At 36.2% G+C, this 144,179-nt stretch overlaps 1 protein-coding gene across 1 annotated transcript; it reads left to right on the top strand.

Moving 5' to 3' along the window:
• Positions 1–76,242: 76,242 nt before the first annotated feature.
• Positions 76,243–135,266, top strand: LOC129245285 (uncharacterized). The gene is made up of 5 exons (XM_054883367.1): positions 76,243–77,092; positions 121,793–123,121; positions 125,208–126,668; positions 126,906–127,629; positions 134,565–135,266. The coding sequence occupies exons 2-4, from the start codon at positions 122,502–122,504 to the stop codon at positions 127,399–127,401; spliced, it is 2,577 nt and encodes an 858-aa protein (XP_054739342.1). The 5' UTR covers positions 76,243–77,092; positions 121,793–122,501; the 3' UTR covers positions 127,402–127,629; positions 134,565–135,266.
• The last annotated feature ends 8,913 nt before the right edge of the window (positions 135,267–144,179 follow it).

Below are 144,179 nucleotides of genomic sequence, written 5' to 3'. Positions count from 1 at the left end.
TTGGCGCCCTGTGGCAGCCATTTTGTTTTGGTGACATCTGTCAAATCTTGCGTTTATTATTCAGTTGTTTATGCCAAATTATCATGGCAAGTTACACGATTGAACAGCACGTTCAAATGATAAAAACTTTATTATCAAAATGAGTGTTCATTAACGCAAACGTTGCGCGCATTGCGCCCATTTTTCGGTAGACGTGGTGGCCCTTCAAAGTCGACTCTTCAACGTTTGGTCGCCAAATTTGAGACGACCGGGTCAGTAAACAATCAGCCAACACCCGTACGTTCAAGGAACGCAAGATCAGCCGAGGACATTGCCGCGGTCCGTGAAAGTGTACAGCAGAACCCGAGGTAGTCTATTCCTCGCCGTGCACAAGAACTTGGCCTTTCGCAGACTTCAACTTAGCGAATTTTGGGTCGGTACTTGGGCCTACACCCGTACAAGATCCAACTGTTCCAGGAGCTCAAAGTTGATGACCATAGACAACGCCGTTTGTCCGCTGACTGGGCTTCGAATCGTTTGGAAGAGAACCCCAGTTTTGGGCGAAAAATTATCTTTAGTGACGAGGCGCATTTTTGGATGAATGGCTGTGTTAACAAACAAAATTGCCGTATATGGGACGACACCAATTCACACGAGGTTCACCAGGTGATAATGCATCCTCAAAAAGTTACCGTTTGGTGTGGATTTTGGGCCGGCGGCGTCATTGGTCCGTACTTTTTTGAAAACGACGTTGGTGAGGCGGTCACCGTCAACAGCGAGCGCTACACAACGATGATAACCAATTTCTTATGGCCCATATTGAACCATATGGACCTAGACGACATGTGGTTCCAGCAGGACGGCGCTACGTGCCACACAGCAAACGCCACGACATTCCATTTCAACATCTACCCGCCATTATTGAAAAACCCTTTAGGTGAGGTCGGATTCATTGGACTCTGCGATGAATTGGCCTGATGCACGTCGGCTTGGGCGGCAATTATTCTTCCCTCAGTATTTTCAACAGGAACTTGCGTCTGCTCAGCTTGGCCACTCGTTTGTGATAAATATTGGTGCAAAATGTTATCATGGTCTCTGCTGGTACTGGTTTGTGGGTTGTCTGGATTGACTATGGGTAATTCACTTGGCCCAAAGAAATTCGTCGATGATGATTCGTCTCCGATAGTGGCGACTGCATTTATTAAAGCCTTCTGTGTAGCCCTATATTTTCGATTGCGTTGTGCTGCTGTTTGCGCTAGCGGGTTTTCTTGTTTCGACAATTTTTTCCGAGCTCTGTATCCTCGTGCACGTTCAGCACGTTCTATAACAAATAGTAATACTAAATTGGAAATCAACAATATTTTTCATGGTCAACCAATACAATATATATATATTAGGCCGGGTCGATTTGTGGGGAGGCAAAAAAATCGCCCATTGCTCTGTGAAAATCATATTCTAGGGATCAAAATAAGAAACTTTGCCGAAGAAACCATGCCTCTAAAACGAATTCTTATGTCCCCCAATTTGGGTCGAACTTTTTAGTTTCTTTTCTCATGTAAAGGCCAAAAATGGTGATATTTTGAAATGATTGTATGGGGAGCCCCCAGGGGAGTTCCAGGGGGTGTGCCACTGGCATGGGTGGATCGGAGCACTCTAAATGGGTCAAAGTGTGATTTTTCGTTCGACCCAAATTGGGGGACATCAGAATTCGTTTTAGAGGTATGGTTCCTTCGGCAAAGTTTCTTATTTTGATCCCTAGAATACGATTTTCACAGAACAATGAGCGATTTTTAGATCGAGCCGCCCTAATATATATATATATGTAATTAAAGTACTCCCCTTTTTGGGTGTTTGGCCGAACTCCTCCTCCTATTTGTGGTGTTCGTCTTGATGTTGTTCCACAAATAGAGGGACCTACAGCTTCAAACCGACTTCGAACGGCAGATATTTTTATGAGGAGCTTTTTCATGGCACAAATATACTCGGAGGTTTGCCATTGCCTGCCGAGGGGCGACTGCTATTAGAAAAATGTTTTTCTTAATACTAGTCACGCAACAACCGATTTGGCTGCCGCGTTCGCCGTTGGAATTCTGATTCACAAAATGTTTATCCTGGATTGGTTGATTTCGAGATAAAAATTCGTGAAAAATATGTCTCGAAAGTTTGATTAGCAATAATTTTTGTAATTTTTTTTTCTATTTATATTATATTTCTAGTTTTTTTTTTTAATTTTTAATTTTTTTTTTTTTTATTCTTTTAAATTGGCTGTTATTTTTTATTTTTTTTTTTATGTAAATTTTATTTTAATTGATTTTCGATTTATTTAGAATTTTTTTTTTTAATTTTTGTTTTTATTATTATTTTTTCTTATTTTTGTTTTTGTACTATTTTTTTTTTTTTGCAATTTTATTTTGTTTTTAAATTTTAAATTTTTTTTGTTTTATTCTTTTAAATTGGATTTATTTTTTATTCTCTTTCTTTAATTTTAAATGTTTTTTAATTTGTTTTTCGTTTTATTTAAATTTTTTTTTGTAATATTTTTCTTCTTAATTTTGGTTTTCTTATTTTTTTAATTTTTTTTATCTTCCCTTTTTGTTTCGTCGCACACCGAATTACACCCGAAATACAAAATGCACTCTGCTCCGAGCGCCTAGGAGCCTTAATATGTGCAGAGATCGGTTTTTTTATAGCAGCTCATTCGCTCTTCTTAAAAAGCTCAAAAAACAACAACAAAATTTCAAAGCACACCTGTGTTCACAATAAGAGCAGTGCGACATATTGCAAGGCTTTTACAATTTTTTATTTAACTTTTAATTTTTTATAAAAATATAGTTCATATTGCAACAAAAAATAACAACAAAAAATAGCTAAAAGTTTTAAACTTTTTACAAAATTTTAAAAATGTAACCAATTTTCATCAAATTGTGAAATTTTTGATTAGAATTTTGAGATAAATTCTGTGACAGTTTGTAGCCACTTGAATTCTGTTAAATTACATTCAAGTTTCAGGTCGGTCGAAGTTCGCGTTGATATTTGATAATTTTTCTTGTTGACGTTGCTATGCATTAGCTTCCATATAACGAATTCCCCAAATACTTTCTATATATGGAAAATTCACGAGACCGCCAGCAAACAAAAAATTGTCAAAATCAATGATATTTTCCAGATACTTCAAACTTGCACTTTGTTTACTAGAATTCAATGGGCTATAAAACTGCATACTCACAATTTTGTAGTCAAGCGTGAAATTTTGTTGAAGATTTGATGAATTTTTTTAAGAAGAAAGTTTTGTCTATTGGGAGAATTTCAAATTCTACTTTGAAAGCATGCGACTGAATATTGTTTAAACTTTCTTGCAGCTATCAGGGCATTGGCTTTGTAAGCCAGAAATTTAGCTCTCCGGCCCTTCTCACTTAAGAGGCAGGTATAATATCAAGGACGATAGAATACATGGTTGCGCCTTCCGAATTCGCTGTGTCGTAAGAGCCCATGAATAGACGAGCAAAAGGAAGGGGATTTACCTGTTGGAAAGAAAACGAGTAGGTGAGAGCAATGGAAACAACCAAATACAAGAGGTTATACGCACACATATATATTTTCTTGCTACAGCGTCTTCTGCATAAAAACGCAAGCAAATTAAATTTTGAGGCTTTATATTAAATTAGGGTTAGATCTTACTTAGATTCGCAAAAGACGCACGGTTATTGCAAGAAGCCTACTCTACAATGAAACGTAAGGGTCATGCTTTATCTGGTGCCACTAAGGGCCAATAGGTCTATGTGATTGCTTTCAGCTAGCCAGGTCAACCTAACCTAACCTTAGCCTTTAACACACGGCACTTAAATTTTTTTAGTGTGCTTAGTTTAAATCTCAAATGCCAAGCCATTTACTGAATTTTCACAATCATGTAATTTCGCCTCCTTTTGTTTGTTTTGTATTGGAAAGAGATCTGACGTCATATTTTTCAAAATCGCAAAAAAAAAATAAGCTGATTTGGGAAGGCGACACCATCAGTACTCAATCGCCTTCGTATAATATTACAAAAAAAACGGAAACAAATAGATATATAAGCTGAACAGCCTAAATTAAGTTTTTAGTTGTATAGTTTTTGAGCTAAGAAGCTTTAAATTATTTCAAGTGAAATAAAAAAACTTTTAGACGAATATCTAAGAAAACCAGAGGAAAAAAATAAATATATAATTGGGGTGTTTGGCGGACCGCCATTAGAGAGCATGTTTTCTATAAACGTGTCTTCCATGCACGCGGACTCGCACCTATACACTTCCGAATGGTAATCACGCCACGTCACAACCCATTCGGCTGCAGCGGCAATAGAAAATAGGTGCACTTAAAAAAAAGCCAGTTAAAGTAATCCCTATAGGAATATGATTTTGCATAAACAAGTCGATAATAATGCCTTACGATGCGTTAATAGGAGAGAAAAATTAATTAAATTAATATTACCTTGGATTTAGCAGATCAACTGGTAGTCTGTTGGGCATACCCAATATGAATTCGGCTACTTGATGGTGCTCATAATTAAAAATTTACATACAGTTATTGATTTAGCATTAAACTTATTTTCGTGCCAATAAGTAGCAATCGTTACTTCCAGCTGAGTTATTGTTTTATTTCTGCGAATCCGAAAAGGCCACGAGAAGTTGTAGAGAGTGGCTATAAATTTAGTTGGTTTTCAGTTTTAATATGCAACATACAAATAAATACACACATCAGCACTTATTTGCAGTAGCTGTTTTGCTTTTAATTCGAATTGGTCACCCTGACATAAATCTTTGATTGTTTGCAATTGGGAAAATTATTGAAATTAATTGAGAGAGAATTCATGCACTGCTGATTACAGTCGATTAATTTAATACACAAAAAACAAAGAAAATTATAAGCGTGTACGTATGTACTTATGTGTGAAATACACGTTGAGCTCTATTTAACACCTGTTTTCCGAAATCTATGAAACAGGCATTCGGTTCACTAATTAAGATCATTAGCTGAAAAGGGCCGATAAGAATAAGTTAGGAAAACATAAAATCTTCAGCATTAAATTTAAATTAGTAATTATTAGATATAACTAGAAAATATTTTTAAATATAATCAATATTTGAAATTAAAAAGTTTTTCAATATTATTTGTGACCTGGTCTATGAAAAGGTACCTTACGTGTCAAAAAATCATTTTTCACTTTCTTGTTGATTCGAATAGTGTGTGGAAGGCTCTTTAAAATGGTGAAAACCAGAAAGTCATAATTTGTTTAAAAGTTTGTTAAAAGTAAAAAAAAAAGAAAAGTACAAATACGAAAAAAACTGAAAAGTTTAAACTTTAACTGCTATTTTCTCGAAAACTTGTTTTCTCACGTAAGGTACCTTTTCGTAGACCAGGTCACATTTATTATAAATGAAATAGTGTTTAAGACTGTTACTGCCTTGGGGTTGCTGATACATAAACGTAAGACTAAATATTAATTGACTAATTGTACACTTTGACACACAAAATTTGTGTTTACATGCAGTCTAATCATCTTAACTGAAACTTAAAATTGACGGCTATGATGGAGGTTAAGATACTCGTAAGAAGGTAACATTGGACGTTTTTTTTTTTTTCAAATTTTGATCGATGGGCTAAATAGCTTCTCGAAATTGAATAATCATTTTAAAGTATAGGGTGACACCATAACTTTTTTGTGTGAAAGTAGTTTTTATTGATTTCAAAGACAAAATTGTTCAAAAATGATTACAATTTCAACATAAAGGGTTTTTCAATTGGCGCGGGTTGATTTTGTCGCCCTGTGGCAGCCATTTTATTTTGGTGATATCTGTCAAATCTTCTGTTTATTATTCAGTTGTTTATGCCAAATCATTATGGCAAGTTACACGATTGAACAGCACGTTCAAATGATAAAACTTTATTATCAAAATGAGTGTTCATTAACGCAAACGTTGCGCGCATTGCGCCCATTTTTCGGTAGACGTGGTGGCCCTTCCAATTTCTTATGGCCCATATTGAACCATATGGACCTAGACGACATGTGGTTCCAGCAGAATGGCGCTACGTGCCACACAGCAAACGCCATTTTATTCCATTTCAACATCTACCCGCCCTTATTGAATTATATTCACTTTGGCTCGATATGACCACCTTTCGCCTTCACTATAGCCTTCAAACGGTCAAAAAATGAGTTGCATGCTCCACGAATGTGATCTTGAGGTATTTTGGTCCATAATCGCTTTTTTCAGCGCATCCATACTGGCATATTTTTTAGTCCTTACCTTGCTCTCCAAAATGGATCAGATGGAATAGTCCATCGGATTTGTGTCTGGCGAATTCGAAAGCCATTGTGTGGACCAAATGAAGTGATTTTTTAACCATTCTTGGTTCACACGAGCTTTATGAGACGGTGCCGAGTCATGCTCGAACGTCCATGGTCTACGACCGAAATGGTTGCGTTGCGTGTCTACGGCTCTAAAGCAGCTTCTAAAACATTTTCCGATAATAAGTCGCATTCACTTTGACACCAGGCTCGATAAAAACGATTGAAGAGCGTCCATCAGCGGTCACTGCGGCCCAAACCATTACTTGCGATGGGAAATTGCTTCGAGTGGCCACACGTAGGCTCAAATTCTCGATGAGCGTTCGGTCAAGTAAACACGATCGTTTTGAGTGTTTATGATCTACTCAATTGGGAAATTTTTTTCATCAGAAAACTCAATGTTAGGAAATTCGCCATGTTCGTGCAAGCGCAACAACTCCTTTGCTCTTTCGCACCGAACTTTTTTTTGCTAGGGTGAAAGATCGTGTGCTTTTTGGAACTTGTAAGCCTTGACCTAGAGCTCATTTTTTAATATGCGTCGAATGCTGTCTTGTGATATTTTCAATTCTTTGGCCATTTTTCTTCCATTTCGACGTGGATTTCGTTCAAGTCGAGCCTTCACTTTCCGAGCCATTTCTGGAGTTGTTGCGGGTTTTTTCGGTCCACCTCCATAGCGTTTTGCAATGCTACCAGTATCATTGTAACGTTTTATAGTGCGTTTACACAAACATTTTATTCAGTTTGAGATGACTGAGCTCACGAACAATGGCTGGTTGGGATTTTCCAGCCAAATATAACGCAATCACACTATTACGTTTGAATTCCATCACAGAAAAAAAAAATTCAACAAAACTGAGAATCAAATGCTTTTGATGGCTTATAAACAATATATTGAACTGTTATTAGAACAATTTTGACGTTGATGTCATGAGCTGTTTTACAGATGCAAGCAGTGTGAAGTTTTCTTCTAACTATAAAAAAGGCATTTTATCAAGTTGGCACGCGCAATTTCGCTTTTCGTAAATGGAAGGGCGTCGGTCACTCTTGTGATTTCTTTTAAGAAGTTATATTCAGATAAATTGTTAAATTTGAAATCAAACGGAAATTGTGATGATTGTTTTTATAGTAATGTGTGAAAACCATATAATCAAATAATTTGCTTTAAATTCACCCCTCAATTCAGCAGACCACAGCAAAAATAGATGAACTATTAATTGTTTCTCGCGTTGAGTTCGATTCTTTATTGTTTCTTCCATTATTTCAATTATTAATTTTTTTTTCAGCTTCATTATTTTGTGATTTTCTTGATCTTCAGATATTCGTGTTTTCAACGCAACTTCGTTTCCTGCCTGCCCAATAATTAAGCGTTTTTTGAGGGTCAAGTGCAGATTTGTTATTAGGTGAACAAATACATATTAAAACAGCTGTATTATTAAATTATGTGCGTTGAACAGCAGGTGGATATCTCTGAAAAACAAGCATGCATATGTACCTGTGTGTATACGTAACTGTGTGTGTGTGCGTGTAGTTGCAGGTTGTTAAGCAAATAGCTGATGCATAATATTGCATGATGAAATAACAAATGTTTACTTATGTTTCTACGCAAAGCTCATAAGATTATAAGGCAGCACTGAATAAATAGATAAAAAGTAGATGTATGCTAAAATACCAATTAATTAATGACTTTGAGTAATCTTTATTATTTTAGACACATTTCATTCCATTTTAAATGATCGTAAATATGTCTATATGTCTTTGTGTATGTACATATGTATGCGTATAATTTGTAAATAATTATTGTAGATAAAGCAAAGCTCAGTGGTGCGTGTTGTTTTTCTACACGAAAATATATTATTTTTAAAAACAAAAAAATTGTTTTTCGTACTTTCCTTGAAAACTTGGCAGTGCTACCTGCAATAGTTAAAAACCAATAGGAAGTTAGTAAATTATGCGAAACTAATTGTAATAACGCAGACAAGCATAACAATTTAGAGATTTTTCTTGTTTACATCGTAATATTTATAGCTCCATTTCAATGTATTTAATGGCTTCTGCACATAAAAAATTATTACCAGTTAGTAACGCATGGCATTTCCTACATCAGTTCTCAGTTCAGGAGGCTGAGATCATATCCTCTTATTTTTAGTTGCAAGCTTCTACGCTAATGCTCATAAAGTGCACAAAGAAATGTGAAATTAAATGATAGAAATATATTTTGTTAAGCCCTGGAATAAATTTTTTGTTTTTTAATGCCAATTTTTGACTTGCTTTTAAGAAATTATTGAATCACAAAACTGAAAGCAGGTAACAGCGATTTCCCTACCATAATAATTGTTGCACCCATGACACGCCTTTTCCTTTTCTTGCTCCTCTTTTATTAAACCAAAGAAATGCTTTGGGAAAAATCAATCGCACTTCAACGCACTTAAAAGAACTGGATATCGTTCAAACCGTATTGGGATACATTTTGCTTAAGCATCTCACCCAAGCAAGTCCTCGATTGTATTGATGAATCATTCACACGCATATTTTGTATGCAAAAGTTATGTGAAGTACTTCTGAAGACTGTCACAGTCATTGTGAATATCTGAAAGTTTATTGGAAGTTCTGTGGTGCTTAGTGAAAGCAGCAGTAGTGCTGACTGACCTGGCTCACTTCACAGGCAATTTTGTTCAATTTCTCACTGTAAAGTTATACAAGAAATACGAAAAAAAAAATTGTGAACTCGAAATGGATTTATCAGCACAACTTCTTGAGAAATCCTATATTGAATAAATTACTATGAAATTAAATGAAATTAGACTAGTCTGACCACATGCAAAACAGCAAAAGTTATGTGTAGAACTAACGACAAAAAACTGACTCAGTTCGTACTTACGCTCTCGCGAAAGGACTGCAGAAGTATCATAGGTATGCTGACAGGTCATAATCTATTGACTGCACATGCGTACAAGATAGGCATTGCTAAGACGGGCAAACGCAGGAAATGCAGAGAGGATGTTAAGGAAACTTTAGAACACCTTCTGTGCGCCTGCCCGGCATTATTAAAAACGGGGTTAAAATGCCTATGAGCTTCATTGTTTGAGCGTCTCAAAAACGGATCTCCCAGCTTAGATTCGCCAAAAGCGCTGAGATCCTACATGATGCCTACTTTAGGTATTCATAGAGGTTGGTCTTCATCTGGTATCGCTATGCGTGGCTTATTGCCAACCAGGTTAACCTAACCTAACCTAAAAGAAATAAGAATTATAACAAACTGAACGTTCATACACTGAGCAAAATAACTACAACTGGCAATAGAAAAAATTGGCAAAACTAAGAACTACAACTAGCACTAGGACTTATTGGCAAATTTTAGACTATTTATTTCTGATATAATTTGATCTATTTTTCTATAAAAACATAGTTCATTATCCTGTAAAAACTTTATAAATCCAAGCAAATTAGCAAATCATAAAAACAAATAATAAAATATAATAAACTGTAAAAAACTAAGGAATTTTTTTTTTAATTTTGAAATTTATTTGAAATTGCAAATTTTGGTGTAGTATTTTTAAAGATTAAATAAAATAGATTAACGAAACCAACGCCAGACCGAGTCTTGTCGAGGCCCTATGCTCCCAAGAAGAGTGAACAAGGAAAAAAAAGATTTTTTTAAATAAAATTTTTTTAACATCTCTAAGATGTAAAAAAAGTAAAATTAAATAAAATATACTAAAAAAATTTTTTTCGAAACTAAAAAAAAAAATTTTCGAATTTTCGATTGAATAAAAAAAATTACGAAAATTATGAATAAGCAAAAAACTTTTTTCGAAAAAAAAAATTGGAAAATTCGAAAGTTCGTTTCAAAAACAAAAATTTCGAATTTTCAAATTTTTTTCTTCGATTTCTATGAGTTTTTTTTTACTTTTTAGATAAAATATGCTAAAACAAATTTTTTCGAAACAAAAAAAAAATTCGAATTTTCGATTGAATAAAAAAAATTACGAAAATTATGAATAAAAAAAATTTTTTTCGAAAAAAAAATTGGAAAATTCGAAAATTTGTTTGGAAAAAAAATTTTCGAATTTTCAAATATTTTTTTTTTTAAAAAAAATTTTTTTTTATTCATAATTTTTGGAGAAAATTGTCTAATTTTCTAATTTTCAAACTGTTTGTCGAAAAAAAAAATTTTCTATTCATAATTTTTGGGGAAAATTGTTTTAATTTTCAAAACATTAGAGAAAATAATAATTGGAAAATTCGAAAATTTGTTTGAAAAAAAAATTTTCGAATTTTCAAATATAATATTTTTTTTTTTTCGAAAAAATTTTTTTTTATTCATAATTTTTGGGGAAAATTGTTTAAATTTTCAAAACATCAGAGAAAATACTGCTTCAGCGAGCGCAATCAAATATATTATATAAGTATGGGTAAAAATAAATCCATTATTTTCTCGGTAGATGGATGTAGTGATCTACATCTCGTGAAGTATCGATTAACCTATTTAAAGTTTATGTCCGTTGCAATCGATCGAAGCGTAGCTAGTACGTATTTGAGTGTAACTCGATAAGTTATACGAATTTCACTATCAAATTTTTAGGTTTTACTAAGCCAATTTTCAGAATTTGATAAAATATTTTATTACATTTTCACCTGAGTCGTTTTGTTTTTCAAAAATTAAAAAAATTATTTTTTCGACAAAAATTTTCAACAAAGAAATAGAAAAATTTCGTAAATATTTTACAAGCAAAAAATATCTTAGAAAGATTTTGAACCAAAAAAGTTAAACATTTTCCACAATATTCTGAACAGATGCATAATTAAAAAAACAAAATTAATGTAGATTTTTTCTAAAAAATTAAAGAAAAATTTATACAAATTATAAAAAAAATGTTCACCAAGAAAATAAAAAAATGTCGTAAAAATTTTTACAAAAAACAAATTATATAACAGCAAAGATTTTAGCAAAAAAATTTAAACATTTTCCAAAATATTCTGTACAGAAGCATAATTCAAAACAAATGTAATGTTTTTTTTTTGTCTAAAAAAAAACAATTTATAAATTATTAAAAATGAATGATTTAAATTTTTTTGCTCAAAATCTTTGTTGGAAAATTTTTTTTGTAAATATTTTTACGAAATTTTTTTATTTTTTTAGTGAAAATTTTTAATGAAAAAAATTTTTCTTTCATTTTTTGAAAAACCTACCGACTCATTTTTAATTAAACTAAATTAATAAAAATATTAAAAAGACCGAAAACATTTCACTTAAAAAAAAATTGAGCTAGCTTTTCAGCATTGAAAAAATCTCAGAAGGAAATTCTTTTTTTAATTTTTTAATTATATTTTTTTACTTATATTAATGTACCTACTTATAAAAATGCTAAAAAGAACCGAAAATATTTCAATTTAAAAATCTCTATACCAAAATTTTCAATATCTAATTAATCTCAGTATTATTATTATTATTTTAGTGTATTGAGTTTATTTCTTATTTTACTGAAACCACAACGTCCAAAATACTTGGATCACTTATTAAAGAGACTGAACCTTGAAATAATAAGTAAGAACGGAAATAATTCTTCAGTTCGTAATTTGTTTTTGATGATTTGAAAAATGTGGCTCAAAATGCTTTGAATCTCAAACAGGATCATCAAGATTAATTTCCGCCTCAGAAAAGGGCTTCAAAGTGGAGTTTTAAATCTTCGCCGTGAATAGTTTAACTATAGGTATTATATCTAGCAATTTTTAAAGCAAAATAATAGAATTAATATAAATAAAAAGCGGACACATTTGGATTGCAATATTCATAGAGCTTGCCTTGCTCAGGCGCATCAGTTTCAAAGTTAAGTACCACTATTTGCCCAAGGGTTTTCCTTCGTTGAATTTTCAATTTCTGAAATTCACAAGAGTTATTTGGAAACCTTTTTTGGAAAATCTAACTGCAATTTCAGCGGCTTAGCTTGCATTTTCGCCTTCATCAGAGAAAAAACTGTAAAATGTACCAAATTTTCTCTTTGTTGACTTCCATATTTAACACCCTGTAACTCACAACTTAATGGAGGAAAAAAAAAAAAATCAAACAAATATCGGCGTTCCTCATATACTACGGAACATTAGCTATTGCCCAAAGGATTTTAGATCCTTGGCTACTTTGTATTATCTGCAGTTTGAATTCGGATTCAGTTCCCAAAAACTTCTAGACTTTTTTATTGACATTATCAAAGCTTGTTTTTTAGTGATAATTTCAATTGCCTTCCGAGAAGCCAGTAAAGTTGCGTCAAGCAATTTTTAAACTCATTTCATATAAATTAATTTGTACATCAAAAGTTATAGCCTTTTTTATTCACACCTGCACATTGAAGCACATTGCAACTAAAAATAGTTGTCATACCTAGGAGTTCGAGTTGTGCCCCAACTTTCGCTCTCGTCATGAAATTAACTACAGAATGTAACGTTATAGTATTTTGTTCCCACGATAGTCGGAATAACATAACCGGGACGAACCGAATTCATATACGGCCAAGGGCGGTCACTTCATATGGTCATGCTGCTAAAACAACAACAACAACCTTAGAGTCTGTCTGGTCGGTAACAAAACACATTGTGTGCAGTGAATCTAGTCACCAAGATCATTGCCATTAGAAGCAGAATCTTATAAAGTAGGAATAATTTTATTGACCACCAAGGGCTTTATTGAAAATATGTCAGCAGATCTTCCAGCAGGATACAACTTATTTAAAATTCAGCAAAGTGATGTATTTGTTTTCATTTATGCCTGAGTGAACAGAGCTGAAAATCAAACTCTTTGAAATAATTAAATGCAACAAGGACAGCACAAATCTTTGTCGTGGACCTGATAGGATCTTCATTTGAGGGGCTATTGCAACACTATGTACACATACATACATATACAAAAGGGCAATATAGCAGAATGGGAATACTTAAAGACAAAATAATTGTATTGTACGAATGCTAATGAATTTTTTTCGACTGAAGAATGGAAAGCAGCAGAAGTGCATGTAAATGCCATGACACGTACGAAACGCTTCATTACAGCTCGTGGATTTGTTGAGTTGCCGGCGAAGGGAGGCGAGGCGAAGCGCAGCAACTGAGGCATAGAAATCAATCAATTAAAAGGGTTCAGCGCGCAACAAACGGCTGCTATGCCGTTGCCACAATACAGCAATGGTTAGTTAGAGTCGTCCTCTTGCAACAAAGCAATTGCATGGCCATTATTTTCATAGTGAATTACAGAAAAACGTGCGCGAAGAATAAAAGACGGACAGACAGACACTGCAAATGAGTTGAAGTGAAGGAGGTTGACGAATGACTGCAAGGGGCGGGCGAAGAATAGACGAAGGAGGATGGCACGGAGTCAGAGGCATCGATGGCTGATGCGTTGGCAAAGGGCGACGGCACAGTAGGTGAAAAATAAAAGTGCAACATGAAGCTAAAATAACCAAATAGAATGTTGCAATGGCACGGACAGACAGCACGTTCATGCCGCACAATAACTTCCTTGGTTTACAAGTTCGTTGACTCCTACACCTTCAGCCGCTCATGCTGTTGCAGGCGTTGCTGGCGTTGTTGGCGTTGCTGGAGCTGCTGTTGCCGATGCGCGTCCAATACATTAAATCAACAACGACAGTACAGCAGCAGCAGCAGCAACCAACAAAAAGTTGCTTTTGTAATACTGAAAACAGTTTATTTGCGGCAAGCTCCAATTGTTGCTGGCGAAGCGCTGCGCTTACAGCCAACAAGAACAACTAAAGCCAGCTAGCTGGTGAGATTTACTACCATTTGTGGCTGCAGTGCAACAACAATGGCAAAACAGCGCATACAACTAAAACTATAGCAAGCTGCAACCAAAACAAAAACAAAAAGGCAAAAACAAAAAACAAAAAAAGAGGAAATCAACGATTTCTCCATTTGTTGCAGCAACAAAGCAACTAACCAACCAGCCAAGTCAGCCAAGTCAGCGGAGTCGGCGTGTGCGAATACTTTGCAAGATCGCAAGTTGCCGCAATGGCGATGCCAATGACGAGCGAAACCAATCTACGGTGGTGCATCACAAATCTGAAGTTCTTGCGCACTTTTTCGTCTACTCCACCATATTTCTTTTGGCCAACTTTTATTTGCATTTTTCCCTTGACTTCAACATTTCGACTCTGCTGCTGATTCTATTGCTGGGTTCTACATAGTTTCGGCTTTCATTTTGGCTTTGACTCTGACTTTGGCTTGTTTGCATAAGTTCAATGTGCGATTGTTTCCAGCGCCTTGTTGCATCAGTAAGCCATTGTTGCCACTGCCGCTGTAGCGATTTTTTTTTTTTTTGTTTTTTTTTTTATTAAGTTGGAGGAGTCGTAGTCGTAGTTGGCCATTCGATCCATCTCACTGGTCGAATATTTTATGTTCTTGCTTGCGTCAGTCAACCAAATCTTCTTTTGCCGTCGCTGACTGCAGCCTCGCTGAGGGCAATGACAGCCACGTCAGCCAACTAAGTGCGGCGGGAAATGAAGGGCTGCACTTTTAATGGCCTCCACATGGCTCCATCTCCAATCGCAGACAGCTGTTGTCGCACTTAATAGGTTCCTCTATTCACTATTCTTAACGGTTATGTACTCGTACACAAATGCCAAGGCGTTGGTAATTCCAAAAGCCAGGAAATGCCAATGCAAAAACAATTTTAGTTGCGGGTGAAGAGTTTGAGCGCTTCTTTCTCTATTTGCATTGTAAGTCATTCTCGTTTTTTTGTGATTTTCAATCATTTCAAAGTGTTGTCTTTCATTACGGCCACGAAGCAGTTAAATGGGCAATCCGGCAAAAACCAAAGAACGTGACGAAAGAGTCGGCCTGGTGCGAAAAAAAAGTGTGACATAAAAATGGAAATATGTATGTTTGTATGTGCTCAGACACATTTACATTTCTATATTTCATTATAACCAACCCAAACTGCTTCATTGTGTGCAATTATTCACTTCATAAACATAAATCGATAATTTTTTTCTTGCAGCCAACCTCTACTCTTCGTTCATTAGCCTCACAATAAAAGTTACAATACAAGCAGCAACTAATATCAAGGTTTTAGGGAATGATTCCATGTCAAATGATCCAAGTATTTTAGACATTGTATTAGTTTTTTCCAAAACTTGGCTTATTTGTAGGCCTGAGTATATTAGAAAATAAACTGAAAAAGTGTTTTGAAAAAGATTTTATAATTTAGAGATTTATTCAATGTGGGAAATTTTGGCAGAGAATTTTTAGAAAGAAATATCTTCACTTTTTTTTAACATTTTTATAATATATTTGCTTTTTAATTTTGTAATAAAAAATATATTTTTACAGAAATTTTTTGGAAAATTTATTTATTTGTATGCTTGTATATGAAAAGAGGTTAAGGGAATAAATTTTGAAAAAAAATCCTTATGTTGAAATTTACTAGGTGGCGAAAATTTTGATATATTATATCAATTTTTAAAGTGAAATATTATCGGTTCTTCTCAAAATTTTTATAATACAATACATTTTTTTGTAATTTTATTAGAAAAAATATCGTTTCAAAGAAATTTTTTTGCGTAACTTTTTTAGAAAATTAGTTTTTTGATTGATTTAATACAAAAGAAGTAGAGAGAATAAATAAAAAAAAAAAATTATAATTTAGAGAGGGGGAATAAATTTTGAAAAAATATCGGAATTTGGGGTTTACTCAGTGACGAAAATTTTGGTATATAAATTTTTAAACTAAAATATCTTCCGTTCTTTTCAAAATTTTTATAATATATATTATATTTTTTTAATTTTGTAAGAAAAAATATACTTTTTGAAAGACATTTTTTTTCTGTAAGTTTTTTGAAAAATTTATTTATTTGTATGATTGAATACGAAAAGAATAAAAAAAAAGTGAATAAATTTTGAAAAGAAAATCCTAAAAACAAAATTTTTTTGTAATATTTATTTTTTTTAATTTTGTAAGAAAAAATATATTTTTAAAGAATTTTTTTTTTTGTAAATTTTTTGCAAAATTTTTTTATTTGCATGCTCAGGTCCCTTCCCATCAGTAATGGCTGAAATTTTGGAAGGTGCTCTGGCTACACTCAGTAGATGGGCTGCCATTTGCGGTCTCAGAGTCCACTCTGACAAAACGGATTTGATGCTATTCACCGTAAAATACAAGCCTCCACCATTTAAGCTTACAAGACTTAGCAACCAGTGTCTTACACTCTCATCGGAAGTCAAGTATCTTGGTGTAATACTTGACCCCAAACTCCACTAGAAAGAAGCTGCACATAGGAAATCGTGTTAAGAAGGCCAATATCTACGCCTGTAAATATATCTACGCCTGTAAATCTATGTTCGGCAAAAAATGGGGTCTCAAGCCACGTGTCGTACTTTGGATGTACAACTTAGTGGTTCTGCCAATTTTGACATACGGTTGCCTAGTTTGGTGGGTAGCTCTTCACAAGGGCTACAACACCACTAAACTAGAGAGAGTGCAGAGAACTGCATGTGTGGGCATCACTGGTGCTTATAGAACCACTGCTGCGCTCAACGTTATTCTGCACTTACTTCCTGTGGATCTGCAGGTTAAATCCATTGCTGCTCAGAGCGCTGTTTGGTTGAAGGAAATTGGCCTTTGGAGACAACTTCCTGCAGGACATAGTAGCACCTAGAAGCAGATCTCCCTTCCTTCTCTGTACCTTGTACTGATCTCTCCATCCGCAAACTGTGATTTGAGGGTTGTGAAGAGAAAGTGAAGAGAGTTTCTGTTTTCACTGACGGATCCAAAATGGAATCTGGAGTGGGAGCGGGGGTTTTCTCTAAATCAGTCAGCATTTCGGTCTCCTTTAAACTGCCGGAAACAAGCAGCGTTTTTCGAGCAGAGGTCTTCGCGATCCTGCAGGCATGAAAAATGCTTCGGGATCGCTGTTGGGAGGGAGACATTAATATTGTTTTCCGATAGTCAAGCTGCGATCAAAGCCCTGTCGTCGCCGTATTGAAGCTCTCTTCTGGTGAACTCCTGTAAGGAGGAACTCAAGCGTCTCGAATGTGCAGGAAACATTTCCCTTACCTGGGTTCCTGGGCACAGGAATATAGAGGGAAATGAAATTACCGAGGAGCTTGGCAGGAAGGGGTCGGCAGAACTGGTTCCAGCTGTCCCCTTCTCAGACATCGGTATCCCCTTGGCCGTCGTTAAAGGAAAACTACACAATTTCTTTCTAAGAAAAGCGCAAGACAGATGGAGGTCTGTCTCATCGTGTGCCATTTCAAAAGCACTATGGCCTCAATACGATAGAAACAGAACGCTTAAGGTGATGGGAATCCCAGGCCATTCAATTTCCAAACTCATTGTGGTGTTCACTGGTCCCTGGGTGATCGGTACCCATGCGGAGAAGCTTGGAATTCCGTAGAAGCCCTTTTTAAGAGACTGTTGAGCACATTCTCTGTAAATGTCCGGATCTGGCGGCTAGGTGCTTGAGATTCCTTAGCGTGCCCTTTGGGGATGACTTGAAGAAATTTTCTTTTTCTCTTAATCTTTTCACAGGTGGTGGTCCACATTATGGTATCAAAACGGCACCTAAGTGCTACTTGAAGTGTACCTGTGGTACTCTTGCCATATTACCTACCTACCTACCTAAAGGAAAAGAGGTAGAGGGAATAAATTTTGAAAAAAATTTTGGTATAGAGATTATTAAATATCTTGAAATATCTTCAGTACCTTCTCACATTTTTTTTAAAACAAATTTTTATTTTTAAAATAAAATACCATACATTTTTATTGAAATTTTTTCATACATTTTTTGGAAAATTTATTTATTTATTTGTTTGAATACGAAAAGGAGTAAAGAGAATAAAGTATGTAAAAAAAATCATAATTGTGAAATTTATTCAATGTGGAAAACTTGTTGGTTCTTTCTAACGCTTTTATATATATTTTTTTTAATGTTTTAAGATAAATTTTTTGTTTTTTAATTTATTTTCCAATAAAAGTGTATTATACATATATCTTTCCTCAAAAATGTTGGGTAACATTTTTTTAATAATTTTTTTAATCAGCGTTTTTTTCTTATTATCCTTTTTATTAATCTTTTTAAAAATATTTTAGAAAATAATTTTTTGTTCAAAAGTTTTGGAGAATTTTTTTTGCCACTTTTTAAAAACATCTCCTCAGATTTTTTGTTAACCATTTTTTGCATTAATAGCAGAAACCATGGTCAGTAGTCCGTGCAAGTTTCATAGTGAGATTCAAATAACTTTTCGAATTATGTTCGAATATAGTAAGTTCAGCTACTCAACAAAGGGGGGTTGTTTTCAAACAAAATGAAAAAAAACTTTCCCCAAAACTTTCTAAAAAAAATGTTTCTTAAAGCACATTTTACTTACAAAAAAAAAAAAACTTTATAAAATCATTAAAAATAACGAAGAAACACTCTTTAACCCTTCATTGGGCTCTCGGACTGGCTTTTTTGACTTTGGACGTGAATTCAATTTTCTATTCTAACATAGCTAACGACTTGAGCTTCCAGGTAGCTTCCTAAAATTTAATTTTCTATCGATCTACCTAAATAACCTTTTAAAAAGGATCCTCGAACAGAAAGAAAAAGGGCCAGACCCGAGTGCCCAGCCAAAGATTTTGCAAATGGTGTCCTACGGAGAATTAAATAAACTCTTAATAACCACAAAAAATCTTAATATCCCAACCCTCTAATAACCGAAAAAACTTACCTTAAAAACTCAACAAATAATTCTCAATTCTCTTTCAAAGTATAATGAAATATAAAAATATCTGGGATGATCACTTGACGTGGCTGAATGTGATAGCCAAGCTACTCACAAAAAAGCCATCATATGCCGTTCGGAGTCAGCTTAAAACTGGATCACATCAAGAGGCACGCCATAAATAGGAGGAGAGTCTCGGACAGACACCAAACAGAGGTCGAAGCGAGAATTATTTAGTATTTTATTTTTATTTGTACCAAAAATCGTATACTTGGAACTTTAAAAGAGATTATATATAATACTTCTTCTAATCAGATATGAAAATGAGTTGTCATAAAATTCACGAGTTTCACTCATACCATAACTTCTAAGGGCCTTACCTTAGGCTATCTATACTTAAGTCATGACACTTTCCACCGCATTTTTTCGAAATTCCCAAACTTCTTCGTATTAGATTAGACGACTATAATCAGAATTAATGTGCTCTTAATAAATTGCCGTCTAGTTACGTTGCCGCTTAATTAAAATTTATAATCTGAAAAGCGCTCAGTCGCCTATACCTGCATATACTTATGCATATACAAATAATTACAAGTACACAAGCAGCTTGCAGTGGGCACTACTTTTACTTACAACACCTCAGCACAACCTACACAAAGTCTGCTGCTAAGATTCTCATATTTAATAATTAATAACATAGAGCTACTGTCTTGAAAGTAACCGCAGAAGCCGGCGTTCTCCACAGCAGAGGCTCTAATGAAAATTGTTTTGCTGGCAAGCCACAAAAACGAATGACGGCACTCGCCGTAAAGAAGCAGCAAATTTGAAAATACCAACACACAGTCTAATCTCAAGCCGCTACAGCAAACTCAGTGAGCGCTCCGGCTACGTGTCCAGGTGGTGAGTGTGAAAGAAATTGTCTGACTGTGGCGCCACATGCTACACTGCGAACAGAATCCATTTAACTTTGTCTAAATTTTTTTTTTTTTTGTTTTTTTCTTTCTTTCTTAATTTATTACAGCCAAATAACAAAATGGTTCATTGGAAGCGATTAAACGGTAGCTGGTAAAGAGATTTCTCTGTGACTGCAGAATTGTTGGTTAGCATTACGTAGCCGCTTTGCTCGTACGTGTGTCGAAGATACTTACACGTAACTAATTTACCTCACTCGGTAAACATTTAAAATGTAGGTATTTATGGATTAGTGGAGCTATAGATTTTAAAAGGTTGCGGCAGAAAAGCACAGCCGCTTCGACAACGCACGCTAGCACCTGTGTCAAATATTTTATATGGCATTAGAAAGTTAGTAAAACTTGGCATGAAAATTGAATGGCAGCGTTCTTAGGCCAGCGCACATTATTGTTGTTTCGAGTGCTTATTTTACAAACCGTGGAAAATTTGCCTATTTGGTGGAGTTTCACAAGTGATAATGATTAATGCTAATGATTAACACGTGTCTCTTTGCCTTTTTCCTATTTCGCCCCTCCTTGCCCTCATGCGCCAGATTCCTCTGCCCTGCGTCATCACATCAGCAAGGTGCTGCTCTCTTATGAAGTTAAGGGTAATCAGAATTAAAAAAAAATGGATTTTTTTCTTATATTTTCTTAAAGTACAATATATTAAAAATATTGTGTAAAATTTTGAAGTAAATCCGAAAAATACTTTTTGAGTTATTCAACAATTAACAAAGGGCGCTCGGGTGCTCCGGAGCAGATAGCAAAACTTTAAATGCGTTTTTCTCAAAACTATGTTTTTTGAACTGGTGTTCACTCAAATTTAAAACCGCTTGGTAGATTTCAATAAAATGTATACTGCTTTTGAAAAACATAAAAAACTCGCGCCTGATCAAATAATTTTTTTTTCAAAAATTTCGATTTTTTTGAAACAATTAATTTTCGGATCTGAAAAATACTTTCTGAGGCCGCCATATTGTTAATTTTGAAAAAAAAGCTTCGATCAGGCACTAGATTATCTATTAATAAAATTAATTTCTCTTGTCCGATTGATTTCAGATGAGTCTCCGAGGACTTGTGATGATCACCACACAAACAGCGATAACTTTTACAATTATTATTATATTTTTTTTCTGAAATTTTGTTAAAGTCAAGTCGAAACATAGCGTATTAATGCTATATTTTTATTTTTGCAAAAATAAAGCAATTGACTAGCAAAAATAATTTATTGAAAATCATCATTTTTTCAGGCCTCTGACTACCCCTAACCCCTTATGTTCCTCTATATCGCATTTAGGCAGGTCGATTATGGTCTTCCTCTAGTTCTTGTTGGCTCAGTTATGTTCATGGCGTGTTTGACGATGTGGTCTTCGTCTCCACGAGACATTTTCATTTCCGCCACGTGCATCTTCAGGTTGTGCTTAGTTCGCGTTGCCCAACATTTCAACCCCTACAGCATTACTGATCTCGCGCAGATTTTGTACACCTTTTTCTTAATCGTTAATGGTTGTGATCGACCAAGTAATCAAAATAGTGATCTTAAGTTGCGGAAAAGAGTTTTTAATGCAAGTACCGAAATTAAATAATACTTAGATATTTAAAAAGGTGTTTCTTTCAACTCGAAGAGTAAATGTGCGTAATGTGATAATAAATGTTGTGTGACAGTAGTCGAATTAGCCAAACGATTTCCAATAAAAATAGCAAGCCAGTGAAAAATACTGTTTGGCTGCTTACTAATGTACGAGTACGTGGTGCTGCTTCGATCAATTTGCAGGCGGACAAAATATATTTACGAGTACGTCAGAGCTGTATTTTGGACTGATTTCGCACTGTATCACTTTACGCATTTGAATGTAACTCGAAAAGTTATAGAAATCTCACTATAAAACTTCTGCGGATTAATGGGCAAAAATGCAGGTATTAATGACGTAAATAAGAAAAAATTACAAATAAATTTTTACCACAAAAATGTTCACCTAAAATTAAAATTTTTTTTCAAAAGTTTTATGTCTGAAGCGCATAGGGTTTTTTAATAAGAGGTGTTATTTTGATGTTCAAAGAAAAATGCTATTTTTTAATACAAATGATCGGATGTTTATATCATTATAAAGAGGAAGGTATGCCGCTAATAATGGAAAATATATAACATCAGGCAAATGACCACCACGACCGCGCTTACAGGACAATATCCTTTTCATGAAATTTTCCATAACCGAATTGCAAAGTGGCTGCGCTATGTCCTTGATAGCCTCACTAATTCCATCTTTGAGGTCTTGAATCGACCCTGGGCTGGGCTCTCTTTCACGTGACCCCAAAGAAAAAAGTCACAAGGTGTTAAATCACAAGATCGCGTTGGCCAATTGTAATCACCTCTTCGGGAGTTAACACGGTCCGGAAACTTTTCCCGTAAAAGATCAATGGTTTCGTTGCTTGTGTGGCACATAGCGCCGTCTTGTTGAGGATAAACGTTGTTCAGATCAATACCATCCAATTCCGGCCATCAAAAATCGTTAATCATCTCTCGATAGCGTAATCCATTCACCTGTAACACCTATTTTTGCAAAGCCCTTTATTTTAAGCTAAGAAATCAAAAAGAAAAAACATATAAAAGAGTTCAAAAGTGGATATTTGGAGGATATTAAAAAAATCTCAAAATTATTATGATTATTTTTCAAAATTTTTTCAGGTTTTTTCTTTTTATCCTGATGCACAACAAATATTTTAGTTTTCTTCATATGAAATATAATCATAAATATTACTTCCAGGAAAAAGAATGGATTTCTTCATTCTTTTTGCGTACAATTTTTGCGCAAAATGTTCAAAACTGTTTTATGGTCGATCTTTAGCACCTATTCGATACGACTACTAACATGCGGGTCAACTTCGATTATTTCGATTATTTTGTCGACATTTTCGGCGACGTACCGGCCTGTTCGAGATGCATCTCCAGCATCAAAAATGCGTGAGCGGAAACGACGATACCGAAATTGCTGTTCCTGTGCCAGCACCACAAACACCATTCACAATTTCAGTGGCCTGGCTTGAATTTTCGCCTTTCTCAATGAAAAACTAATAAAATGAACCGACTTTTCACTTTGTTGAGTTTTATTGTTAACACCCTGTGGAATTAATAAAAAACAGAAAACGAATTTTTTTAGTGTGAAATGTCAGCTTGACAACGAGCATAAACTTCAAATTATTTGATCGATACTTTGCAAGATATGGATCACTAGGGTCATATACCGAGAAAATAATGGATTTCTTTTTCCCCAAACCATGTAATACAATAATATAAAGGAACTTTCAAAAGTGACGCCTAGATGTCAGTAGTGAATAATTCTTAGACGGCACTTTATTTTATGTCATATTTTGCATTTTGAGTTGACAATTGAAAGGCTTGTGAAAACATTTCAAGAAATTTTCTCCTGGTACTGTCGAGGATAGAATTTAGGCCTTTTTCTATCCTCGAAAGAACCAAAAACTGGACTGACAGACCAAAAACTGGATGTTCTGCAGCGCAAAGCCTTGCTGAAGGCTGTTCTTATCATCGATATCTCGACGTTCTCAACAATTAGGCGTTTATGAATCGACGGTTTGACGGATTTTACTTACTTATGGTGGCGACGTGCTCATAATGGTTATTTAACTGAAGCCCATTTTCACACATAATTCCTAAGAGCCGTAGTTTGAATAAAAATAGTGAAACCTGAAAGAATCTAAATTTGTGCATATTTTATTTTAAAACAGCATCTAAACCCTTTATTTTCAAGTATAAAAAATAAAAGTGTTGATCTTTAAAACCGACAATAAAAGATTAAATAAAAATTGCAAAAATAATACTATTAAATGCCTAAAACCCGTATTAAAATGTAAACAAAAAAATATTTTTTTACGCCACTGGAAATGATTACTTAAGTCTTATTTAAGCCAATAACTTTTTTGCCAATGAAGCAGTAAAAAAATTGGATCGTGAGAGCGTTCATCGCGTTGTAAGTAGTCGCTGAATAATCTTCGCTTAATTTTTATTTTTATATTCACTTTTAATACCTCCATTTATCACCTCTTCTGCGCCAATTTTATGCTTGACTTTGTAACTGGCCGTTTGCAAGCCTCACTTTTGCTGCATCTGTTTGAGTAATTACTTCATTAAGCAAGCCCGCGATGAGTGAGCACTTAAAACTAAAAATGATAAAAAAAATCCATTGTCAAATACATACTATATTTTTTATGAGAAAATCTCAGATTAAAACAGCAAATCTTTGAAAATGGTCCAAAACAAAGTATAAAGAATATGCAACCTTTAAGTTAAGAGTAATATTTTTTCAGTTTTGCTACACAATAAAATGAGCGTAAACGAAACAAAATCAAACTATGTATATTGTAAAAATTAATTAATTACTTAATAGTCACTGGCTATACATTAGATGCCTATGCAAAATATTTACTGCTCAAGTAGATTTTTTGTTGTAAGTTTTAAGGTCAACTTTGGCAGGTACTCAAGACAACCTGCTATCAATTCACAAAATTATTTTAACAAAAAATTACTTCCATCTGCCGTTCAAAGTCGGCTTAAAATTGTAGGTCCCTTCATTTGTGGAACAACATCAAGACGCTCGCCACAAATAGGAGGAGTGGCTCGACTAAATATCTAAAAAAAATGGTGTAAGAGCCAGAGGAAAAAGAAGCCCATTAATTTCTCAGTAGATGGCCGTAGTGATCCATATCTCAATTTGAAATTTATACTCGTTGTCAAAGTGACATTTCACACTAAAAAAAATCGTTTGCTGTTTTTTGTTTCTTCCATTCAGTTGTGAGTTGCAGGGTATTAACAACGCTTTTTTTTTCAAATGCTTCGCACAAAATGTCTTGACCGGCGTCAGCTGCACGGAATGGTGTAGCCACTAAAACAATCCTCCTCCTGCTCTTCTGGGGAGACTTCCTTCCCGGAACTACTTTATGCAATATTTCGAGAGGGCCCAGAACGGCGTCCATGAAATGGACCAATACTATACACCCTCGTCTGGGTCCACCATATTTGCAGCCAACTTTGTGCTCGTCTTCCACTGCCTCTGTGCCTTCATACCAGTAGTAAGTGCGACATAGTCCCAGGTTCCTCTCAAATGGGCGTATGTAGGTTATCCGCTATCGATAGTTGCTTTTGCATCTGCAGCAAAACAGAAACATCCGAAGATGTTGCAAGAATATTATACCGTCTTATACCGCAGCCTCGGTAGTCTAGCATAAGTGCACTAGCCTGCCATCCCAGAGGTTGTGGGTTCGAATCCCACATGAAGCACGGTCCTCGCACTTTTCCAAATTTACCAACTTTCCCTGTTTCTAAAAAGAAAAAATCTCATTCCTCAAACCCAAAAACTTATCCTTTCCATCCTTACTCCCGCACAATAGTCAGCGCATTATTTGCATTGTGGCTGCTAAGACAAGCAAAAACAAAGAAAAACACACAGTTACACATTGCATCAGTGGCGCCAGCAAGAGGAAGCAGGTAGCTGCGGTAATAGATCAGATACACGAAATTTAGCGAAGTCCTCAACCATCAAAGCGATCCTCCTGCCAGAAAAATGTGACATACAGATGGCGCTCCAAGCAGTAACAAGGCATTGTTCTTAAGCAATGACAGGTGGGCATTCCCACTACTTAGGACTAACAGCGGGAGGCTAATCACCTACCCTGTCAGAAATCAAATAGATTAACGAAACCAATGCAAGACGTGAGCACTTGACTCGAGCATCTAAGATTTGTCGTCAGCTCGTAGTCCATCCACCTCCTGTTGAGGGCTGATTTCTTCTCCGACCGTAACAGCTCAATATTTGGGTTAAGTGGTGGTCAACGTTTCCGCGCCTTCTGAGCACTCATTTGCTAACTTTGGGGATAAGTCTATAGATCCAACGTCCGTTTACAGACGAGTTCCATCTGCATTACCATTTTTCTTTCCAACGAATGCAGATATTCGGCAGCTGTCTCTGCAGTTGTCTGCTTCACTCCTTGTTTGTCATAAAGGCGTCCCATTTCCTGCGCATGTAAATATTTTGGGAGCTTTCAAGCGATGATGCAAGCCGCGTCGTATGATGCGATCCTGTATGCGCACGCAACTCTTAGTGCATTTCATCGGTGCGCCTAACATGCGATGGTTTGGCTCTTGCCTTGTAGGAGCAACATACAAGGTGACTGAGTCCACCACCCTTGGCAAGAGATGCCTTCTGGCGCCTTGCGGTCCGCCTATGTTTGGGAGAATTCTTGTAAGAGCATCGTTAACTGCCGCTGCTTTGGCGCCCACACTTGATAAATGTTGCTTAAACCTTAGCGGTGTATCAATTATTACGCCTAGATACTTTATTGTCTCTCGCAACAGTGTTTCGTGGCCCCCTATCAGCCGTTTCATGAACTCTTTTTCTCTTCGCGCAGTTAGGAGGATCGCTTCTGTTTTTTGTACTGCCACCTTCAGCTCCGGTGCAGAGAGCCAAAGCTGGATTCTAGCTGCTGCGTCATTACACTTCTCCTGCATGTGGCGTAGCTTCTTGTCCGTGACCCCGAAAGCGATGTCATCGGCATAGCCATCCGGTATTGTTTTATTTTAAGCTAAGCACTCTGTCGTCACGTCAAGCACTGACGTTCGACAGTAAGGGGCCAAGAGCTGCAGTTGACCGGCATCTTAATAGTCGTAGCATCGCTCAGGAGCTAAAGATCGGCCATAAAAGAGATTTAAACCATTTGCGGAAAAATAATGGATTTCTTTTTCCCCAAACTGATACCTATATAATTTCCTTCGAAAGTTCAAATTCATGTCCAAAATATTTTGCACGATTTTCGGTTGTTTTTTAGAAAATCTCGTATACACTTTTTTTAAATTCATCTACATAAAAAGTGGCATTTCTTGATTCAGACAAATTCGTCTTATAAGTAGCCTGTAGCACTCGAAAAAAAATCTTAAATATTATCATTTATTTTATCTGAAGCGAAGCGCGGGTTTTTCACGATTCTCCCCCCTTCTAATGCACTTATTTCAACTTTTATTTTTCTCTTTTTCTGTTTAGGTTTTGTTAACTAAATTTATGTAGGCTTGGCTCAGATTTCTTTTTAGTAAAACGTAATCAACTGCCAACAAAAGCGCATAATGCTTTTAGTCTGACAATTGTGCCAAATTGACGCACGTTGGCTGCGCCATCAAAATTGTCACTAAATGCGCTCAGCACTGCAACCGTAAACAACAATACTAAGCCTCTGTCATGTACGACGTACTAATCCAATGCACAAACGAGTGTGTCCGTGCGTGGGTGCAGTGCGCTGTTGCATTTTGATTACCTACTTTGATAGCGTAAAAAGGCCAAAACATGGCAGCACCGATGACTGGCAACACACTGTCTGCGCCCATCGGCAAAAACTCATTCTACCCAAGCGCTTCCCTCACTCCACACACAAGCGCATCTAATACGTATGTGAGTGTGTGTATTTGTATTTCATTTATATTTATGAGTGCTTTGAAGTTTGGTGAAGTTTTCTTAATTTTCTCTTGATTTTTAGTAAATTTATATATTCTTTTTCTTCATCGAACCACGGCTTACGTGGGATGTTAATTGTCGGTTTTGTGTTGCCGCCTTTGGCACAAGCCGCTGCCTGATGCTGGGTTTGGCTGCAAAGCAATTTTTATGTCGGATGTGAGTTTTGCTTAATTTGCAATGATTTTACTTGGCGATGAGTTGAGCGATGACAGCTCAATGGGGCAGCAGAAGGGAGGGATCGATGAGGAAAAGCTGTCACCGATTTGATTACGGTGATGTGAAAATGTGTATGGAGAAGTTTGTGGGAAAGTTATGGATTAAGCAAAATGCAATTGTTAGGGTTGTGAGAAAATGCACAAAGCGTGCCCGGGTAGGTGCCCAAAGATTATTAGCAAAATAATTAAAAACAAACTATAAATCGGCAGTCAAACTATAAGTACATGTGTGCATATTTATATAAAGGGTGATTTTTTAAGAGCTATAGGAAAGTTAAAAAAAACCACCCGTAAAATACAGAAAAATTCATGAAATTTTTATTTAAATCGATAGTACAGTCCATATAATTTAATGTTTAAAGATTATTTCATGCATTGACCGCGACTGCGCTTCAAATGGCCCATCCGCTTAGTCAAATTTTGCCATACTCTTTCCAATGTTTCGGCCGGTATCTCACATATAAATGCTTTAATGTTGTCTTCCAATGCCTTAATTGAAGCAGGCCCCACAAAAAATAATCTAAAGGCGTTAAATCGCACGATCTGGGTGGCCAATTGACAGGTCCCGAACGTGAAATAAAATGTTCACCGAACTCGCCTCTCAACAAGTCCATTGTTACGCGTCTTGCTGAAACCACATGTCATGCAAGTCAAGCTCTTGCATTTTGGGCAAAAAAAAGTTGGATATCATTTCACGGTAGCGCTCACCATTCACAGTTACGTTACGATTCGCAGCATCTTTGAAGAAGTACGGTCCAACGATACCTCCAGCCCATAAACCGCACCAAACTGAGACCTTTTCTGGATACATTGGGAGCTCTTGTAATTCTTCTGGCTGATCTTCACTCCAAAATCGACAATTCTGCTTATTTACGTACCCATTGATCCAAAAATGAGCTTCGTCGCTGAACACAATTTTTCGATAAAAAGTGGATCTTCGGAAAACTTTCCAAGAGACCATTCACCAAGAATTCTGCGTTGCGGTATGTCGTTCGGCTTCAATTCTTATACCAGCTGTATTTTGAAAGGCTTCACACCTAAATCCTTTCGCAAAATTTTCCACGTTAGTAACAGAGGCCCAATTGCTGCGAACGGCGACGAATCGATAATTGATGGTCATCATTAACACTGGCCGATACAGCTGCGGTATTTTCTTCAGTTCGCACTCTACGTAAGCGGGTTGGTGGTTTGATGTCCAATAATGTAAATTTGGTTCTAAATTTAGTCACAATAGGTCGAATAGCCGCTTCAGTGGGTCGATTAAACTGACCATAAAATGGAAGAAGCGCGCGATAAACTTTCTTAACAGAACACGCATTTTTGTAATAAAATTCAATGGTTTACAAGTGTTGTTCGTTTGTAAGACGATTCATGATTAATTTAGGTAGGTAGGTATAGTGGGTGTCGGTTGACACACCTAGGCCTGCTGTAGGCCCATTGTGATACCACCAGGGCTGTCCTCCCTCTCACTCTACATTGTCCCGATTGAACCAACCTGTAGCTTTAATCTAACAAGACTTGTTATTTTTATATTGGCCACTTCTGCTAAGTTATTCAGGGAACTTTTTCCTAAAATATTGAACCTTCTTCTATCAAGAGCCTTGCACCCGCACTGCACGTGTTCTATAGTCTCTTCTTCTGCGATGTCGATACAGCTTCTGCAATAGTCGTTATAGGGTGCTCCCAGTCTACTGGCATGTCTACCAATCAGACAATTCCCTGTTAGGAGCCCGAGAAGATTTCTTATGTTCCTCCTGTTCAGTTTCAACAGTCGGTTTGTGCGGCCCATGTTCCATTCCTGCCACGTCATTCTACTAGTTGCACAGGTCAGTGTATTTATATATAAGCTTCTTGCAAATTGCTAAAGGTATAGGTATGTTCTCTTTGTCTGGTTGGATCGGTAATGTTGTACCCAGTCTCGCTAGTTCATCTGCTTACAGTTGCCTTCTATGTATCTATGACCCGGCACCCAGAGCAGGTTTATTACAAAGTACTGTGATAGGTCTGTCAAAACGTCGGTACATTCTTTTACTGTCTTCGAGCTAATATTAGGCGATTTTAAGGCTTTCAGGGCCAAATGGCTATCTGAATATATGTTTATATCTCTTGTGATGAGAACACTTTTATTTAGGGCTAACAGGCCTTCCCTGATAGCCAGAATTTCAGCTTGAAATACACTACAGTGATTCGGTAGTCGGAATGAGATGTGGGGATTCATTTCTTCAGAGTGAAGGCCTACGCCTACTTGTTCATTTAACTTGGAACCATCAGTATAGATACTGATTCCACTTCTATTGTCCATTACTCCATTGTCCCAATCTTCTCTCGTTGGGAAAGTTGTGGTTAAGGATGTGCTTAAATGCAACTCTACTGAGTTACAAAAGTCTTTCGTTTAATGTAGGAAGGGGTATCCTTCTAGTATTCTTGCGGGACCTCTTCTGTTAGTGGCTAAGTTAGAAGATTCTCTCTCGCGGCCGATTTCGCCGCCAGCTGTTTGCTGTAGGCCTCAACCGGTAATAAGTGGAGCATGACATTCATCGCTGCCGTGAGCGTAGTCTTTAAATCCTTTTTGGGTGTTTGGCTGAGCTCCTCCTCCTATTTGTGTTGTGCGTCTTGATGTTGTTCCACAAATGAAGTGAGCTGCAGTTTAATGCCGCCTCCAACTATGAGATGTTTGATTTCTATGAGGAGTTTTTTAATGGCAGAAATACACTCGGAGGTTTGCCATTGCCTGCCGAGGGGCGACCGCTATTAGAAAAATGTTTTTCTTAATTTGGTGTTTCACCGAGATTCGAACCTACGTTCTCTCTATGAATTCCGAATGGTATTCACGCAGCAACCCATTCGGCTACGGCGGCCGCCACGACGGCATAGTCTTTAGTGCCCCGCTTATGCAGAGACTAGCACCCCTTTGAATACTTTCCTATACTTTTACTGTTGTTTTAGTTGCTCGTAAATCTCCGGCTTGATACACTTGGCAAAGCCCTTCTCTTCTGCGAAACGAAAGTGACAAGACAGGTAGAAGGAGTAGCGCAGAAGCAGAGCAGCTGATTTGATTTTTTTTAATTTTTTGGCCTCCAAATTGTAAATTTTTTCTACAGATTTCGATATTCTAGAGTCCAAAAACAAAAAAAAATACATTTCTTTTGCTGCTACTGCGGCTTCCGCTTCAATGTGCTTTGGAGAATAACTTGAATCGGCACTGAACTGCTCTCATTCTGTATAATTCGAAATTCGAATAGCTTTTTTCACCCTCTTAAATTTGTTGTTTATTGGTTTTGAAAATATGCTTTTCTAGGATAAGACAAGAAACGGAAAAAATTTGAATTTTTTTACTAAAATTTAATTATTTTTTAATATTAAAATTTAGTAAAAGTTGAATATTTAAAAGTTGAATTTTTTTTTTTTGTTGACATTTCTTAAAGACATTTCTTTCAGTTATATCGAATTTTTGTAGCCACTTCTTTCAGGCATATACACTTACGAAGAAAATAATAGAATTGCGGTATTTTGGCTATTTTTTTTTTTTTAAATTTTCATCAATATTTTATAACAGCATAGCCCATTCTATAGTAAATATCGCGTAAATTCAAACTACATATTTGAAACTTTGTACAAATTCGTCAACATTTCATCAAAATTTCAGACTTTTTAATCGAAACTAAAAAAATGGTATACAGGAACGCAGTTTTATTGCATAATAAATTCTAGTACAAAAGAGTCCAAACTGAAGTTGACTAAAAATTCTCGTTAATTTTTGATAGTTTTTCCCCGGCTGGTTTAGCGCATTTACCCATATACAAAAATTATCATCGATTCGTTCTGTGAAGCAAATTCACAACCACGTTAAGGAAAAAATTTATAAAAAAAACGAATGGGATTTCTAACATCTGTCGCACTATCTGCCATTCGTAGACATCGTAAGCTTGTAGGTCCCTCCAATTGTGTAAGACCGCAAATTGGAGGAGGAGCTCGGTCAAAACATTCAACAAAGGATGTAAGCCTCAATTATAAATAACTTTTTTTTTGCTTTTGTTGTAAGCCACTTCTATTTTTCCAGCAGCGTTCTAGCTGTTAATTTATATACAACTTATTTTATTACAATAAATTTAAACTTGAGCATCAACAACGAACTCTGCATTTAAGTTCTTTAGCAAACAAAAAAAATTGCTGCTATGAGAAGATAGTCTACAATTGGCAGAAATAAAAATAACAAAAACAAAGAAAAAAACCACCAACCACAATATTAAATTCAATTAACTCTAATATCCACCAAGCGCCAATTTAGCGTAACTTAGTAATTTGCAGTGCTTTAAGAACATCAATGAAAGGCTGCAGCCACAAATCGCCTCTGCACAAGTTTTGTTTGTGTGGTGCTGCCTGAGAGTTCCCACAAAATTAATAACTAATGAGCTCATATCAATTTAGTGCAACTAAAAATGCTTGCTTCCTCAATAACTGGCAGCCGCTTGGTGAGCGCAAAGAGAGGAGTGCTCAGCCTAGCAGTTAGCAGAGGTGAGCTGCTGTTGACAGCTGAGCAGAACAACAACAGAAGGCTGTCAATGGCGTGCATACTTTCAATTATTTACTGGCTAAGAATAGAGCGTCACAGCTGTGGAGGCTCTGTATAACAACAACAATTTGGCAACAATTTAACTAAGTTGCCAATTTCAGCGCGGAATTGCACTCTTTAGTAAAAGCACTAACAATTAAAAAGCACAAACAATTACTTGCACAGGGGTTGCAGAACTTTTCAACTTGCCACATTACGAAATGGTAGTTAAACGGAATTTTCACATGCAACTAAAATCTATTTTTAAATTAAAATAGCCGTTGAATCAATGCGAATGAGCAAATAGCAAACCGTGAACAGCAACCAGCAAAAGCGGCAACCTTTTACGAAGACTTATAATTAGATTTTGCCTTCAACGCGTCTGTTTGTTCACTTTTCACGGTCAGGCGAGTGTAGCAACAAAGACGAAATGTTTTAATTTGCGACTCTTGCTTGCTTTTTGGACAATTTTTCACACGCTCATGATGAAATTAAATCTATCTGCGCACGCTCGACTTCTTCATTAGTCTTTCCATTCGTTCGGTTGTTCGGTTGTTCGCTGATTCGCTCATTCGATTTTGAACTTTATTGCTTTGCTGGTTTTTGGTTAATAAAATTAAATTCATGCCCATTTTATGCTTATGCGCGGCAGTGGTAAATCACTCAATGTGCAGTCACACCAGTCGAAAGCTTTTCTTGTATTCGATATTGACGCACAATGAACTTGCCAAAATTGGCAGCATACAATGGACCAAGTACAAGTTTTATGGCCAAAAGTGTAACAAAATACACAAAAGGAGCGCAAACTCGTGCGTCGAGCGCCGCCAACAGTTGGGCGTAGGGGCTTAGAGTAGCAATAATACTAAATTTTAATTCACACGAAAATAAAACCAAATCAACGCTGTAATAAAGCGGCAATGAAAGCCGAAACATTTTAAAAACATATTCGAAAAAATATGCAGCATAGCGAAAAAAGGTTAGTCTACTCTATTATATCGACTATGTATGGAAGTGTGGAATTAAAGAAAAAATAAAAATCAAAAATCAAAGTCAAAATCAAAATCAAGGCAAAGTCTGTCTTATGGCAATTTTTCTGCTCAACATTTTAATAACAGCATGACAGCGCATCGTCAAAGTATTCGCCTTACAGCCAATACCTACTCGCACTATTGCCAAAAAAACACTATTCAATAGACTTCTGCATATTTTTGTTATTATTGAGCAACCGAAAAGCGTGCGAAAATGACGTGAAATCATTAAATAAAATGAGCTAAGCAAAATTGTGCGCCAACTGTAGGTGCCAAATTAAAATATCAATTTTTTGCGACAAAGAGTTTAGTGAAAATAATTAAATCGCAAGTGCGTGTTTAATTTGGTTTTGAGAAAAATTGTATTTAAAACACATTTCGCAACCTTTACAAACGTTTCAAATATTTGAGGGACCTTAAGAAATGTATGGGCGTGTGTGATAAAAAATTATTCAATATTTATAACGCTCGCTTAGAGCGAAAAGCTGCTAGGTTCGGTTTTTTAAATTTTACAGGAGATAATATAAATCTTTCAAAGTCTTGTTCTTGAAGCACTTATTTGGCAGCGTCTCATGTACGATTATAAAATTTCGCAAATTCCAAGCGAACCGATTTCCACAACTTTGATGTAAAGTTTTTTTGTTCTTTAGGACTTATCACATTTCAGTGAGTATTTTGAGCATAGCAATGTTGCTTACCATTGAAGAAAACGAAATGGCTAGAAATATAGTACAATAGGCAGTTTGATATTTTAGAAAATTATGTATTTTTTATTTTATCCCCCTTACTTGTTGCATGCTTGTAGAAAGCAACTAACACCCTTTCGCTCTAAGCTTTATTTATAACATAGTTATGAAGCCATCTGGTCACCTTAACAACACATTATGTGTTGCCATGATGGAAAGAATAATGAGATGACGCCTAACGTGGTACCGTTTCTTTTCTCTCAGCGAATTTGACAATTAGTGACGTCATTATAGTACCAGTATGGCCAGATTATCATTTTCGTAAGTTAATTTAGCTTTTTTTTGTTGTTATTTAGGCTCGGAGTTTTAGTTCTTTCTTCATGACATTTTTCTAGCCTCTTCTAATTAAAATGTAACGTTTATAATGTTGTAAAATATACATTTTTTAAAAATTAGTTCAATATTTCTCTTAGTTTTATTAAGCTTTACTTTTTTAACATCTGGTCACATTGCCCGCGGTTGCGGTTATTGTTGATGTTTTTCTCCTTCCAGCAGTCAAATCTCTCTCTCGCTACTGCACTGTTGCCTATCTTTGGATATAAAAACGCACTAAAATGCCCATTTAAAGAAAATTTAATCCCAAATTTTTATTGAATTACTTAAAGAACTTTGTATGCGTGACAAATTGTCCGCGGGGCGTTTTAATGACAAATCCGCTAGCGCACCTGTGGACGTAGCCAATTTTTTTGCCAATTTTTTTAGATCTAATTTCACTAGTGATGAGGCAGATTCGTTTTCTTCTTTTCATATTAATCTACTTTCATCTGTGAATATTGGCTATTTAAAGATTATTTCTCTGCAAATCAAGAATGAGATTTTGGGTTTAAAAACTTCCTCGCAGACTGATAAAGATGGGCTGTCCATAATTTTTCTCAAAAACTGCCCGGCTATTGTTATTCCTCTCAAACTAATTTTGACTAAATTTTTAACAACTGGAGTTTTATCAACGATTGGAAAATCACAACTATCGCCTATTTTCAAAAGTGCCAAAAAAAATGATGTGTGCAATAGCAGACCGATCTCGAACCTTTCTATTATACCTAAATTTTGCGAAGTAGTTGTAAAAGAACTGTGCACTTTGCGACTAAGAGCTTAATCTCGCCAAATCCGCATGAATTTCTCTATTTATAATTATGTTTTAGACTTGAAATAAACGAGATATCAATTTAGTCGTAAACAAACCGCCGTCGCAGCGCCGCAAATCAGCTAATTATTTCAAAATCGCTGAGAGCCAGCTAACGGTCTGCTGTTGGCCACATCTTCTGGATTCTTTTCACCATGGGTCGTATGGTATGTCGTGCTGTTGTTCGGAAGTCAGGTCAATAGCAATTTTTATAATTTCATCTTCCCTTCCCTGTGCTTCATATAATTAAAAAAATGTTCCACCGCCTTTTCACATGCAACTACTTAGATGCGCATATTTTTTTTTTTTATTTATATAATAAATTTAAAGATATTATGGAATTAATACATTTCTCAAATCTTCTTCTTCAGTTGTCAAATCCACAAATCCAATAAATTTCAAAAAAACTGCACTTAACCATTAAGAAATATTGCGTGCTTCTTACAAATCTAGAACGCAGCTGATGCGCATGAAATATTACTTCACTGCTTTACAACCACAACAAATGATGCAAATATATTTCGCAATAGATTTTACGAATAAGGTTAATAGATTAAGAAACGATAAGGATTAAGCAATTCAAGAACTCACATAATTTCGTAAATGCTTTGAATTTATTACTAAAAAACTGTCTGTTATTCTTTTCATTGCAGGTAATTTTCAATGCATGGCGACCACACACCAGAGTCAACGAGACGTGTGCTAGCAACTTTATGCCACACAACAATTAAAAAACTTTACATACCACAATTTCTGATTACTTTCTCTCTACTGAGTATGTGCTTGTGTGGATCTGCAGCTGTGTGTATGCGTGTAAGTGAATGAAAGTGTATAACCGTTTGAATTCAGCCGCAATACAAATGTAATTACTACCTTTTGATATAACATTTGTTTATTTTTTTTTTAATTGAAATTAATTCAATCATAAAAACTAACTGCATGGACGAAAGTATGCAAAAGTCATAAAACCCAAATGTGGCTAGAGGAGCGCAGCAAGACGAGGAGGCACGTTCTACCACTGTCCGTTTAATAAGTAGCTGCTGACACTTTTCAGCCCTACGTAGAGTGATTTCTATTTTCTTGTTTGTTTCACTTGAGCGCAGCAAACTTTTTCCCACATCTCATCATCATTATCACATTATTTTATATTTGCTTTAACGCTTCTTAAATAAACGAAACAACATTTGAGTTAACAATAAAAACAAGCATTTAAAAGCGTTAACCCACTTCCGTGTCCGCACGTTTGAGTATCTGTCAGTACGCCTGTAATTATATCTCAGCCATCTCACGTCAAACGTTGCGTGCTGCTTGCCTGTTGTTGTTCTTTAGCTGCTTACACACTTTTCTCTATTAAGAGGCTATACAAAAATACAGCCACTTCAAGTTTTAATAAATCAAATTACTGTCTTAAAGTCTTGTTATGCCATTTTTGTCACGGCTATTAAGTTCCAAACTTTTCTCACGTTGGATATACATACATACAGATGGCGTTTGCTTACATATTTTTGTAAAAAGTTAGCTAATGCATGAAGAATTTTTTATTTTCAATTTATTTTATTTACACCACTCCACTTAAAAAGGTGAGAATGAAATTTCAAAAAGGCGGGCCAAGAAGCAGTGATAGACTGGTAACTCCTAAACCACTCAAGCTGAAAAGCCTATTGTATTCAAAGTTCTGGAAAGTAAAAGGGTAGCTGGTCAAGGAGGAAGAAGTTGTAGAGATCAGGAAGAGGAAGCAACAGTTGAGCACTCCATTTGCAATTGTCCAGCCTTAGCTGAAATCAGAGCAGGTTGTCTATGTAAATACTTTTCAATTCGCTTCCAAATCTGTCTGGCGTGGGGATGGAAGCAGTGCTGCGCTTCTTAAGCGCCAAAAAATGGTTACACGAGGCAAAATAAATAAGGTTTTCGCGCCCAAAGTGGTATCACAACAGACCTGTGCGGACTAAGTGAGTTGGTCGCACACACCGACAACCACCATAACCTAACCTAACCTAGTCGAGGAGGAAAGGAGGGTAGTAATAGAAAGAAAGAGATAGGAAAGAATAGAGTCATAGATAGGATAGCATAGCGTCATAGAGACCTAAGACTAGTTCTGTGAGAATTTTCCACATTCTTTGGCAAATTTGAAAATATCCTCCACTTTGACAGAACGAATATTACTCATTCTCATGGCACTGGAAACAAAAATACGTAGCCTTGCTCTAGCAAAGACAAGACACTCACAGGTTAAAAGTGTTCAGTGCTATCCGGCTCCTCTAAGCAAGATTGGCAAATCCGATTCTCAATATATCCAATGGTTATCATATGCGGACCCCATGGATTGTGTACTGTAATAATGCAGACTATCACCAGAACGTCGTTTTTTCTAAGTTTTGGAAAAAAATTCGACAGTCCTGTTCGGGCTTGTCACAAAACACTTTCAAATTCAGCAGCATTCTAGACCGGACCATCGCTCTTTGTGTACTTATAAATTGCATACAAGATCACTGATCTAATTCACGTATCCTGCGGAACTGATTCCGATTATTGGCTCTGGCTCCTATGGGGTAACCGCTGATCCGCAGTTGGCCAATTCATCACCAATTTCCTTCCCATGAACCCCGCGTTGTCCTAGATTCCATAGAAATGCAAGCTTGTTCCGTCTTGCAACAGAATTAAGCTTCTTCTTACTTTCTTGAACAATCTTTGAGGTTTGCTTCGCGTTCTCCAGGGCCTTCAGTGCATTCTGATTGGCACTAAAAACTCCAATCTGTTTCCCGTTCCATCTCCTCTCGGATATCCATTCGGCTACTTTCAGAATTGCAAAAATTTCCATTTGGAAAACAGTTGCCATTCGTCCCATAACGCAATGGTACTTATTGATCTCGTTTAAGTACCAGCCGACTCCAGAACTTATTGTATTCTTGGATCCATTGGTAAAAAAAATATCCATCAAATTTCTTTGAATACATTCTGGATTACTTCATTGCTCACATAGTAGAGATTTGATATCGATTTTCCTTCTGTGCGCATAAGATCGTCTTTAGGGGCAATACTGCCAAGGTGGATACTGCTCAGATAGCATCATAAAGATTTCTCTGTATCCTAAAGTTCCGTATTCGTGCCAGAAACCATATTTATGAAGCCTACATATTGCTTTTCCAATCATCTTAAAATCCAAGTTGAGCAAATCAAGCATTGCATTTAAGGCATCGCCGGAGGTTATACCCATGACACTCGCCCACTTCTTTGCAGCCTGTATAGTTCATGACGAGTGGACCTAACCATAGTCCGTCGCCACCAAACCATGAGGGATAAGTGATGATTGATCTGATAAGTGCTGTGTATATCCACAGGACTGAAGCAGGTTTCAGACCCCCATTAGAAAGGTAAAGTTAGGTATAGGGGCATGCATTTATAGGTAGCCCACGTGACAGGCCACGGCAGATATTTAGAAAACAAAAATACAGCTTAAAAAATTCAACAAGTTTTCATCAAAATTTCTCACATTTTAATAAGAATAAAAAGAAAATTTTTTTTAATGCAACAAATTGTCATCAATTTCAAATTTTTAAACAGAATTTTTAGAAAGAAATTCAAAAGCAAATCAACTAATTTTCAACAAAGTTTAAAATTTTGAGTCAGGATTTTAGAAAATTATTAAAGAATTTCTAGAAAAACTAAAAAAAATATTCAAAAACATTTCATCAATATTTCGCACAGTTTGAAAAATATTAAAAAATACAACAAATTTTTATCAATTTGAAATTTGTAAATAGAATTTTTAGAAAAACAATTGAAATAAATCAACAAATTTTTCAACAAAATTTCGCACATTTGAATTATAATTTTTAGCCAATTAAAAAAAAAATTTTTTAGTTCTTATCACTATATTGCACATTTTAATCCGTATTTAAAAAATTAAAAAAAATGCACCCAATTGTCATGAATTTCAAATTTTGAAACCTAATTTTTAGAAAAAGTTAGAAAGCATTTCAACAAATTTTTATCAAAATTTTGCACATTTTGAAAAACAGTAAAAAAATGCAACAAATTTTCATCAATTTTAAATTTTTAAACAGAATTTTTAGAAAAAAATTAGAAACAACCAATTTTCATAAAATTTCAAATTTTGAATAAGGATTTTCGAAAATTATTAAAGAATTTCTAGAAAAACTTAAAAAAAAATTCTTTTAAATGTCATCAATATTTCACACATTTTGAAAAATAGTAAACAAATGCAACAAATTTTCATCAATTTCAAATTTTTTAACCGAATTCTTAGAAAAACAATCAGAAATAAATCAAGAAAGTTTCACCAAATTTCGCACTTTTTAACCATACTTTTTAGAAAAATAAAAAAAAAATTACAAATTTTTATCGAAATATTTCACATTTTAATACGCATTTAAAAAATTAGAAAAAATGCAACCAATTGTCATGAATTTCAAATTTTTAAACAGAATTTTTAGAAAACATTTGAAAACATTTCAACAAATTTTTATCAAAATTTCAAATTTTGAATCAGGAGTTTAGAAAGGAAAGAATAAAGAATTTCTAGAAAAACTTAAAAAAAATCAAAACAATTTCATTAATATTTCGCACATTTTGAAAAACAGTAAAAAAATGCAACAAATTTTCATCAATTTTAAATTTATCAATGGCATTTTTGGAAAAAAATAAAAATAAATCAAAAAATTTTCACCAAAATTTCGCACTTTTTAACCATAATTTTTAGAAAATTAAAACAAAAATTTACAAATTTTAATCAAAACATTTCACATTTTAATTCGAATTTAAAAAATTAAAAAAAAAAATTCAAATAATTTTCATCAATTTCAAATTTTTAAACAGTAGTTTTAGACAAAAACAAATCAATAAATATTTATCAAAATTTTGCGCGTTTAAATCAGAATTTTAAGAAAAAAATGAGAGAAAATAAATTCAACAACAATTCAATAAATGTTCATCAAACTTTCGCGCTTTTTAGTTAGAAATTGTAGAAAAAATTAATAAAAATTCATTAAATTTTTATCAAAGTAATCGGAATTTTTTGAGAAAATTAAAAAGAAATCAACAAATTGTCCTACAAATTTAAAACTTTTGATCCGAATTTTCAGATAAAATTGAAAAAAATCAACAAATTTTCATAAAAATATCTCACATTTTAATCAGAATTAGAAAAAAAAATTTAAAAAATGCAACAAATTTTCATCAAAATTTCGCACATTTTATTCATAATTAAAAAAAACCAAAAAAACAAACAATGCACAAAATTTTCATACAAATTTTAAACTTTTAAACATAGTCTTTAGAATGAAAATTCAGAAACAAATCAATAAATGTACATGAAACTTGCGTGCCTTTTAATCAGAATTTGTAGAAAAAATTAAAAAACAATTCAACAAATTTTCATCAACTATTTGGATTTTTTAATAGGAATTTTTAGAGAAAACTAAAAAAAACTCAAAACATTTTCATCACGATTTTGCACATTTTAGTGCGGAGTCACACTGTGCGTTTTCACCGGAGCGTTGAAAACGCTCCGGCGCGAAAGGATGGCAATGACGAACGCGTTTGTATGACAGTTGTCACACTATGCGTTGTCGCCGCACCTACCGGACGGTTGCCGCAACTTGCTGCGGCGATGCGGCTTGACCGCAAGACCGGAAGACATCGACGACACAAGTATTCTTACGAATACCGTCACACTGTGCAGTTCAAACGCAGCGTTTTGCAATCATGTTCGATACGGATAAATTTATAACTTGCATTCAAGAAAAGCCGGTCCTTTGGGATAAAAGTGCAAAAGAATATAGTGATAAGAATGCAAGAGAAAAAGCGTGGATAGAAGTTGGCGAATATTTTCGAAAAACCGTCGAAATTTCTCAGTTGATTCACGATGAGAAAAGAATGGATGGACCCAGTGTTGGCGATTCACTGGCTCTCTCAATAATCCTTCCGCTTCCAATAGCGAAATTGCAGTTATTTTTTTTCTCAAAATTTTCCGGGACATCTTGTTGTGCTTACAGAATGCAGCAGACTGACGCAGATTGTCGCTGAGTGACCGTACAGTGTGACATGTCGATCCGGTGCGGTGAAAACGCATGCGTTTCAACCGCTCCGGTGAAAACGCACAGTGTGACTCCGCACTTAATAAGAATTACAAAAAAAAAATTTAAATTAAAAAACATGCAACGAATTCTCATCAAAATTTCAAATTTTTAAATAGAATTTTTAGAATCAAAATATATTCATCAAAATTTCAGGATTTCAAAAGAATTTTTTGGAAAACCTTAAAAATAAATTCTACGAGTTCTCATCAAAATTTCAAATTTTAAAACTGTACTTTAAAAACAAAAAATTCAAAAACAAATCCATCAAACTATCGCATTTTTTAATCAGAATTTTTGGAAAAATTAAAAAAACAATTTTTTGCTGATGATCTCGCGCCTTTTTTATATAGAGTAACTTACAAAGATCGTTAGCAAAAAAAATGCCAAAAGTCAATGCAATTTTTGAGATATTTGAAAGTTGCACTCTGTAATATTTTATTCAATTTCTATAAAACTGCGTGCCTGAAATTTTTTTAAAAACTCTGACTCTAGGTTGTTAAATTTTTATCTAAATTTGCACGAAGTTTGAAAATTGAATTCATACAGTTTTCGTGGTAGTCAAGCACCCAGCCAATGTGGCTATGCAATTTATTGTCCCTCAGCCCATCCACATAATAACAATTTTCATTGTTCTAGACTCAACCCTACCAAATTCACACCGAAACCATTTAATCTTATTCTGAGAGAAATTATTCATTTCACATCCATTTCCTATAGTTTACACATTTGCCAAACAGACATGACGACCGCCACAAACTTTTTTCATTCCCCTTGCGAATATTGAGCGCTGGACATTTTTTAGGGCCTTAAACAGAGGTGCCATAAATTCCAATCGATAATGCCAGCGATAATTTTACAAACAATGCAGCTTCATAAATCTTTAATGACATAGATAGAAGCAACAAATATGGATGGCTGCAACACGAGTCGAGCAGCAGTGATAAAAAAACGTGCAACAAAGTAAATACCGATCGGGTAAACCTTTAAAAATGCAATCAGTAAAGTATTGTTGCTTGCACAGCGATGTTTTTACACTACTTGTGTGCGTGTTGTTGTTGTTGCGATTTTCATTTTCAAAGCGCAAGCGGTAAGAAACTTTCATTTTTAAAACAAGCGACGTCTACCACAAACATTCCCCAGCCGCTCCAACTGCACCACCATTCACTACTGCCAGCTCACTACCGAACCCATTGTATTGCTCGGACGCTGTTTATTTAGCTGCATTGTCTTTATATGCATCTTTTTTCATTTGTGCTGCAACCATTGCCACACTGCGGCTGCAATGAATTGGCCTTGAACTTGACATCGAAAGGGCAGACTCACCACAATCACCAAAGACACCAAAGCCACCAAAGCGAAAGCCAGTCCGAAGTCACGGCACTCAGCCTGTTGGCCAGTCGCAAGGTCACGCTTGATGGCACAAATAACAACAGCAATTGCAGCACCAACAGCACCAGCAGCAGCAACAGTTAAAGCAAAAGAGTTGCAAACATTAATGACAGCAATAATAAAAAACATTGAAAGCCACTTGAGCACCAACCAATTCTTAAGTCAACTGCAACTTTGTGCAGCGAAAGCAACAAATGATGTCTGCAGCAGGCTAGCAACCAATATAGCAACAATAAATGCAACTGCAAAGCACAAAAATAAAAAAACAAAAATAGTCAGAGCATAGTCGTCAAACTGAAAACAAACAAAAGATTTGCGAAAAACGAGTCCAACAAACAATGATGCAACAACTTTGATTTGACTTTAATGTTGCAACGTGCAGCCAATGCCACAATAACGCGCAGCTGCAGCTGCAGCAAAAACAAATTTATATCTAGCGTAATTTAATAAAACGTTTAAGCGATTAGATACAGACACATACACACATGCACGCATACATATGCACGGCAAACAAATAGAAGCCAGCAATACGGCCACATTCACCCGTGCCGACTAACTGCATACCTACACTCACACATACACACATAACTGGCTGACTATTTGGCTGCTGGGCGCGCTGCATTAACGACCATTAGATACAGCATTTTTGTGGCAGGCAGCAGGCAGCGGGTAACAGATATCAGCGGCGCACTCGGCATGGCAAGTGCAAGCGGGCAGGCAGCGACCAGCAACTAAATGCAGCCACGCATACCAGTCAACACTCCCTTTTTGGCTACGGCTCTAGCCCGCCACCGCTGCATTTGACCAATCAATTCTGCTCCTTCGGTTTCATTCAATATTTTTTAATCTATTTTTACTTTGCAATTTTTCCGCAACAATCCAATCGACGCTGCCAATCGCTAAAGTTTTTGCTCTCCATTTCTGTTATTCGCTTAGATTTTGGCCGTGCTGCCAACAACAAAACGTTCCGAAAGAAAAGTGCTCTCAAGAAATTGGGGCGTTCAAACGATGGCAGGCTGCATTGAGACGAAAATCGAAGAAAGCTGCCAGCAAAGCTCACTTAAGCGAATCAAAAGTGGGAGTAAAATACAAAGTGGAAAAGTTATTATTATATAATAAAATGAAAATGCAATAGCAAGCAAAATGTTTCAAAAAAAAAAAAAAAAATCAAAAAAAAAGGGAGTGAAGTATGCACAATTGGCACTGCCTGAATATATGGGAGCGAATATACGAACTGAATTATTTAAACTTGCGAAGGTTGCAATTTCGCATTTGAGACAGTTGCCGGTTGCACGTTGCCCATTGCCAGTTGCAAGCACACGAAATTTGCCAATCGACAATTCGATTGCCTTCACGTTATCTTAAATAGCTGCAGCTCTACTCAAAAAGGAAATTGTTGTAAAAATGGTTGCTGTTTCCTTATTTGCAATTTAATGTCTTATTTGCAGTTAATGTTTGATCTCCTCCAGTACTCTGCCTTTGTGACTTTTATTGCGCTCAGCGAATGCTGTAAGCACAAACTTTACTCAAGCAACAAAGTTCCCTTTTCGATTTATCACTGCAGTCATTCTTAACGGTTGTTGCTAATAGAAAGTTTTTAACTGCAGTCCCATTCAGTGATTTTACTTGTTCGCTCTTTGCAAGAAAAATGAGATTACAGAATTTTCGAGTTGCACTTCTTAAGGAATTGAGATTTAGCTCGCTGTTGAGCTTCAATTTAAGTAAACATTTTAGCTCATGAATTGATATTTGATGCAAGAATACTTACTAGTCCGAGAGGGACTAGAATTGTGCCAGTTGAAAAATGTTCAATAAGAGCTGCACTTTTTTTATTTATTTATTTATTTTTTTCATTAATATGATATGGAGGCACGAAAGAGGTATTAGTGAATATAACTAAATATTGATGAAGTCATACGCGCAATAAATGCCAAAAATCAGACTTATCATCACTTCAAAAAATGTACGTGTAAGCAATCGCAAGATAACTGAGTGATGATGATGCTCATTATTAAGTGTCAAAAAAATTATCTCTTTTGATTTCAGTTTTTAACTTTTGCCTTAACCTGTGCCCATGTCAGATTCTATGCCTATGCTATCAAGGTCATCTATGTTGCTACGTCGCCATGAGCCTCTTGGACGCCCTCTATTTCCTCTATTTCGTGCTACCAGTGGATTCCTGTCTCTGCTGTCTACGTGCGTTGGTTTGCGCAATTTATGCTCTATCCATCGCCATTTTGATTCCCGAATCTCAATATTTATCGGCTTTTGATTACATCTATTGAGAAGATTCATATTTGAGATCCAGTTTGCGGTCCATCAGATACGGAGAATATGGCGAATACAGCGGTTCATAAACGTTTGAATTTTGCTTGTTACTTCGTCGGATATTAGCCAAGTTTTACAGCCATAGAGCAGTAACTATTGTAGGTCATAACTAGTTTGTTACTAGTTAGTAACTAGACAACAATTAGTTTGTAACTAACTCCTAACTAGTTTGTAACTAACTCCTAACTAGTTTGTTACCAGTTCATAACTAGTTCGTAACTAGACAACAACTAGTTTGTAACTAACTCCTAACTAGTATGTTATTAGTTCATAACTAGTTCGTAACTAGACAACAACTAGTTTGTAACTAACTCCGAACTAGTTTGTTACTAGTTCAAAGTAGTTCGTAACTAGACAACAACTAGTTTGTAACTAACTCCTAACTAGTTTGTTACTAGTTCATAACTAGTTCGTAACTAGACAACAACTAGTTTGTAACTAACTCCTAACTAGTTTGTTACTAGTTCATAACAATTCATTTGTAACTAACTCCTAACTAGTTTGTTACTAGTTCATAACTAGTTCGTAACTAGACAACAACTAGTTTGTAACTAACTCCTAACTAGTTTGTTACTAGTTCATAACAATTCATTTGTAACTAACTCCTAACTAGTTCGTTACTAGTTCATAAGTAGTTCGTAACTAGACAATAACAAGTTTGTAACTAACTCCTAACTAACTCCTAACTAGTTCGTAACTAGTTCATAACTGGACTATAACTAGTTTGTATCTAGTTTCTAACTCGTTTGTTACTAGTTCACAACTAGTTTGTAACTAATTCCTAATTATTTTATTACTAGTTCATATCTAGTTTGAAGGTACCTCATAACTAGTTGGTAACTAGTTCATAACTAGTTTACTTCTAGTTCATGACTAGTTTGTAACTAGTTCATACCTATTTCACAACTAGTCTACAACTGGTTCGTCCCTATTTACTTATTTGTTAAATGAAAAATAACAAAAAACTTATTGTTGTGCAATTAAGAAAAAATGAAGACTACCTGCCAATCTTACTTACGGCTTTCAGCTTTAATAAAATTATTTCTCTAGAAAAGTTAAGTTATTAGAGAAATTTTCAAACATAAAATAAAAAGTATGACTACCAATACATTAATTAAGAATTACATTAATAAATATGATCAAGAAAGTAAAGGCATGAAATACAGAAAATATGTTCAAGTTCCTTAAATATAATAAATTACATATATTAAAATTCCAATTAATTTTCTAAGCTCTGTTTTTCTTAAAAAATCTACGATATTCCTGATATTTTCCTCGGAAGGTATTTTCAGTATGTATGATAGAGCTTGGTTGGCGAATAACTCTTTCCTACCTCTGCTGCCGGCGCTGCATTTGCTTGTAGCTTTTTATAATAAAAAAATTAATAAAAAACTCTTTCCTGGTACAACCAAAGTGTGTGCACTCATCTACAGGATACTTAGCTGTAGGCTGTCTTTGTGCATCATATAATCGAAGGTGTAGAGTGGTGGAATTGCGGCCTCTTTTGCTTTTCGATCAGCAACCAGTACAGACTAGAAAAGGTAGGAGACCAACTACTTTAGCTGCAAACCAAACTGCTAATGATTTGGTTCAGACTTCGTGCAGGAAGAGTGCGTTGCAGATTCAAATTAAAATATAAAATTTTTTATCTCCATAAATATTTAGATATAAAAAAAGCCACATTGTTTTGACCCAATACAGCGCTCGTTTTGTTAAAGCAATAAATTTTACTTCTGAGTGACAAAAAGCAAAAACACTTTCATAAAACTGCATTCTTCCCGTTATTTCGTACATTTTTGTGTATGTATGCGTGATTTCGAAATACCCTTTGTTTGCCACTTTATTACGCTTATCGCTTACAACGCTGCCAGCTGCATTTTGGGTGTTGCCCGAGGAAATTGTTGTAATAACAACAATTACACTAATTGAATTTTCTTTGAACAATGTCGATAGGCTGACTATCAGAGGCATTGATTTGATGCCGCGCACTTGGTCTCATACATTTTTTTCCACTTTTGACAGCCCTTTTTCTTTTTGAGAGTCTTAATGGTTTTCGTGATAGCGAAAGTATTGTTTAAGCTAATTTTTTTTATTTTTCAAACTTGTTGCATGTGTACGTTTAGTGAGCGTAGTTGAATTTCTGGGTAATTGAAAGTATTTCAATTAAAATTTAAATAACTTTTGTTTTGTTGAGAAATCTAAATTTCGGCGCTATTGATCATTAATTGAAAATAGACGCAACAACTATAATATTTTCTTAGTTTATTTTTACTTAAAATGTGGCATGTCGAACCTTGTCAAAAGCATCAATCATTTTCTCAGCCTTCGTAATTAGGTAAATGTGTTAATGGAAAAGGGATTATTGAAAAAATGTATAGCTAAATCGCATAACTTAAATGAACGCCAAGGTATGCGTTAAACGTTGGCTAATAATTTCTATTTGAGTTTCAATTATTATAAAGCAGTAACTTTATTGGACCGCAGAGAGATTCAAATTGGTTATAACTTTTAAAATCTTTATTTATTCTGCTAAATCTCTTTCACCACTTTGAAAATGCTCCGCCATCCCTGAAAATAATACATACATATATCCAATCTGTGCGATTGAGAAACTCCATAAGGTTGTCTATACCAGCCAGCTCTTCGAAGTTTCCAAAAAGCGGTTATTCAAAGGTTAACATCTTCGCCTTCCATAACGCAAGACATTGACAAAGAAATCATAGTTTCCTTTTTCTACGATTGATCACAACTATGGCAGTATATATTGCAAGGTATACCCATTTTGGCTGCCTGCTCTTTTATAGACCAAAAGCCAATTAGCACTGCCGTGAGACTGCAGGACGACTTCGCTCCATATACAAAAGCATTTGTCAATGTAGTATTTTTTGAGTATTTTTATTTATATTTATTTATTGTTTATTTATACATATATGTTTATTGACCTTTGTTTGTGGTTGTAGCTGTGCAATAATGTTCTGTTGTCGTCGTACGTCCTCTGATCCCTCCATCTACAACCCGCGATTCGTAGGTATTTTGATGAGATTACATTCTTGATTGCACCCAGTGGAATGAATTTTTATTCTGCAAGAATGTTGCTCATGACAGATCCCCCTCTTGCCACTTCGTCTGCTTTTTCGTTTCCTTTAATCTTCCAATGTCTCCGGCCACAGATTTTTTTAATTTTATCCTTATTCACTTCGCTCGCAGGCATAGCACCTCGACAAGACTTTTCCATCGTACACGATTCTGGGCTGTTGTTTTTGCGCCGTGTCACATAATGTAGGCATCTGCTAGCTCGCGCAACGTCAACCTTCTTTAAGCAATCTTTGGCCAACCTCTGTTCCCTTGCGGTTTCCAGTCCAGTGCCATTCTCGTGATGCCATCTGAGGGTGTTTCAAGCGTATGACCTATCCATTGCCACATTCTGCGTTTGATTTGTCATAGGATGGATTCCTCACTCGTAGATCTCCACAATGCGTCGTTGCTCATGGTGTTGATCCCAAATATACAACAGATGTGGCGGAGTCACTTCTAGATTTCTGGTGAAACTCTATAGGACGCCTCTTTTCTGCATGGTTATGGCACGTCGTCTAGGGCAATGGCGACGCGGGGAGGCGTTAAGGGACAACCTTGCCTTACGCCTGCGTTGATGGTAAATAAGTCGTTGAAGTTGCTGTTATGAAGCACTCCCACTTCGGAGTTCTATTAAAGTGCTCTGATGATGCGAATTTTCTTAGCGAGAAGTCCCTTTCTACTGCAACGCCGGGATCCAGTTTAAGTTAACGTTAAGGCTTTCGCTCAAGGTGATAAGAATTCCTGCTTTTTATTACCAGTTTAATGGTTGTTGTGGGCGAACCCCGTGCGGCCTAGCTATCCAAAAAAATAGTCGAATTACACTTAAAAGAGAAATCAGCAATAAGTAGTCTGTCAAAATGCGCACTAAGCAGACAGACATGGCCCAAATGGAACAGCGGCCGATCAAAAAGCTTGCTAAGATTTAACAGAGAAACTATAAGAAAACTGACAGTGGTATTAACTGGCCATTGCCTGATAGGCAGACACGCTAGAAGGTTAGGACTCCCGTACTTCGATTTCTGTAGAAGCTGTCTGAATACAGAAGAAGAGGAAACAGTCAGGCACCTTTTATGTGAGTGTGAAAGCTTTTCAACAAGGAGACTCCGCACTCTTGACATGCCATTTTTAATTGATGTAGCGGACATAGCGCATCTAAAACTAACGAAGCTTTGCTCATTTATTAAAGCTACCGGATGGTTTGAAAAGGAACCCATAGGGTAAGGATAAGTTCCAGTGGTATCACAATGGACCTATGAAAGGTCTAAGTGTGCCATTGCGACAGCCACTCCACCTACCTAGTAGTCTACAAGCCTTCCAAATTGGCAATATTTCTGGCTGGGAGACACTGCTAGTATTGGGAAGACGCACAGATTTTTCAATGCTAGGTCTATTTTCAATGCTATACCAGCTCCAACACCACAATCCATTTTTGAACTATCCGTGTAAACTGTAATGGCGAAGTTTGTTCAGTGAAAGTCCCTTACTCCATTCCTGCCGAGATGGAAGAAGAGTAGCAAAATTTCTATTGAATGTCAAGAAGGATTCTAATAATTGGAATATTTAATAGAAAACCTTTTACAATAGGCGATACTAATAATAGTTTGCAATAAAAAAAAATATAAATAACAAATTTTGCTTTGCGTTTTTTTTTTATTTTAGCTCTTCTTTATAACGCAATTTTTAAATGAACAAAATTTGCATGCATTATTTTAATTTCACGCAAACTACCAGCACCCAATTGGAAGGGCGTTCCTTAATTGCAGTTATCTTCATTGTCTGTGGCCTCACGGCATTGCCATCCATTGGCCTTTAGTAACTCTTTTAATTACCATACAATTGAGGTGGCGTAGAAACAAAAACTTGCTGGCCAATTGCCAAGCCCAGGATCTTGTGTGTAAGCCACAATTTAAGTACAACCATAGTAAAAAGTCATCTTAACTTAGATCAAGCAAAAAGCAAAAGCATTACGAAAACCAAACTCAATTACAGTCCAGTCATACACGAACGCACACTTACACACACATACGTAACTTACGAGTGGGTTAACACATGCACTCAACTTCGCTCTCACTCGCCTCCGAGCAATGGCTAGTACAATGGCATTGAATGCGACCTTCAAGCGAAATGTTACTGCTACTACCACTGCTACAGCTTTTTATTGTGTCTTCTTCTGCACGCTCAACAAACGAAATGGTAAACAATGCCACCCTGCGGGCGAACGCGTACATTTTGCACAGACACGAGAATATATTCTAAAAGCTACTGTAACGCACACACACACACACACACATGCGCACACGTCCAGTCGATCAACATTCACTTATTGCCAAGCTAGTGAGATTTGCTAGAACAATTGCATTACACCGACTGCTGCTGCTGGTGGTGCTGCTGCTGCAAGTGCCATTGAAACGGCAGCAATTATGCGATACAATTACTGCAGACAATAATATCCACTCTCCTGCCGATTGTACTAAGCGTTGCCTTTAAATGTGGCATCTGCCTGCTTTGGGCTACTTGGCTCATCATACGCCTTAATAATAGCCACTGCCACAATGGTCACCAGCAACCGGCCAGCAGCAGTCGAAAAGGCTTCACTTGCGCCAAGCTCTGCCCATTTGCTCGACGGCTGCCCAAAGCTATTGGCTATTGCTGGCATTCTGACTGTCCTTAGCTTCTGCTCATTTGCATCCTATTCAGCTGTTGGCGATTATTTTCATTTTCCGTTCGCCTTTCAAATGCTTCTGATTTTCTCGGCCTCCTTGTGATTTAGATTTAGATATAGATTTCGCTTTCAATGATTTTCGTTTTCATTTGATGGTCATTCGCCATGGCTGGGCCGCTGGTAATCAGTGATTTTCTATCTGTTGCCTATTGGCTGTCGAGCGACGCTTTTCTTCTTTTATTTGCCTTGTGCTGAAAAGACGACAAGCTATTTGGCTGCGCTATTCATTTCGTTTTCTTCTTCATTTGTTTGTTGCCATTCTATTGGATGTACAGGTACCTGGCACTGCGAGTTCGTCCACGTTGAAGCTACACTCCCAACTGTAATTTTTACAATTGTGGCCAACAGCTAGAGGAAAAGTAGCAGCCGCTTTGCTGTTTATTCGACTGTCAGTGTTTTTCGTAAGTTAGTTCCATGTTTGTGTATTTTATTTTATAATTGCGCATGTGTTTGCTTATCACGGCAGGTTCGTGGCCCAAGTCTTTTGTTTGCCATCCACGTATTGACAGAATACTCGTTTGAATGTAAATGCAGACTGATTGGGTTTTATTATTATTGTTCTCCGGTAATTTGATACGAAAAGTCTCAACTAGCTATTACGACATTGGTTGCTTGATTGGCCCGCAATTGAGGGTTGTTTGTCTGTTGGCCGGTGGTCAACTGCTTATTTTTAGCGTTTTAATGTCCATTTTGTTAGCATCACATGCATGAGATCGTGTACATAAATGCTTTAATTTTTTCTTTACATATGCAGCATTTACATAAACGCTTTTCATGTTTGCGCAATTCACTTTCCTTATGCGATCCAATAAAAACCGTGATTTGTGAAAATGGTAATTTTGAGTAAATAACTGCAATGTAAAAAATAGCAGTAATAGATTTACAAATTCCATTCGCTCATCCTGTGAAATTATGCAATTAGCTCAGCAAACAATTTAAATTTAAATAGTTTGCAACAACCAATTGCTTCAGAAGGCTGTGGCTCAATGCAATGAAACTTGCTAGTAGTTAGTAAGACCGCCAGCAAAAAAATGACAAAACTCAACACGATTTTGGAGCTATCTCAAACTTGCACTTTACTCACCCCAATTTAGTGGACTTCTATCCGGCTTACTCGAAATTTTTATAAAAAATTTTATTAAAAATTTTAAGACCAAAAATTTAAAACTTCATCAAAATCAATTTAATGGACTTTCATCCTGCATACTCGAAATTTGTATAAAAATTTTGATAAAAAATTTTAATATCAAAAATTTTAATATTTAATAATAATAATAATTTTAATATTTTTAAAATTTTAATATAATTAAAATTTTATTAAAAAATTTAGGATCAAACATTTTTATTTTTTTTACAATTTTTTTTAATTTATCAAAATTTTTAAAATTTTATCATAAGTTTTGATTTTTTTTTTTAATTTGCGCAAAGTCTGGAACTTGGATTTGTTGCTTTACTTTCCAATTCAATTCAACCGGGTTATTCGGGACATGTTCTTCGATTTCGATGTAACTCAAATATGTTGCTCTGTGATCAAAATAATGAGACACGTATTCTTTTGTTCGCCCCAAAAAAAATTTTTTCAAGATTTATCGGCAATTTTATTTTCGGCTCAAAATCGATTTTTTTTAATTATATAAGAAACAATTTTTTTAAATGCTCATAACTTAGTCAAAAATAAACCGATTTTAATGATTCTGGGTTCAAAATGATTGTCATTACTTGCACGAACGACTTCATGTAGAAACAATAGCTAAAAAGTTGTTGAAAATTTTTTATTTTGCAAAAAAACAAAAAGTGCGAAATTTTTTCGAAATTCGGTATTTCAAAAAGTGTATTTTTTTTAACTTTTTCCAAATCAAGAGGACACCTCATACTTCAATAGAGCTGAATGCCCAGTAGCTAAAATCAGTTGTTTTTGAGTAATGAATTTTTGAATAGAAAACCTACGTGCTAAAGCTCGACCATAAAACAGTTTCAAGCCATTTGAGCAGAAATTTTACGAAAAAATAATGGATTTTTCCCCCCTCATTCGGAGTGTAGAAATAGTGTGTTATTTGTTTTTGTAGCTTTTCCAAAGAGTTTGAAGTTTTTTCATAAGTTCCTTTCAAATGCTGTGCATAAATATGAATTAGTAAAAAAAAATCAAAGATAAATAAAGAGCGCCATATATTGCTTTTGATGTTGAAAAATTGAATTTAATTTCTATGTCAAAACTCATTCTTGATTACTGTATTATATTTCAAACTTTTACTAAGCATACCCATTTCAATTTTTTTTATTATTTTACATAAGCCGTAGAGGTAAGAAAAGATACCTTCAGGAGCAACGACATTATGTAGTAGAAAAACTTGTTTAATTTTTTTAACTTAACTAAGATTTTTACTCGCTTATAGCTGAATAAGTTAGAAATTTTAAAGTGACCAAAGAGCAAATCAAAAGCTGACTGATGCACCAGTAACGTAGAGAGAGAAAAACAAAAATCTGCAACCTTTAACTGTCGAAAAATGGGCACAATCTGTGTACCTATCCGCATTCAATTGATATCTGCATTTGTGAATAGACTTGTATTTCTCGATTTGTATACACATACGTATATGCTTCATTTATTTTTGCATGCCCCAGTGCCATACAATAACAAAGTCCACACGCTACCGGGGAACTTAAATGCCGAATACGGTCCCCTGAAAAATAAACGGCAAATGGCATCTCCAACTTGATTTTTGGTTGATTTTATTTGATTTTGATGGTAGTATATTTATTTTTGTTATTGTTGTTATTGTTGCTAAGGGGCCAATGCACATCTTCGTGTGTTCCCATTCGATTGTTTTGTGGAGCAATCGCCTCGGATGGCGCTTGTTTAACAATGAAGTCGTGGAAACGTGATATACGCCAAGCGACATCAAAAATTAAACTGCAGAAAAACAAAATAAAAATGAAAAAATCAAAAAGAAGTGCACAATTTTAAAGAGCAACAATATAAAAAAACTTTAAAAAGGAGTCAATTTTTTATTTATTTTCTGTGTTTTTTAACAAAGTTTTTGTCTGCTATTTTAAATGTTACCGCCACAAGCGACAACAGAATACGTTTTATGATTTTCGTATATGGCAAGTAATTCTTTTACAGCATTTTTTCAGAGATTTTAAAGGCTTCTTGAAAATGGCAAGAGACTTATTGTCAGTAGCGGCATTCAGCCGACAGCTGCACCCATTTGTGGCACATCCGATGTGTTGCTATGTTCATAAAGCCAAAGTTTCTAAAGTTTTGCTATGCATGTGTATGCGTGTCTGCATGTGTGTGCGCAAGTGCGGAAAGGGTTGAGTGTGCAAAAGTGATTTCTATGGGTTTTTGATCGGTTCAGGGACTTACTAAAATTAAAGATGGTCACAAATATACTTTTGTATGTATGTACGTATGAATGAGTGTATGTGTGCATAATTTAAAAATGCACATAATAAAAATTAAAATTTAATTACGCGAATTTCAGAGGAAAATTAATGACGAAAGAGAAGTAAATATTAAAATTTAAAATATTTTATATAAAGGAAAAAGCAGATGGATACTTGAAGAAATATAAATAAAAATATATGTACGCATAATTATAAATATTAATATATTGGCTGTACAACTAATTAATTTCGTATTTTTTTGTTAAAAAAAACCATTTATTTAAGTATAAAAGTGAAAAAATATTTTATTCAAAATATTGTCCATCGGAAGCGACAACTTTTTCCCACCTTTCAGGCAATTTATAGATTCCATCCCAAAAAAACTTCTCATCTTTAGCTCCGAGAAAGTCATCAAGCCATTTTTTAATACCTTCAACATTGGTGAACCGAAAGGTTATTCTGCGTCGACCGAAAAAAGTGGTAATCAGAAGGAGCTATATCTGGGCTATAAGACAGGTGAGGTAGAATTTCCCATCCGGCATTTTCCAAATAATTTTTGACCGGTACTGCAACATGTGGCCGAGCATTGTTATGATGGAAAATCAATTTCTCGTGTCTGGTTGCCGATTCTGGCCATTTTTCGGCTGTTGCTTGCTTCAAACCTATCAATTGCAGAGGAGTAGTAGAGTATCAACCTCTGGAGCATATTCAGCATAAGCTTCTGAGAGTAAACGATGTGCTTCTGTTGCACTTTTCTTTAAATTGAAGAACAAAAGCAAATCTCCCCGCAAATGCTGTTTTGTTGGAACGTCTAAATGTAGACTGTAATAAAAAAAAAATGTGTGTTTACTAATATTCACTGTGACATCTCAAATTTACTTGATTTTATGGCGTGCTTTAACATAGAATAGCTGTCACTGTCAAATTATTGACTACATAAATAGATATGAGGTTAGTAACAAATACGAAATTACTTAGTTGTACACCCGATATATAAATTATATAATATATAAAAAGTCCCCGCAATTGGGTATTACTGACAATTGTAAGCTCCATTTTAATAGTTTTCAGTTCCTTTTAAAACCACTTGACTGCATATAGACGGTTCATGTATTTAAGTAAAGCATAATTTTACAAAAAATAGAAAGAGGTATTGTCACATGGTTGTCAAATCTTAAGTAGACTTTAGTACAAAGCTAATTCATTTATATCGTTGCCACCTAATTCTTATTGCAAACACAAAAATTCTTTGCACAGTTTAATTTATAATACAATAAAGGTATTTACAAAAATTAATAAAAATATTCATTTAAAGAGGCGTTGCCACCTAACTTTTAATGGAAAAAATGGAAATACCACAAATTGTAAAACTGAATAAAATATAAAAAATGGCTATAAACCAAAATGAGTTTAAGAACGTTTTAAATTAAAAATATTTTTGAATGGTGTTGCCACCTAACTCTTATTGCGAAAAAAGAAAATCATTCCACAGTTTAATAAATAATATAATAAGTTAATGAAGAAAAATGCATAAACATTTTATTTTAAGTGGCGTTGCCACCTAACTTGTAATGTAAAAAATAAAAATAAATTTTGAAACTAAATGAAATATTCGAAAATGTCTATGATATAAAACAAGACGAGTTGAATAAAGCGTTCTTAAGTATGTTTCAATGGCGTTGCCACCTAATTCTTATTGCAAAAACAAGAATTCATTACACAGTTTAACAAATGATATTATGATATGATGATATCAAAAAAATGTACAAACATATTAATTTTAAGTGGCGTTGCCACCTTTCTTTTAATGGAAGAAATTAAAATAAATTTTAAAACTAAATGAAATATAAGACAATGTCTATAAAACAAAATGAGTTGAAGAACGCTTTATATCAAAAATATGTTTCAATAGCGTTGCCACCTTATTCTTTTTGCAAAAATACAATTTCAATTACACAGTTTAATTAAATACTATTGTATAATAAAGTGTATTTAAGTGGTATTGCCACCTAATTTTTAATGGGAGAAATTTAAATACCATAAATTATAAAACTGAATAAAATATCTATAGTATAGCACAAAATGAATTTAAGAGCGCTTTAAATTAAAAATATTTTTGAAGTTGCCACCTAATTCTTATTGTAAAAACATAAATCCATTGCACCATTTAACAAATGGTATTTAAAAGATGTACAAAAACATTTTTTAAGTAGCGTTGCCACCTGACTTTTAATGGAAAAAATTAAGATAAATTTAAAACTAAATAGAATATAAAAAAACGTTTATAAAAGAAAATGAGTTTCAGAGCGCTTTAAGTTCAAAATATTTTTTAATAGCGCTGCCACCTACTTTTTATTGCACAGCGTGAACTACTGAAAAAAGAAGTAAATATAAGCAAATGCGGCCGCCGTAGCCGAATGGGTTGGTGCGTGATTACCATTCGGAATTCACAGAGAGGTCGTTAGTTCGAATCTCGGTGAAACACCCAAATTAAGAAAAACATTTTTCTAATAGCGGTCGCCCCTCGGCAGGTAATGGCAAACCTCCGAGTGTATTTCTGCCATGAAAAAGCTCCTCATAAAAATATCTGCCGTTCGGAATCGGCTTGAAACTGTGGGTCCCTCCATTTGTGGAACAACATCAAGACGCACACCACAAATAGGAGGAAGAGCTCGGCCAAACACCTAACAGAAGTGTACGCGCCAATTATTTATTTTTTTTTTATAAGCAAATGCGTACAAAATAATATGCGTTCAAAGAAAATATAAAACTTAATTAAAAAAAACTCTTGAATGGAGTTGCCACTAAATATTTAATAAACAATTTTTTAGTATTAAATTCTAATCTACACTATTTATATCTCTATAAGACAAAAATCACTATTACAATTTTCAAAATTTATTTACTGGCGTCAACTTTGCAATCAATACGAGCAGGGTTTGGTACCCACGTGAAATGAAAGGTAACCCTGGGTTTTCTCAAAAACTATAGAAAGCATGCGCTTAGTTGCTACGTTAGTGGACAAGTAAGAAACGAAATAGCTTCAGTTATAAACCTGAACCCATGAGCTATCATTTTTGTTTGGTGAATATAACTGGAATTAGCCGGAAAAATTGAGTTAAATCGGAATATACCTACAAGCGATCGGCACATAGATGCAAACTTATCCCTAATATCTGCAACTCAAGCTGTTGCTTTGACAGAAAAACTTTCTGAGTTCAACTTTTCAGAGGAAGTCTTATAAAAGAAAGTTTTTTTTCAACTTAAGAGTGGAATAAAATATGATTCACTTTAAAAATTTTGCGCTTTATTATAGAACGAGCCATGTGTCTTCGTTTATGAACTAGAGCTGCAGCCCGTTTCTGTCACCAAAGTTCTTGACTGACATAGCCGATTTGGCATCGCAATGGCATCACTCTCACTTGTTGTGCCTCTGCAAGAAAAATGAGGTGAACTGATCAACAACGGTGGTGGTCAACCGGCGCGTCATACTCGATAGAAAGAGATGCTGAACCAAAAGAAACTGAAATATTGTCATACCTTACACTAAATTCATCATGATCTCTTCGCAGCTGACAACAATAATGCTTTTTATGTAAATTTTATTCATCAAAACTGCATTCAATGTGGCGGTAAACACAAAGCGGAGAAGCATCCCCAAACATGAACCTTAAGTGGATGCTTAACAGTTCATTGAAGTTGTCGATAATCAGCAAAAAACCAGGACCATCGTATGCTAATATTCACCTAAAACGAAGATTCAAGCGTGAATAATAGGTTTGCCCAACTTTGTTCTGAGTTTGCCTTGGCAACAAGTCTTTAAACTAAGTTTGAATTTTGCCGGTCACGATCCTATTAGATGGAAATTACATAGGGGAATATACATTAATTTCCATTAACTTTGGTTGGTTCGTAGGGCCCTAATCGTATACTTAATAACAAAATCTAGTAAAGAGATTTACTTTTTTGCTTCTTAGTTCAAGTCAGAGGGTGTCACTGATTTCCCATATCCCGACGGATTCATGTGCTGCATGAGGCGTCACATATAGCCTCTTTACACAAATATTAACCTCAGCGTTTCCCGTTTTACACTACTGAGGCTCTGGTGGACGAGTATTCACCGGTATAGCTGTTAAGTAACAACTGTTTTCTGGGGGAAATACCAGACAACAACCGCAGTGAACTAGGCGAGGTTGGAGGCTTGGGTTAGATAGAATTGAGGAAAGGCAGCGCACTTGCCATCAACTTGGGGTGTTTTGGTCTAATCAATCACTGCATCTGAAATAGCATTATTCGAGTTTTCACAAGAAGATTGGTCTCGAAAACAAAACCATGGATTAGGTTATATAAAGCCACACATTTTTTAGTCTGCGTTTTGAACCTATGAGAAACTCCACTCTTTCGCATTTTCATTTCACCAAAAATCGTTGATATTTTGTAACTGATAAAAGCCAGATTAGGCAATTCGAGCAAATATACAAAAAGCTTGCAGGCCGCTAAAAATGAATACAAAATCAGCAAATGCAGTAAATAACTTTGTTGTTTTCGCTGGACAACAAAAAGTACGTGCTTTGTTTTTGCATTCAAAATATATATTTTTAGACAACTTATTATAAAAATAACACTTACGTCAGCAATCTCACTTTATGTGGTGCTTAAAAAAGTTGACTAAGCGAAATTTATACGAAACAGAGAATCAGAATCTCTTCAATTATAGCCACAACGAAAATTAAAAGAAGTAGAAAAAATAGGAAAAGAAGAGTAAAATAAGTAAATGAAATTGTATTAATTATTCTAGTGATTGTGTTGAAATGTCAAAGCAACCGATGTGTTACATCTGTATATATGTACATATGTATGTACATTAGAACTCAAAAAAATTGGGTCACGCTCGCTGACAAGACACAAACGTAAAATTGATTTACATGAAGGAAATGACAGCGCTGGCACAACGCAAAGGAAAGTCAACAGTGAGTGAGTGAGTGAGGTGATCTTAAAAGAATCAATTATAACAACTGACTTCGTAATGTGTCCCCATGAGTCAGTGAAATTTCTACGTATCAAGAAAAGCGGCTTAAATTTTTAATTGCTTAGAATGTGGAAATAATGTTCCCTTGAAATTTGATGTGGCTGTGCGTGTATACAGAAACAAGCCGGAGTTATGATGCGCTTTACTCACTACATTTACAGGTAAATTACAATATCAAGAACTGATTGCCACAAGTTTACTGATATTCAATATTTATAACGGTACTGCCCCTGTCAAAAAGGGGAAAATGAATAAATAAGAAAGCACCGATAGCCCAGAGGAACTGAAGCAATGAATTTCTTTGTCTTGCGGTTTTCACACCTGCGATTGCTCAGTGCTTATCGGAAACGTACGTGTGTATGTTGATTCAGCATTTTTTTTTTTTTGCTTCGATTATTTCTCTGCATTTAAATGCAGTAAAAACCCCACGAAACACAAAAGACTTAAGACACGAACTTTTAGTTGCCAGTGTCGACGCTTTAATGGAAAACACAGATATTGATGTGACGTACACTTAAAATATTTGAACGCCACTAATGATGGTGAGTTTGCTCTTTTTTTTTGTTTTTTTTTTTCTTTTACATTTGGGAATATTTGCTGAATTGACAATCCTTGGAATTATACCAAAGTGGTTTATGGCCACAGAAATGCACTGTGTGAGTCAAATATTGATTAAAAAGTGTGATCGCATTTCTTAACTGCCTGAGTATGAACCACTTTGCATAACTTATCCAGTCGCAATAGTAAGAAAAAAGTTGCGACTGCTTATTCAACAGCAGGACCACCTGCACCTGAAGGCAAAACTATTAGTCCGGGAGCCAGGGGTCATTTTGACCTCATCGTTTCATGCCGACTGATTTTAATATTAAAAGCAGACGCCATCCAATGGATGACGCAACCAACCGTCAGCTGGTCCAGTAGCGGTGGGTACTTTTTAATTTATTTTACAACTTCGCCTGTTCAGCTGATGTATTTTCCCCCCTCTACGACGCAGCTGACTATTTTTTTTTATTCTACTAAATGTCAATAATACACAAAAAAAATTTCAGCCGGTATTAAATGAGTTGGTAGAAATTTTTTTTCGACACGTTTCGTATCCTCCCACAATCACACCCACCACGGTTGCGCCTGCTGACGTTCACTTTCGTTATTCATGAAAGCTAAATCACAAGTATAGTCAAGAATTTAACGGTATAAAAACGCAGTCCAAAATCGACCCCAGGCTCCCGGACTAAATTTCTACCTGCTTGTAGAGAAGCGTCAAGTTGGATTTGAAACCTGGCTGGAAGGCCCTGGCTACAACGAAGGGCATTGTAGTCTTCATTATATTTTCAGGAAAGTAAAATTAGTAGAATCAGGTATCTGTCGTTTTTGCAAGCTGGATGGTAAAACTACAGCGCACATCCTCTGCGAATGGCGAACAGAAACTCCCTTACTACTTAAGGGATACTTTGGATATGGATGAATTGGAAATACAATATGAAAAAAAAGCCTCAGAAAGCTCTCAAATTCTTTAAAACCCTGCAAATGTGGGTTCACAGCCGAGCGCAATACACCCCATCAGAAGTCACAGTGTGCTATAAGCCACTGAGACTAAGATAGTCTGAATAGTAGCAAAGCATTCTTAAATTTAGTCACCTTCCATAAGTTGGTTGACAGTTTAGGTCAAAATATCTCTCAAAATTTTGGTGGCTTACGGCAATTTCACGTATTTAGCTATACAAATATCCCTGAAATCAACTGGCGAGGCTCGTAACCATTTTTTTTGTAAAGACTACAGATCCCACGACTTTCCAGGAAGAATTTTGTTTGAAAGCAGCTTGGCGAAATTTCCATACGGCTTCTTTTTACTGCAAAGGAAGCTTTCTGCATTCTGGGATTCTTTGGATTATTTTGTGAAATTTTCATCGTTGTAGTGTGCATATACGTCCACTCTTCCCCTGCTGGAGTTTTACACACCTTGTATAAATTCAAAATTATGTCAGTTGAACTCACAGCGCAAAACTTCAATAAAATCAGTAGGATGTGGATAGGGTCAGTCTATTTTTATTTTTTGTTTTATTATTTCATTATTTTTTAGCACTTTTGTTGTTATTTTTGATATTAGGATAAATGGTTGCGAGGGGAGCCCTCTCAAAATTATATTTTTATAAAAACAAATAAACTATCAAAAAACAGAAACGTAGTCAAAACTGATCAACATTTTGAAGTTATTTCGTTTATCGTGGCCCCAACATTGTAATATTCAAAAGCAACATCTGAACTCAAGTTCGATTTAATATATTTGTATATTTAATACCTGAACGCATTTCTGCGTACTATAAAAACAAGAAACAATATGTTTAACAATTAGTTAGAGAGGCCCGTGCAAATTTTCCCACCGAAATGGATGACCTTCCAAATACGTAAACAAACACATCGCTAAGCGGTGCAAATTAGTTCTAACGCCCTGAGGAAAAAACGAAGTTGCCGATTTCCGTACCAATCGCGTTTTCTATTTGAACAAAAAGAAACCCATATATGTTGGCTTCAAAAAAAAAATAAAATAAACCAAAACCTAGCGAATCCTTAACCTTCCGCTGTCAGCGTGATTTATTATCAAGCGCAGTCGCCAGCAAAAAAATAAAATAAAAACCGAATGGGAGCGAGAAAAAAATATCACAAAAAAGCAACAAGCAAAATCCAACTATCCGCTTGCTGCCATCAAGAAAAAGGCTGCAGATCAAAAATCCAACTAAAACGCAAGAAATACTACGTTATGTGCACCTCTGCTGGGCTGTGCTGTGCTGTGAATATCAAAAATACATCGAAATGAAAATAAATCAAAATGTACAAACTTCAAAGCGATGCATTAAAAACTTTATGAGCACCGACTTAGCTTACGATTGAAATATGAACCCATTGCAGAAGTTCTTTTTAATTTTTTTCTTATTTTAATTTTTTTATTTTATTTTTTCATTTTGTTATTTTCTCTTGTACAAGCAAGTAGGCGGATTTATGTTGTATGCAGGCCATATTTCAATATTCTGAAGTATCACTCGTTGAGTGAGTGTTGCTTTTTAAGACTTGCAGCAAAGATGATTGGCGGCTGAGATAGGCAGATGGTTAGACTGAGGACGATCACTGGCATTGCAGGCATTTCTGAAAAAAGAACTACATAGTAAAAAAATACAGTTTTCGAATACTGTGGCTTGCAGTTTGGTTTTGAGTGAAGAAGTCAAGCGATCAAGAGCGAAATTATGAAAAAATATTCTATAAAAAGTGTATCGAAAGTGTAGGCAGTAAGCACGTGGAATAAGCGTTAAATGGGCAACACCCCGATTTCTGGGTTTTAGGCATTTTTTTATCCATTCTTGATTTTTTAGCATAAATTTTCGCGCTGCTTTTACTTTTTTATTTCTCCTTTGGCTGATTGCATTGTCAGACGCATATCGAATGCAGATTTCGTAGATTGATTAGGTGTTCAATGAGAGAATGAAAAACAAAGACAACAAGTGGAGTAGGAAAGAGGTGTAAAGAGGTGGAAAGAAGTGTTCAAGTTAGGGCGGAACCGAATTTCATATACCCGGCGCATGTTTTGAGTGCAGTAGTATAGACGTAGACATATAAAGGACTATATCTGGAACTTTAACATTATTTGTGGTATGATGAGAGACAAGTGTGGCCTAGAGTTTTTTTAGAAAAAGTATTCGAACTTTGAATTTGAGTAGAACAAAGCAAACAGTTTAAGTGATATGGCCAAAATTATTAATATTTTTATTTTTTTTCGGAAGCTGGGGCTTTGTTAGCCTTAGGAGCGTCCCCGATCTACCCGTGGCCAAAAGGATCTTACGACCTTGCACGTTTGCGCACTAGCCCAGCGCTCGCTGAGTTGACTCGAGACCCATCTTTCCAGGAGCAGACCACAGGTTCTTAAAGGAACCTCAATTTTCTCATTTCGCGACGAAACCGTCTCCAAAGTTCCCTGTCTATCCAGCTCTTCAGCCCAACAGTTTCCCTCTATACCGCTGTGACCGGGAACCCAAAGGAGCCTGATATCAAAGTATTCGGATGCAATCGAGAGAGAAGCCAGACATTCCTCGGCCAATCTCGAGCGCACAAACAACGAGCCCAAGGCCCTAATTGACGCTTGGCTATCGGAGTAAATGTTTACTTCCTTAAGGGTAATTACCGAGGTAAGCAACGAGTCCACTGCTTCCTTAATTGCGGATACTTCCGCTTGGAAAACACTACAGTGGTCCGGAAGTTAAGTTTGATGGGAAGCTCCTTACAGAATACTCCCACACCAACCCTTCCGGCAGCTTCGAACCATCCGTGAACATTTTTGCCATGCCTTGCCGCCAAATGTTGCACCCCGCCCACTTATCCCTTGGGGGAATGTGAGTAGAAAAAGGTCCGCTCGGGCCTAGCGTGGGTGTACAGTGATGCAGCACCATGGGGATGAACTCAAAATTTTTAAGGATGCTAGAGTGTCCGTAACTTAACTTTAGCCTATGGCCCGAACACCTTAGTCTGATTGCGGCGAATGCAGCGGTAGTTTTTCCTACAATGTCCACGGGAGCCACATTCAGCATAGCGTTAAGCGCTAAAGTAGGAGTGGTACGGAGCGCTCCACTGATTCCAATGAGAGCAGACCTTTGTACCTTCTCCAGATTCTTAATTGATACCATCATTTCTAGCGAGTTTCACCAGACAAGGACTCCGTATAGCAAGATTGGTTTTATAATCGTGTTATAAAGCCAAAAAGTGACTTTAGGCGAGAGGCCGCATCTTTTGCTGATAGCGCCCCTGCAACCATACAAGGCGACTGTTGCCTTCCTAATTCTCTCCTCAATATCTGGCTTCCAGGACGAGGTCCCAGGTATGTACTTCGCCTTGTCAGAGAGCACCAATGGAGGGCCCGCTATTGAGGGGAGAAACACTCTTGGTATGTTGTATTTCCTCGTAAATAAGGCAAGCTCCGTCTTCAGAGGATTTATCGAAATGCCCCAATTTGCGATTCAATTCATAACTAAATTCAGATAACCCTGCATCAGAGAATCTAGAAACTTGCCTCTGACAATAACTGCCACGTCATCCGCGTAGGCAATCACCTTACAGTCCCTCCTCTCCAGCTCCTCCAGCAGACCGTTAAGTACGGCAATCCATAGTAGTGGCGAGAGAACACCGCCTTGCGGAGTGCCTCTGTTCACTTGCCGGTGGAGAGAGGTGTCCACGACCCCATTCTACCATGACCGTTTTATCGCTAAGCAAGAACGACCCAAGTTATTTCACTGAACAGAATTTCAACATTGAATAAATTTGAAAAACAGTTTTTTTTTTGTAATTCTTTCAGTGCATTTCTTCATATACTGAAGCCTACAAATATGCCAATTGTTTTGAAAATCAACAAATGGCAGTATGGCAAGCAAAATTGTTCCCCAAAAGTTTTCAACCAATAAAATTTAATTTAAAAAAAAGTTACAAAAAAAATACAGTTTTCCCCAAAAATTTTAACAAAAAAGAATAATGAAAAAAAAAATATTTTTTCAAGTATTTTAAAATCTTAAACATTTTATAAAAGTTTTGAAAGAGCCCAAGCATTTTTACTTCACAAAATTGTCCACCAAACTTTGCAATTTTAATTTCAAAATCAATTTGTTTTCCTAATTTCGCCGCTCACTTCTTCTTGTGCTTAAGCCTACAAATTTTCAGGTAAATCAGGAAAACGACAGGAAAACTACAGTTTGCCTCAAAAAACTTCAAAATGTTTTACTAGAAATTTTTAAGAAAAAAGTAAAATCATTAAATCATTAAATTTTAATGTATATTTCATCTTAAAAATTTTATAAACATTTTAAAAAGCACCCAACATATTTCATTTCACAAATTTTCAACATTGCGTAAATGTTAAAATCAAATTTTTTTTTTAATTTTTTTAGTTCACTTTTTATTAGAATTGGCTTACAAATGTGCCAATTTTCAACAAAAGAGAAAATACCAATTACAAAATACTTGAATTATGCCACATGGAATCGCTCTATAGCAAACAACCATCAAGTAAACAAAATTATAATAAACACCCCAAACCTCAAGTGCGGATGGGTATAAAAAAGCGAGCGCTCAAAAAATATTTGGAAAAAAGTGTGACGGAAATTGTGGTTGTGCACAAGAAACCTTTTGAATGCGCAACACGCATCGATAAGTAATAAAATCAGATAAGACAAACGTAACTCGAGGACGAGCAAGAATTTCTTTTTGACTTGAGAAAAAATACTTCGAAACTGGTGCCTTGCGCAGCGCAGACTTCCACTTGCCTGCGACTCGCAAAGTTCAAAAAAACAGCGCCGCAACGACTTTTACGCAACAAATGGAAAAAGTCCAACAAGTAGCTGGGCAGTGGTGCTTTGTGTGAGTAATTTAGAATGAGCAGCACGCACGGCCAGATGTTTTCGCTTACACATACACACATAAATGCGGGCAATAAAATGGTGTGCCTTTAGTGTACTAATTATAAGAGTGTGTGTGTGTATGTGTGCGGGGAAATATTGGCAGGATGTTGATAAAATAGCAGTTTTTTTTCAGTTTTAATTTTAACGAGTTCCGAAGGAGTTAAAGTAAAGTCCAGGAACAGCGTATATTGCTTTTCTTTCTTTTGGTGTTATCGTGTAATTATTTGAAAGGGTTAGGTGTCATCAACCGAGTCATATCTCACTATCTCCGCATAAGTTTGTGTATATGATTTATTATTTATGGTGGCGTGTTTTCCTGCAAACTAACAATAATTTATCAAAACTCATTTTTCTGTCTTTCCTTGATTCTAAGGTGAGGGTGCTGTGTTCTCTCTCTACCACACACAGCGCTTTCAAATGTCTACTTTTGTGCGGTGAGGTTCACCGAAGTGACGATTGTTCACCTCTGTAGAACGCTTTTCACACTGGTTCTGTGTTAGACGGTTTATTTTTGCTGAAAGAAAAGAAAATATTACTGCTACTTAGTACGCGCTACTAGGTGGTCTCATGCGCCGTTAAGGTAGTCGTAGGAAAGTTTTTTTTTTGTTTTTGGCGGTGAGGTTGGGTAACAAATGCCTTCGCACCATATAGTAACCGTCGCTACTACGTGTGTGGTGATTCCACTAAAAATATCACTCCTCTTCTCTTGGATTTTTCCCTCCACCCCGGGACTGCTTCCGCATTGCTTCGAGGTAGAAGGCCAAGACGGCGTCCTAAGAAGGACACTTACTCACCCTGCGTCTAGGGTCGCCTGTTTTGAGAAACCTATGCTCAATGCTCTTCAACATAACTTTCCATTTCACGCCTTTTTTTATTTATTTCACAATTTTTTTTATATTTTTTGCTAATTTTTTTTATTTCGTATTTTTTTCTAAATTTTTAGTTTTGATTTTTCTGTTTATTTATAATTTTTTTATTTTTTTTATTTCTTTCAAAAATGTTTTTTACATTTTTTTCTAAGTTTTTTTTATGTTTTTTTTATTTTTTTTATTTCGTATTCTTTTCTGTTTTTTTCTAAATTTTTAGTTTTTATTTTTCTATTTATTTCTAGTTTTTTTATATTTTTTTTATTAATTTCTAAATTTTTGTTTTTATATTTTTTCTACTTTTTTTTTATTTTTCTATTTTGTATTTTTTTCTAAATTTTTTATTTTTCTATTTATTTCTCATTTTTTTACTTTATTTTATTTATTTCAAATTTTGTTTTACATTTTTTTAAAAGTTTTTTTTTTATTTACCTATTTTGTATTTTTTTTTTTGTTTTTTCTAAACTTTTATTTGTTATTTTTCTATTTATTTCTATTTTTTATATTTTTTATTTGTTTCTAAATTTTTTATTGGTTATATTTTTTTCTATATTCTTTTTTATTTTTCTATTTTGTATTTTTTCTGTTTTTTCTAAATTTTTTATTTTTCTATTTATTTCTTTTTTTTTAATTTTTTTTCAAAAATTTTTTTTTTCTATTTTGTATTTTTTTCTGTTTTTTAATTGTAAGCTCTATCTGAGAAGGCCATCGGCTGAAGAAAAGTCAACATCTACAGCTTCGTAGTAGGTTTCAATAATAAAAATTTAAATTATAACTTTGGGCGCACAATACATACAAAGCCATTTCATTAAGTATTCACATTCGGCATAACTTTTCTGAAAGCCGCGCATCTACGCAACGTTGTAATTCAATTCCGAAGAAAAGTTCTTTAAACAATTATGCAAGTTTACCTTTAACTTTAAATGCCAATCCCACGCACGTACTTTAATCCACTCACACACACACACACACACACACTTAATACCACCATTATTATGAGTACTGCACAACAGTGACAATAACCAAAACAAAAACAAAAACACAAAGAATGAATTATTAAGCAGTTTGCCTGCAACAGTTGCACGTCGCCGCCAGTACAGTTATAATGGCATGTAGACACAAAAGTTCAGATATTTAAGCATACAATGCATACAAGGGGACATGTAGGTAGTATGGACACATACACATACACACACACACGTATACGCATAGCGCATTATGCGCGCCTTTCTATGTCATGTCATGTCTCTTTTCATTCTTCAAAGTTTTTCTGTTATCTCAGCAGTTTTCAGTATTTGGTTAATAGCGCACCATATCAAAGACTTTTGAAGTGCTGGTGGTGCTGAAGGGCGTCCAAATTTTGTATTTATGAAAAATATTAAGAATTTTTTTTCGATTTTTTGTTTTGTGGAAAGCACCTTTTTATGGTAGTTTGGCAGAAAATTTGTGCGTTTGCACGTAAATAATTTCCTGTCCGTTAGCGCTTATGCAAATGCGCCTTGCAGAGCTCATAAGCGCACAGCCAGCTGAAGAGTGGAAGCAATACTTGAATTGCACTCACATACATACACACATACATACATGTATACGTATTTAGCGTAGCGGTAGTTTTAAATTGCTTGCATGTCGCCATATATGGCATAAGTGCTTTGTCATATGCTTTTCCTGGTATTTTTCTTCGACTTTTGGTCTAAATTTGGGGTTTTTACGCACACACACTCACATTAATGCGTACAAATAAGGCAACTCGCATGCACTTCTTAATTCCGGCGTTGATTGATTGCTGCTTGCATCTTCATACCAGCCACTTGTGGATTTGGCCTTTGTGCGCGACTGCACAAAAGGGCCAACCAAAGTACAAAAAAAAAATTTTTGGTTAAGATAAAGAAAGTGGGGATTATGGCGTTCGGGACATATGCCACACTAAATATATTGGCTTGCGTTCGTAGCTGGACACATGCGTGCGTGTGTACGCGTGAGCGTGCCAAACCGTTAGCGAGAAATTAATGTGTTTTGGTTACACTCACATGCATACATACGTACATACATGCTTGCATAGGTATGTGTGGATTCGTGTTGTGCCGCGAATTGAAATTCACATCTGAAATTTGATTGATGTTTCCATGTTGGTCAACAGCGGATAGTTCGTTGAACTTTTGTTATCATGATGAAATAAAGAATATTGACTAGTAGCTTTGTGAAAACCCTTTAAACGTTACGAATTATTAGCAATTAAAATGATTTAGTGCTTTTTTGTTTTTTTATGAGGCATAAATAATCAAATTGGCAACGCCTGATGCGACCCAATTTCATGTTTTCTTTTAATATTGCCTACTTTACAGAATATCGCAAAATGTATATGCACATGTACCTGCAGATATACTAGGTTGTTCAATGAGATTTGCGGTTCGATAAGAGATAGCGTTGCTACTAGATTATTTTATTATTATTTTTTGTTTTTTTTTTATGATGTTGGTCACTCTTCATATGGACGTATGTGAAGTTTCATTTCAATCTGTCACTTTATTCTTTGCTTACAAGCCATTTAGTATCGGTGTGTCAAAGTATTTTCTACAATGAAAAAAATTATGTAACCTGCAGTGATTGAATTTTTAATTTTGGAAGCTTTAAAAGCAGGGTAAATTTATGAAGGAATGTTGAAAGTGTAGAAGGGTCTTTCGCCCTCAATTAGTACAGTAGAAAGATGGGTTACTGAATTTAAGCGCAGCCTTACAAGCCTTGAAGACAATTCACGTCAAGAAATCGAATTGAAAATCGTAGAAAAAATGCAAGAAATCGAATTGAAAATCGTAGAAAAAATACAAGAAATCGAATTGAAAATCGTAGAAAAAAATACAAGAAATCGAATTGAAAATCGTACAAAAAATACAAGAAATCGAATTGAAAATCGTAGAAAAAATACAAGAAATCGAATTGAATATCGTAGAAAAAATACAAGAAATCGAATTAAAAATCGTAGAAAAAATACAAGAAATCGAATTGAAAATCGTAGAAAAAATGCAAGAAATCGAATTGAAAATATATTAGTAGAAAAAATACAAGAAATCGAATTGAATATCGTAGAAAAAATACAAGAAATCGAATTAAAAATCGTAGAAAAATACAAGAAATCGAATTGAAAATCGTAGAAAAATACAAGAAATCGAATTGAAAATCGTAGAAAAAATGCAAGAAATCGAATTGAAAATCGTAGAAAAAAAATAGAAGAAATCGAATTGAAAATCGTGGAAAAAATGCAAGAAATAGAATTGAAAATCGTAGAACAAATGCAGGAAATAGAATTGAGAATCGTAGAAAAAATACAAGAAATCGAATTGAAAATCGTAGAAAAATACAAGAAATCGAATTGAAAATCGTAGAAAAAATGCAAGAAATCGAATTGAAAATCGTAGAAAAAAAATACAAGAAATCGAATTGAAAATCGTGGAAAAAATGCAAGAAATAGAATTGAAAATCGTAGAACAAATGCAGGAAATAGAATTGAGAATCGTAGAAAAAATACAAGAAATCGAATTGAATATCGTAGAAAAAATGCAAGAAATCGAATTGAAAATCGTAGAAAAAATACAAGCAAACGAATTGAAAATCGTAGAAAAAATGCAAGAAATCGAATTGAAAATCGTAGAAAAAATACAAGAAATCGAATTGAATATCGTAGAAAAAAATACAAGAAATCGAATTGAAAATCGTACGAAAAAATACAAGAAATCGAATTGAAAATCGTAGAAAAAATACAAGAAATCGAATTGTAAATCGTAAAAAAATAAAAGGAATCAAATGAAAACCGTAGAAAAAATACAGACAGCTCATGAGACGGTGCGAAAACAACAGCACAGAACCGTGTACGTTGAAAGAGTCTTGTCGAGGCCCTATGCGCTCGAGAGGAGAGTGAACAAGGACAAAAAAAAACAAAAGGAGGGGTGTGAACCCGATTCTTCGGCACCCAAACGCGTTCGTGTCCAGAAATTGGCCAAGAAGTTGTTAGTTTCAGTTCTGTGGGATGCGACAGGAATTTTGTTTGTGAATTACTGTAAACTGGTAAAATAATACATTCTGAATAATATTGTAACCTTTTAGACCAGCTAAAGGAAGCCATTCATGTGAAAAAAGATAGAGTATGCAAAAGAAAAACTTTTTTTTTTTCATCAGGATTTTCATTTTACAGCAGAGTATTTTGACTATGGCTAATATCCATGAATTAAATTTCCACTTGTTGGAGCACTCAGCTTAATCACCAGATTCGGCCCCTAGCGACTTCCATCTGCTTCCGGACCTAAAAAAGAATTCACGCATGGAAAGCGTTTTTCAGCAACTGATGAGCTGACAACAGCTGTGGAAGCGTATTTTGCAGCCCTTCCACATTCTCACTTCAGACTATAGTGAATAGTAAAGAGCTCTTCTTATCAAACAGCCAAACTTATTAAAGAACCTAGTATGTATGTACCGATATGTATGTTCATATAGGTTGGGCGTGTCGAAATAGTTTAAGTTCTGTTGAGAAATAATCTACAGCATAACATTTTTTGTTGTTGTTGTAATGCTACAAAATTTACGCTGGGAATATATTTTACTACAAACTTTACGGTCTCAATGTTACCGCTATTTTTAATGGTTGCTTAATAATCTATTTTTGCCATCATCTGTCAATCTACAGCCCAATAATGTTCAGCTGCTTGAGCCATCAAGTTCGTTGCTTAAGTCTTTTGTTATTCATCTCGCCACTTCTACAGTCTAACTGTTTCAGTTATAAAAGTAATCGTAATAAAATTCAATCTGCTGAGCGTCATAAAAAGTGTAGTTACCCATTTTACAAAGGACAAGCAAACACTTCAATTACCAGCGCGCTGATAATCACCCTTCTACAAATTTATATAATCGTCTGATCTAACCACAAAATTAAACAAAATTAAGAAAACAAACAACCCAAGTGACACGCACACATGCATAATATGAATACAGTTGGACTCCCAATATGGTCAGTTGAAATCTAAAAACTTCTGTACGCATTTGCCTAAAGATGTGTTAAATTATAACAGTGGAGCTGAAAAAACAATGATAAAGCGTAGAACTTTGAAAAAAAAAAAATTTACATAAAATTAAAATATAAATATATATACCTACTATAGTGGCTTAGCTATGCATTAATTTGGATAGATTCTTCAACTCTTATGACGTCCATGTGTTGACATTGTGTGACTCTAACAGCATTCAATTATTTGAATAAACACATTTTCTATTCTAAATAAATATTTATATCTAATGTCATCGTCAGCGTCATCATCATCATCACAGCCATCAACATCTAGTACGAGAACGAACAATAAGCAACTCTAAAGGCTGTTTTTCAATGCAAGAAGCGACGTAGAATTAAAGCAAAGCAAAACAGAGACCATAAAATTCACTTCCAAAGAAAAGTCATTAAATCAGCTCTATCAGCAATCGCTTAGAAAAATGTAAATAAAACGAACGCTAAGAACAAAATACAAACACACATATGTATGTACATATGCCCACATACAAGCACTATGGACATATGTTAAAAAGCTACCATAAACTCCATCTCAAATACCACACAAAAAAAAACCTTGTTTCGCCAGCAGCAGACTATTTCAAACAAATCAACTACTGCAAAGTCACCAAAGTATCGGCCCAAAACATGTATTTGTATTTGCTTAGAAATTAGAGCCAAAACAAACCAAGCGATCACGGGAGACAACAAAATAAACGTCGAAAATCTGAGTGTAATACGGCGAAGAAAATACCAGCAAACGCAAAAAATCTCGAAGAAAGAAATAGATGAAAAAATGGACAAGAGCAGCAGAAAATATCGAATAACAGGCAGCAACAGCAGTTGGCAAAAGCAAAATCAATAGCAAATAACAAGTTCTGACGGAGAAAAGGCAGTCTGGTAAAGGCGGTCTGTTAAAGGCGCTCTGTTAAAGATAGTCTGGTAAAGGCGGTCTGTTAATGGTAGTATGTTAAAGGCGGTATGTTAAAGGCAGCCTGGTAATGGCAGTCTGTTAAAGGCAGTCTGGTAAAGGCAGTCTGGTAAAGGCAGTCAGTTAAAGGCAGTTTGTTAAAGGCGGTCTGTTAAAGGCAGTTTGTTTAAGGCAGTCCGGTAAAGGCAGTCCGGTAAAGGCAGTCTTGTAAAGGTGGTCTGTTAAAGGCAGTCTGTTAAAGGCAGTCAGTTAAAGACCGTTTGTTAAACGCAGTCTGTTAAAGGGAGCCTTTTAGAGGCGGTCTGTTCAAGGCAGCCTGTTAAAGGCATCCTGTTAAAGGCAGTCTGTTAAAGGCGGTCTGTTTAAGGCAGTCTGTTAAAGGCAGCCCGTTAAAGTCTGTCAGTAGCAGCGCATATGCAATTATTGTTAAGAGAATTATGTGCAGCTGTTACAGTAACAGCAGCGCTAATTGAATATCGCTGTTAGTAGCCAGAATGCTAGTTGGAATAGTAATAACAGCAGGAGTAAGAGTAATTTCACAGCTGAAAGCGATTAATTTATTTATACATTTGCTTACAAATATTATGTATGGGAAATAATTCAAACAGAGTGCTAAAATTAAATTATAAATTAAATTAAATTATAATATAAAATAAGTAAAAAAAAATGGAAAAATGTTCTTCTTTTCTTTATTTTTTATTTTTTTTCTCATTTTACACGAATTTGATTTAACACGAGTGAAAAAGAAAAAAAGGGTGTTTTGCACGAATTGTTTCATTTTGACACGATTTTCAATATTTTATGAATTTTTTTAATCTCATAGAGCAAGTGGAGTGAGATTTATTGACGCATGTGAAATTAAAAATAGAAATTGAAGAGATTTGGTGGCTCCTAAAACACTCAGGCTAAAAACCTACTGTGTTTAAAGCCTGTAAAGAGGCTAGATAGTCAAGGAGGAAAGGAGAAAAGTTTTCGACGTATGTACGAAGCGTTCAAATTAGTCTAAGGAAAAGTCTTTGAGACTTAGTAAGCACGAAATAAATTCTTAGGTGGACCCTGAAAAGATTTTTCAATATTGTTTCCACCTAATTCTCTTTTTAGACAAATCTTTTGGGATCGTATCTATCGTGTAAAAAGAGAATTAGGAGTAGTTGCATTTGTGGCGACATTATCTGCTGCTAGTTGCCTTACGTATGTAAAATAACCATTTTTAATTAGGTATATTTTAGGCAAATAAATATAAGCAAATAAATAAAATAGTTTCATTAGCTCAATGCGCTGTCTTGCTTAAGCCAACCTAAAATAAGTACATCAGTACGGCGAAAGTTTCAACAAGAAGCTTTAAAACATAATATTTCAAACGAAAAACGGCAAGTATAATAGTTTATCTCACCAACAGCGGTGGATAGTAAGAAAAGCTCTACTGCCATACTGCTTTACTCCCTATTTATGAAGCGCGTTGCTTATTGATTGACTTAAGATCATTGCATAACAGCTGAATAATCTTATCTTTGTCCTTCATTTCTGTTTTGATTAGTGGTGCTGTTCACTGTTCAGTGCTTCTTTAGAGGATTTTCTTTAATATTTCGGCGAGAGCTCTTCGTAGCTCGGAGTCCTTCTAATGTTGGTCTCTCAAAATCGCTTTTTGCTCGAAATGCTCCTATTACTAGAGCCTTAATTGAGTTAAGTAAAATCCCTACATTTGTTGCGATAGATTTTTTATTGAAAAAAAAATTGCTTATTGAAATTTTTGAATATTTATTACATTTATAAATTTCTTTTATTAATTATAAATTTAGTATATTTTTTTTTACCTTAAAACTGGTGCTTACACCCTTTTTGACTGTTTGGCCGAGCTCCTCCTACTATTTGTGGTGTGCGTCTTGATGTTGTTCCACAAATCGAGGGACCTCAGTGAGAAATACGACCTTAAAAAAATATAATACCAAAAACAGCGAAAAGCAAAATAGCATAAATCTTGTTGGGAGCTTAGTAAAGGTAAACAAATTTAAACATTGCAAAGTAGCAGTTGTAGGATTTTTAGTGTCATCCACTGTATTTTTTATATTTTTATGTGTTTCTCTTTTTTATATAAAATAAAAAAAAGGTTAAAAAAATTTTACATTGAAAAATAGCAGTTTTACCATTTTTAGTGTCCCCAACTGTACTTTTTATATTTATATTTCTTTATTTTTTTTTTTGATTTTAATAATAAAAAAAGGGTACAAAATTTAAACATCGCAAAATAGCAGTTGTATGATTTTTAGTGTCACCAACTGTACTTTTTATATTTTTATTTATTTTTCTTTTTTTGATGCTAGTAATAAAAAAATGGTAACAAAAATTTAAGCATCGCAAAATAGCAGTTGTACGATTTTTAGTGTCACCAACTGTACTTTTTATATTTTTATTTATTTATTTTTTTTTTTATGTTAGTAATATAAAAAAAACTTTAAACATCGCAAAAAAGCAGTTGTACGATTTTTCGTGTCACCCACTGTATGCAAATCAAAGCTCGATACGTGGTTTATTTTATTTTTTGTTTTCTTTATTACTTTTTATTTTATCTTTTAATTAATGATTGCCTCCAATTTCAAAGATTCGTATGCGGTAATTGCAATTCTCACTGCCTTAGAAGAGTGCTTGCTTGTTCTTAGCTACTTGCTCAGAATTGTCTTCGTTTTCGAATTCGGCTATTTTGTGGAAGATGAAGAAGAAAGCACTCAAACGTTCGCTTTCTATTAACCAATTTGTTAGTGTAAATTGGGTAACTTTGGAACAAGCTTAATATCAACAATATTCTATTGGCATCAGGAGAAAATGTTAATGAAAAGAAAAGGCATAAATGTTGAATGAGTATTTTTCGTATACTAAATTGAAGATTCGCTTAAGGGATTTCAGACTTTCAACTCGCAAAATAAGGGATTTCAACACGCTGGTGAGGGGCTCATCATATTTCATGTGATAAAATAAAAGCTCATAGCAAATTGAGTTAATTGGATATTTAAAATATTTACGTATAATTAGTTCATGGCACAAACTCTATAGTCGACGAGATGGTTCGTGTAGTTTTTGTGGCGTATATTTTATGCAGGTTTAAGTACTATTGGACAATATTTTTCTTCTTCTTCAACAATTTTCTATTTGTGCTACAATTCCTAGCCAGAAAAGTTTGGTAAAATTGTATAGTTTACTTTGATTACAATTCATTAACATTCACTGGCATCAGCAGCAGGCATTATTAATACAGCGCTGTTATTAACACTAGCACTGCGCTAACATTTCTAATAGAGTGCTGTTACTAACACTAAACGTAGTATGTTACAAATTTCACTCTCTCTCTCTCTCTCTAGCGCTCTCTCTCTGTTAGCATACGCTGCGCTTTATCGATCACTATCAACTCGCAGCAGCTCCGCTGTTTGACAACATTTAGTCAGCATTTTTCATTACACGCGCACGGCACTCCAAACAATTCGTGGCGACTTTCGGTTGTGCTGCTGCTCCATGCTGCGAACATATCATTCTCATCGTTTTCGTCATTGCTGTCGGCGTCATCGTCGTCGTCGTCGTTGTCCCCATCATCGCTTTCATTGTTATTTAGTCACCAATCTTGGCCTCTAACTGAGCTCTTTAGCCATTTGCGCGTTCTTTCCCGCATTTACTTAGTAGTTTTTAATTCTTTACACAAACGACAACAACATGCCCCATAGCAGTAAGTAAAACGACTGTGGTGGGGAACGTGACGACGTAAGCACCGATGGCGATGATTGTGCCGACGACGAAGCTTCGTCGTCAGCTTCAACAACGACTACGACGCCGTTGAGTAGGACAGTTCTACGGCACTTTCGGCTAAGAATTCATTTCATTATTGTAACGTTCGTTGCGTTCGAGGCATCGCGTGTGCGCGTCTTCTCCAAACGGAACTTAACGCTTTACCGCATTTAGTTAACGTGAATTTCTAGAGTGCCAGTTGAAATAGCTGTCCGTGTGTTTGTGAGTGTGTTGGTTATTGTACGAAGCAGCAAGCAACACAGCACTTAACGCTTTCAATTGCTTAAAGTAACAACTGAAGCGAAGAAAATTTTCTTCTTTTTTTTTGTTGTCTTGATGTTAACGGTGATACAAATTACCTGAGAAATTTCTTACATATTTATTGCTGAAAATGAAATTTGTGTACTAATATTCACACTTACATAAGCACATACATACTTACATATGTATATCACTGCAATTTGGCGCAGAAATAAAGTGAAATAAAAAAGAAAATAATTTAAGAAACCGCAGAGAAATTACGTTCATAAAATTTCGTAATTTTGTGAAAGTGTTTTGTGTCGCATGACAATTGGCAACTGGCAACTACTCGCCCACTGACAGTTGTGGGCCATTTGTCGCTGATTAATCCACTACGCTGTCGCATTGGCGATTCGTCACACATTTTCGGCTGTGGATATTATGTTTTACACCTTCGCAGTGAGCGCAACCGTTTTGTAAACCAAAGAAAGTGGAATTTATTATTCATCTGCAATATTATGAAATTTGTTTGGAAAGTGTGAAAGCAATAAAGAATATAAAGTACAAGAGTGTTAAGGTGAAGTGTGTTTTGCTGTGGGAGAAAAATTGCATTTTAATAAGCTGAAGCTGAACCAGATAAAGAAATAATTTTAAACAACGTAAGTTCCATAAAAATTAAGAATAATAGGCAACACACAAATAATGAATTAAGGCTAAGAAATTACTTCTTCTGAATGCAAAAAAAAATTGTTTTTAAAGTAAAATTCAACACTGCAGTGAAGCTCATAATCAAGTCTTGCGTTTTCTTAATTATAAATCAAATGTAAGTGAGGCGTCTGAAAATAGTTCTTTCTCCATAAAAAAAAACAAAAATAAATAATTGGCGCGTACACTTCTGTTAGGTGTTTCTCTGAACTCCTCCTCCTGATTTGTGAGGTGCGTCTTGATGGTGTTTCACAAATGGAGGGGCCTACAGTTTTAAGAAGACTCTGGGAAATGGTTTTCTATGAGGAGCTTTTTCAAGGCAGAAATACACTCGGAGGTTTACCATTGCCTGTCGAAGGGCGGCCGCTATTAGAAAAACGATTTTCTTAATTTTGCTGTTTCACCGAGATTCGAACCAACGTTCTCTCTGTGAATTCCGAATTATAGTCACGCACCAACCCATTCGGCCACGGCGACTGCTATTCGAAAACACTTTTTCTCTCATTTCTCCCTATGGATCAGCGAAAGTGAGCTAATAATTAAGTTTTTTCTTTAAATTGTGCAGAGAACATAGTTTTGAGTTCAATTCTTAATAGCAATTTGTAATATTGGTATCAGCAGGAAGGTATTTTATTATGTAAATTCTGACTTCCATTAGATATCAATGAGCAGTTAAGATCTGGGTGTACAACAAAAACCATACAACAAAAAATTTAAAAATAAATTATAAGTAAAAAAAAATTGTTTATAATAATTTTCAAACTTTCATAAAAACTCTCAACTTTTTAATCCGAATTTTTGCGTATTATTTTAATGTAACAAGGTGCTTTCTACCCAAATACAGCCCGTTGCAGGATTATAGAAACATTAACTTCTTTAATAAAGTTCATACTACAACAAAAACTATAAAATGCAAAATAAAAAAATAAAAATATTACCAAAAATTTAAAAAAATTTTCAAACTTTCCTCAAAACTCTCAACTTTTTAACCACAACTTTGAAGTTTTTCTGGTTATGCATAAAAACTCTCAACTTTTTAACCAGACTTTTCGGTATTTCTCATTGAATTTTAGTGTAACAAAGTGATTTCTTCTCAGATACACCCGGATTCCAGGATTATAATAACAGAACTTTTTTTTAATATAATTCATACAACAAAAGCTATAAAATTCAAAAAAAAAAAAAATATTAACAAAAAATGTTAATAAATTTTCAAACTTTTCTCAAAACTCTCAACATTTCATCCACAACTTTGAAACTTTTCTGGGTATGCAATTCAATGTAACAAAGTGCTTTCTTCTCACATGCAACCCGCTGCAGGAATATAAAAACACAACCTTTTTTTTAATGTAGTTCATATTACAACAAAAACCATTAAAAAAAATAAAAAAAAAAATAAAAAAACATTTTTAAATTTTCAAATTTTCATAATAATTCTAAACTTTTTAACCAGAATTTTTGGTATTTTTCAGGTTAAGCAATTTTCTAGCCTATTGAGTTTTAGTGTAACAGAGTCTTCCTTCTTATTTACAATTCGTTGCAGGATTATAAAAACACAACTCATACTTCAACAAAAACAAAAAAAAATTATTAACAAAAATTTTCAAACTTTCATCAAAGCACTTTGACGAACTTTTCATGAGAGAACTTTTCAACCAGAATATTTCTGAGTATGCAGTTTTATAGCCCATTAAATTTTAGTCGAATAAAGTGCAAATTTCAAGTGACTACAAAATTTCGTTGATTTTTGACTTTTTTTCGCCAAGATGTCACGCATTTTCCCCCACACAAAGTGCATGCTTGCATTTTTTTGTATGGAAGAAAAAGCCTAGCAACGTCAACGAAATAAAAAATTGACAAATTACCGAGCGCGCTCTATTTTAGTAAGCTTTTTTTTAGTACGCTTTTTTCTACGTGGAGGCCGATAATTCCAAAAAATTATTGTCATTTTATGTACCACAAAAGTCGAAGGTCGTTCGCAGTTTCTTTACATTTCAATTTCCCGAACAAGTTTCAGAAAGGTAGGGTAACATTCATCTTCAACGTCAGAATTGGTTGCTATATTTACAGTGAAAAATGGTATACATATTTTTTTTTTTTTACTTCACTTAAGCTTTATAATTAAAATGTATTATTATTGATTGGCTATTTGTGCACTGCGACCTGATAAATTTATTGTGCAGCCATGTAGCCCACTCGTACAGCTTTAGGCTATTAATAAATCCTAAAACTGCTGTAGGCTTAATTTTTACTAGGAAGTTTGGATTTATAGCCCCATTTCCCAGGTAATTTAGTCTGCGTCGTGCCACTGCTGGGCAGTCGCATAGAACGTGTTCTGCTGTTTCTTGTGTATCTTTGCAGAGTTTACAAGAATCGTTTCCTATCGCACCCATCTCTTTCATGTCATAATTAAGTTTACAGTATCCTGTTAGTACTTCAGTGTAAAGTTGTATGTATGTCCTGCTTAGGTTAAGGATTGCTTCTGCCTTTATCTGTTCCGGATCTATGAGTCTTTTCGATTGCCGCATGCCCAATTGGGCTCTCGTAAGCGATTAGGCCTCGTTGTTCCTGCTCACGCAGAAAGGAACTTTTGAAGCTGTTGTTTACCCCGCCGAAATTTTCAAGACCTATGAAGGGGGTCTTTGGCCACTTTTTCGCTAAAGTGTCCGCAATTTCATTCCCTTCATGCACCTCATGTCCCGGAACCCACATCAAGGTAACAAAGTTTCTTGTTGCTAGTGTGTTGAGGATTTTAAAACATTCCCAGACCAACCTTGATTGGAATGAGAAGCTATCCAGCGATTTTAGAGCTGCTTGACTGTCAGAGAGAATGTTAATATTAGCAGCGCGCGTGCCTCTCCGTAGACACTCTCTGGCACACAGCTCTAAGGCGTGAACCTCCACTTGGAAACTGGAAGTGGTAATGTACGGTGACGTCAATTACAGAATTATTTGTCCAATTATTTCAAAATTCGGAAGAACGTACGTTTCTAAATAATTATTTCATTTTTTATTTCTAAAATTGGGGAACACCAAACACCGTTCTATATTAACTACTGAGAAGCGCTGCCGCCAATTATTCACCAAATTTTAAAGAGTTATCAAAAGAAGTAAAATAAATGTTTGTGCCTTCACAATGTATACACTTTTATTTATACGTTTTCAAGAAATATAATTTCTATAAAAAAATGTGTTCATATCTTTAAATACCTTTTACGTAAAATTTTAAACTTCGGAAAATGACGCGGATCATCAATGCACTTGGCCACTTGATACAATAAAAAAAACATAAGAAAAAAACACAAAGAAAAAAAAAACAAAAATATTTAATTTACTTGCGCTTACTACAATTAAATAAAATATCGTTTTTTGGATAGATGTAAAAAGTGAATTTTAGTTTAGAAACCACAAATGGCACTTAAAGTGCTAACGAAAAGCCAGTAGAATGAACAAATTAGGAAACGAAAATAAAATAATTACGCCTTGAATATTCTGAATTTTTCTAAAGAAATTTTTTTGTCAAATAGCCACAATTTTTCTTCTGTGCTATATTCTTTTTTCTGTAATTAGTTTATGACTCTCACCATTTGTTTTTCGCTAAAACGTACAGTGCGCGAAAAAACTATATTTCCACAACATTCTGATCAGTTTCGGCTACTATTCTTTTATTTTTTTTTTTAATTTTCATGAATTCTCTATAAAAAAAATGCTTCATTCTACTACAAATAGCATTAAAATGAAAGTTTCACATTTTGTACTAAATTTATGAAAATTCGACAATTTCGACAAAAAAAGTTCAAGCAACTTAACCAATATTTCATTTCTTCTTTATAAATAATATGGGGAATAAATTCGTAGCGTTTTTATCGTAGATTTTTATTTAAACAAAAAACAGTAATAGTATCAATAAGTTAATCACTTATACCTATATTCGCCGTTGCTTTTTACAACCTCTTCCCACATCTCGACCAATTTGTTGGTGCCGTTCCTCCACAAATCGCCTGGTCTGGTGTCAAAGAAGTTGTTGAGCCAGGTTTTAGTTACCTCTTTGTTATCGAAGGTAAATCCCTTCATATAGTTTTACAGGGAGTGGAGAAGATAGTAATCGGCCCGTGCAAGCTCCGGAGAAGACCGCGGATGCTGAAGGACCTCCCGTTCGAGCTCTTGAAGTGCGGCTTTGACGACTTGTGCAACATGTGACCTGGTGTTGTCGGGAAAGAGTATGGTTTGACCTAATGGATTTTTCAGTCGAATAGCCTCACTCACTGGAAAATCTAGAGCTCTTTGCTGACCGTCACATTCTTTTCGAGCATCTCCCAGTATACCATGCCCTCCCAGTTCCACCAAACACATCACATTCTTCCTTGGATGAAGATCCGGCTTGAATGTCGGCTTTGGCGTATCTCCTGGAGCCACCCACTACTTTGTTTGTGTATAGGCACCATTTCTCATCTCCCGTGAGGATTCGGCACAAAAGATGCTGTCATAACCGCGTGTTGCTCGAGGGCAGGCGAGATGCTGAGAAAGCGACTTTCTTTACTTTTTTCGTTGAGCTCGTGAGGCACTCAGCCTTCCGGATTTCCAATTTTTCGGTAAATCTCATTGAATGAAGGTGATTGAGAATCGTTTTATTAACGCAGTTCATTTTTTCCACCAATTCACGACCAGATTCACTGGTTTGGCGACCGTTCTTCTTCAAAAGTGATTTGAGACGTCCATCATCGAATTCAGAAGATCGCTTCCGCTGCGGGACGTGCCATCGATGTCAAAGTCGCCATTTTTGAACTTTGCAAACCATTTCCGTGATGTAGACTCGCCTATAACACCTTCTCCATACACGTCGTAAATGTCCCGGACTGCTTTGGCAGCTTTTTGACCTCGCTGAAAAGCAAAGAAGAGCAGATGTCGAAAATGTTGATTTTTGCCCCCCTTTCGCTCCATTTCTAAGCCTCAAAATAAATAAGAAATTAAATAACTCCAAAATACAATGAACATAGTTTTGTAGAGCAGAGAGAGTTCTATCGAATGAATACTTACCCTTTGCCAAACAGCAAACAAATCGTTCTAAAATAAAAGGAAATATAAAAATGCTGTGAATGTATTGCTCTTAATTTTTTTTTAATTTTGCACAAAGTTTGAAACCCTGATGTATATAATTTTTATTTTATATTTTTGTAAAAGTTAAAAAAAAAATTATGTAAAATAAATAAACAGTCAAAACCTTGCAATATGACGCGCTGTGTGCATGTATGTAGTGTATGTTTGTACTAATAAAAGTGCTTTCAAATTTCTACATGTAAGGATTCTTAAAATGTGGCATGTACTTGTATGAATTTAAAAAAAAAATCATTTCTCATACCTACCAAATATCTGCCCTTTCTATTTTAATGGATTTCTTTTCCACCAAACCAATACATACTCGTCTACATACATATAAAACCCATTAGAACCTACTTGTGTATATAAATAGGCAATGTGGCAGCAGTAGCGAATCCCTTTTGTAGCAAAAGTGGCACAGTAGCCGAAAAAGAATTTTACAGCGCGCTACCATTTCTATTTCCAGCCCCACTCACACGTCTAGAAACGGATTTTGCCAGCTACTGCACCAAATTATAGGCAACAATAACAGATTTATATATATTGTTTTTGTTTTTGTATTCACATTTTTAGGTTCCTTTTTTCGTGTTAGTTTTATTATACATATTTTTGTATTTCTGGCTATGTCCAAAAAGGCATTTGTCGCCACCAATATGCGCATACTTTAGCTCTAAGTGATTGCAACAAACAATAGGAATCAAAACAAAATACTGGCATGCCCAGTGAAAGCCACAACCGCCAGCAAAAGAGCTGTGAAGACCTGACGCAAATTTGTAAGAACCAACAAGGCATAAATTACAATACCTAACAACAACAACAAATGTCGCCACAGTTCAACAGGAGACAATGGCAGTGAATTTAACCTCAATTTAAATTTGACGCTACTTTGCTTTTGTTGTCATTTGTATTTGCTTTCATTTCCTGTGTATCGGTGACCAAAGCCAATCCTAAGGCATAAAACATGTTTTTTTTTTTGGAAATTCCATTTCCCATATTTTTCTATATATTTAATGTTTATTGCATTTAAGCGTCAAAGTGCGCTGTTCTGCATGATCAATAAGGTATATTGCGATATGTAGTATATGAAAAAACAGAATTATAAATAATTTCTACCAAGTTCTTTTGTTGTTGTTATTCTTAGCTACACAATTGCTGGTTTTATTTTTTTTGTTTTTTTTTCCTTTTTATTAATTATATATTAAAAAATAATATTTGCGCTCCTTCATATGTATGAACACACGCCTATATGTATGTAGGTATGTAAGAATATATATGTGTACTCACACATGTGCGCTTGCATCGCTCGCTGCCTTTGGTGTGCCTGTGACCGTTTAACTGACTAATTTGTACTCACTGCTCAACCAAAGCAACGTTGCCTCGTTTGTTGTTGTTAGCGACTTTGGCAATGGCAATGGTACTTTTCGTCGCGATTAGTAATCAAATCATAAACACCGGTTTTTGGATCGTTGAACGACGCGCTGCGTCAACACGTCACAAAGTCACAGCAGTAACAATTCGCTTTGAGCTATTAATTTGAGCTATCAAGTTTTTGTATTGTATTTGTCATTGTTTTTGTTTATGAGTATAGGTATCTGTGCACATACATACTTTCATACATGTGTAGCTTTATAAAGTTTGCAGTTTTTTATCTCTGCTGCTGCTTCTGCATATAAATTATTATCTTAAAATTGTACAATATTCAACTATTCTGGGTAGTGTACTTTCCAGCCATTTACACCCAACAACCCATTCGTACGAGTCATCAACGACCATCGGTTCTCGTCCGATCAGCGAAATTAAGCTGCGTCGGGCGCGGTTAGTACTTGGATGGGGGACCATTCGTACGAGTAAATATTGAAGTTAATTCAATTCAATTCATACAGTGTGTACACTCGTGTGCCTGCACCTACACATTTGTGCTAATAATAAAACATTTGTAAAACGGGAATATACCCTGCATTTATCTATGAATACAAAGTAATTGCAAGCGTTTTTTATCAATTTTTCCCTTCTGCCCGTTTTTAGTTTTTTATGTGTTGTACCTCCCGTCGATAGGCACCTTGTGCTTTCTGAGACCTCACTTTGCATTCACACAAACCGTACGCTCATTCACACATCGTGCGCCGTACTTTTTTAATTCATTTTATGCTTCAATGCTTTTGATGTTTTGAAGGCAAATATAAGAAAATGTGCCATCCATAACAAATCTGATCTTGAAACGACGATATTTGAAGAGTGTAACCAAATTAGTCCAGAATACGCAAAAAATCGGTTGACTTCATGCCACTTGGAATTCAAGCTGTAATTGATAATAAAGGATGCCCAACAAAGTACTAAATACCTTAAAATTTCAAAACATAGAAATAAATAGTTGCTTTACCTTAAGTTGCATCATTTAAGCTGGCGTGAATTCTATGTATGTTGTGTAAAAAACAACAACAACAACAATAAAATGGGTGAACACTTTTCTTATATTTTATGTTGAAAAATGAAATAAAATAAAATAAAATAAATATATCTGCAGACTCTGTTCTTCCGTTTTCGCAAAATATTATGAAATATAGAACACTTTACAAAAAACTCGCATCTATATCAAATAAGATATGAGTGACTGTATACAGTTCCAATATTTGAGGTATGTTGTCCTACTGCAGAAGATATATACAGTTTTACGCCGCCTCCGAATGGCAGATGGTTTTCTTTGAGAAAGAAAGAAAGACCTTACAGATATATGTACATATACTCAGCGGCTTGGCGTTGCTTACTGAGCGGTGATCGCTAGAAGAAGTAAATTTGTCTATCATTTGGTGTTTCATACCCACAGCTTCGAACCAGGGCATTACCAATGGCATAGAAGAAGTAAATATAAAAGCAGCAAATATTATGTAGACAAATGCAAGAAGAAAGTTCAGAAAGCCATCGCTTGTTCCGCAGCGCGCTTTCGCTTTAAAAAATTAATCATAGTGGTCAGAGATCGAAAGGCTACTTATTAGATAATAAGACTGACAGTGTAAAAAATGTTCTTTACTGGACATACGAGTGCTATTATGTGCACAATAGACCGAACCATCCTATAAAAAAAAACAGGGCACCTTATTCCTCTAAGTTTAAATCATTTGGCCGAATATGCGGATTGCGTTTTTAAATTTTTCCGCAAAACTCAGTTCCTACTACACAACCTCAATGTCAGTAAGTTAAAACTTGCTAAAAAGTATGTACCTTTGACAAAGAAACTATTTCGTTGCGAAGACAATTTCGAATTCTTTTTTCGGCTGTATGTAGTGGTCACCTATTTATATCTTTCGTCGTATCCTCGACATTTACAGTCGAATTTTAAAGTGCGATTATCGTTATTTTTGTCTCGACGGGCATTTTTTTTTTTTTTTTTGTTCCAAAGGTCATTCGCCTCAAGTACCGTGAACAAGGAGTTATTTGTATACCATGTCTCATTGAAACATATCAATTTTTGCTACAGTTATCGCGCGCTGGAATGGACGGACGTACGAACAGACTTATATCATCAGTTTGAGCAAAATTAATTATCCAAATTGGTTTATGAATAATTTTTTAATAAATAAAGAACTTGATTTTGAGTGATGGCAATCTTTATTTTGACTTTTACGCGCTCCATTGCTCGTCTGTATACCGCAACTGTCTGATTCAAATATGTTTGACACACGCCACCTTTTCGAGAAATTACAAATCTTCCGATAGGGTGATTAATTTTGTGCCGCCTTGTATCGGGTGTTGTTTTATGAACTGGAGAACTTAGAATGATAATACAAAACAGAAATATTTTTGGACTGAATTTGTTTTTTTTTTAGTATAATCTTGTAGGTAATCAAAATCAAATCAATTATAAAGCCAATTTTTCTGTACGGAGTCCTTGTCTGGTGAAACTCGCAGGAAAGGACAGCATCAGTTAAGAAGGAGAGAGGAGAGGGTCTAAGGCTCTGCCCCATCATTGGAATCAGTGGGGCGCTTTGGACCACACAATGGTATGCTGAATGTGGCAACCGTGGACATTGCAGGAAAAACTGATTTTAGACTTAAGCTACGAACAATCTAGTATTCTTATAAACTTTGAGTTCATCCCTATGTTGCTCGATCATTGTACACCCTCGCTAGATCCGACCGGAACTTTTTCCATTCATAATCCCTCCGTGGAGCAGGGCATGGCAAACAAGTTTACGGATGGCTCGAAGCTGGACGAAGAGGGGGGAGTACGGAGTATTCTGTGTGGAGCTCCCCATCAATCTCAAATTTAGGCTTCCGGACCACTGTAATGTTTTCCAAGCGGAGGTAGCAGCAATTAAGGAAGGGTTTCCTTACTTCTGTAATTGCCGTAAAATATGTAAATATCTACTCCGACAGCCAAGCTGCAATAAGGTCATGGGCTCATTGTGCGTTCAAAATTAGTCGGGGTATGTCTGGCTTTTTTCTCGATTGCATCCGAATACTTCGATATTAGACTCATTTACGTTCCCAGTCACAGCGGCATAGAGAGAAACTCCTAGCTAATGAGCAGAGAACCCTGGATACGGTTTTACCGAAAAATGAGCGGATCTGCGCCTGAAAAGTTGGGCCTCGTGTCATCTCAGCAAGTGATGAGCTAGTGTGCAATCCTGACTTTGTCAGGTTTTGAATGCTGACAACTTTTTGAACGAACCTTGTATGGCCAAAAAAAAATGTTTAGTTTTTAATAGTAGATCAGAAAATAAAACACTAAAAACAAAAATAAAAAAATCTTGTTTCATTTCCTTTTATACGCTTTTAAAGGAGCACCCAAAAATACCATTTCAAATGAAGCGAGGGCCTTAAGCGTCTAATTTTGTTTCTTTATAAATAATTTTTCTGGTGACACTCTTGCGCCTTTTTCATATAAAAAATATCATTCTTTTGAAGTTTTTTTTTTTTTTTTTGCAAACAAGCTTGCTTAGTCTCTTCCACAAAAAATTTGTTTTAATGTGGAATAAATTACAAAAAATCGTTAAAAAAAATTATTAAAAATCCAAATATTAAATTAATAAAATTTTATAAACTATGCCACTGCATACCCGAAATGATTAAAAGGTTTAAATTAAGCAATTCAAACTTTATATGCAAATTTTTGAATTTATCAAAATTGTTTATGTTGAGATTGCAGTTGAAATATTTGATTAATTTTATTTAAAGATTTACAAAAGACGATATTAATGCGGTCACAGAAACAAGAAGAATAAGAATAAAAAACAGATGATGAGTAATAACAGATGACACGCATAGTGTTGCCAGAAATAACTTCAACAGTTTATAAAGTTCGATTTATATAGTTTTGGCTAAAGAATGAACAATATTAACAAAAAAATAACAAAAAAATTCGAACTCAAAAAACATTGCAAAAATAAAAAAAAGCATGCACTCAATTATGCCCACCACTGTACGTATGCATGCTTAGTTAGGTGTTTGGCGACACTCCTCTTCTAATTTATGGTGGGCCATCTTGATGTTGTTTCACAAAGCATTGACTATAAGAACTTCATCTTTAATTTTGTACAGCAGAGATATGAGCTTGTTTTCAAGTTTTCAACAATTTGAAATTTTAAATTTACAAAAGTGTTCACACAAATCAAAGCTTATCCTTCATCTCTCTGGAGCAATCACAATTCATTCGTATTTGTTGCCACAACCGTCTGTTCTTCACGCTGTCAGCTTCAGATTGCGATCCGATTTTTCACGGATAAGGAGTAATAGAACAAAAATCACTTTCAGCTTGACTGCGCAGGCACACAACAAACTCATGAATAAGAATAACACCCACCTTGTCGGTTGCCATTTAAAAAATTAAAGTTCCAACCCAAACTTTAACCAAACCCAGCGTAACGGCGACGCCTTTCCATGGCATACAAACAGCATAGCAGAGCAGGAAAAATAAAAAATTAAGAGAAGACGGCGGAAGGATCAGCATTAATGTATGGCTTGCAGTTAAATAAGAATAAATAAAAAAATAAAATAAAAATAAAATAAAAATGAAAAGAAAAATAAAAAATAAATATAAAAATAAAATATTAAAGGAACAGAAAAAGTAAAAAAAAGCTAAACACACACACACACATACACACTTATTCTATTTTCACAAGCACTGCAGTTAATTCAGCAAAGCATAAATACCTCGCAGGAAGCAGCAAAAAGTTAAGGAATTGAGAAGAAAATATATTTCTTGTGCAGGGCACATAAACCTCGTACAAAAGTCAATGTATGTACGTATGTATGTATGTATGCACCTAAAAAGCGTGCGCGACAGTTCAACAAGTTCCACTTATGAAAAATGAAACCTACATAAATGAACAGCAACAACATAAAAGCATCTTTGTTCAAATAACAATAACAAATACCTTAAAGTACGCAGTCGCATACAAAAAAACAAGCAAAAACAAATTATACAACGTGAAACCATAAAGTTTGTAGAATGCGTGAGGATCCGCAAACGACATGAACTGCACGAATTAATTTTAGGGTTTAGTATATTTGTAAGTGCTCATATTTGTATGTGTGTGTGTGTTTGTAAGCGTTTTGTCGTTGTAGGCTAGTACTTTTAAGGCCTTGCATTGCACTCCATGTATTTATTATTTTTATTTTCATAAGTATTGGTATAAGTGGCCCATTGTAGAACATGCAACACGTAGCGTATAGTACGGTAGAAAATGTTGATGTACCCAGCAGGAAAATTGCATGATATCAATGAAGATTTCTACATTGATTGGTTTTTGATAACGATTTTTTTTTTTGCTGTCGTTATTATGCATTAAGGCATAAAGAATAACCAAAATGTTTTTGTGTATGGAAGAAACCAGCCCACACCGTCAGCGTAAAAAAATCCCAAACAAAAGCGCGCTTTTTGAGACACTTCATATTTGCATTGCACCAAATTCAAATGGCCAAAATTCAGTGGACTGTAAAACTGCATAGCCGAACCCTTTTTAAAAATTCTGATTAAAAGCTATGGAATTTTAATGAAATTTCTTAAAATTTTTTTTTTTTAACTATCAAAGGTTTGAAACTTGGGTTTATGTGTAATTTTGATGAAATTTCTTTTTTTTTTTTTTTTTTTTTTTTAACTATCAAAGGTTTGAAACTTGGATTTATGTGGTTTTTGTAATAGAATGAATTAGATTTTTATGAAAAAAATTAGTAAAATTAAATAAGCAACATCCCCTTGAGCACTTGGAGTCTGCTCCTAGAAAGGGGATTTTCGCGCCAACTCAGCGTGCGCTGGGCAAGTGCACAAACTTATAAGTTCGCGAAATCTTTCTGGCCCCGTGTGAATCGGATGGACTCAAGGGATATTCTGAGTTTGACAAAATCTCAGCTCTCGAATTTCGTGGGTGTCCTCACGAAAACTATCGGCTAGGTATGCATGCTATGAGGCTCGGCATTACCTCAAGTCCTTTTTGAGTCAGCTGACTGTCGGAGGATATGGAATCATTTCAGCACATTTTCCTTTGCTGACCTGTTGTACTGGGTGCTAAGATTTAGGCATCTTCGCTCTCATTTCTTTGCTATGCCTGCAGATATAGCAAGCCTTGATATTAATCGGCAGCATAAAGCAGTCAACACAACCGTAACTTAGTCGTTCGCAATCCGCAAATATTCAACCTTCCCCGGTTTGTTCGACGGTTTTTACTCCTATTTGTTATAGGTGAGATCATCTTTTCGGATTGCCAGAAATTGTTGAAGCGAAATACTATAGATTTCCTAACCTGATGACATATCATCTCATTTTTCATCTGGTATGTATACTCGAGGCACAGTAATATAGCCAGGAGCAGGAAAATAGATGAGCGTATAAAGAAAAGTAACAGAAGAATTGGAAGAGGAAAGGTCTCAAATCTGCATGGACGACCGAATGATGACGGTCGCGTTAACCGCTTCATGCTACTGACGAAATTCATCACTTGGCTAATATCCAGGCCTGTTGTTTATATCTTAAATGATTCCACCTCATTCCTCAGGTAGCTGCTGCAAGAAGGGCTCGAAGTAATGCCGAGTCTCACAGCAAGCAAGCTTCGCGAACGATTTCCGGCAAGACTGCCCATAAAAGACTTTATTAACCATAGAAGCTCGCTCGACAACCTGGGTTTACTCATAGTCAGTAGAATCTTGCGTGTATGTACTTACCCAGTGCTCTCTGTATTGACGCGAGGTCCACGTTTCCAAGAGCAAACCACAAATAATTCAAGAAATTCCAAACTTCTAATTTTTCGGGGAATCCACCTCATAGGTTCCCTGCCTAGCTAGCACTTACACTCGGATGAAAGCGAATGCAGGCATTCCCTGATCTGTTTTGAGCGCATTATCAGCAAGCCCAGTGTCCTAATTGCCGTTTGGCTGTCACAGTAAATATTTACTTCCGTGGCAGCTGTTGCAGGCTCCTCCGTTTGGAACACATTGCAGTGGTCCACTAGCCTGAACATGAGTTTGATGAGGACCATCTCCTAGAATACTCTCTCACCAACCTTTCCATCCAGCTTCGAGCTATCCATGAATTCTACAAACGCTACACTCCGCTTCCTCTTCTCATGAGGGAATGAAGCTGAGCTTGAACGTGACACGAAGCTGCATACAGCGCACATTCCTTTCAAAAACCACGTAGAAGTACTAGTGGCTCTCCATCTTGACTTCTGAAAAGGCAACATAAACTGTGAAGCATTTGTATATGACTCTTCCACTTGATGTAGAAAAAGTCGGACTTCTGTAGTAAACAGATTCTGGAGCTCTGCAGACTAATTTAATGATAATTTCGAGTCTTCGATCTGCATACATAATTATGTGGTGGCATAAAGGGCCGAATTACAAAAGCCTTAACCTCCTTACCCACCCTAAGAGGTTTCTGTCCGATAGAAGCCGTAATAAAATGGGCGGGAACGATTAGCAGGTTTGGAGTGCCGCAAAGTTAGGAAGTGGAGGAATGGGTTATCGACAAGACTTAATAAATTTTAGAAAGTAGATTTACTAAAAAAATAAAAAAATATAGAATTTTCAAATTTTTTTGGTTTTTTTTATTTGCTGTACGTATTTGAATATTACTCGAAATGTTATGGGATTCCCACTATGAAACTTTCAGGAATTACTGAGCATTAATGACATAAATTAGAACAAATTAGAACAAACATTTACGAGGGTGTTTTGAAAAACACCAATAAAAAATTTTATAAAAATTACAAAAAGATATTAAAATTTTCAAAAAAAATTGCAAAAAAAAAAAAATAAAAAAAGTAAACAAATCCGCAACAAAAAGTTGTAAAAACCTTATTTTCTAAAAAATTAAAAATAATTCTTTAAATATTAAAAAGAACAGAAGTTTTAAATCACTTTAAAAAATCTGTACTATTATTTTGATCATTGGAAAAGTGTCAAAACTACAAAAGTTCTTTTCAAAATCTGTTCTGTTCTTTCAAAAATCTGTACTAAAATTTTGAAGTGAAAAAGTGTCAAAATTACCAAAGCTCTTTTCAAAATTGTTTCACTTCGCTTTAAAAAAAAAAAAATTCTTTTTGTTAAAAACCATAAAAAATTAAAAAAAACTCGTTTAAATATTAAAAAGAACAGAAGTTAAATCACTTTAAAAAATCTATACCAAAATTTTCAAGTAGGAAAAAATCTCAAAATCACCAAATTTCTTTCAAAAACTTTTTTAGTTCACTTCCTGTTATACTCACCCACAATGGCCAAAATACTTGGATCACTTGATTTGGTATCGCTCAAATGTGTTATAAACGCAGATTCTTGTAACTCATAATAATTGGAAAAGGATAGTTTGGAAAAGGAAAATAATTATTTATAATAAATAATAATAATATTATAAAAAATAATTATTATCGCCAACTTCAGAAAGTGACAGTAGAGTTTCAAAACTTTATGTTAACTGGTATACAAATTAAAAAACAATAATAGAAACATTTTCAAAAAAATTTTCAAAAATGTTTTTTTCAAAAATTTTCAAAAAAAATGTTCAACAATGTTTTTTTTCAAAATTTTCAAAAAAAAAATATTCAAGAATCTTTTTTTTTTTTTAATTTCCTAAAAATTTGTTTTCCAAAAAAATTTTTTTTAAAAAGGTTGTTTTAGAAAATAATTTTTTAGAAAAAATTTAAGACATTGGCTTAAAACAAGAACAGAACTGTTTGCAAAATTAAAAATTTAAAAAGCTTGTTTTATAAAAAATTAAAAAAATTCTTTTAATATTAAAAAGAACAGAAGTTACATCACTTTAAAAAAATCTATACAAAAATTTTCAAGCATTGAATAAATTACGCAATTCATTTCAAATTACCCAATTTCATTTCAAAACTCTTTCAGTTCACTTCTTGATATACTCAGTCCAACAAATAAACCAATTTTCAGAAAAATTGGCCTCAATGCCCAAAATACAGTTAAATAAGTTGACCATGAAATATTCCTACCGGAAGGCGCTCGACCAATGCATACTAAACACACATTCGTTTAAACATCGGGCCGTGTAATTTTTTGTTTTGTTCGTCAGCTTTGTTTATGTGTCGTGTTGTTTTTGTTGTTCTAGCTATTTACTAGTTTATTTTCCATGCAATTTGTATACTTCTGCGATATTTTTCTTTAGTTTCCGCTGCAAACGCTAGAGCTTTAACTCCGCCAGAAAGGATACAAAGCAGCTGTCTATGTGTGTATGTGTGTGTGTATGTACGAGGAAGGTTTTGTGTTAATAAGAAAGCATACCATACTTATGTATGTATGAATATATTTTTATGTGTTTACTGACACATTTCATTTCATTCTGCTTATCCCTTGGAGCGCAATTTCACTGCTACATTGAAGTCGCGCACTCAAGGGCCTTTTCAAAGGTTTTTGTTTAGAGTTACCCACCACACCGCTGCCCGAACTCATACAGACTCATGACACTCTTGTTTGTACACACCCACAACTGTTGGATGTAACAAAAAGTAAGAAACCCAAACATAATAAAATCGCTAGTTCATAGTGGCGCGGAGATGCAGGCGCGCTAAAAATTCGTTTTTTCCATTTCCACAAGTTTTCAATGGTGTCGGTGTTTATGCTCTTGTTGCAAGTCCATGCATACGCGAAAGTGTTGTGAGCAAAAAAAAAGGATCATTGAGGTCGCATATTTTTCATCATTAATCACAACAAGCTAGTCGCGGCAGGCAACGGAAGCGTAACCATAAATACGAGTACAACTACGAGGGGTAAACTCAGCATCACTTGGTAAAAAAAGGCATATAAATATATTTAAGCAAATGTGTGCGTACACAGTAACGGCCAGATAAAGGTTTACTATGATGAAATTATTGATGAAATGTAAATATTTTGGGGAGGGAATTTATTCATTCAAGGCCTTGGTAGTCTAGCGTAAGTGCACTAGCCTGCCATCGCAGAGGTTGTGGGTTCGAATCTCACGTAAAGCACGGTCCTCGCACTTTTCCAAATTAACCTACTTTCCCTCTTTCTAAAAACAAACAAAAAATAATAATTATCATTCCTCAACGCCAAAAAATGTATCATCCTTACTCCCGCCCAATAGTCTGTGCATTATTGGCATTGTGGCTGCTGAAACAAGCAAAAACAAAGAAAAACACATAGTTACACATTCCATCAGAGGCGCCAGCAAGAGGAAGCGAGCAATCGCGATAATAGCGCAGACGCGCCAAAATTTAGCGAAGTCCTCAACCATCTGTGTAATCCTTCTGCCAGAAAAATCTGAAACACAGATGGCGCTCCAAAGCAGTAAGAAGGCGTTGCTCCTAAGCAACGGCAGGTGGGCATTCCCACTACTTAGGGCTACCCTGTCAGAAATCAAAATGGATTAACGAAACCAACGCAAGACTGAGTCATGTAGTAAAAAAATAAAATAAAATCTTAAAACTCACACAACTCTATTAATTTTAATTCAATTACAGTCAAATATAGCTCATTCGACGCAAAATTAAATTTACTATAACAGTAGTGTACTAAAAAAATCCTCAATATCGGATAATATCGTAAAAATTATGTCAAAGTTGAAAAAATAGAGAAAAAATCAAAAAATTCCAAATACTTCCGTCTACAGTCTCGTCAGTTGTCATTTCAGAAAAATTGTCAACACACTGTCAAAAAGGCTTGTTTTTGTTCTTTCGAACTAAAAAAACAAATTCGGAATCGGATGGAAATTGGCGAAGTTAGGAGTGATTCTTCACATCAACCTACTGAAAAACGGTTTTATGGCCATAAAATGAGATTTTGGGGGTGTATTGGAAATTTCTCCTATACCATTTTGTTTAGTTTTTCTATAGCCACAAGTTGTGCTAGGTCTCCATAAAGGTATATTTAATTTTTTTTTTTTTTTGTCACACAGTGTTATTCATTAAATTGATTTAATTTATTTAAATACACTCGGAGGCTTGCCATTGCCTGCTGAAGGGTGACCGCTATTAGAAAAAAACTTTTTCTATAATTTTTGATGTTTCATCCACGGAGATTTCAACCTATACTCTCCCGAATGGTAGTCACACACCAACCCATTCGGCTACGGTGGCTGAAACCCTAAATTAATAGTTTTTTTTTATTCTTTGGAAAATCTTAGGAGTATACAAACAGTAAAAAATGCAGAAATAAATTTAGAAGATGCGCCGCTTTTAGTTGGAGCACAGACTTCTGCCCTAATTAAAAATGTTAATAATTTTAGAAGGACAAAATTCGAGTATGGACAAGGACATTTTCAAAACCTATTCGTCCTTGTGCGCCAAATAAGTGTATACATTTTTTCAATAGCGGAAAAAAATTCCCTTTTTATTTTTAGTTATTTATTATTCATTTATTATTATTGAAAAAGGATAATATAATTATGCATTAACAATCTAGAAAAAGCGTTAGCAACTAGGGCCACCAGCTTCTTAAAATTAATTTAGGTCTACTTTGTGTACAAATAAGACTTATGTACCTATATATCACACTTTAAAATAAATGTTTAGTTTGGTTATAAATCTTATAAATTCTTTTATTTTGGTGTGTGTTATACAATATTTGAGAGCAATTCCTTTATATTGGTGTTGGCCATCGATTGGCGTATCGTTTCAAGTGCTAGGCATCCTTCGATTATATGTGGGATTGTTAAGTTCGTATCGTTGCAAAAATAGCAGAGTGGTGGTTGGGCGTTTGGAAGAGATGTTGTTGGGTTAGCCTGGTGTGTCTTAGACGAAAGCGGGTGTATATAATCTGTTGCCTTCTTGTTATTTTTATTGCTAGTGTTGTTGGCTGACGTAGTAATGAGTATATTCCGACCATTGCTTGCAGTGGAGAAACAGGGGCTTGCTATCTTATCAGCTATATAGCCAGTATTGACGGGGTTGGTATAAGGATTTTTCTGTAGACAAATTCGTTGGAGAGAGTTCGGTTTTTTGGAAAGTTCTGACCACGTTTTCACGAAGAAACGTCCGATTTCTTCATTAGAGGATGCGCAGGAGTTATCGGATGGTTGTATGACATGTATTCCTTTCGAAAGGAAGTTACCGTGTAGGATATTAACCTACTTCCAAAGAGTATTTGATGGGTTTGGTTGTTTATATCTCTGGTAAATACTACGAAGCATTCCCTTTTCGAAATTTTGGCTTCTCTTTTGAATTTGGCATTGGCCTTTTTGTATTCTAAAATATTTTCTTTTGTGGGGTTTAGCTTTGCAATTTTCCAGAGATAAACTTTTTCGCGTTTGAGAGAGGATAAATTTTCTTTCCACCAGTAAGTAACCCGACTGCGATGGTTTGGTGTACGAGTGGGAATAGATGTGTTCGCGCAAAGTTTAATTTTTAGTTATTATTTAGTTAATCATATACTGAAAATTGCCAAGTCTTTTACAAAATAAATCCTGATTTCGGAGAGTAAACCTATAAATGCAGTTTTACCACATATATTTGACCCCTGCTTTCGCGATGCTTTTGTTTTTTTTTTTGTATAAAAAATTGACTGTAGCTTGGTGTTATCAAGCTATTGCTTGACGCCTAAAAATTTTGTAAATATTTTGCAAGGTGGCGCAAAATTGGTCATCCAATTTTGTTTTTTGAATAAATTTTTGGAAAATAAAAAATGATTTTGGGCGATATAAATCTTTATTTTGACCTTAACGCACTCCACTGGTTTTCGCCATTTGCAAAAAGTATATATCTACCGATAGGGTGATTAATTTTGCGCCACCTTGTATTTCCAATTTTCATCAAATCCATTCATGGCGAATCGATTTTTAGAAATCCAATCTTACATATAATTTAATATTCACCTAGACGAGGTTTAGCGGAAAGTTGTTTCTAGAACCGAAAACCTTCAACAAATAATCGCAAACTTTGGCGATTGGTATTTGCAGCCTTGAAAACGTTTGGCATGCGATGGTTCGCTTCGATGGTAGCTGAAAACTGTTTATACATACCTCAAATACCTATATTGCGATTTCAACAGAGAGAGAGAGAGGGGACACTTAACAGAGCCCTTAACAGTAGATAAAGTTGTGTTGGAAATAAGCCATACAACTGGCTCTGTTTCAAAAGTTCTCATTCAATTAAAGTCTGGCCAAAAAGCTATGGTTTCCTGCTTCTCAAATATTGCCCTTTTCACATTTCATCGGCGCCGGTAACTCGTATATGTTCGCTACTGTAGATGCGTTGGTTGTTGTTACTGTACATATAAGGTGCGCGTACTGGTAAACGCATACTTGTATATGTAATGGAACGAAGCTGGCTTTGACAAGTTGTGGCAAGTGAATTTCAAAAGAAAACTTGCGCCTCAGGATCATGTGTTGAATGCTTATGAGGTGGCATAAATTGGTTAAAAGGAACTTCAGTGAGATGAATACCCACACACATACACACATACGTGCGCGTATTCTCAGTAGCAAGCAACCTTTTAGGTGTTCTAAAGAACACCTGCTTATGTTGCTGAAGGACACTCCAGGCAGCTGGCGAACTGAAATTTTCTTGAGAAATATTTGTTGCTTCATCCCTACATTTTTGAACTCTCCGGCTATTCACTTTTGGCTTTATATTCTAACAAATTGTCATATATCTGATACTTCTTCCTTTTTCTTTTCATCTTCGTTTTCTTATCATTTTGCTTTTTGTGACTGGCGTATTTGGATAAGACACAAAACCTTTTGGGTTTATGTGCCATTTCGTAGCTGATCTGCGACTACTTTGCTGCAGTTGATTTTCTTACACGCCTTCATTACATATAAACAAGCCATTTTATTTATTTATGCACTTTAAGATTTTTCTATAAGAACAATTGTGTGTGTATGTACATGTGTTTGCCTACCTCAACACCACTATAGCTGCATTTTAGCCACTCTTCTTTTCGAAAGCACGTTGTTATGTCGGTTCCAGCACTCTTTTTGATTACTTTTTACTCACCCACTAAACTTAGACAGTTGCCCCCAGTCGCCCTCATTGCCATTTCGCTTCGTTCCACTTCAGCAATCGAGTCACTGACTAATGACTCGAAGTTTCAACGACTGCTCTGGCTGTTCCTTTCGTTTAGCATTCATTTGTTCCCAAACACACACACACACACATACACACTGATGTAGGTGCACACGTATGCAACACGTGCATGTGAGCACATTTAACCACATTTAACTTCATGGTTGAATACTTCGGGGCTAAGTAAATAATTTAAATTATGCTTGCAACAGCAATGAAATAAATTACTTACTTGAAGTTATGAAGAGGTATTTATGCAAACTTCTTTATGTTGTTTTTTTTTTTGTGTTTTGTTAAAATTCTGTAAAAGCACTCATAGCCTCTTATTTACATCTTTAAACAGTTAAATGTATTCGTTTGCATGCAACCCTGCAGTACAAAAGGTATGGATTCTTCCAAAATGCTAGTCTCGCACTGCTTCGTGAAGGAAGATGACGTGATTTCTGAATTTACGTAAATAAATTGTCCAATTTTGATAGATTTTTGTTAAAAAATAGAAATAATAAAAATCAAATGTTTAATATCATCTGCCCTCACAAATGATTGAACAAAGAAACTCACTTATATCACGCCAACTCAAACTCATACACCAACTCAAGCTCAAACTTCATCTTGCATCCAAACTCAAACTAAGCCTAAAGAGAAAGAAATCCTTTATTTTTGCGTAAAATTTTTGCACAAATGGTTTAAAACTGTTTTATGGTCAATATCCTTCTGGGATAGCTCCTGGGTGATGCTACGACTGTAACTTCGATTATTTCTGTGAATTTATCAACATTTTCGACGACTGCTGTTACAGTACCGGCATCATAAGCACCAAAAAGCCATTCACAATTTCAGCGGCCTGGCTTGCATTTTTTTCTTTCTTGACTTCCTTTGTTAACACCCTGTAACTCACAACCGAAGGAAAAAAACAGATAACAGCACAATATTTTTTTAGTGTGAAATGTCAGTTTAACAGCAAGCATAAACTTTTAATTGTTTGATCGATACTTCACGAGATACAGATCACTTTAGCCATCTACCGAGAAAATAATGGATTTATTTTTCATCAACTAATACAGCCATTTCCATCGAAACTTTTTTATCAGAGTTTCTGAGAAGATTTTATGAAGCCCATTAAAATTTTTAATAAAACTCGCATTGTGCCGGCCTACAGTAACTAAAAATTTGCGCTGATTTTTGATAATTTTTTTGTTGACGGTTAATGCATTTTTTTCATATAACGATTTGCCGTTTCCAATGTCGTCTTCAAAAAAGTATAGCCAAATCATGACCTCTGAGTAAGATGGACTGATCATTCACGAAAAACACAATTATTGCTGATTGTTAGCTAACTGCCTCTCCAGTCAGGTGGGCAACTAACACAGAGACATTTTACCTCGACCGATTGAGCAGCGCTTTTGAGCGCCTGACACGCCCCTTCCTTTTTTTTTTTTTTTTTGTAGCGTTACATGCCAGACTATCAACGGATGTCGTTTTGGCTGAGGTGACAAAATACTTGCACTACGCCGTTTGTAGGTTGAGAGGGGTATACCTCCAATCTCCATATCAGTGGGGAGACAACTTGTAGTGGCCTCTCTCACTAATTTCTTGGTATGCCACTATGCCCTGGCACCCATGTCATCTACTTAAGATATCCCCGGCATTTGCTGACAATGATGGAATTAGTGACAGTTCCTCCGAGATTTAACCGCCGCTTAGCTATCGGAGTAAATATTATTATTATGATTTGCTATTGCGTGGGCTGGGGCGCAAAGTGCCGATACAAATTCCATTGGAGTCGATTTGCAGCTTTTGACTTTATCTGTGGCCACTCGCTCACTTGAGTCGTCAGTTGTCGTAAATTCGTCATACAGGCTTCATCTCCATGTTGCTCTCGGCCGTCCTCTTCGGCGAGAGGCTTGCGGATTCCAATCTAGGGACATTCTGTTGATGTCAATCGCAAGTTTACGGATTGTATGGCTTAGCCATTTCCACTTTCGTTCGCGTATTTCAATTTTAACCGGACTTTGTTTGTTTCGTCACTTCTAGCTGGAGTTCTGATCCTAAATAACCTATTAAAATATGGTGCATCCAAAAATAGTCACCAGGATTGTTTGGACCCAGATGGCCAAGTATACAACACCTAAATCGCTCCATTGATTAGTTGCGGCCTACCGAGCAGCAGTGTTACCTGGTTTCACCATTGAAAGCATAATATGTGACATTAAACTTCCTTCCGGTAGATCTGCAGGCAATATATAACGTACACAGTGCGGCAATAAGGCTGAACACTCTAAATAAATGGTCAAACACGAATTATAGTCACGGTAAAATCTTGGCTGGCACTTTGGGGCTTCCCGGATTGGTGGACACTCCCGTCTATACTTGCCATTACATCGTTTACGACCCTCCTATAGTCAAGGGAAGAGTGGGAACGGGGACGATGTGAGACAGGGCGAATCCATCCGTGTATACACAGATGGCTCAAAGCTCCAGGGCAGGGTGGGCGGAGGTATATATTCCGAGCATCTGAGGATCTCCTTCAGTTTTCCTCTCGCCGACTACTGTAGTGTCTTTCGGACTGAACTGATGACAATAATAAAAGCCGCGACACTGATACAGTGTGATGCGATATCCGGAAATGATATCTACATTTTCACTGATAGCCAGGCGGCGATAAAATCCCAATCGACAAAACAGTCGATAACCTCCAAGGTAGCTATGAAATGCCGCACATCTCTTAACGAGATGGCTGAGTCATTTCACCTAAAGGTAACATGGGTTCCTAGCCATCGCGACATTGTGGGTAACTGCAGAGCCGATGAACTAGCGAGACTATGCACTAAATTATCTGATGAGTACATATGTAGATAATGACAAGGGGATACCCTTACAAACATATAAGCTACTCATCCTTGAAGAAATTGTAAAGTAAGCAAACGAAAGATGGCGTAATGAAGCCACCTGCAAAATCGCCCGTCAACTGTGGCCGACTCTAAATGCTAAACGCACAGAATCTCTAAATAGACACAGTCTTAGCACATTGATCTCAGTCATAACGGGTCGCTGCCTAATAGGTAGACACACCCAAAGAATGGGAGTGCAGACAAATAACTTCTGTAGAAGTTGTCTAGATAAGGACGAGGAAAGGACAATCTCGCACCTACTGTGCCACTGTCCTGCTCTATCCAGACGCAGGTTTACTATTCTGGGTGAACAATTTTTTGATAAGTTGGAAGATCTCAGTTCTACAGAAATCAGAGATATTTTAAAATTTTTGAAGAGCACACACTGGTTTTAGGAGAGATAGGGACAAGCTCCCCACGCGGCATCACAATGCGGTATGAGCCTGAGTGACACACAGGACAACCGCTTCAACCTAACCTACCAAGCAGTTTTATTGAAATCGACCAAGTTACAGTGGTCACCAGTTCAAAAAACATAGTTTTGAGAAAAACGCTTTTTAAGTTTTGCTATCTGATCCGGAGCGCCCGAGCGGCCTTTGTCATTTGTTGAATATCTCGAAAAGTATTTGTCGGATTCACTTCAAATTTTCACACAATATTTTTAAGATATTAAACTTTAAGAAAATGAAAAAAAATCTAATTTTTTGAAATTCTGACTACCCCTAACCCCTTAAAGACGCACTTTTGTTCTTTTGATGAAGCCTTTTATGAATATCTCCAGATTCTTATTTATAAGTTGATGCAACACAACTAGTCAATTTACCTTAAATTCAATCTAGTTTATAAATTTATGTTCACTTTTCTATGAAACGCAATTGCCACAATTCTAAACTCACTCACAACTGCACAGCTGGTGCCAGTTAATTTGCAGTCGATTACCCAGATTGGCAAATTTTTCGCCCTTACAAAACTCAATGCCATTATTTGTGCTGCAACATTTGCCACCAATCGAGCAATCAATTAACATATCCACATATTTTAAGTGAAAATTTATGCACCTATCAGCAACAACAAAATATTGCTACCATCAATGCAATTTGTCTTTTACGTTGCAGAACTGAAACGAATGCTGAAATAAATTGACGCCTGTAAATGTGAACAACGCGTTTGCATGTGTATGTGTTTGGGTATGTAAAATATGTGATTGCGCGTAAATAAGAATGCCTCTCCTTGAAAGAAAACTGCAACAGATGACGTGATGCTAAGTAAGCGGCGTTCAGTGAAAAATGCTGCCAATTGAATTTGACAAAAAGATTCACGTTTTTCTTGTAACTTTTGAACTCTCACCAATTACAGATCTAAGTGCATACATCCATAAGTATGTGTGAATGTGTGTATGTGTGAAAATTTCGCCAATTAAAATTACCCACACCAATAGCAAGTAAATTTCTATAAAAAAAAAACCAAACAAAGCCAAGTGAATAATAAACATCACCCTTTTCGAACGCATTTAAATTGAAATTCGGTCAGCATACAAGCCAGCAACTATCCTTAGTTAGCCATAGTTCAGTAAAACAGAATTCATTTTTTTTCTTTGTGTTTTTTTTTTTTTTTTGCAATAAAAAAATTTCCACTTTTATACGGTGCATTTTTGATGATTTGTTTGCTTGTCGCGGAAAGCGAAGAAAACTAGAACAGAAAAAATTGCAAACATTTCTCACGCTCCATTGCTGTAGGCAGCTGCTACTTGTATTTGCCACAGTAACACGTAATGTAGTAGTTGTTGTTCTGGTTGTTGTTGTTGCTATTGCTATAGCTATTGCTATTTGATGTTGTTGCACTCTCTTCGGCCGGCCACTTTTTTCGCAGTCAAGGCGCGTAGACACGGGCTCCTCTTGAGTTATGTGAAAACGTGACATTTTCCTTGCTACTGGACAAAATTGATGCCGCAGCAGCCGTAGCTAACGTTACCGCTGACTGCGCGCTGTAGGCTGCATTTGCTGATGTGTGTGTGTGTTGCAGTGTGCCCACATACACACATACACACAAGTAGTTTTACCATTGGCAATAGCGTTCCATTTCGCTATTTCCATTGTTATTATTGTTATTGTTATTGCTATTGTAGTTGCATCGTGCTTGTTTGGCAATTGCGTTTTTTTTCTTTCTTTTTTTTTGTTGTCAGTCAGTTAACGTGTTGTTGTTTTGTTGTAGCGCCTACTTGCTCCTTTTTTGTGCATTATTGTCATCGTGTGGCACAATTTTCGTCCTACTACAACAGCAACAACTCACTTAAAGCACTAAATTAAATCACTTCTACGCGTTGCTCCATTGCTGACTGTCAGTTCACCTCATTCGCTGGCTCATTTCGATTAAATCAAAATGACTTAATTAATTTTAGCCAATATAGACATTATTCTTTTCGGCCAGCCGAGAAGGTATGCGCCATATAAGTATGTATGTGGGTATGTATGTATGTGGGTATGTATGTATGTGTGTATTCACTCCAGTTCACATGAGGTGATGCCTAGTGGTGGCTCAAAAGAAAGTTGCATGTGGCAGCGCAAAATTTCCCACTGAATTTGGAACGACTCGCTTTTCGTACGATAGAGTTCAATCGTTCAGCAGCTTTTGGTCCCGCAATAAGCTCACACGTACACATATACATCCATATATACACCCCTAGGTATGTATGTGTTTGCATATATTAATATTTGGTTAGACAAATTTCACTGCAATTTTTAAATTTTAAATTCCACTCCGCCATAGCAGAGCTACTAGAACTGAGTATTTGCTGCCAAGCAAAATGAGTTCCGCACACCTCTTAAGAAAGTTTTGTATGCAATTTATCATGCAAATTTTGATCAAGTGAAGAAGTCACAAATTCTCACATTTATAGGTAAAAAATATTACAAACAGCAGCAAGTTGAATGTTCGAGTGAGTACGACAACTTTCCCAAAAGCTGGCTCGACAGAGGACCCTCGAGATGGTTTCACCGCGAAATGAGAGGGCTGGAGTTGCCTTGAGAACTTGTGGTTTGCTCCTGGCAAAGCCTGTTCCATGGGCCTCGCATGAACTCAGCGAGCGCTGGGTTAGTGCGCAACCTTGCAAAGTCGCGAGATCCGTCTGACCATAGGTAGATCGGTGGCGCTCGAGGAAACTTCTAAGGCTAACAAAGCAAATTATTACAATTCTTTCCAAAATTTGTTTAGTTAATTTCTCATTATACTCAAGCCTACAAATAATCCAATTTTCAGAAAAATTTCCCACAATATTCAAAATATCTACTTGGACCAATTGACTTAGAATCGCTCAGGACGCCTTAGTTCACCTGCGTATTTCTCATATTTGTCCCATTTGGTTAGTATAAAAAATTACTCACTACTTAACACGCCAACTCATGCAGCAATTCTCATGCAGTCATATTTGAGAAGCCATTAAGCCATACAGCTCCACCAGCTTCCGTTCAGTCCTCAAGTATCTCAAAGGGGATCCTTGCGATAGAAAAAAAAAATTCTAACTAATATGATGAACGGTTTAAGGGCTATAACAAAAACATAAATTCTAGGACTAATTCCAAAAGTAGAAGCCATATACAACATAACTTGGACGAAACTTGGACTTAGACGAAAATGGAGATGTCTGATATTTCATGCTCTGAGTTTAATTTTGATATATTTGAGTTCCTGAATGAAAACATAACAATTTTGTAATAAAAAACAAATGTCTCTCCATTTTTTTTTAACACGGAAGATTCGAAGCTCGCGTTTTTTATTTTGGTCAAGTTCATTCGTGAACAAAGTTTGGAAATCATTAAACATCTCTATCCAAATATGAGCTGGTAGACGCCACTTTAAAAGTGTTTACTTACTCTTCTTTTCGTACATTTGTATCAACATATTCACTTCTACTTCCTGATTGACAGGATAACCGCTTACGCGATCTTAGCCGAGTCTAACAAAGTGCCAGTCGTTTCTTTCTCGTGCTAACCGGCGCCAATTGGATACACCAAGTGAAGCCAAGTCCTTCTCCACCTGATCTTTCCAACGCAGAGGAGGCCTTCCTCTTCTTCAGCCACCACCTGCAGGTACCGCATCGAATACTTTCAGAGCCGAAGCGATTAAATTTATTCGGTCGATACGACCCAGCCGACGAAGCCGCTGGATCTTTATTCGCTGCGCTATGTCTACATATATCATCGCAAAGCTCATACAGCTCATTGTTCCATTGATACTCGGCGTCGCCAAAATCTTCCGCAGAATCTTTCTCTCAAACACTCCAAAGGACGCCTCATCGGATATTATCATCGCCTAAGCTTCTGCGCCATACGTTAGGACGTGCATGTTAGCTTTGCTCGTCGAGGGAGAACTTTATTACTCAATTGCGAAAGTCTTGGTCCAAAGTAGCACTTGTTGGCAAGCGCGATTCTACTTTGGATTTCCAGTCTGACATTGTTATTGGTGTTAATTCTGGTTCCTAAATAAACGAAGTATTTTACAACCTCGAAATCATAACTATGATCAGTAACGTGGGTGCCGATACACGACTGCGCCGACTGTTTTTTTGATGGCAGGAGATACTTCGTTTTGTCCTAGTTCACCACCAAACCCATTCGCTTTGCCTCCCTATCCAATTTGGAGAAGGCAGAACTAACAGCGCGGTTATTAAGTCCGATGATGTCAAGTTGTTGTTGTTGTTGTAGCAGCATAAACATTCTCCATACTTACGGGTCGTTACGGTAACGTAGAACCGACTGTCGTGGAAACGTACACTGACAAGTTCCCATCAGTTGGGTGATGGTCATAGCCACGCTTTGAACACTTAAAGATGGCGCGACGTAAATGAAGCGTTAAAGGCTGAATTTAAGATCCCCAATAATCTATTGAAAATTATTCGCAGCTATCTAAGCAATCGCGTACTCTTATACGAAACCCGCGAAAGATGATAGGCGAACAAATAACAAAGGTGCGGTCCAACGATCAATACTCGGATCTAATCTTTGGAATATAACCTACGATGAAAACCTCCGAATAGGGATAACTGAGAATAGCTGTATTTAGTTGGTTACGCATCGATAATCGCTCGAAACTAACAGAAGTTAAATGATGTGATGTTCCAGGTACGGATATGTCTAGAGGACCACAGGTTAAAACTGGACACGGAGAAAATATAGCATATCCTTCAAACCAACAGATGTGTCCAATTAGAAGTAGAAATGCAAGTACTCGGTACCACTTTATCGACAAAAAGGGTGGTCAAATAACTCGGACTCAAGGTTAACTTACTGGACACACATAAATCATACTACCACAAGAGTTGCCAAAGTGAGCGGCATGTTAAGTAAGCTCATGGCAAATCTTGGGGGTCTAACTCCGAGCAAGCGAAAACTTTTAATGAACTCAACGAACTCAATTCTTCTATATGTGCAACGCACCTGCACTCTCAGAGTGGCTTCTTCATACAGAAGAGAGTCGACGGACACGCGTACTTTCGCAAGTATTTGTGGCGAATGAGAAAGGTGAACATACCAAATTGCATTTATGGAGATACTGCGATACGAAAATGCGGAGCTCACCGTCTTCAAATGCGAGAGGTGGAACACAGAAAGAACAGCTCTGCAAGGAGCTATTCGTGTATGTACACCTGAAGAAATAATCGTGGAAATGATGATGCGGTCACGAATTTCGTGGTGGATATTATCCGAAAAAAAGAGGTGTGATGTGGAAACTTGTGTTTATGAGTATTAAGCATATGCTTTCCAAAACAGACGACCCTGAACGCAGGGTGAGCAAGTTAATGTGTATGCTGTTCAAGAAGCGATGAACTTTGTTGTGGAAAACAGATGGAGAGGCAGATCTATATGTGTCTGCAGCGACAGCCAAGCTGCGCTCATGGCCTTAGACAGCCAGCCAACCACGCAAGGGTAGTCGAGTCTTGTAAATCCAGGCTGAACTATGTCGGTAGACATAATATCCAGATGCTAACATGGGTCCCGGGACACGTGGGTATCTTGCGTAACGAGACCTCTGACTCTTTAGCTAAGATGGGCTCTGCGGCCAACTTCTTTGACCCGGAGCCCGTTTTGCCACTACCTTCTGCGGCCATGAAAGCCTCGGTTAGCGAATGGGTTACTACTACTCACAAGCAAGCTTGGCAGGTTGAGAGAGGCTGCAGATGGACTAAACTGATGTTATCTCTCATGTCCGATCGACTGTCGCAAATCCTCCTGTCATTAAGAAGAAGGGAGTGCAGACAGCTGGTTGGACTGATGACGGCCCACTTTCTGTGGGCGAAGCATATGGAAAAGGTAGGCATCTCGAACAGTGTACTCTGCCCAACTTGTGAAGAGGAGGATGAGACGGCGGACCACTTCCTGTGCGTCTGCCACGCCTTTGCTCGAATCAGGTTTGAGGTCTGTGGCACTGATGTGTTAGGATGCGACCACCTTGGCTCCTTGGCACCACAAGATCTACTCAGATTTCTTCGGAGATCGGGTAAATTTTAAGAAAATGAAAAGAGAAACTAAGTCTAGTACAATGGACTTAATTAATGCCTGAGTGCTGCACTTGCTAGTTGTCCCGACAAAAAACAAAAAAAGTTAATGTGTCCTTCTTAGGGCGCCATCTTGGACCTCTGCCTCGAAGCAATTCGAAAGTTGTCCTGGGTTGAGGGAAAAATCCAAGAGAAGAGTATTTAGTGAAATGCGTTAGCAACGGCGGTTCCTATATGGAGCGAGGGCATTTTTAACTCAACCTCTCCGTTAGAAAAAAAAAACCATACGGATATACGCACTCGCATACTCAGATCAGAGAAGAATATTGAATATGCATAGGAATAGTTCTCTAATTGGCTTTCTACATTTTCTTTGACCACTACTCGCATTGTAAGAATGGTTGCCCCGCAGAGGAACAGGTAACGTAAGATCAAAAAACTATAAATATTCAATTGGAAAATATAATTTACAACGCCATGGCCGTGAGCGTCATCCGCACTTTATGAGCCGACTTGTTATGCGATCATAAAAATGTAAGAAATTATGCAATAAAATGCAAGTTAAAGGCGCAAATAGATGTAAATGGATACTTATATGTATAGGTTTGTATTTTTATGGGTAAGGGCACACACATACACGCACATACAAACCTCAAAGAGCATGCCCCAAAGGTACGCAGCCATTTCAAAAACAAATTGGAATCAAATGCGAATATTCAATTGATATTTGTATGTATGCGTGTGTGTGGATACTATGTAAACGCGTATGTATGTATGCCAACCTTTTATGGGTTCAGTTGTGTGTGTGTACAGATGGATGTTACTTGCGTTCGCTTCTAAAATTGTACGACTGTAAACGTTTTTAATGTCATTTATGGCTCATGAAATTGCGTCTTTTTAATTTACCACAACATAAACAAACTCGCATTCATTGAAATGAAAAACGAGGCAGAAGATGCACGAGTGGTGAGGTATGAATGATGAGGCGACACAGCACACAACCTGGGCGTGTGCTGGATGCATTTGTTGTTCATTGCGACCGCAATAAACACGCAACCCAACACATACGCAACATAAGCAACAACAGTACAAGTTAAGTTTCTTGCTACAATACAATTGTTGCATGCAGCACTTGCTTAGGACTGGTAAGAACAAGGCTTACAAGCCACAGCCCGTAAAGAACACAGAACAAGCTGAACAAACTTCTGCTAGAAAATACAGACCGCCAGCTGTATATATATACATTTCTACGTATGTGTGTGCGCATTTATCGGTGTTTGTTTGCATTTAGTTGCTAGCGGCTAGCACAAACAGCCTCGCAGACAGCCAGGAAGTCGTAGCACCAGCAGCAGACGGCGGCATCCTGCGAAATGTGCTAAATTGGTTATGTGGCTGGCCACTGCACAACAGCCACTCCAGTCTGTCTTGTCGGCACTTGCAGGGCTGCCTTGCTGTTGCGGTCTTTTGTTTCGCCTTTCAGTTCAGAAATATTTATGTTTACGCATAAATATGCAAATATCCTTAAACACCTCTTAACTCATTTCAATTTCGCTTTCGCGTGCTTTGATTAAAGAAGATCCTGCTTGAAAAAATAACAGGTTTCCCAGAGATCTAAGGCAAAATCGGTTTGTACATACAGTAGAGTTCCTCTTAACCGGTCACCTCGGGACTGCATACCTGGCCGGTTGCCGTTTTGGCCGGTTAATCCGAAATGTACTTGTATAATATATTGTATACATACATATAAAAAAATGGATAAGCATTTTTTACATATTTATATATTTCATATTTACATATGTTAATGTGTTACATCAATAAAATATAAGTGTAATAATTATTTTTTGAAAAAGTCTGTGATTTTCTTCTGTTTTTTAACCTTCAGTGAATTTCTGAATGCGATATCCCTCCATTTTCTAATCACCAAAACGTCTAATGCTGTTGACTCATGTTGCTGCTCAATGTATTTCAATGCAATTTCCATCACATTTTTGGCTTCTTCATGAGAAACTGTTTTCTCCTCTTCAACGTTACTACTCTCATCATCTTCCTCTTGTTCTTTGTTTGCTAAATCTATGATTTCGTCATCATTCAAAAATTCATTTTCAAGGTGTTCGTCAGAGTTTATCGTCCAATTTTCCACATCTTCTGGCTGTAATGATTCGTTACCCGATAACTTTTGAAGGTCTTGTAAAGTAAATTTGTTTTCTTCTTCTTCAGTCCCTGCAATATTCAAGATCACAATTAGATTCTCAACATCTGGCCAAAGTTTTCTCCAAGACTTAACAAACGTTAAAGAGGGCATTTCTTGAAATGCTGTAGCTAACATATAGATAACGTACTTGATATTGATCTTTTTGATGACTTCTAAAAGACCTGTGTCTTCACTCTCCGAATGTTGCAGAATTTCAGAAACAAGTTTACGCCTGTATCGTCTTTTTAAGCTTTCGATGACTCCTTGGTCCATTGGTTGCACTAAGCTTGTCACATTAGGAGGAAGATAAACTAATTTTATGTCATCTACAGCGCAGTCATGAGGATGGGTTGGAGCATTATCTAACACAGAAATTGCTTTAAGAGGCAAGTTTACACTTTTTAAATGTTTTTTAACTTTTGGAACAAACTCCAAATTAAACCACTCTTTAAATAAGTCTGAATTCATCCACGCTGATTTTTGTGACTTATAATACACCGGAAGGGAAGATGGATTCAAGTTTTTGAATGCCCGTGGTTTAGCAAACTTGCCAATAACGAAAAGAGGAATTTTATGAGTCCCTGCTGCATTCGAACAAACGGCCACTGTAATACGTTCTTTGTTCTTTTTGAAGCCAGAGGCAGACTGTTCATGACTGCCTAGAAAAGTTGTTTCTGGTAACATTTTAATGTTTAGCCCGGTCTCGTCCATATTATAACTTGTTCTGGAGATAATTCCTCTGTTTTAACCATTTCACCAAACTTAGTCTTGAATTCTGTCGCACCAGAAGTATCAGCAGACATTTTTTCTCCACTTACATGTGCGAAATGAATTTCGTGTCGCTTCCTCCATCGATTAAGCCAACCATCACTTGCCACAAAGTCACCTCCAATATTAATCTTCTGGTGGATAGCCAAAGCTTTTTCTTTCAAAATTGGGCCGCCAATCGGTGCACCTCTTCGACGTTCCTGAAGAAACTAGATCCACAAAGCTTCATCGACGATCTCGCAAATCGGTTTTTTTCTCGTACAACGGCTACCCAGATTTCTATCAGATTCCATTTTCGAGCAAAACTCCTCAATGGAATGCATATCTCTTCGCCAGTCATTTACAATGCTTTTCCCAACATTAAATTCTGCACATATTTTCGCTACGGATTCACCATTATCAATCCGCCTTAGCACTTTTAAACGTGTATCCATCGAAACCACAATTCGTTTGCGCTTTGCACTCATTGTAAAGGAAAGAACTATGTTATGTCCGTACCCACAGAAAAAACAAAACGACAAAATCCTATCTAACATCGTTTATAGTTCACTTCGCCGGGATCTCCCCGTAATATCGGGGGAATCCCAGCCGCATCGCCTCGCCGGTGAATTTCTTGGAAAATATTGCATTGCGCTCGGCTGTTGTAAACAGGCCGGTTAATCCGTCGACCGGTTAATGCGAAGCCGGTTAAGAGGAATTATACTGTACATACAAATGTAGTTACCTGCCGTCAGCGTCAAAATTAAGTGTGCACGACATTTTGTTCAGGGTCGGCTAAAAAAGTCCCTCCATTTGTGAAAAAATATCAGTTGATAGAAAAGTAATATTTGTTGGCCATGCTTTTCTAATAGTTGCCGGGTTACACTAGTAAATCAAAGTAAAAGTGTACACCACATTTTGATAATTTTTGAAATTGATTTATTTATTTTGCAATTTGAACTATTTTTTTATAAAAATATACTTCTTACTGCAACAAGAACCATGAAAAGCAGAGTTTCAAACTTTGTACAAAACTGGCTGAAATTCAGCAAATTTTCAACAAAATTTCAAACAATTTACTGGGAGTTTTTGGAAAAATTTCGGGTATGCAGTTTTATAGGTCATTGCTATAATAAAGTGCAAATCGCATTGATTTTTGACAATTTTTTCTGCTGACGATGTTGGGACGATGTCCATATAAAAAAAAATTAGTAGGGGTTAAATGAAAAAAATGCAAGAATGATAGATTATCCAGGTTTGCTCTTTAACTATAGTAAAAAAGAAAATTGTGAGGGAAACTTAGGCTGTCAATTTACTTGGAACGTCATTTCACATGTATTCACACACTCGTCCAATCAGTCGTTATTCAGATAGCAACGAAGTGTCATAGTTTTGATTGTTTTCATAAAGTTCGCCAGGAATCGTTGACGTTGTCGGTTGTTTAAATATTGCATATATTTCTTTTTTGTGTTTTTTACTATTTTCAAAAGCGGTAATAAAAGCGATATTGCAATTACAGTCCAATTTTCAAATTATCTGTTGTATCTAAACTTTTTGAATGCGCTGTTAAAGACAAGTTACATTTTAGCGTTAAACGTCTAATTAGTCCTAGACAGCATGGTTTTGTAGCTGCAAGATCTACGTTATCTAACTTGTCCGTTTTTTCTGATGATTGCCACGCGGGCTTCCAGAATGGTTTCCAAACTGACGCGATATACACGGATTTCTCTAAAGCCTTTGATAAAATCTTCCATACGATTTTAGTAACTAAATTGGCATGTCTCGGTTTTCATTCAACTTTCCTTGATTGGATTCGGTGCTATTTAATAAAGAGTAGTGCTGCACCCTAGTAATCAATGGGGTTTCTTCGAAACAGTACATTGCCACCTCTGGTGTACCTCAGGGTAGTATTTTAGGACCTTTGTTATTTGTTTTGTTTATTAATGAAATTTGTTCGTGTTTTTCCTTCGCTAATTTTCTTCTCTATGCTGATGATCTAAAAGTGTACGCTGAAATAAAAAAATCTATTGATTCAGCCGCCCTACAGTCCGAGTTGGATAATTTATTTTCCTGGTGCCTTATGAATCGTCTATTTCTTAATATTGAAAAATGCCACAAAATCACATTTTCTAAGCTTCAAAACCCCCATTCTTAGGTGAACGGGTTCGAATCTCGGAGTATGAAATACTAAATGAAACCAAAAGTTTTTTCTACAATGGAAAAGCTCCTCATAAAAAGGCATCTGCCGTTCTGTGTCGGCTTAAGATTGTAGATCCCTCCATTTGTGGAAAAATATCAAATTGATTGAAAATAATACTTTTTTTCTAAAAGTTGCCGAATTGCACTAGTAAATTAAGGCCCTCGCCTCATATAAAATGGTGTTTTTTGTGTGTCTCTTTAAAATCAAGTCAAACGAAAACGAAAAAAAATGTTTTAATTTTTGTTTTGAGTATTTTATTTTTTGATCCATCGTTAAAAAATTAAAAATGTTTTTTTTTTGGCCACACGAGGTGCATTCAAAAAGTTATTAGCCTTGAAAAAATTATCTTCCCAAAAAAGATATGTCGCTGGCGACACGGATTCTGGGACACACAGGTGTCTGAAATGAAAAAGACAAAAAGGTACTTGTTCAGTATGAAGGTCGTTATTGTATGAACTACGATCTTTAAAAAAAATTGACAAAATGCCGGACATTCACAGATGAAAAACCGTTTTTTGACCATTCCTTTTTGACCTTAAAGGTCCGAAAAAAATACCAAAAATTGTTTTCGCCAAATGATCGTAGTTCACACGATAACGACAGCAATTCTACGTCATTTAAATATTACTTAATCAAATTCGGTTCCGTAGAACCGCCTATATCTGTGTCCAATGTCCATGTGAAGACCATTTTATGAAGGCTGATAACTTTTTGAACGAACCTCATATGACCAAAAAAATGTTTATTTTTAAAAAATAGATCAAGAAATAAAATACTGAAAACAAAAATAAAAAATCTTTTTTCGTTTCCATTTTTAAAGAAACACCCAAAAAACACAATTTCAATTTAAAATAAAAAAAATAAAAACATTTTTTAAAAAGATATTTTTTTAATCTTTGAATTCTATTTATTTAGTCATATTCATTATAACAAATATGTTAGAACATATCGCACCCTAAATACAAAAGGGTCACAACTTAAAATTTTCCACACTCGAGCTTGACTTGTTTACAGTAGCACAGAAAACAAACTATGTGACATATCACGTTGAAATTTGCCATGTAAGCTTATAACAGTCCTACCAAAAAACAAAAAAATTTATTTTTGCCATATGTCATCCGCGGACCGTTTTATTGATAACGTCTCATTCATATTTGAGCAGAAGTACATTTTGAGTTGTGACCCTTTTGTATTTAGGGTGCGATATGTATAAGGGTGCTTCTTACTTTACCTCAAAAAAATTTTTTTTAATTTCATTTTTTTTTTTTTATCACGTGCCACTTACTTTTATCCTATTGCGCTGGCAACTACGTAATTGCGGATTTCACTCATAGATGGCTTCAGTTGATTTTCTATTCGTACTGTGTTTCACCACTTTAGAAGTTGTTGTAGCCGAATCCAGTGCCTAGATTGCTGCTTGGCTATCCGAAAGAAAAGCGATATTGCCTTTAAAAGAGAAATCTGCGATTAGTAGCCTACAGGCTTCCCCAATCGCCAGTACTTCCGCCAGGAAGACTTTGCTAGTATTAGGGAGACGCACAGATCTTTCAATTACAAGTCTATGAGAATATATACTACTGTGGGCAAAAAGTAAGGTGAATTTGGTTGTAAAATCAAAAATCTTTATTTATTCTTGTAAATCAATTTCATCCCCTTCAAAATTATCCCTTCTCGATGAAATACACTTATGCCAACGATTTTTCCAAACCCCGAAACATGCCAAATAGTCCATTTCCGGTATAGCCATCAGCACCTTCTTCGATTCAGCTTTTATCTCCTCAATCGACTCGAAACGCGTTCCCCGGAGTGGTCTCTCGAGTTTTGGGAATAGCCAGAATACATACGGAGCCAAATCAGGCGAATACGGTGGTTGCGGAACGATATGCTTGGAATTTTTGGCGAAATGGTCACGAAGAACGAGTACAGTGTGAGACGGTGCATTATCGTGATGCAAAAACCAAGAGTTGTTGGCCCATAATTCTGGTCTTTTTAGACGAATTGCTTCACGTAAACGACGCATAACGCTCAAATAATATTCCTTATTAACAGTTTGGCCCGATGGAAGGAAATCATAGTGCACCACACCACGAAAATTGAAAAAACTGTCATCATGACCTTTATTTTTGAACGACTTTGACGTGCTCTTTTCGGTCTGGCCTCACCTTTAGCACGATATTCGCTTGATTGGTCGGTTGTTTCAGGGTCCTAAGCATAAGTCCAAGCCTCATCTCCCGTAATGATGCATTTGAGCTTATCCTGACAGTCTGAAAGCATTGTTTCACACACATCAACGCGACAACTTTTTTCCAAGAAATTGAGAGTTTTCGGTACCAAACGAGATTTGACTTTTCGCAGGCCCAAATGGTCTTTCAAAATGGTTTTCACAGATCCTTCTGATATTCCGATTATATCAGTAAGGTCTTTAACAGTCAACCGACGATTTTTGAGCACTAACTCCTTCACTTTATTGACGAGTTGGTCATCTGTTGACGTCGATGGTCGTCCGGAGCGCTCCAAGTCATCAACACGTTCTCGACTCTCTTTGAAGTCTTTGTACCACTTATAAACATTTTTCTGCGACATGTTCGAATCACCAAATGCCTTCTGCAACTTGCTAAACGTTTCCGCAGCTGAAATTTCATTCCGCAAACAAAATTTGATGGCACTTCTCTGCTCAATCAAATCAGATATTGTAAAAATCGAAAAATGCACTCTTGGTCGTTTGGTAAACACAAGCGTAAATACATGATGAAAGCCGCTACCAAAAAAAAATTGAATAACTTTTTTTCTTTTTAAGTTATCTGTTCCATTTTTGTTTTAATTTGCAGATTGATCTTTAAAATTTATTAAAATGGACAACTGGGACACGCAAACAAGAATTTGGATAGTCCGCCGCTATCACGCACTGGAGTCCGTAGTTTTGGTACAGAGGGAGTACAGGCGGATGTTTGGCGGCGATCCCCCGAGCAGATGGACCATAATGAGACTGGTGAATAATTTTGCTGAGCAAGGAACAGTCGCAAGAAGGCCTTATCATCGAAACCCACCAGTTCGGACGGAGGAAACGATCGCTGCTGTAGCTGCAGCTATACAAAGCAATCCAAGGGTTTCAACAAGAAGCTTATCTGCTCAACTTGGTGTCAGCCGACAGTCTTTGCAAACAATAATGCACAAAGATTTAGACTTATTTCCCTACAAAATTCAAATGGTTAACAAACTGAATGCAGCAGACTTGCCGATTCGCTTGGAATTTTGCCAGAAGATCCTGCAAATGGTGGAAGAAGACCAAAACATGTTAAACTGCCTTTTCATGTCTGATGAGGCCCATTTCGATTTAAACGGCAATGTGAACAAACAAAATTGTCGAATATGCAGTACTTCTAACCCACAGATACTCCACGAGACGGAATTGCATCCTCTTCGCGTGACAGTGTGGTGTGCGGTTTCTTCACGCTGTATTGTCGGGCCTTATTTTTTTTGAAGAAAATGGTCACACCGTTACGGTTACTGGAGACCGTTATTTGAAAATGCTGAAAGAATTTTTCTATCCAGAACTACGCCGAAAGAGAATTCCTTTCAACTCTGTGTGGTTTCAACAAGATCGGACTGTTATGACAGAGTTGCGACGAAAATTTCCCAATAAACTGATTTCAAGAAACTCCGAATTTCGTTGGCCCCCCCAGGTCGCCTGACCTTACTGCACCTGACTTTTTCTTGTGGGGTTTATGTAAACAAGAAGTTTATAAAACAAAGCCAACAAATTTGGATGAACTAAAACAATCCATTCGGGCAACAATTGCGGCTATTCCTGTCGCAACTCTCAAAGCAGCAATGAACAACTTTTTACTAAGATGCCGCACTTGTGTCAACGAGCATGGGGGCATTTAAATTCAATTATTTTTAAAACTAGTTAAGCTACATTTAATAAAATTTAATGACCTTCAACTTGAAAAATAAAAAGAAAGTGTGTGGTAGTTCACGGAACCCGCACGATTGAAGTGAAACTTCTTTTATCAACAAATCAATAATTTAACTATTATTTCAATATAATGCATGCAGAAGTCATGGAAAGCATGGAATGGAATTTTATTAAACAGAATTATTTATTTATTTTAATATAAAAAGAAATGAATTTATTGTACTCAATTACATTTAGTTCTCGGCATTGTCATTATCATTATTGGATTCGTTTTCCAAAAATGAAACAAGGGCTTTATGGTAACTGAAATACGTAAAAAATGATCTACATTCTAATCTATCAAGGTATCGATGAAATACTGCATCAATGGTAGTTCCGCATCTTGTTGTTGGTACTACAAATTATCACTTATCGTACAACCGGAGGATTCACTGTCACGGTGTTCAACAGTAGCTCTTAATTTTTTACGCTCCAAATACTCACGTTGCCGTTCAGCACCTGTTTTCGGTTTCCGTTTTTGTTGATTTGATGCCATATTTAACAGAAATCAATCAACAAAACAAAATATGTTTGTAAGATTTGCTCAAAACTACACACACACTCTATGACGCGTCTCGCGTTACTAATATAATATTGTGTTTGGGATAACTGTCAACTGTTTCCACCGAAATGCGTTCGCAAAGTGTATGGTCTTTGGTATGGTAAACAGATTTATGATACATTATTTTGCGGCGACAGCACAGCGCGATAGCCCAGCGGTTAGCAATGTGGGCTTCCGATCCGAAATCCTTGGTTCGAATCACAAGAAATTTTTTTTTTTTTTTTTTTTTATGCATTTATTTCATTTTGTTTTATGATATGTTTATGAGCAGATTTTTTTCATGGCAGAAATACACTCGGAGGTTTGCCATTGCCTGCCGAGGGGCGACCGCTATTAGAAAAATGTTTTCATTAATTTTGCTTTCACCGAGATTCGAACCAACGACCTCTCTGTGAATTCCGAATGGTGATCACGCACCAACCCACTCGGCTACGGCGGCCGTCAATCAAATGTCATATTTACAAATTACATTCGATAAGAATGCAATAATAAACGACCGCATTACATTCACGACGACACGCCACGCCAGTCTTTTAACAGATGGCGCTGGCATAGCGTGAGTTTTACGTAGTTTAGCGTAGTTTTACTCCTCACAGCGTTTCATCCACGCCACGCTTTTAACAGATGGCGCTGGCGTAGCGTCACATATCGATGAAACGCTATGGTTTTACTCCTCACAGCGTTTCATCCTTCGAGACAAAAGAAGTTTGACTTCAAAAAAATAAATGAATTCCATACACTAAAAAAAAAGTTATTTGAGTTTCTTAATGTAGCAAAATTCATCAGCCACTATGATGTTATTAACAGTGCTGCCAACTCATGAAAAAAAATAACTAGAGCGAAATTTTGGTCTCGCGAAGTTTGACAAATAAATTCACCTTACTTTTTGCCCACAGTAGTACCAGCTCCAACACCACAATCCATTTTACTGTCATCCGTATAGACTGTAGTGTCGAAGTTGTTTAGAGATAATCCCTTATTCCATTCTTCCTTAGATGGAAAGAGAGTGGAAAAATTCCTATTGAATGTTACCGTCGGGGCAATGTAGTCAGTCCTCACCGAGGTTAACTGAGTGTGTCGCAATAATAGACTGCCTTGACCATAAGTTTTTTCGTTCCAGCAACCCTCTTCATTTAACCTACATGCACATAACATCCTGTAGTTACCTACAATTGATTTTTAATTGCAATCTTAAAATGGAATACGCAACACTTCTCAAGGCAGGAAGAAATTTACTATTTTTCGCTTTTGAGAGTAAATGGAACACAAAGATAACAAACTAATTAAGGATAATTCACACAAGCAAGCCACATTTTGTAGATTTATGAGTAAATGCTTTAATGGATTGTCATCACAAAAATTATCATTTTTTATGACTACCCCCATACGAGTGTAGCGGATAGTAACAAAGTGAGATTTCCCTTATCTATTTTCGGGGACGTGATATCTAAATCTACTTTTTTGTTTTCTGTTCTTTACTAGGTGTTTCTAGCACGAATTCCAATTCGGGATGTAGTTGGTTTTTTACTGTTGCCTCTGAATGCAAAATTAACTAATACCAGCAGATCCATCTTAATGGCTATCATCAGCATCAATGTTGTCCCAATCACCCTGTGTGCTGCAGCACGATCACCAACGGCTCCCATAATCGTCATTGGAGGGAATTGCAAATTGCGCGTCGGTCGCTAGAATTATTTTGTTGTCGCTGTACGCGTATTTGACGCACTCTTTTCTGGTTGCATAGTATTCGTAAACGTTGTTTATTCTCTTTTCTATGCTCGTTTCTGCTTTATTAGGCCATAAATAACACCTTGTAAGTCATTATATGTACGCGGAATTGGTGAAAAAGGGGGCATGCTAGTGTAGAAGGTTTGTTGCTGGCGGTTGGCCTTTTACGAGCGGTGCAGAATAGCTTCGCGGAAGATGTTGATCTTTTCATACTGAAACCCATAAATATGCATGCGGATGTGTGTGTGTTGTCGCTTAGCTAACGCTTACCAATACATGCATAAGTGTATATGTTAGTACACTTATGTGGGTATTAATCCCGTTGTTGTTCTAACCAACTACCAGAAATTAAAATATTTATATAACAAAGTAAGCTTGTTGTGTTGCTGTCGTGGTGCCAAAAACTTTAGCAACATTTTTTATGGTGGCGCATAAATTCTCAGTTTTAGAGAGAGACAACATCTATTACTGTGAAGCGATATTGCACGGTCAAGTCAAAGATTGTATGCCTGGCAGTCCTCAAAGTAAAGTAAATGAATAACCTTTAACCATTTGACAGACCAACGGTAATGTGGAGGAAGACAGAAAACGCTAAGTGTGTCCGTTTTGATAATATTTTTGGATGCCTTACGATAAAAATTAACTATTTCAAGAATACATTTTTCATTTAAGACCCATTTATCGCCTTCGTGCTCTTAAAGGGTAGGTGTGTAGTGCCCATTTGGTAAATCCCAAGTGCGAAACTTGAGATATTAAACACCAACTAATAGAAAGGGTGCAACAATTTTTCAATATACAGGGTACGGTACTTGAAGTGTAACCAACTTCAGATCGCTGGCGCAGCTGATGGACGGACATCAGCTGTCGGTTAGTTGGCTAAAGACAGTCCAGAGTAATGTTTACAAGCGCGCGGAGGCATTTTGCCGAGAGTAAACGCGAAAAAACGAAATTAGTAATGTATTTCAAACGTAAAGTAAATAAAATTTTTATACTGGTAGCATCGCGAAACGTCATGGAGGTTAGATTAGATTAGATTAGATTTGTGGGGGAATGGACAAGTCCAAGCACTCAGTCAGTAGACCATTGTACTACACCCGGATAAATTTCAGTAGAAAGAATAGAGATAGGAAAGATAAAAGGTGGATAGTAAAAACGGATAAATTAGTTTGAGTTTACTCTTCCACAAATCTCTTGGCCACAGACGTTGTGCCCTGTGATTATAGCCACCAGTACTCTCAGATCCTTCCTGCTGAGTTTTAGGAGAAAGGTCGCTGTTTTCCTGTTTGGTTCTTTCACAAAGCACTTTGCACGAGTTCAACTCTGGCCAACGACCTCTACCGACCCTCATGAAGTCGTCAATCCATAGTTGAATCGATGCGAAATTGAAACCTAGCAAGGTTTCAGGGCCTAGTGGCATACTTGCAGAGCCTTCATTTACCAATTTATCAGCTTACTCGTTCCCTGCAATACCACAAAGTCCAGGCACCCAAATAAGACTAACTTTATTGTGTTTTGCAACACTGTTCAGTTTTGTCTTACATTCACCGACTAACTTCGAAGAGCAGCGTGGGTTAGCAAGGGCATTCAGTGCAGCTTGACTGTCACTACAAGTTCCAATACTGTTGCCCTACCACTTTTTCTCAATTAGCCAGTACGCCACATTCAAGATAGCATAGACTTCCGAAAGGAATACCGTGGCCATCTGTCCAGTGGCATAGGAGTACTTAGTGTCTTCGGCTAAGTACCATCCAGATCCGCTTCCGTCACTGGTTTTGGATCCGTCGGTGTAGAAAGTGTGCTGATATCCCGTTAATAGATTCTCTAGACTTAACCATTGATCTCTATCTGGACTTAACCATTGATCTCTATCTATCCGAAGCTAACGACAGACACCCAATTGTCCACCGGCATCGAGAACAGTGTGCACCGCTCCGACAACTGGTGGTATATCTGACAGTGGTCAGTGCTTATTTCATTTCCCCAGACTCCGTTTAACTTGAGCCTGTATGCCGCCTTCATTGCTTCCTTTCGATTTGAAGATCTAGAGGTTGCAAGTTCAGAATGACATTAAGGGCATCACCAGATGTCATGCTCATAGCCTGCTGAGGGGTTTTACTCTGGAATTAACCATTCTGGTTTTCCACATGGAGGTGGTCATCAAAAGACTGCAATCTCACGTGAAATGGTTAAAAAAGTGAAGAAGCGACTTGAGCGAAGTCCCCGACTTAGTGCCAATCAAATGGCGAAGAACAGAAAATATCTGACCGTAGCATCCGCCGCATACTGAAAAATGATCTCAAAGTCAAGTCTTACAAGATCCAAAAGGTGCATAATCTCACACCAAATCAGCAACAAGTCAGACTTGAGAGTGCGAAGGAGTTGCTGCGCTTAACCGAAAGCGGTCAACTCCAAACATTGTCTCTTCTAACGAGAAAATTTTTCAAATTGAGCAACTGGTAAACTCCCAAAACGATAGAGTTTATTTGACCGACCGTTCATACGCAAATTTGAGTCATCGATTGGCGACCAGGAGGCAACACCCGCCACAGGTAATGGTTAGGGCCGCTGTAACCGCAAATAGGCGCTCTCCAATCATTTTCAACGAGCCAATGCGAAATATTAACGGGAAATTATTCTGGAGGTTGCTTTGAAGCCGAGGGCAGACAAACATTTCGTTCGTAGACCACGAACGTTTCAACTCGGCACCGTCTCACAAAGCTCGAATGAACCAAGAATGGTTCAAAAGCCTCGTTCCGAACTTCTTAACGTCCACACAATGGCTCCCAAACTCACCACACGCGAATCTGATGGATTATTCTCTTTTTGGGCCATTTTGGAGAGCAAAGGTCCGAACTAAAAATTCATTAGTCTCGCGGCGCTGAAAAAAGCCTTTATCCGCGAGTGGGCCAAAATAACTGCAAGTCGCATTAGGGCAGCCTCCGACTCGTTTCTGGACCGTCTCAAGGCCATAGTCAAGGCAAAGGGTGGTTGTATCGACCAAAAGTTAATTGATTATAAATTCTGCATTATTTTCACACATTTTTTGCTTTGAATTGAATAAAAGTAAGTTTCCAAATTAAATTTATGGCCTTTTTAATTGGTCACACTTCGAGTGCCGGACACTGTAAACTTTAATGTTGTTATGCTTTTGTAAGAAAATAATTTAATTTTGAACCTGCTTAGGTTTGAGGTTATGTAATTGGATTATGTCCCAACCACTCAGAATTTAGTTAAGTCATCAACTATTAGAACTTATTTATATACTTATATATATATACTCCGTAGCCGCATACTAATACAAATATTTTTCTTTTCATTTGCAGATATCACTTCAGGTGCCAGCAAACTAATAATTCCTTAAAAATCTTTGCGAAACTGATTACCCCATCATATTAGTGACAGAGTCCAGCTACACAAACCCGAATGCAGTATCTCACCTACGCACTGCAAACATCCTCGCGTTTCCTCACAACGTCCGTCAACAACGCCACCACCACCACCACCACCACTACAACCAACAACACCGCCTACAACAATAATATCGACCCGCATTTGAACACTTTTAGCAGTGCACAAACCAACAACAACATAGACACAAATTATCCTTCGCATAATCCCAACAACATCAACAACAATCAACATCCGCTTCACACCATTTCGAGCAAGACATTAGCGACCTCTTACCGCAGCTGCAGCAGCAGCAATCCGCCAACGATACAAGCAGCTAAAACCTCAAACGCACATATCGAACCCATCCACAGGTACCAAACGCCATCGACGACATTTACCAAACCAACAACAAAAGCAACGATAACTACACTTCCACCACTTCCGCATAACACTTGCGTCGAGTACGTCTGCAGCGGCGCCACAACGTTCGGAGCAACATCAGAAGTAGCAGCAGCAACAGCAGCAGCAGTAGCTCCGACAGCGTCTGTAACAGCGACAGCGGTGCCGCAACCCCAATGAAATTTACTCACGATTAATGTTAGCATTGCGCGCAACAAGCTGCTCTCATTCTTCAATCGCGACATGGCCGCAACGGATGGCCAAATAATATTGGCCGCCTCCCGCTTCGGTGACACCGAACCGCCGGTATATTTGCGCGAATTTTCCAAACAAAAATTGCCCGCTGTCGCAAAAATCATTAAGGGGCAACATCAGAATCTTGGTGTGCCAACGCTCTCGGCGCCATCGTTGCAGAGTACAGCACTTTTTCTAAGTGCCGGCAAGAAGTACCAGATACTCGCGCAACCGATTAAAATTAAGGAGGGACGCAAGACGACCAATGTTGGCGCCAAGGTGCTCATACCGGAAACATATCCCGGTTACTTTGAGCTACTCAGCGAAGATGGTCGTTCGACGCGTTGCATCGATTCGGTGCTGGAACTATCGAAACGACGTAATTTGCGCGTTCTGGTGCGTGAAACGTTCCGGTGCACCCAGATGAATCGTACCATTCACGCAGGTGAACTACTAACGACGATGAACGACAATGGCAAATACTTGCAATGCAAGAATATAAAAGATGAGATTATCAATTTGCCACTCGATACCAAAGCGAAATTCTCACCGATCGCCAAGGAGGATAGCATTAGCGGAGTGCACACGGTGAAGAATCTACTACTAAAACGGATGCCAGTCATTGTGAGGTGGGTACGGTAGGCGCGTTATAGGAAATATGTAGTCGTAAGAATATTAACGAAATTATCATAGACTTTTTATAATCAGATATTTCTTTGATGATCAGAAGAATCCCAATGTCAGTCGATATGTTTTTCCTCTTTCAAACCAATTTCAGAATTTCATTCTCGTAAACTCAAATTTCTATTTCCCACGGTTAGTTTCAATTTATAGTAGAGTATATGAGAGGTATTTTTCGAAAGTTTTTTCCCCGTTTCTTAGCTCAAGAACCCGGACATTACTCAGTGTGTTCTGCTTCTTCTTTTTCTTGATTGGCGCGCTAACCGCTTAAGCGATTTTGACCAAGTTTAACAAAGCCATCCAGACGTTGTTTTTATCTGATCCCAACTGATGCCATATGGGCTCACCACCCCCCATTCCTTCCTCTGCTACAAATTGCAGGCAGCACATCGAATACTTCCAGAGCTAGAACGGTTGTATCCAATGAAACGTTTTGACTTAGCCAGCGGAGCCGTTGGATCTCTATGTATATGTCGTCGTAAGGCTCATACAGCTCATTATTCCATTGTCTACGAGATTCGCCGTCGCCGACAAAAATCTTCCGCAGAAGCAGAGAAGGCTCCAAAGGACACCTAATCGGATTTTGTCATCGTTAACCTTCTATGCCATTCAATAGGCCAGGCATGATAAGTTGTTGTTGTTGTTGAAGTGGTTCAATATTTCCACAAAAATACTCCTAATTACTGACCAGTGTGGTTTTACTACCACTGCCTCGTGTGATGATGTATTTTTTTTTGTGTTTGTTTCCAAGTCAGATTCATTTAGTGAGGTCCAAGTATAACAGCAAATCCTTTATCTCGATGCCTGAGATCTCCTTAATTTTCTGTAGGAAAGGCTTACCGAAGGAGCGGAGTCGTGCCCTAGCTAGACAGTCCTTGGCTGGATATAAAACTGAGTCGTTTCGGTAACGTAGAACCGACTGCCATGAAAACGAAAAACGACTCTCCTTCACCCCTTTCGCTTGACAGCTTCTGCAGATGGGATTGAAGGGGAGGTTGAGTCTGGCTGCATGCTCCCCTACTTTCCATTGACCTGTAAGGGTTGCAGTGATGTATGATAAGAATCTCATAAAATGTAATTTTTGTTCATCGAAAGAAAGATTCTCTGTTGGATTTCAAAGTTGACATTATTGTTGAGTACTGATACCCTGCTAGAGCGGCGAACCCTAGTCACAGTTTAGAATGATATATAAAAGAACTGAATTCTAAACTTGGCAAAAGTATAATTTTCTTTTTCTTCCATTTGATCTTGGCCAATCTTTTTACTTCCTTGTTTCAATGGTTTTCTTGTACTCATCTCATAGCCTGCTAGGGCAACAACTCTCTCTGAACTTCTAGTAATTACTGATCTACCAGCCTTCTTTATCTCAGCCGAGGTATTCTGGATATCTCCCCCGGCGGTAGGCTTTTTTCTTCATACACAAATTTGTCGTGTTCGTTTCACCAAATGTGGCTCGTATATTCGAAAACTTCAATGAACAATTGTGAATTTTGGACATAGTACAAGAAGGGACACCACTTGATTATCCACTTGATTATCCAACAAGTCCTGGGAACTTCACGCAATTCAATTTCCAAACTCGTAGCTGTGTTATCCGCTGATTGAACGATCGGCTCACACGCGGGAAAGCTAGGTTTACCATTTAACCCCCGTTGCAGAAGTTGTGGGGACCTTTCAGAGAAGGAGACTGTTGAGCAGTTGCTCTGTAAATGTCTGGGCTTGGCGGCTAGACGATTTGCGCCACTGGTGCCCTTTTCTTCGACAGCCTGAGGCAGTGCGCCAACCACCAATCTTCTCCATTGCATCAACAGCTCTGATTGACTGCACTCGTAGATATCTGCCTGTTGGAGGTCTCAAAATGATATCAAAACTGCGCTTTAGTGCTACTTGGGCAGTGACAGAGAGGTACCTCAACCATTTCACCTGCCTGCGTATGCATCGTACATCATTTCATTATTAGGAAACCAATATTTTTACAACTTTCCAGTTCTGACCTTTCCAAATTTAATACTTTCTCACTTGCACTCCTTTCAGACTGGTCCATGGCAGTGCACCCAAGGGTCTCAAGCAGCCTTTTGTTCCGGAGCTGCGTCTACTCGGCTGTGTGGAAATCGATCGCGTATTTGCCCTGCCGCTGCAGAAAGACAACGATTTGGTGCCAGTGCCGCTCAATGTGAAAATTAAATTGCAACGCGCACGCAATATGGAGCAGCTGGAACACTTTATTGAATATACGCGCTTCCTGGAGAAGGCGCAACGTTTACTGTCGGATGCACGTGATCGTCTGCAAGTGGTGGATCTCAAGTTGTCGGAGAAGGAGAAAAAAGACTCCAAGTTCAGTAGTCGGAATAAATTGCCCGTAGTTATGTTGCCATCAGCCTCCGTAGCCGGCGGTCTAATGGAGAACGGATATGTGCTGCGCAAGAGCGCCAGCTGTGATGCTTACGGCAAAGGTATTGGTGGGGCAGCGGGCATACTCACCAGCGCCGAGATAGCCGAGGAGTACAACGAAATAGATCATATTTACGATTATGTGCGCGGTTTAACGCCTCTCTCTAAGGGACTGACACGCTTCGAGCCGATCTGCGAAACGCCGACAATCAAGTCGCATCACACCGACAGTAGCGGCAACTACTGCAGTCTCATTCGTGTGGGTGCCCCAGCTAATAGTGGCAATACTAACAACAACAATAACAACAATAGTAATAGCTTAAACGCTAGCAGTGGCAGCAACACAAATCACAGTGGCGGTGGGGGCAGCGGAAACAACAACAATACTAACAATAACAACTACAGCAGTTTAGAGTCGGTGAAGCAGACGAATACAAACACAAACACAAACAGCAGTCACAATAGCAGCAATCAAAGCCACAACAACAACAACAACAGCCACAACACTGGTGGCAGTGTCGGTGGCAATCATCATCATCACCACCACCATCAGAGTCACAGCCACAATCATCACCACAGCCACCCACATCCACACGCGCATCCACATGCGCACCAGTCAGGCGGTGGAGCGGTGGTAAATCACTACCATCACAGCCATGTGCAGGAGGACATCAAACCAGTGCCACCGCCCATTGAGACCATACCGGGCAAGAAGTTGCCAGAGAAGCGGCAACGACCCACACTACCAAAGCTTTATCTGAAGAATACGCACAGTGCGGGCAGCAACACAGCCACCGGTGCGACAGCAGCGGCTGTGGCGGCAGCGGCAGCAGCCGCCTCTGCGTCCAGTCACCATCATCATCATCATCACTCAACGCAGGCGCAACACCCACATGCTGGCAGCTCGACGGCTGCGGTGGTGAATGCTACAGCTGCAGCAGTTGCAGCGCACCACTCTCATCACCATCACGGCAAAGTGCTAACGCCCAGCAACAGCAATAGCAACAATGGTGGTCACGCTGCAAATGGGCCGCTTAGCGCTGGCCTTTTGGGCGCGAGTAAGGAATGCAGCCTGGAACCACAATCACCGCTCTTTCATATAAGGTAAGAACGGGAGGAAGCGCATTTATACAACGAAAAAGTTTTTGAAAAAATTAGAGAAATATACAAAACAAAATTTGTGACTTGGGAAAAAGAGTTTAAATTTTTTTATATATGAATTTTGTACGTCGAGTCGTCGTATCAACAAATTTAGAATAAATAAGAAGTACAAAATGCCCCCATTTTTAATTTCTCTTCTCCACTTACTCACCCACGAAACTCTCTCACTCCATCTTGCAGGTACAAGAGTCTCAGCAGTTTGCAGCTGACACCTGAAAACACCTCCATTGCAGCAACGCCGATCTCAAGCAATTCCAAAGGTAACCAGTCAGCCGCAGTGCCCCCCGATGTGGTACTCAAATGCAGCAGCATCCTCAATCATCAGACGCATCATGCGCCACACTTACCACCGCCACCGCCGCCACCGCTAAGCAAAAGCGCCAGCACTGCTGGTGGCTTGGCAGCGGTGACTGGCTTGGGTATGGGTATGGGTGTGGGTGTGGGTGTGGGCGTCATGCACCACAATCCGCGCGAAGGCACACTCGACTCATCACGCAGTGGCGGGCGCACCTCCGGCGACTCAAACAAGTTGCCCGAAAAGAAGACGCGTCGTCTATCGCGTCCGCGTAGTCTATCGAATTTAGTCTGGGATTTGCGGCCATCCAAAGAGAAGTCAAAAAAGAAATTATATATACATCATTTTGATCATCGCCAGCAGGCGACGTTATACTTGTAGTCAGGTGGCAGGAAATATGTCAGGGTGTGGTATGAAGCAAATGCGGGGCAAGTTTTCGAAGTTGTTGCCATATATACATGTACTTTAAAGAAGAGCAATCGTAGAGGTATTGGGCAGAGCTTTTTTGCGGTGGAATGGAATGATTACGAACCAATGAATGAAGAATGATGTTGCCATCACTTAAAAAAAAAAGTTACACTTAAATGGATTTTTATGCATTACCTTAAGGTGAGTGTGTTATACATATACATAAATACTATTATGTATATGCATACTCAATATACATACATACATATACATACATACATACATATACATACATACATACATATACATACATACATATACATATATACATTTTCAACTTTTTAACTAGAATCTTTAGCGAAATTCCGCACCCCAGTTCTGTAGTCCATTGAATTTTGGTAAAATAAAGTATACGTTTAAAGTGCCTGCATAATCGGGCTGATTTTTGGTAATTTTTTCCAGGCGATCTTACGTGTTTTCTCCATAAAACGAATGCTCGACATGTTTTTATATGGAAGAAAAAACCCAACACCTCCACTAAAAAAATTGTTAAAAATCAACGCGAACTTTATGTTTACGAAGGGCTATAAATCTGCATACTCGACATTTTTCTTAGCATTGTAACTAAAAAAATTGAAATTTTTACGAAATTTTTATATTTTTTTTATTTCATTTATTTTTTTATTTTTTATTTAATTTTTTTTTATTTTATTTATTTTTTTATTTTTTGTTTCTTTTTTTATTTTACTTTATTTTTTTTTATTTTATGTTTTTTTATATATATATTTTTTATTTTGTTTTATTTTTGTGTTTTTTTTTTATTTTTTTATTATTATTTTATTTTATTTTATTTTAATTATTTTTTTATTTTTTTTATTTTTATTTTTTTTTTATTTTATATTTTTTTTATTTATTTTTTTATTTTTTTTTTTTTCTTATGTTTTTTTTATTTTATTTTATTTTTATTTTTTTTATTGCATCCCAAGAAAGGAGTAATTTACATTAATTGGCGACAGCTTTGCTGCAAGCCAATAATTTATAACAGGTACAAAGATTACAATTAAATTAATGTCTATAAATATTATATAAAATAGTTAACAATTTTTCAAACAAGGAAAACGTTTACTGTAAAAAGTTTCGGACTATATGACAAGAATTGAGCAAAGCTGCTTTCTGCATGTCGAAAATTAAATTTTCTGGGATTTGAAGAGTTTTCACGTTGTCTGCTAAGTTTTTATGCACTAGTCCGTGGGCTGAGATGATAATTGGTAGTATGTGCACCTTCCTTAGCTTCCACTGGCGTTTGACATCAATGCCTAAGTCAGAATATTTGGATATTTTTTCCGCATATGTTTTTTTGCATGTTTCTGTTTAGAGGAACAGCAATATCAACTATATAACCAGTCGTTTGAGATTTATCAATCAGGAAAATATCTGGCCTATTGTGGTCTCTTGTGGCATTTGTTAAAATTGATCGGTCGTAATATAGAAGGTAGTTGGAGTCTTCTTGAACAGGTTCTGGGGTGTATCTGAAGTACGGTATTTTGCTTCGATTGAAGTTCTACATCTGCGTCAGTTTTAGATGGATTATTTTCGCGATGTCGTTATGTTGCTTCAGGTACACAGAGTTTGCCAGTGTGGTGCATCCCGCTAGCACGAGGTCTAATGTCTCACTCCGACTATTGCATCTTCGAGATCTGTCTGCAGCGGCATTATTTTATTTTATTTTTTTATTTTATTTATTTTTATTTATTTTATTTTATTTATTTTATTTTATTTTATTTTATTTTATTTTATTTTATTTTATTTTATTTTATTTTATTTTATTTTATTTTATTTTATTTTATTTTATTTTATTTTATTTTATTTTATTTTATTTTATAATATTTTATTTTATTTTTTTTTTTATTTATTTATTATTATTTTTTTTTTTTATTGCATCCCAAAAAAGGAGTGTTATATTAATTGGCGACAGCTTAGCTGCAAGCCAATAATTTATAACAGGTATAAAATATTACAATTAAATATATATATAAATATTATGCAAAATAATTAACAAATTTACTAACAAGAAAAACGTTTACTGTAAAAAGTTTCGGACTATATGACAAGAATTGAGCAAAGCTGCTTTCTGCATGTCGAAAATTAAATATTCTGGGAGTTGAAGAGTTTTGACGTTGTCTGCTAAGTTTTTATGCACTAGTCCGTCCCGGATAAAATTTTCAAGGGATTGTGCTCTGGTGGAGCGTAGTCCAAGTTATACGCCCATGCGATTACTATTGCTTAAATATTTAAAAATCTACGAACTATTGCACATATGTCCAGTATGGTCGTCTTCTGCATGTCTTCTAAAAGGTGTTGGCAGTCATACTTCTTCAAGTTTTTTATTAAATTAAGCACTAATCCAGTGGACGATATAATTATGGGAATTATGTTCACTTCCATCGCTTTATACATCCGTTTAAGTTCTATGGCCAAAGCTGCATACTATACTTCGATATTTTGATGGAGTATGTGCTTTGGAAGTTGCGATTAAGGGGCACCGCTATATCGATTACTTCGATTGTTGTATTTATCTTGTCGAACAAGATGATGTCAGGTTTGTTGGCAGCTGCGGTTTGATCTGTAGAAATAAATCTGTCCCATTACAGTTTAAAATTTGCATTTTCCAATATTGCTTTAATACTAATAATACTTTAAACCTTTTTTTCCAACTCTCAACTCCTTTCAAATGATATCTGCCCATTTTCCATTTGTTAACAAAAGCTGTTAGTGTTCGAAAATAAAAACTGACGACACGAACTTCATTAGCTGATAAATTACACAATCCCAATTGAAAAATGTAAACAGTTGGCACAGGAATTATTCAAAAGGAGGAACTTATTTCAAATGAACTGTAATTGCGGAACTCTTGCAGTACTGCAGTTAGCGCAGCCGAGGCAGTTTCGAAGACCAAGCAAAGGTGTTCAACCAATGAGCAAATACACAAATAAGACGACAACATTAGCATGGCAAAATAAATAACAAAGTTAGAATAATCTAAAGGAAAGACAACAGTGACTGCCATCAAAGTAAACATTGAAAGGTGCCGACTGCCATGCTCCGCCATAGAAGGCTGCGTTGGCGTCAGCCAGTCACTCTCGACTCCCGCTGCAGTGAAGCAAATGGAAATTCGAGACTTGCAGACACGATTCAATTTGCAAATTACATTATTCTAAGCCACTAGTCGGTGTTCTGTGTGTCCCTTTTAAAGCTGCTACGGTTTTTGCCTAAATGTTGCAACATTTATACAAATGCAAAGTTGCTTCACTTACAGCAACTCTTCCACTTATTGGTTTTCTGCTTTTTTCGCGTAATTTTCTCCTTTTTTGAAGTGCAATGGTAGACAGCGGAAAATGTTGTGATTGCTTAATTTGAATGGCAACTAATGGCAACGATATTTACTTGAACAGCAAACCAATCAATAATCTGTGTATTAGATCTTGAAATTAATTAGCTCGCTTTGTGGCATTCCTGGCAGATAATCGGTGTAGTAGAAAATCAGAGAAACGAAAAGAAGATTTCACTAGAGGAAGGGGATCTTAAGTTTTCTAAAAAGTATTATAATTAATTTAAGTATTTTTCACAAGATGCGGTACCGCACCTGGAGGTAGCAGAGGAAGAGGAAGTTCTCCTCTACGTTGAAAGAACAGGTGGAGAAGGACTTGGCTTCACTTGGTGTGTCCAACTGACGCTGGTTCGCATGAGAAAGAAACTACTGCCGCGCTTTGTTAAACTCGCTCTAAATCGCTTAAGCGGTTATTTAGTTAATCAAGAAGAAGAATTTTTCACAAGAAAAAGTTGGGCGAGGCCAAAGAATATCCGTACCATAAATTCATAGATACTGCGGAAATTCTCTACAAAAATGGATAAGGATTGGTCGATTGAAAACAGGATTTGAAGGTTGCAATTCTCTTGTCAAGTGACGCCATTCGCTGTGCCAACTTTTTGGTCCCTTCTAGGTTTTGCACCTTGCCTTGGGTAGAGACGGTTTAGTTCACGTGCTCGGATATCCAGTGGAATTTTTCCCGCCATCACGCAAATTGCATCATCCGGTATGCACAGGTTACACGCAAAGCACTCACCCTATAAACCTGTCTGGCTCGTTGTAGGTGTGTTTCTCGGGCTAGGGACCAAATAGGAGCGGCATATAACAGAATGGAGTCTATCGCAGTAGATAGAAGTCTCCTTCTTGTACCTTGGGCTTCCGCAATGTTCGGCAGCAACCGTGTTAGAGCATTTGTAACTACGGCGCCTTTCGTACTGACTTTCACCGCGTGCTTTCTGAAGGTCGTGCGCGAGTCAATCATAACCCCTAAGTACTGTATAGCCGGTTTAGACTGGTTGTGGAGGCCTAAGACATTTACCGTCAAACTCTCCCTCTTCTGCTGTTTGCTCAAAAAGGCTGCTTCATTTTTTTGCGCTGCTAGTTGGAGTTTGGCATTGTATAACCAGCGCTCAATTCTCGCTATAGCATTGTATCAGGTGAGTTCCACATCAATGGCCTGTTTCCCCGTGACAACTAGCGCAATATAGTCTGCGTAGCCAACCAGTGTCGCATTCATGGGCAGCTCCATTTTGAGGATGCCATCGTACATTGCGTTCCACAAAATAGTTCGAGTTACTCTTCCTATTTGCGGCGTGCGTTTTAATGATTGTTCCGCAAATGGGAGGATCTACAGTTTTAAGCCGACTCCAAATGGCAGATATTTTTTGTGTGGAGCTTTTACATGGCAGAAATACACTCGAAGGTTTGACATTGCCTACCGAGGCAACCTCTGGTAGAAAAAACTTTTTCTGCATTTGGTGTTTCATGCACGGAGATTCGTACCAATTCGTAATTGGGACCGAATGTGGGTTCTCGAGGTGGAGCGATAGAATGTGGGAATTCTTTTAATGGGAGAAATGAAATGAAACTTGGAAAAATAAATAAAATTCTTTTAGCAACTAATGCTTTGCACACTTATTTCTGGGACGGAAAGCCAAGTTTCTCTGCAAGGCTGTCAAAACCAAAAAAAACGTACGCTGTAAGCATAACAGGGCACAAGTCGCACGGTATCAGTGCAGGTTTTCCTAGAACTCAAATTTTTTCACATTCATACCCAATCCCAAGGGAAGAGAGCTATCCTAAAAACAATCAAAGCTACTCAGCCCACCGCGCATGAAACTACTGATGTTCACTGAAGACTGAACTGAGCAATAAAAATACTTGGGAAAGATTATCTTAAACTATAGTAACTAATTCGCTGACAGATCCCTCGCCGATGCGAGGCAGGAGCAGTGGTCTGCGGGCCGCGAAAAGGATACTCGGAAGCGCTAGACAAGAGTACAAATATATATCACACGAAAGTCTACGCAATAGACGAAAGTGCTCACTTTAACCTACAACCGCAACTATAAAAGCAGAAGCGATCCTTACTAACAAACAGCAACCAAGGCTCTCAACTCTCAAAACTCATGCTGGGATGTCTTGGTAAGCTGAACATCTTAGGCCCACAACAAACAGGTATCTTTCCTATGAACGGATTACTGGTAACGAAAAGGCAGATAAATTAGCCAGGAAAGGAGGCCGCCCAGAGTCAAAATCCATGATAGGTAACTGTAACCTGAACCGATTTAACGAATATATGGAATTAAATAAGAACAAGTTTAGAATCATCAGAGGAATTCTAGAAAGCCATCTGTGCGACAAACTCACTTTGGCCTTACACGTCCGTTGTGATACCACTGTGCGACACGGTAGCCTCGTTTATTTTTCTTCGTGAAACCATTTTATGGCTCTTATGAAGCTCATGATTGGTCCAATGCCCACGCTGGACAGTCTTGTAAGAGAATTGAATAAGTATCTACCTAGAAATCCTGCTCTGAATTTATCTAAGGCTGGGCAATTGCAAAGGAACTGCTCAACTGTTTCTTGCTCTTCCTCATCGCTATAATATTCATTTTCCACATTTTCTATAATATTAATGGGAGAAAACTTCTAAAAATTCTTCTAATTCCTGCCAAATAGCCAATTACCGATTATACAAGCCACGACCTTCGTGATATCCTATCTTGAAAGGCTAAGCAGCTCCTTTTTCTTCTTTTTATTTATTTGTGGCCACAGTAGCCTCCATGGCCTATTGGCCTCTTAGATAGTGTTGTTTTTGATTATTAATTTGCTCATGGTCATAGGTATCCCAATCGTACTTCTATCACTGAGCAGTTGAAGAGTAATACCTTTCCTGGTTAGCTCATCGGCTTTACAATTTCCCCACAATATCTCTGTGCCCCGAAACCCAAATAAGGCTGACCTTGAATACGACACTAATATCATTTAGGGCTTTCCGGCATTCCTATGATCTTAGTACAGCCGCTTTTATTGCTTCCTGTTGTATATTAAGATCCAAGGGGAGCAGATCAAGCATAGCACTTAGGGCATCACCAGAGGTTATACTCGCGGTGATTAGTTCGTCACTGTTCTCACCAGCGGTTAATAGCCTCTCAGAGGGCATGGAACATATCCACTTTACAATGGTTTGATTAACTCCATATCGTTCGGCAGAAGAACATATTGAGCCGAAAGTGTCATTATTGAAAGCCACCTCAGTATCCACGAACACGCCCATTGTGTACTCGTCAGCTTCCAGCCCGGCTTCAATCTTGCTAATCAATCAATCGTGTAAGGCTGATTCACACGATTTGTCACTCTGGTAAGCGTGTTGATTTCTACTAAGTGGACTTCTGGGCAAAACCTCCACTCGAATATGTTTCTCCACCACTCGTTCTAGACTTTTCAACACGAACGATGTCAAAGTGATTGGTGCCTAAGCGACACAAACAACTGGGTGAAGAAATTTTACGAGAGGAGGAAATAAGACTCAATAAAAAAGTTGAATACTAAAATTCGGTGAGGAAGTTGAGCTTAGTAAAATACTTTAAATCTATGAAGGCGGCACAATAGATATTTCAGGTCGTGCTACTAAATACCCTCATAATGATAAAAATGATAATAATAACATACACATTTTAATTACAACATTTAATCTATTAAATATTTCAATGACAATTTCAACCAACAGTTGGGTAACTCAATTTTTTCTTTTTTATGCTTTCAGCTTCTGATCCGATATCCTTATCCAAGTAGAAAATGCAAATGGAAGTGTCTTCTGCTTCTGCAATATCAGCGCTCATGTCAATTGGAAATCACGCGAAAAACACACATCAATACATTAAGGAAAAAAATGGAAAGCATTTTTAAAAACGAAATCTACATTTATACAAAATTTTAACCAATAGTTTCAAACTATGCATAAAAAATGTGTGCATGGAAAATTAGAAATGTGACTTACAACCTTAGTAGCAAAAGCTTTAAAACAATTTTTTCTCAATTTATTAAATTGTGCCTTTTATTAATAAATACAAAACACAAAAACAAAAAAATCTTTGAAAATGAGATGTTATTGAGTTGACTAAATGCAAAAACTAAAAATGTTTTTATTGGCTGGCTATCTGAAAGTACGCAGTAGTGCCTTTTGTGAACTTTGGAATTCGGTAAATTTACAATAATTTAGCCACTGGCAAATTTTCAGTTTTTCAGTTAAATAATTTGTGACAAAAATTTCAATTACAAAAGCAACAACACAACTAGCGCATTTTCAATATTTCAGTTAAATAATTTATAAGAAAATGATTTCTATATCAAAAGCAACAACACAACTGGCGCATTTTTAATTTTTCCGTTCAATACTTTTTAACAAAAAATTTAAATTACAAAAGCAACAACACAACCAGCGTTTTTTTCAATATTTCAGTTAAATAATTTGAGACAACAAATTTCTTTACAAAAGCAACAACACATCCCGTGCTTTTTCAATATTTTAGTTCAATAATTTGTAAGAAAAAAATTCCAATTACAAAAGCAACAACAATTTTCAATTTTTCCGTTCATTAATTTTTAACAAAAAATTTCAATTACAAAAGCAACAACAATTTTCAATTTTTCCGTTCATTAATTTTTAACAAAAAATTAGAATTACAAAAGCAACAACACAACGAGCGCTTTTTCAATATTTCAGTTCAATAATTTGTAAGAAAAAATTGCAATTACAAAAGCAACAACAGTTTTCAATTTTTCCGTTCATTAATTTTTAACAAAAAATTTCATTACAAAAGCAACAACAATTTTCAATTTTTCCGTTCATTAATTTTTAACAAAAAATTTTAATTACAAAAGCAACAACACAACGAGCGCTTTTTCAATATTTCAGTTCAATAATTTGTTCGAAAAAAATTGCAATTACAAAAGCAACAACAATTTTCAATTTTTTCGTTCATTAATTTTTAACAAAAAATGTAAATTACAAAAGCAACAACAATTTTCAATTTTTCCGTTCATTAATTTTTAACAAAAAATGTCAATTACAAAAGCAACAACACAACCAGCGCATTTTCAATATTTAAGTAATTTTTCAGTTAACAAAAAAATTGCAATTACAAAAGCAACAACACAACCAGCGCATTTTCAATATTTAAATAATTTTTCAGTTAACAAAAAATTTCGGTTACAAAATTAAGCATTTCCTACTATTACGAGCAAAATATTATATTTGAAAAATATACTATTTTAGATATTTTTCCTAAAATATGTTTATTTTACACGAAACCCCAATATAAAGTTTTACTTGCAAGTTTACACAAACAACACTGAAGTGTTGAAAACAAACACAAAAAATACACCCGAGGTACAACTTTCAGTGTTGTTTCGATCTCGAACTGAATCTTGAGAAGATTCTTTTAGAGATCCTCTGTGGCCTGTGGAGGGAGAGACGCCATAATTTCTTAATACAAACAAAAAAGTTTCATAGGAAAACAAGCAAAGTTAATGGTAAAATATTGCTATACAAAAAAAACAAAAAAACGCTAAAATAAAAAATGCATCAACACATCAAGTCTTTAAAATTGTGATTTTAATTTTATGTGAAAAACGTAAAACCGAGCGACAAGTCGAAAATGGCGGATTTTATTATATTTTACGTATGTACTTTAAGCCCATAGGAGTTGAGCGACTTGCAACGCTTCATTGTTTAAATAATTTAGCTGATAGTTCTTTTTTTTTTTTTTGTAACCGCATATCCCAGTAGTTTTACGATCTACCATAAGTTAAGTTACTGAATTTTTTATTTATAATTTCAACGCTTTTGTCAGTCACTTAACTTTTAATTAGAAGAGAATGCAATGAAAATGGAAAAAATGTCTATAATTAATTAAGTTAAAAGATAAAGAATTTATGAAGAATAAAGGAGCGAAGGCGTGCAGTTGTTGGCGCAATTTTGAAGCAACTCAATTTTTGTTGCAATTTTAGCTGAACTCAGCTCAACTGCACGCCAGGCGCAGCGACTCAAGTGATTTCCATTCGAACACATTTACTCAGCTGTTCAAGCGAAATTTCTACGCATACAAGTGCATATAAAGAAAAAAAAATGTTACATATTACATACATACCTACATGCACACATGTATAGTGGAAGGAAAAGTCAAAATAAACCACAACAATATTAAATATCCAATAGCAAATGTTTTTGAAAGGAAGTACTTTGCAAATAGTGCATACACAAATACATACAAACATGCATGTGAGAGAATAATATTGAACAAGAAACATACTTACACACACACCTACATATGTATACACATATTCGAACAAACAATAGAAGAACAAGCATGGAAGCAAGCAGAAATGAACAGCAAACGAACTTGAACTGCCACAAAAAGTGCAAGCATTTTTAATAAAATCACTATTTAAGCAGTACTAAAATAATATTAGTCTCATATGTACACAAATACATACCTATGTACGTACACATATAAGAAATCTCACTCATACTCAAGAAAGAGAGAACAAACCAAGAACAACAAACACTTGCAGATATCTAAAAATTTCATTGGTATTTCAAATTAAATAAACTAAAAAACAAACAGATTACACATTTCAAAAAACAGTTACTGGCAAAAATTAATGGAAAAAAATACTAAAAAATATAAAAAAATACTTAAAAAAATATTAAAAAAACTATTTAAAAAAGTATTAAAAAATAATAATTAAAAAAAAACACAAATGCATGCATATGCACATACACATTCTTAGCACTTGTACTTATGTATGGGTGTGTGTGTGTGTGTGCAGCGCCTGTATAACCTATAAATATTGCGTGTGTATATTTCGTTCACGATTGTTTGTTCCACTTAGTTTAGTCTATTTTAGTTTAGTTTATAAATAATAAAATGAAACTTGTAAACTGTATTAGTCGATAAATATGCATTTTAGTATTTCATGTCCAATAAAAATTGTGTCGCGTAAATAAAAAATATATTGAAAATTAAACTAAAAAGACTTTCGATTTATTCTTAAACTGGAGGTAAGTACTGCCATTGAACTTAAACTCGCACTTCTGCTCGCAATTATTGATTTTTTATTATGAATTTGCTAAGCAAAATGGGCTATTAACTCTTTCCGTCACGCTCTTTACTGCGACATAAAAAATTTATTTTTTGTTGTTAATTGGTGAATATGGAATACAAGTAACACACGAATGCAAAAAAAAAAATATTTACCGTTAGGTTTTTGAGAAACAAGGTGGTCACCACCAGTAACCACCATGACTGAAGAGTACAAAAATGTATTAAAACTAATGCACTCAATTACTTCACTTTTTCATTTATTTTTAGAAAAAAGACAATACAAAATTTGGTAATAAATTTACAAATAATTATTTCTTGTGAAAATCTGAAAAACATGCCTTTCCTTTTCGGAGGCAAAGCGAGACGCTTTTGGTACTGCAAAAGACGCATCTTCTAGGTGTGCCTCTAAGCGGTTGGTGTCGATTACTCTCATGGCGGATTTCAGCAGGCACGCTATACCGTTTTATAGCAACTGGTACAGGAGATCTTGGGCTTGATCCATTCCTGATCGCGGAACTTCCTGGAGCTCGCTTGTTTACGTAGCAAGGTGCTAACAGCCCCTGATAAATTGAGCGGCGAAAGTCCTTCAATGTCAACTCATCCGAATGAGGTCTGTTAATCAGAAGCTCTTTGTAAGCAATCGGAGTGGTGTTACATCTTCCAAGCTGATTGTATGATCAGCTAGGCCCACACTCTCAACAAACTCGCCAGGTATATCCATAGAGAAGGTCCTTTTCCATTTAGGAGGCTGCAAGGTTGTAGAGCTAACAATATTATTCTGACTTACAAAGTTTGATAATGGTATTTCATCCTCGTCGTCGAATAGCTCTTCATGGATATTCTGTACATCTGCCCCACACACATCCAATATCGATTTTGACACTGGCCACTCAGGCGTGTCTAGATTTTCATCCTCATCGGAACTGACTTCACTTTCAGGTCCTGAAGGTAAATCTTCATACAAACATTCTTCAATTTCCCTTTGCGTCAATGATCGTTGCATTATTGAAATAATTGCCTAAAATATTGTAAATACCAAAGAAAGTCCCACTCATAGTGACCGTATAAAAAAGCAAATGCTAGGAATACTTACGTCACGGTGGTTATTGTTGCTAACCACCACTGATTATAAAAAATATTCGTAAAATAATCGAAATTTAAGCGAGAAAGCAACCACTGTGTATCAAACACACCACAAGAACTAAATTTGCACAAAAATCAAACCATAAATTGCGTTATTGAATTTATTATGAATTTTTACTTCTAGCTTTCACAAAAACGCGCGGCCACGGATTTTTACTTTAAATTTTCTCAACACGTGGTGGGTGTATTTCTAGCTATTAGCGCCCTCTTCATTTAAAAGGAAGCAATAATCAATATTCGTGCAAAATTAAAAACATAGATTTTGCCAACCGTCGTAAAAAAAATAAAAAATAGGTGGTTAGCAAAGCTAAGCTCTGAAAGGCTCTTCAAGACGAGTATACCGTCAAGAAGGGAGTGGCAGACACCAAGGGGGGGAGAAGGGGGGAATTAAATTTTTATACAGTTGGTTCCAAGCTAGACGATAGAGTGGCTATGGAGTTTTCTCGAAGGAATTAGGACTGGAACTATCCGTTCGACTACCAGACTACTGCAGCGGCTATCAGACAGAGGTTCTAGCTATAAAGGAAGTGGTTACATATCTAAATACGCACGCCGTAACAAAAACGACTATAAATATATTCTCGGATAGCCAGGCGGCCATCAACTCAATGAATGCGGCTTTACTAAGATCGAAGGTTGCACAGGAATGCCGGACAGCCCTAAATTATATTAGTGACGTATTCAAGGTCAGCCTTATTTGGGTTCCGGGACATAGAGATATTGAGGGAAACTCTAAAGCTGATGAGCTACCCAGAAAAGGTATTGCTCTTCAAGTGCTCAGTGATAAAAATACCATTGGAATGCCCATGGCCACGAGTAAACTAATAATAAAAAACCACATTATCCAAAAGGCCAATAGGTCATGGAGAAATCAAGAGAAAAGAACAATGGAAATAAACTGCAAATAAACAATATAAGAACAAAGGAATTGCTTAGTCTTTCAAGAGACAATTTCTCGAAGGTCGTGGCTTGTTTAACCGGTCACTGGCTATTCGGCAGGCATTCCTCGAGACTAGAAGTATTCTCCCATGAATAGTGCAGAAGTTGCAGAGATGTGGAGGAGGAAGAAACAGTGGAACACTTTCTTTGCAATTGTCCAGCCCTAGTTAAAATCAGAGCAGGTTGTCTAGGTAAATACCTTTTTAATTCTCTTACAGAGCTATCTGGCGTGGGGTTGGGATCAATACTACGCTTCGTAAGAGCAACAAAATGGTTCCACGAAGGAAGATAAATGAGGTTCCCGTGTAGCACATTGGTATCACAACGGACCTGTAAGGTCTAAGATAGTTGGTCGTGCAGACCGACTACCACCATAACCTAACCTAACCTAAACAAAAACAAAACCCTCTTTTACTTAACCCCACTTCTAACTTTTTCCACAAAATATCGCGACCTGCCGCTTCAAGTACCTTTCTGCATAGAAACAAAAGACATGCTCTCTATGTAAAATAAATATTTAATTAATTATACAGTTATATACAGGGTGGACCATACAGCGTTTGCTTTTTGAACCACCTATTTTTTTGAGATGGTAACACAAATGACATGTCAAATGTGTTCATAATTTACTTAAAGGTTTTACATTTACCAAATGTGACGCTCTACGCTTGAACAAAATTTGGGAAATATTGAAAACCTATTTCCAAAGTGGTGAGTCTTCTTCTTCTTCTGCGGTTACAGTAAATGGCGAGCGTTACCGAGACATGCTCAACGAGTTTTTGTTTCCAAAAATTGAAGGGGATGACATGGACGACATTTGGTTTCAACAGGACGGTGCAACTTGTCACACTGCCAAAGTTACACTCGAACTTTTGGCTACCGTTTTTGAAAACCGAATAATCAGCCGAAATTCCGATATCAATTGGCCGCCTCGGAGCTGTGATTTAAGCCCGTTGGACTATTTTTTGTGGGGAGCCGTTAAGGGCAAATGCTATGCGAACCATCCAGAGACGATTGATGCTTTAAAACACGAAATCGAAGTTGCCATTCATGAAATTGGAGCCCAAACAATCGAAAATGTGCTTAAAAATTGGGTTGATCAAATGGCCTACTGTAAAGCCAGTCGTGGCAGTCGTTTGAACGATATTATTTTTTATCCATAAATGACAATGTTCAATCTTCAAAATAAAAAAAAAAGTTTGAAAAAATATTGTTTATTTTTTTTTTATAGCCGATTCATAAAGCAAGTTTTACATGGTCCACCCGATATTATGTGGTAATTTTTACTCGGTTATGATAGTTTGAATTTGTATTTACCTAGCGACAAACCGCAGGTTATATAATATTATTATAAAATTTTTGCATATTCGTGTGCACATCGAAGAAGAAGAACTTTAATGCAACCAAACGAGAAACATAACATTCATGAGCAATTCCATTGAGTTGCATTTGCATTGAGCAAGTACTGAAATATAGTCAAAAACACTCAGTGTTTACAGCGCTGGGCATGGCTAATTACAATAATTTTTGAAGGTTTCAAAAGGCTTCAGAACAAAATTAGCCTCGGCCACGCATGCATACAAATATTTCGAAACAAATCTTGTTTGGAGAGACGGGATATTCTATTTGAATTGAGTGCTTGGTACTTAGCATATTTCATTCCTTTTAGGCAATACGTAGAACTGTACGACGGGATTACAATTGCAGTACATCCAATATCATTAGGTTAGCTAAATATAGCAGTTTTCCGCATTACTACAAATTTGTGCAAAGCAACTGCTGTTTCACGGATATCTCAGTGCAATTACCTATACATTTACACTCACTTACAATGGAGCATTTTAGGGCACTGGACACATTTTTAGACACTTAACTGAAATTTCTCTCTTAACTACCGCTTATCGAAACTAATGGGCGAAAAATCACAAATCTGACAACAAAACGAATTCTTGATTCAGTTGAGCGTAATTTTAGTTAGTGCCACAAAATTTTACAAGTACACCGGGTTAAGTAACCATAGCACTAGAACTTATTGAGAGGTTCTGACAATTTATTTGTCTCTTATTTAATTTGAATAATTTTTTATGAAAGAATCATTGATTTCCCTATAAAAAACTTACCAATTCAAGTTTCAAACTTTGTTCAAATTGAAAAAAAAAAACTCAAAAAATTTCAATCAAAAATGCCAACTTTTTAGTCAAATTTTTTAGAAAAATTTCGAGTATATAATTTTATAGCCGAAATTTGGTATAATAAAGTGCAAGTTTTAAGTGGCTCAAAAGTCGCGTTGATTTTTAATAATTTTTTTTTTGCCAACACTCAAGTTTTCTTTTATACAAAAAAATGCCACTCATTCGATGTATGAAAGAAAATGTAAAAGACTGCCAACAAAAGAAATAAAAAATGCATTTTTAGTTAAGTATTTTTACAAGTTTTTTAAGTTTGCAGAAAGTTTGAAAACTGACTTTATGTAGTGCTAACTTTTGTAAAACGCGCAATAAAGCTTTTAAGAGGAAATTTGTAGAAAAAATTTTCCGTGAGGTATGGTCTTGTAACTTCTGCTGAAGATTTTTCACATTTTTAATTGTATTATATATTTGCTTGGGCAAAGCATGGGCTGAAACTTTTATGGAAAATATGTGCTTTGTGAATGTTGAAAAAGCAACAGATGTTCCAATAGATAGTTAAAAGTTTGTGGAAAATTAGGAAGAGAAGGGTTTTGAACATTTGGGCCGGTTTACCAGTACAAGTTTATCACTGCTTTAATGCTGAATTAAGTTTGAAAATTCACCTTAACAACAACCGGCCACTGGTCTTTGGGAGACCATGGCAGGAAGACGGAGTGCCCGTGCAACGATAGATTTAGAAGCTGCAATCAAGAAAAATCACTATCTGCGCGAGTGCCCATATCTGGGTGCTCTACGGCATCAAATGCTGGGTGCGTTCTCGATGGTTAACTTCAAAGAAATTGCAGAAGAGTAAATATACGACATAGGCAGATTCGTAGTCAAATCAAGATGATTCAACTAATAAAAAGCAGTGGCGTATCAAAATCGCATATTTTGTGCTGATTGAGTCTGGGCTGTGTCAAGAACTCTTAGAAGATATTATAGTACCGTTCAAACTAAATAAAAATCCTTTGTTCTATACACCATAATGGAGCTTTCAGAGCACCTTCGAGAGTGAAACATTTCATGGATTGTATCACTGGGGGAAAAAATATATTTTAAAACCACACTAAGAATAATATAGCATATTTCTTCAGTGTTCAAATGAAAATTTTAAGTGAATTCATACAAAAAATTGCGTTGTTTTAACCTCCGTGGTTGAAGGAGGTTAGAATATTTATTAAATTTTTACTTAATTCTTTTGATTTTTTTATAAGAAATATTTTTTTTTATTTAAAAAATGTTATATTATATTTAAAATTAAAAAAAATTATATTTTTGAACTTTAATTTTGCTTTATAAAAATACTTTCTCTTTAATATTAAAAAATGTAATAAAAAATAAAATTAAATATTTAATAATAAATAAATTATCTAATAATATAACTAAAATTAAAAAAATTCATAACTTTTTGGACCTTCAGTGAATCTTTTTTTATTTTTTTATAAATAAATCTTTATAAATCTTTTTTTATTTTTTTATAAAAAATATATTATTTTTAAATATTAAAAAAATTTAAATATTTCATTAAATTAAATAAAATTAAAAAAATTCATATTTTTTGGACATTAACTTTTTACCTACCTTTCTTTATTTTTCATAAAAGATATATGTTTTTAATATTAATTTTATAAAACATTTTTTTAATATTAAAAAATTTAATATTTAAAATTAAATAGAATAAAAAAAAGATATGCATATCTTTTAGGCTTTAATTTTTCATTTATTTATTTTTTGTAAAAAATACTTTTTTTAAATAATGACAACTGTAATATTTAAAATTAAATAAAATTACAAAATTCATATTGTTTGGGCTTTACTTTTTTACTTTAGTTTTTTTTTATAAAAAATATTTATTTTCTATTAAAAAATTTAATATTCAAAATTAAATAAAACTAACATAATTCGTATTTTTGCACTTTAATTTATTTTTCTTTTGTATAAAAAATATTTTTTTTTATATTTGGAAAATTTAATATTTAAGATTAAATAAAATTGAAAAACTCGTATTTTTTGGACTTT

This window comes from Anastrepha obliqua, chromosome 4 (genome assembly GCF_027943255.1).
Source record: "Anastrepha obliqua isolate idAnaObli1 chromosome 4, idAnaObli1_1.0, whole genome shotgun sequence".
NCBI lineage: Eukaryota > Metazoa > Arthropoda > Insecta > Diptera > Tephritidae > Anastrepha > Anastrepha obliqua.
The sequence above is the reverse complement of the archived record's forward strand: the minus strand, read 5'-3'. Positions and strand labels throughout refer to the sequence as shown.

Bases quoted from the DNA above. Each gene is read 5' to 3' on its own strand.
- LOC129245285 (XM_054883367.1), top strand. From the start codon at position 122,502: ATGGCCGCAACGGATGGCCAAATAATATTGGCCGCCTCCCGCTTCGGT. The intron at 123,122-125,207 runs GTGGGTACGGTA...CACTCCTTTCAG, and splicing joins CGGATGCCAGTCATTGTGAG to ACTGGTCCATGGCAGTGCAC. The intron at 126,669-126,905 runs GTAAGAACGGGA...TCCATCTTGCAG, and splicing joins TCACCGCTCTTTCATATAAG to GTACAAGAGTCTCAGCAGTT.